This window comes from Periplaneta americana, chromosome 16 (assembly GCF_040183065.1).
Source record: "Periplaneta americana isolate PAMFEO1 chromosome 16, P.americana_PAMFEO1_priV1, whole genome shotgun sequence".
Lineage (NCBI taxonomy): Eukaryota > Metazoa > Arthropoda > Insecta > Blattodea > Blattidae > Periplaneta > Periplaneta americana.
In genome coordinates, this window is record NC_091132.1 from 110,172,625 (window position 1) to 110,316,803 (window position 144,179).

General features: G+C 34.7%; 1 protein-coding gene across 1 annotated transcript; it reads right to left on the reverse strand.

Moving 5' to 3' along the window:
- Nucleotides 1-61,504: 61,504 nt before the first annotated feature.
- Nucleotides 61,505-98,900, reverse strand: Mid1. The gene is made up of 3 exons (XM_069813312.1): nt 98,820-98,900; nt 75,141-75,327; nt 61,505-61,993 (listed from the first exon to the last, which is right to left on the reverse strand). The coding sequence occupies exons 1-3, from the start codon at nt 98,898-98,900 to the stop codon at nt 61,626-61,628; spliced, it is 636 nt and encodes a 211-aa protein (XP_069669413.1). The 3' UTR covers nt 61,505-61,625.
- Between the last annotated feature and the right edge of the window lie 45,279 nt (nt 98,901-144,179).

A 144,179-nucleotide genomic window follows, 5' to 3' on the forward strand; every position in this document is an offset into this window, starting at 1 on the left:
TTTGGGAAACGCTGCACTAGATCATCGACGAGACTTCATCATAGCAATAGCGCAAGTTGAAACATGACAAATTTGTTGCAACTGCACTTGTAAATCAGTTTTATTGTATTTCTTGCACTAATTGACAGAGATTTTAAAAATTAAATTGTTAACTCTTAAGATATTTTGTAATAAACTATAAAAAACGAAATATACTTTCAACTTGAAAAATTATGAAGAGAGACTTTAGTAAATGCCTTAAATCTGGCATTCATCAATGTAGCTCACATATGAGATACTTCAACTATGAAGAAAATATTATTGAATTCTCATAAATATAAACTTCAGTGTGACGTGCAGCCTATAAATTGATGCACTTTAGTAGGGATACGACTGGCTGTAAGTTATAACGCAGGCAGGTTGTTGTCTCGCTGCAGGTAGATAGAGATGTGTTGAGGTAACAACGTTGCTATTAGGGTAGAGTACGGTGGTATGGGGAAACACATACATAGCCTATGTACATTCTGAAAGTAAATATACATTACTCAATATCAATGTCAAAAGAATGTGAAAAGCATTTATTTTCCTGTCTTTTATAAGCATTTGTGTTTAATAAATTATACACAGTGTTAATGGTGGAAATAATCATGTAGCAATTTTAATTTCTTCATTTATCCTATTGGTCGTCTTTAGGAAGTGCAGTTAAGTACCGAACTGCAATGTACTACAAGATACATTCTCAGTGTCTCAAACGTAAATCTTTTTCGGTTATCTGCCAAAGTTTGTATTGTAGAAAGCTGCGCTCTACGTCGCATGACGTGATAGGAGCAAAAAAAAAAAAAAAAAAAAAAAAAAAACCTAACATCATTGCAGTCTCTAAGAGACAGTCTTTTATTCTCGAGTAACTGTATGTCCACTAATTTGCTGTTTATGTTACACAATGTTCCACATCCGTTATTTTTACATAAAATTGATTTCCACTTCTGTTTTACACGTTCAGTAACCGGTGTACTTGATGTCTCATTAATTCTCTGCATCACTTTCTAAATTAATTTGAGAGCTTCCGGCATCTCTTGCTCTGACTTTTCTAACCGTCTAATAGTTTCAGACACAGTTTGTATGAAAACCAAATTAATAGTCAGAACCTTCAAATCCAGAGCGTTTTCCTTTGCGTATTTGTTGGCATTCATTCTACAGTACCCCCACCCATTGTACGCTTTACCACTATACTCAGTACGCCGTTATGCGGATTTCCCACTGAACTGCTCTATCGAGTCCGAAGTCACGAAGCCTGGTTATAAGGGAAAGGGTTCAATTCTAGAAGAAGCTTGAGGTCATTTATCTTCGCCAAAACGTAATGAAATGAAATTGATGGTCACTACCTTCGTCGAAAATGATCACCTGAATTTCTTTTCATTAATTTTCTTATTCAAATTATGGGTATGCAAATAGAAGGTTGATTCTGTAACATTTGTAGCAAGGAAAGCTGTTTTAGCTGTTGCATACGAGGTTCGCTTCACCATTCCTCCATTATCGCCATATCCAATTGACTTTCAATTACATTTCTATTGTTGGGAAGGAATAATAAATAAAAGACTACTTATCGAACATAAATTAAGTGAGTCAAGCTTAAATAAAATCATTATTTTGAAAATGCATTTCTAGCATTTCGCTGTGCGAATTGTCAAACGTAAACTGTAAGATACATAAATTGCTGTTATTGGGTCAATATGGTAGCGGACTGGAATGGGTAGGGTAAACCGCAGCAGCAACCAGCACGGACGGAAGGTGTAGGAATTTGTGTTGGGTTTCGGAGCATTGATTCGAATCTACAATTGTTTTGTATCGTTGCTAATGGTGATTCATGAAAGTGATGTCGGCGTTATAAATTGCCATATTTAATTCTTGTTCTACTGATTCTTTTGATTTTTTATTTTTAGAGTGATAGCCTAACCTCAATTCAGACGAGCATACATTTCCAGAGTAGACGTCTGTATTTTTATTAACTGCAGAAGTTGAAATACGTGCTTATAAAAATGTCAGGAAAAAATTTTTTTTTTCTTTAACAGAAAAGGCTAGAATAACTTCTGCTGCTGTTGTAGCTTCACAGAGATGGCATTACTTCCTTCGTATACCAAGTTTTGTATGAATGTGAGTGTGATTGTGAGTGTGCCTGGTTAATATTAATTAACCAATCATCACAAATATAAAAATACATCAGGACTGTCGCTGGGCAATAACCTGAACACACGTTTCAGCGTCACATTGTTGACAAGTAACTCCATCTGTTAGCACAACCATGAAGTATCTAATAGATGCTATAGAGTTACCAACAACGAAAAAAGAAGTATACCAAGTGCAGAGCAAGTACTCTGATGCTCCAGACACAGATTTAATATTTTCACAAAGATGCACTTCAGCATTTCTGACACCGAAAAGCATATTTTTTGTTTGTTTGTCTGTTTGTCTGTGTACGGCCTAAATGATTCGACGTATTTTATTCACATTCAGGCTATCTTGGAGTAAATTCATCTCAGAATGATGAGCATGGAATATAACTATTGTTGCAAAGAAAATAACTTATTATTGAAAAATAACACAAAATAGCCTAGAGATTTATTCCAAAACGTTTTTCTATTTTTATTTTTTACATGAGATGGAACGCGAAATGAAACCGCCTGGATCTATTTCCTTTTTTCCAGAATACTATTTCGTTTCTAAGGAATTGTTTGCAACAGAAGATTTTATAACAAAGAAATTAGGCTTTTAAAACATCTGTGTCACTTTGGGAAAGTAATGTGTCACTAGAAGATTAAGAATGGCGTGGCATAAGGACCATACTAGTCGCTTAGCAAGCAGAATAAGAAATTCATACATATGACATCGTAAATATTAATCAAACACGAAATTCACATTACAACGACGAACATTTTCGTCCTTCAGTAACTGTTAAAGAAGTCAATCCCTCCGATGTACGGAAGGAGGAAGTAGTGCCAGTTATGACGAACATGTTTATACCTGGAATTGTGTGGCTAAGAAGGGGAATATTATAATGCGTCTCAGTGGATTCATTATAACGAATGGAAGGGAATCTGAATTTACTTTTGAAAGGTGGCTATCTTAATGTGCTTTTGTATAATGGTAAAATACTTGTAATTTGTAATAATATCGTCCAGAATGAAAATTACAATGATAGCAGAAGACCGAATTAATAAGCAGAACATTTCATTAATAAATTTGTAGAATTGTAGTAAGTAATAATTGTATCTGAAGGTTTCTAGAAAAATAGAGGTTCGATTTAATATTGAGAGAATTGCAGTAAACATGGCGACAGAATATTCTCACGATACTTGGATTTCCCTTGATAATCTGAAGTGATAGTATCTTTATTTTTATAATCATATCAAGATATCCGCTTCAGCTATAGAGAATTGCAAACAATTTTTGACAATCCTCTGCGTCGTTAAAGTCTTCAAAATCATCCACTTGATCCATTTATGAAAAAAATTAAAAAGATATATTCAAATCTAAGGTTATGAAATAAATCTAGTCTATCCAAATGCAAGAGAAAATACTAATATTTTGACAAGACATTTAATAACTCCCCTAATACATGTTTTATATCAATTTTTTAAATTTCTTGTTCTAGAAAAAAATGTATAATTTGAGGTGTTCGAGAGTAAAACATGGTAAGTGACGTTTTAGTGTTTTGAAGTTATTAGGTAGATAAACATTTAAACATGCAACAATTTGTATAGTTACCAGGGAAGTACATTGTCATTGTCATCTGTTGAGATGATGGAAAATTAACTACTGCATTAGACGCAGAATGTGAGATACCATATTATATGCTACATATCTAATTTTTGATCAACCTGTCAGTTACCATATTTTACGCTCGAACTTCATTTATAAAATGAAGTTTCATTAATGATAACAAAATTCACTACTGCTGAATTATCTCGGACTTACAGTGCATCATTAAGTGAAGTGCAGCTGAGTTTACGTTAAACCCACATTTGAGTATCTTTTCGATCTGAAATTAGGCGGACACATGGGTGAGTCCCTCTCTGGCTACAACGTTGCAATCTTTACGCATCGTTCAGTGGCTTGAAATTACTGGTTTTTAAATTAAATTTACTCGAAAACCGTCCAAGCTATGGAAATACGCCAGAGGGATAAATTATTCTTTAGTACAGTAGATTTTCTACCGATGTGGACAAAAATCACGATCCTTTTTGCAATAATTATCTAATGATATTGTGTTAAACATTTAGGAAAACTAACTTTCCATCAATATGATATTGCACTTATTTGTTACATACAACATGAGCTATTAGCTCTGAAAACCTGCAGGTTATTTCACTTTCACTGTCTGTAATGACCTGTGTGCTCTCCTTAAAGATTTACTGGCATATAAAAGAACTCCTGCGGGACAAAATTCTGGCACTTGGGCGACGCTGATATAATCTCTGCAGTTGCAAGTGTCGTTAAATAAAACATAATTTAATTAATTAATTCTCCTTACACTTAAAATATAATTTAATACATAATTAATAATACGATGTGCAAACCTTAATTGAGGAAAAAACCAGGACTTATCTGCGGAGAAATTAGAGGAATGAACACTGATTGTGAAGCAGATGCGCGGCTCAATATGGAACATCGCTACTCGCTAGTGCAGTGACACATCCGTTGAACTGCTGCCAACATCCAGACATTGACCTAATTGTCTGGAGCAACATGTTCACTTCCCAGCGTGACCTGTTGACTGTCTAATTGGATTACAGTCATCATTCAACGCTAGATTATATTACTGTCACTAAGGAAAACTCTCTATCATGCTTTCTTTCGAAATTATTAGCTGTGAGCATCAAGGGATGCCAACCTTTGTACTGACAATAATACATACAGACTAAGCGGTCTCTAAATGCTAGAGCTTTGGCTTTCTAACCTTGAGACGCATGTTCGATTACAGAAATGAACGAGTGGAAATTACAGGAGAAGCGAAGTATCACAATTGCACAATGGACGTCACGTTCGATCTTTCCAAAGAGCCTACCTACATTCTAGGTATCACGATTGAAGCATAATTTTGCCGTTCCTACTACTATAATAGATATACTTAAATTTTCACTTTCAGTTTTGAATCTGGTCTTTATTGTGTTTATCAACACTTTCGTTATTTTGTGATTCATAATTTATGGCTATAATGACATGCACACAAACTGAGATGACATTTGTTAACAGAATTATTATCATATTATATTACATATACATACTAACACAAAAAGAGGATAGCAGTGGCAAAGGAAGCTTTTAATAGAAAAAGGAGCATCTTTTGCGGACGTCTGGAAAAATAACTAAAGAAGAGACTAGTGAAGTGCTTTGTATAAAGTGTTGCATTATATGGTGCAGAAACATGGACACTACGACAAACGATTAGAAGCATTTGAAATGTGGATATGGAGAAGAATGGAGCGTGTGAAATGGACAGAGAGAATAAGACGTGAAGCTGTGTTAGAAAGAGTGGCGGAGGAAAGAATAATGCTGAAACTGATGAGGAAGTGAAAAAGGAATTGGTTGTGTCACTGACTGAGAAGAAACTGCCTACTGAAGGATGCATTGGAAGGAATGTTCAACGAGAGAAGAGTTCGGGGCAGAAGAATATATCGGATGATAGAAGACATTAAGATACATGGATCATAGCTATGCGGAGACTTAGAGGAAGGTGGAAAATAGAAAAGATTGAAGAATGCTGGGTTTGCAGTGAAGAACATGCACTTGGGCAGAACACTATGAATGAAAGAAGTACTAATACCTCTTCTGTGGCTATAACTTCCTGAAAAATTTACATACTTTTTTTTTCACAAAACGATTTGTTATTAACAGGTTTGTAATGTTGGGGGTCGATAGGGTGCATTACGGTGATTTCAAGTTGATTATCCGTTCACCAGTCAGTACTCTAGCTAGCATGCATAAACAGTGTACCTTCCGAATAATAATGCCAAAGGTTAAAGGTTCTCAGGTTCATATTTTTGCAGCGGAATTTGGTGAGTGTTTTGAGGTGAATGACAGAAGAAAAAAGTTTATTTAACGACGCTCGCAACTACCGAGGTCATATCAGCGTCGCCGGTGTGGCGGAATTTTGCCCGCAGGAGTTCTTTTACATGCCAGTAAATCTACTGACATGAGCCTGTCGCATTTAAGCACACTTAAATGCCATCGACTTGGGGGCGGGATATGACGGGAACATTACATATAAATTATATAACACAAACTTATGAGATGACAAGCGATATTATATATACAGAGACATTGTAGCACAAGAAAAGAAAGGAGGAAAGTCAAACCCATGAGTAATTCTATGATAATTCTTCTGCACATAACGAAAGGTATGTAAAAATATGTCTTTGTAATGTTATGTAGCGTATATTTACTTTTAGACCTGTCCAGATTTGTTCATGTGCACCTCGTTATTCGCGTAATCGATCGCAGAACTAAGTCAATGTTCTCGTACTAGCTCACGTCCTCGGTTTATGTACCGTTGTGTAATCGGTCCCCAACATTACAAGCCTAGTTATAAGTATTGCCAGATGGTGGAAATAAAATTTCCCTACATCCTTTTCAGAATTGTCCCCAAAATTATATTCCCCAAACTGAATTTACAAAATAATTAATCATTTTACAATTTTGATATGTTATATCGCAACATTACAAAGGTCTATACACTTGTTTGCATGCTACTAACATAATCTGCATACTGTTATATTTACTTTCTAATTTTTGTTTATGTTCTTGTAAAAGTTTAACTAAGATTTTAATTACTGATTTTTTTGGTTAGCTCACATTTTAAATATAATCAAAGCACCTCTGCAGTATATTAGTACATTATAAACATGATCAATTTATTATTTAGCGCCGTATATTAAATAATACTTATGTAGATCCGGTTTTGGGCTATTAGACGCCTGCGTGCTAAATATAATTTGCCGCCCTGAACACTGCACATCGCGAGTACATTCATAGCTTAACCCAACCACTGGAAGCCTATTAGTATGTTTTTGTGACAACCATGGAATTGACAAAAAAATCCATAACATTTTTACATACAATATTTACGGTATTTGAAGTTCACAAACATAGAACATGTAATATATCAAACAGAAGCCACTGTTAATCAGTAAATCAGAACGACGCTCTGCTTGCTTTCTTATTTCCCAGTTCATCAATAACATCTGATAAGTCTAATTTTTGACAAAACTCATTTTCTATAGCTAACAGTCCTAAATAATTAAACCTTTGTTGAGTTATTGTTGTTCTTAAATATGTTTTAATAAGTTTGAATTTCGAAAAACTCCTTTCACCTGATTCTACACTCACAGGTAATGTGAGAAAAATTCTCAAAACTGCAAACTGATTAGAAAATGATGACATCAGTTATTTTGTCCAATGTCGATCAAGTTTTTTAATGGATCAGTTTCTGAAACGTCATCATTCCCATTGCTCAAAGTTCTGAATGCTATCAGCTCATTGGAGAGCTCAGGACCATCAACATCTTTTAGAATTGCACTTCCTTTATTAATTTGAAGGGAAACATCTAAATCAGAACACAATTTTTAATTTCATCCTCTGTCATTTCTCTGAATTCACAAAAAATTTAAATGTACTATTACAGTCACTCAGATTTTAAAACCTTTCCTTAATGGAATTTAATACAATGTCAACAGTTATTAGATAAAATTGTATTCTAAACAATTCTTTTGGATCTTTTATTTCTTCGTCGAAACTTTCATAATCAAAGCTTTAGTTCTGCTCCTTGCATCTGGAAATTTGAATAGTACATTAACTTATTTGGTTAAAACTTCTGCATCACGACATCAATTTTTGACAGATTATCATTCCATGTGACAATTGAGCAGGAGAACTTGAAAGATGCAACCTGACCTAACAAACACTGAGCTGTGTGTTTTGTTTTCACGTCTCTGGATTTATCAAATATTGAGTCATTTAAATTTTTCAAGACTTCATTTAATTACATTCTGAGAGGTCGCACTGCTTTTTCTCTACTTTCCCATCTTGTATCACTTACAGACTTTAATGTTAACTTGGTCATATTGCTTTTCAGTATATTCCATATATAAGGCGATGCAGAGAAAAATGTGTACAGTTCTTGGATATAATGTTAAAAAAGAACTGTTTCTAATATTACTTTGGAAACATCATTTACAACTAGATTCAAAGCACGGTATGAGATGCACAGGGCACAAAAATGCTCTAGGATTGATATTCTTAATTTTGTTCTGCAGGCCATTGTGCTTACCACGCATATTTGCCCCATTATTGTACCCTTGTCCACGCATATTTTGAATATGTAACTCATAATCTGGCAAGAGTTCACTTAAGAGATAATTGCATAAACGTTCCCCTGAAGTGTCTGAAACAGGATAAATTCCAAGAAATAATTCTCGAACTTCAACATCAGAAGTGCCAGCATTTACAATTCTTACTACAAATGATATTTGTTCAATGTGACTAGCATCTGGCGTGCAGTCGAGAATTACTGAAAAATATTTAGCTTTTCTTAAAAATTCCTTAACTTTTTATTTAATACCATTTGCTAGAACATATGTAATTTGATTTTGAAAAGCATGGCCTAAGTAATGAGGCGTACGACTTTTATCAGTTTGAGAATGAGTTATGTTATTGACAAGCTATAAAATAATGTGATCAAATTTCGCCAATATTTCTATAGATAGTCTTTAAGCATTTTCATTATTTGTCTCATATAATTTATCGTTTGTACCTCTGAAAGCTAAACGTTGCCCTGCTAAGAATCGTACAATTGCTATGTTTCTTTCAGTGATGGCTCGCCATCTTTTCTCATATTCAAAATGCCGTCGTTGTTCTTTGTTAATCTAAAACTAATAATAAATCTGTAACCGAAATTTTTCTGGTAATTTTCGCCTTTCTAAAATAACTAGTGGCTTGTGCAGCAAATGCTGCAAACTAAGTTCATTAGACGTTCAAATAAAAATTTTTCAGATTAATTTTCAATGAGAATACCAGATATTTTGAAAATTATTTGCTTCCATAATAATGAAACATACTCCCTCTGAATGGTTTTTTTATGCGAAATACTTTTTCTTGAATCTATCCATCCACCTTCAGTTTTTGAGTTTCCACGCGAAAACTCAAGTAACAATGTCAGGACGATCAGTAGGTTCTTCATGTGGGAGTAAAGCAATAGCTATTTCAGGTCATTGTGGATTGTAGGTGAAAGATAAAAAAATGTCAGGTTTGCTATGCTTTCGAACAATAGACATAGCATCTTGTTATAACTGCTGCATGTAGACCTTGAAATGTAGGCCTAGAGGGTAAAATCATTTTATCCTGCTAAGAGATCTTGCTGAAATGATCGGGAGACTATAAAATTTTGTAGGCCTCTTATTTTATCAGTAAGTAATACCTTTTGGCCTTTCCTTAGGAAGTGTAATTTTTACGCTCCTTGAGCCAATGCTGAAGAGAATGACGCATATAAATATCTACACCACACCACCATTAAGTATATGAAAAAAACCCATCCCCACTTGATTAACAACTATAAAAATATTTGATTTTTAATAATATTATTATCTTACGTAAGTTTCATAGTTATACTACACAGCAGTCACTCAGTAAATTATGGAAATGGAGATCTAATTTCATATATTCTCTTCATCTACTTATATAATCCCAAAACATTTCACTTTCATATCATCAATATAGCATTAATATGTGTAATTAATGAAAAATAGTCACATCATGGCATTAACTATAATAATATTTATTTTCTAATGGTAATAATGTAATTAAACCACCTCAAGTTTTGTTAGATTTTAATATCCAATACACAGCTGTACTCTGAAAATTACACACCGCAGAATCAAACCTGTAAATTTTTTTTAGTAACCTTTGAAGTTATTAATAACCAATTGAATGTGAGCTCTAAATATGTTGGCAATCCTGCAGGTCGTAGCCTTCGTGTGCTATTATTTATTGTAGTGTGTTTGTGTTTTGTTTTATTCTGAAAAGCCATTATTTCTCAAAAGTGACGACAGATGGATTTTGGAAAATAGGAAAATAATGTAGGAAAATAGGCTTTTCACTGAAAAATACTATTTTTCTGAAAAACTTAGGGTTTCAAGCTTCAAAATGAGGGGTGATTTATTAAAATCCGTTGAGCCGTTTTCCCGTAATTTCCATTACCAGTTCAGATATATATATAGATGTCAACATGTATAATTAATCATCCTGAAACCGAAAAATCGCTTTTTTGAAATTTTTGTTTGTACGTCTGTCTGTCTGTCTGTCTGGATGCTTGTTACCTTTTCACGCGATAATGACTGAACGGATTTCGATGAAATTGGAATATAAATTAAGTTCCTTGTAACTTGGATTTTAGGCTATATGACATTCAAAATACTTTATTTAAACGAGGGTTATAAGGGGGCCTGAATTAAGTAAATCGAAATATCTCGCTTATTATTGATTTTTGTGAAACATGTTACATAACAAACGTTTCTTTAAAAATGATTTCCGACAAGTTTTATTCCAAGAAAAATTTTGATGGGACTGATATTTAAGGATATACAAGAGTTTTAAAATAACAATACAATACATTTTCACTGCCGCCTCAGATTATAGCGTTGTTGTTCCGTAACTCCTATGTGCAAAATATAAAAATTTTCAGTAGGAAGAAAAAACAGATTTATTCATTCTATGGCAGTTGTACATAGGAAATAGTGAATTCTTGCATTTTCGAAAGAAAGAAATATAATTACATATAGGAGATTGTATTTAATAGCTTAAAAATCTGAAAATCGATATGTCACATAGGAGTTATTGCAGGAACGACATCGATGGCTATAATGAAATAAAAACAAATGACTCCGTCTATTTAAGGCGGCCTTGACATTTATCAATATTAATATACAGAGAATATTTGTGTGTTTGTATGAAGTAATCTCAGAAGTTAATTTTATTTGGATAATTCCTTTACTATTTGAAATTTGTAGTTTCTCTATATCAGGCCTGCACAAGGTTTGCGCTCTCCGAGCCGGCTCACAGCTCATGAACGGAATGTAGATATTAGCTGCGCTCTGTATAAGGGTGGACTGGAAGAAGGGGTGATCTCGTACAAAATGTACACAAAAGGAAGTACTATTACGAGTGTTTATGAAATGAATTCCCGTTCAGTGTTTGCAAAACTGTTTTGGACTATTATTAATTAATAAAAAAAATATTTATTTTACAGAAGTAATAGAAATTCTATAGCTACTTAAATGCACAATATCATTTTGTTATATTTTTATTTATCAGTACATGAAAATGAGGTTTTATACTGTTGGCAGCTGAAAGGAACAGTAGCCTACTGATCGTAATGAAACATCAGTTACAGATGTTCGATGTCTGCCTTTATTAAAGTTGATTATAGAAAACAGTTGCTCACAAATATAAATGTTGAGCCAAACATAGCAATCATTTTCACAGCCAGCCTGTGTAGTCGTGGATATTATTGCTAATGTTTAGTCTTGTAAAATTAAACTAGGCTAGTAGTATTATTCAAACGATCTTTAGCTCGAAGGTCACATTGAAGATCAATAAGTTCGAGCTGTAAATCGTTAAATGTTAAATGTTATGTTCCGTCTTTTAGATACCTCCATACTGTACTGTAGCTGTAGTAAGCAACGTGAAACAGTTACTGGGAATAGGCCTACACACTGCACACAACTAGATAACTGAGTGGTCGTTTCCCTCTCCTCTACCTATAGCAAGTCTAGTCATTCTGACGTATCTTCCTCTCAGTTTCGGCGAGCGGTGCGCGCGCTCGTTGAGCGCTGTTTGTGCAGGCCTGCTCTAGATGAATGTAAAGGCGGCTTTACACTGAAGCAACCATAGGCAATCACGTAGCATGCGGCACGATCGCATGCTGCAGGTTGCTCACTTGTCTAGGGTGACAGCACAGTCGCATACGGTTGCGGCACCAATCCGCCGGTTGCTTCAGTTCGCAAGCTTATCCACCGCTGATGGGTTCAGTAGTCCAGTCGCATGCGGCACGATATGTTAGGATACAATTTTTTTTTCCGTTTCTCTTTTTTCTGTTTTTCCGCTTTTCTTAAACTAGTATGTACACAACACCCATTCCCGAGGCGGGACTCGAACCCACAACCTTTCTGACCAAGCGATAGAGACAAAAATAAAACAAAGCTTCCAATTGCAGAATACCATGAAAATCACATTTTGTGGAACTTACGACATCCCAATTACAAAGATAATAGAAAGAAGTTGAAGTTATGGGAAAAAAATAGCTTTAAAGTTCGATTGTGGCAGTAAAGGAAGCTAAAGACAAAGTAAAAATCTTGAGAACAACATTCCACAGCTACAGGAAGAAAAAAAGCTGGTCAGCTCAGGATGATCAGTGGGTGCATTTCGCTTCACTGTGTTTTCTTCTTGATGTTGACGCGCCAAGAAAGTGACTTTCAACTGATGAGAATATTGATTCCGAGGCAAGTGTTTGTATTTAGTGTACATAAAATCATTATATTAGTGATCAAACGTATTTTTACGTAAAATTAAAATAATAGGATACCTGTATGAAATAAATGCATTGTCAGGAAAATAATAAAGAGCTGGTTTAATTATTTAAATGTCTTTATTGTATACAATAATAGCAATGAACATTTTCCATAAATACTTTCACTTTTAGCACAAATCTTCAGTTTTATGCCAAATTTTAACAGGGTAAACACGTCTAAATATAAGTGCCTTGCCATGGGACACTTCCTTCACTCGACACGAAGTAGGCTTTAAACTCATCCCTGATAGCCTTTGCTGCTTCTTTCGGTCTTCTAGGAAGTCTCTGAAAGTCTAGAATGCCTGTGTCTCCTCGAGTTATATTTCGCCATGCCCCGGGATAATAAAATTGTTTCATCCTGTCTTTCATACTCGAAACTTCCTGACTCCTGACCCGTTTTGTGTTCTCTACATTCAAAAGTAATGTTTTCGGAATACACAAAATACCGAACACATTAAAAATGTGCAATGTAGTTTTTTCAGCTGGTATACTACCTCGATAAATAATTTGTATCGAATTTTGAAATGAGAAGGTAATCGAAGTCCTCTTTACTAATTCAGGTAAAAGTTCTGAACAGGTAAGCGTCATCAGCAAGGAGTTTATTTAAAAAGTCATTGCAATGTATATCACTATTTATGAAGATCTGCCTGCACCACATCTTTCTCTGAATAAGTTTCCTCCTCCTGTTGAAAAGTAGGTAGGCAACAGCAGCAGCATCTGTCTGCACCGACATCTCTGCATAAACTCGCTCAAAAATTAAAGCAACCAATCGCAATGGGCGTAAATGAGTCGGCAGCATGCTGCAATGATTGCTCCCGACAGCATGCTGCGTGGCAACACGAGTTGCAACCAACAATCGCATGCTGTAGGAACTAGTTGCCTCGGTGTAAAGGCCCCTTAATACTACATATGAGGACTGAGGTAAGATGAAAATAGATCTTTACGCACAGGAAACTTTATATTCTTTCGAAATATTGTATAACTTGATTATTGCAACTTCATTTGGTCCACATAAAATACTCTAATTTTATACACTTAAAATTATTTTTGTTCACAGAACATAATAGTTAAGAGTTTTGTCGTAAAGATGAGTGTTTTTACTGGTCTATACAGCCCATAATAAGTAAGCATTTTACCATAGAGCTCACTAGAGCCGAGTTATTTTAAAAGGTGTCATGAAATGGCATTCCTGCGCTCATAATTTACCCATATTCGTTTCGTATGTTTCTTAAAATAATATTTATGTAGGGTACCTCACTTTTTTATTTGCATAAACAATGATATACAACCGAGCGAGTTGGCTCAAACGGTAGCGTTTGAGACACGCATTCGGGAGGTCCCGGGTACAAACACCGTGACCAACCAATCTGACTGGGTTTTTCATGATTTCCCTTAGTCATAAAGACAAATGCCGGATTGGAAAGATACATGCCATGATTCATCACCGCCTCAATTATCAATACCAAAAACATTAATCAAAGTCTATAATCAGTTACATGAACAGAAGCCATCTACAACACACTGTAGAAACAGGAACTCAACAAGAGTAAAAACGGGCTACTCATATACCCACACATTCTAAACACGCAACATGACCACAGATGTTGAGGCGTGAATAAAATAAACTTAACAAAAACAAAAGATACACAGTAAGATTAACATAAAAATTATCTTCGTACACAAACAACTCTATTAATTTGGAGTGATTTATTAAAGGATGCATTCAAGATTAATTTAGAAAAATGTTAAACGAATTATCCTTGCACCAAAAACGGATGTTCTCTGAACCAAATGATCACATTTTAATTATTTGCATGTAATAACAATTAAGAAATATATTAAAGGAATTATCATTGCACCAAATGAGTGGTCTCTGGACCAAAATGATGGAATTTTAATTATTGAATACTATTTAAATTAAGTAGCATATTAAACGATTTATCCATCTATCAAACACGAATGTTCCCTGGACCAGATGTCCTATTTTAATTATGTAATTACTTTACATTTTATTTTTAACAAGTGTAGCGGAGCGCACGGGTACGGCTAGTGGTAAAATAAAAGTATTGTCATGGCGTGTTTTTAATTCATACCACTTTTTTCAGTTTTGCATTCTGCACCCGTTTCATGCCGTGACAAATGAATGGCTAAATGTCTCTAATCTGAAAACCGCTGACTATCCGTAATTAGTTTTTCTTCAAAGCGAACAACTTGCAACAAAAGTAAAACATATTGAATTTTTCGGAATAGATAAACCAAGTTCTTTGAACTTCTTCGCCATTAGGTAAGAGTCTCATGAATTGAGACGTGGAAAATGATCTTCCTTTGTCATCTTTAGGAAAGTTTATATTTTGAGGTGTTACAGGGCCCTTCTGAATTATGAGTTCTAATAAACAATAGGTGGCCAGGTACTAGGATCCCCTAAATCACATTCTGCCTTCAATTCAGCATAATTACTATTACCCGGTAAATTATCCCCACAGCTTGATTTCGGCACAGTTTCAAACAAACTTCAACTCCCCATCTGATTTTTCACCTTCCATTTCGATTTCATTCTTACTGTCTGGAAAAAGTTTTGAACCGATTGATGTTGATGCAGTTAGATCACTTTCATCTAACTTTACTAATTTCAGCATGAAACCTCATAATCTTTCCTTTTCCTTGCCACTTTGATTCTTCCTTCTGCGATAATAAGCACGAAACAGACGTTTAGTTTTTCTGCCCGACAACTTCAAATCTATAATAATAATAATAATAATAATAATAATAATAATAATAATAATAATAATAATAATAATAATAATAATTTGTCAATGTAGAGTATCCACCGGCCACTGAACGAATATTGCACACTTATGTCACTGCCAGTGTGGCGTTATAAACCAATTTTCAACACTTTCATCACAACCACAACACATTTCAATTCTTATTGTACTATATACAGATAATTATTACTACATTAACACATTTAGTATATCACGAAACATGTAAAATGTAATTATTATGAAAGTCGCCGTTGCTTCTTCTTCAAATTAGTACGATCCACTTCCACTAGATGGAAGCCGACACGATTGGCAGAGCTGGCAATACATGAAAACGAAATGATACTAAGTGTGAGGAATGATATTATGTGACAGGTTAGGTTAGGTTTGATTAAGTGTGTATTATGTGACAGGTTAGGTTAGGTTTGATTAGGTGTGTATTATGTGACAGGTTAGGTTGGATTTGGTTAGGTGTGTAGTATTATGTGATAGGTTAGGTTAGGTTTGATTAGGTGTGTAGTATTGTGTGACATGTTAGGTTAGGTTTGATTAGGTGTGTATTATGAGAAAGATTGGGTAAGGTTTGATTAGGTGTGTATATTATTACTATGTTGTAACACTGAAACCCACTGTTACATTAAAGAAATATAGCGGTATCCTTCGTTCACGCACGACGATTTTCGTATATAAGTAAAGTACGTATTTAGGGAGGGCTGGGAGAGCTGTAAGCTCACCCAGTGATCACATCAACCACCTACTACTCAATACTTTAAATCCAAGGCATTTTGATGGTATTTTATCAAGTTCCTGTAGTGGCCGGGACATAAGGAACATTAACGTAATAATTTTCTTACACTGCACAAAATATTTTTCTCCTTTCGAATTAATTAAAACGTTATAATGACGCATACTTATCTTAAGGTTTTCTGTTCGGGTTCCTCCGTACTTTAACTGTTATCTACGCTGAACATAAATGAAATGAAAATAAATAAATACGTTTATAAATCAATGAAAACACTAAATACGTACCTGTTATATTTTATTCTTAATCAGCAAGTTTCGCTCCATACTGCTCACTGACAAACTGTGGAATAGTTCCGGCAGTTCTCATTATTGGGGCGATTGAAAAAGTGTCGGGGAAACTGACAATGTAGATTGAGCATAAATATTATTCTCATAATTTGACAATATCAGTGTTGTTTTACAATCAGCAGAAGAGGATGAAATATTGAATTCTATAATGTCGGTATATTTATGTACTATTGGCAACACTGATTATTATCTTTTCCAACTATTCATAGAAGTAATAACTGAAGAAACCACACTGGAACACTATTGATTAGTAGAGGTCAGGTATCTTTGAACGCCAGTGTACACGAATAGATATAAACACAGTACCGCAGCGTCAACTGTTGACTCGCAACTTGCTCTCCGGACCAAGCTAGTATGATCGACATATTCAACGTAGCCGAATGCAGGACTCTACTCATAACCGAGTGCTCAGTGCGGGACACAAGGCCAGCTGCAATATGCACTGCCGCTTTCACACTACTTCCGCGAGCGTGGAAAAATAAAATGTATGCACTGAATTAGTTTCGTATGTATTTTCATCCAGTGAGCATACTGTATGTACTTTGTTATAAAATGTTTTACATTTTTGTACTAAGACTTACTGTACATGCTGCGACACTTACCTTACTACTCCTTTTGTATTTGACACGATTTCATTTACCTCCGATATCAACCATGTCACGTTATATAATGTGTATTTAAAATGTTTGTATATGTTGAGCTTTTATATTTTTATTTTTGTTTCTAACTACCATAAACTTTTTTCTAGGAATGGGCTAGAAAGAAAATTCATAATTTTAATACAAAACACAAATCAGATCACCATCTGTCCTTTGTCAGTCTCAGCTGTTAGAAAAAATGAATTCTCTCTTCATGTTTAGCAGTCTTCAGTGAACTGCCTGATTCTTCAACGTTTGAAGGACCAAGAGAATAAGTGTAGAACAAAATACATGTTCTTCACATTCATAACTTCTACTCATCGAATGAACTGTTTAATTGTACATTAAAGTAATCGACTGATACTCACTTTGTATTAATAATTATATATGATTTATTTTTGTATAATTTTGACTTTTTCCACATCTCAAAGCTACAATACTGATGTAAGATCTGCGGAATACAATAAATGAAATGAAAAAGGGAAACCTGTTCCATCATCATCCATTTTCAAAGTCTCTTCAAGTGTCTTTTTTCTATTGGATAGGATTTTCAGACTTGCAGAGTGAAACAATTTGGTGTTATTCTTTGCATTATGTTCACTCCAACTTTGTTGGTATTTATTTTATACCTTTTCCTGTTATAGAAAAATATTTGGACTTAGTCTTTCTTGTTTACTCTTAAGTATATGTACACATTTACATACAAATAATTTTGTTTTTAATTTTGCTCTGTAAAATTTTTATACAATTGAGAATGGTATCAGAAAGAGAAGGAAGTGAACAGATCCCTTGAAATTATGCCTAAATTGTTTATAAAAGTTATTTTGTTTATAATTTTGACATGCAACTTGAAACATGATAGCTCATGCAGTTTTTAAGATAGAGCCACAGTTTTTTCACTGTTTTATAGCTAGAACTATTCTTTAGTGCCAGATATATAGTTATTTTTTATTTTTATTTACATTAATTAAATATTATCATATTATGTACCGTAACTTATACTAATATTTTATGTTGCATGAATCATGTAAAAAATCCATAGATAATTATTAACTATATTAATGTTATTTTACTCATTGTCAGGCACTGGGGGACATTTCAAGCTTCAAAATGACACCAATTTCTTCTTGGTATCACCATATTTGACTGAGATATCATGTTTAAAAAATTAAATATTCTAAAATTACTATTTACAGGAAATGAGCCACAAACTTTCAGAGCCTAGAAGACTCCATCATCATATGTCAACCGTTAAGCAGCTTCATGTCGGTCCAGTTTCAACTTCTTTCTTCCTCTCAAATACCTCCTCGTTGTTTTAACTTCAGGTGTTGAATGATTTTTTTGGTATTTTGTCCCTATTTCCATTGATGCAACAAATCCCAGGGTTTGTCCCAGGGTTTATGCCCATCCTCCTCAGAATTTTAATTTCTCCTTTTGGACTCTTATTAAAATGACGTACATCATTGACACACAAATTTACAGTTTTATGACTAACAGTAAAAGATTATAAATTATTTCATTATGTAAAAAAAGTTTTTTCAATCTAATGATCATGCCCAGATATCTATGCATCTATTTCGGGACTAGAAAGAAGTTTATTTTACAAGCAATGCTGGACGAGGAGATTGACTGCTACGAAGGTCACTCCAAAAGTAAATGACCGTGGCTGATGATGCAGCATTTTGGAAAATGGGACTTACCTAAAAAACCATAAGGCATAAATCGAAAATGTTTTGTATCAAATTAAAGGGGAGAAAATTCTCTATTGAAATAGTTATATTTTGAAAATTCTAATTTTTCATAATTTTTTGCGTTTTGTGGGTGTACATATACCTTAAACAGCCTTTCATAGCAAAATAGGAACTTAATCTGAGAGAAACGTAATAATGAAATTTCTCTTTCTTGTCAGGTTCCAGTATCATTACCATTTGTCTTGTTTACTGGTTTTTTCTTTTAATCCTTAGATCTGAATTTGTAAGCCTTGGTAGTGCATTGTTATCTTGGTGAAAGCTACTTCACATCCAGTATAACTAAATCTCCTTACCTGTTCTACACTACATCAGTATGTAATTTTCATTTAAATGCGACCCTAATTTTTGTCGTTATTACATAGTGTAATCCATGTCCTTGATATAGAAAGTGTAATTATTTTGTTCATTGTCCTTTGTAATTTATTTTCACTATTTTATTACATGATTTGCTACTAGTGTGAAGAGTGTTAAATTAAGTATTATATCAAACTAGTGGCTTGTGCAGCAAATGCTGCAAACTAAGTTCATTAGACGTTCAAATAAACATTTTTCAGATTTATTTTCAATGAAGAATACCAGACATTCTGAAAGTTATTTGCTTCCATAATAATGAAAGATACTCTTTCTCGAGTCAATACTGAAGAGAACCACGCATATAAATATCTACACCACACCGCCATTAAATATATGAAAAAGACCCAACCCCACTTGATTAATAATTATAAAAATATTTGATTTTGAATAATATTATTATCTTACGTAAGTTTCATAGCTTTCAGTAACATATACTATATATACTATATAGCCGCCACTCAGTAAAATATAGAAATCAAAATCTAATTTAAGTTATTCTCTACATCTACTTATATAACACCAAAACGTTTCACTTTAATATCATCAATATAGCATTAATATGTATAATTAATGAAAAATAGTCACATCATGGCATTAACTACAATAATATTTCATTTCTGATGGTAATAATGTCATCAAACCACCTCAAGTTTTGTAGTTTTTAATATCCAATACACAGCTGTGCCCAGAAAATTACACACCACAGAATCGAACCTGTAAATTATTTTTAGTAAGTTAAGTTTTTAATAACCAATTTAATTTGAGCTCTAAATATGTCAGCATTCTTGCAGATCATGGCCTTCGTGTAATATTGTTTACTGTAGTGTTTGTTTTGTTTTATTCTGAAATGCAATTAGCTAGTTCTCAAAACTGACGACAGATGGATTTTGGAAAATAGGAAAATTATGTTGAAAAATTGACATTTCACTGAAAACGACTATTTTTCTGAAAATCTTTGAGTTCCAAGCTTCAAAATGAGGGGTCATTTATTAAAATCCGTTCAGCCGTTTTCCCGTAATTTCCATTACCAGTTCAAATTATATATATATATATATATATATATATATATATATATATATATATATATATATAGATTATGGATTATACTCCTTTCCACGCTCTTAGGAACTAGTAAATGTAAATTTTACTGCTGAGACACGAAACAATCTTGTGTAATCACTACTCACTTATTTGTAACACTCATTTATAAGCATTATAAGAGTTTTCTGAAAATTTGTGTGTGTGCAATGTCCAATAAATTAAGTGAACACCTTCACCCAAACAATTTTTATTGAAAGTATTTATCAATATTTATTTTTTGGCCACAATTATTACGAAACTTGTAATAAATCATTACCTGCGGGAAAATTATTACTTAATGACATTTGGTTTCATTACATTTTGATAAGCAGTTGTTTTGGCAAGATTACTTGTTGACTTTTTAAATAATTATTTAAATCGTTTTTCTACAGAGCCATTATTACCAATGGTCCCTGAAAACAGCGGCCTGCGTGATTTTCGGCGCTTCTCCAATATATAACAGTACTAACAATAAATGTTCAATAATTTGGACTTACCATGCTCACAGTCGGTGCTGAAAATGGCCCCATTTGCTACCTCACACAACTGACATCTTCCGTTGAATGAATGAACAACACTCTGAAGTTCCACATCATTGATAGCTTGGATTTCTCCTCGTATATAGCCCTAGTCTTTTAGTTCATGTATAGAATGAGGATTTTTTTCCTACAATCCCTACCTTTTAGTGTTCCCCATAAATAAAAATCACACAGTGTTAGACCTGGCCTTTATGGAGCCCAGTTTCAATAATTTTGTTGCATTTCTTGCAGAGGACTGAGATATTACAGTTTTCTGTGCTAAACGCTTTAGAGACTTTTGAGGGGTATGTTCTAATCTTTCACCAATCTCGTCTAATTTTTCTTTTTGTTAGAACACTACGTTTTATGCTTGATTTTCGGTTCTTCACTGAGCCTGTTTCTTTAAATCTTTTAGCGAGTCGTCTAATTGTTTTGGCAGAAGGGACAGGTCTGTTTGGAAACTTTATTCGAAATTTTCGTCTTGTTCTCGCACAAGACCTTCTGCTTTTTATGTACATAATGTACATATACACACGTTCACGCAATGAGAATTTTGTTGTTATGCATTACCTAAATACACAATAATCACTAAACTTTTTAAACTAACGTTGTACACTTGAACAATTGAAAGATTCATAATACGACTTCAAAGTGTACTGAATGCCATATGACTACTGGAGGTCGATTGCGCGGGAGAAACGGTTACGCGCACGCCGGAAACCACGCAGAGCGCTGCCGGCTTGTCGGCCGCTGTTTTCTGGGACCATTGATAATAATGGCTCTGTAGAAGATTTGAAAAAATATATAGGTTAGGTTAGGTTAGGTCCTATATATGATACAGCGGCCGGTATTAAAAGTTACTTTCTTTGGAAACATTCTATTTCTTTTACTTTAATAGCTAGCTCGTGTAATTTGACTATAAAGTGACGTGAAAAGTGACAATCTACTTTTACGAACTGTGAAGCATATTACAAATTAAAAGTTGTATAAAATTATAGACCTACTAGTCCACACCTGTGGAGTAACGGTCAGCGCGTCTGGCTGCGAAACCAGGTGGCCCGGGTTCGAATCCCGGTCGGGGCAAGTTACCTGGTTGAGGTTTTTTCCGGGGTTTTCCCTCAACCCAATACGAGCAAATGCTGGGTAACTTTCGGTGCTGGACCCCGGACTCATTTCACCGGCATTATCACCTTCATATCATTCAGACGCTAAATAACCTAGATGTTGATACAGCGTCGTAAAATAACCCAATAAAATAAAATAGACCTACTATTAATATATTTTAATCACCATCCCTACATGCAATTGGACATAGAAAAAAAATAACTTAATTGAGGAAAAGAAAGAAAATTTAGTATACTATGCATTGCACGGGTTAGGAACACATGAGCTGTTTCTGGTAATAAAGTGACAGTTTTGCACTTCGCCGCAGTGCAGTTGTTACGCTGTTGTAAGCATAGGCTCAACAGAGAAAGTGATTACTGATCACACATTACTTCCACTCGCTATGCTGTTTTATTTATTGCTATTATTATTAATTTGACTTCACAGTTGGTACAGTTGCTTCTTGCGCAGAAGAGGAGTGAGGAACGTTGTTACAGCCGTTCATAAATTATCACGGTTTTTCCTTTCAGGTTCCCATCTCTCTCATTCTATAACTCTGAAACATAAACTTCAAGCATTAAAAGGTCAGATCACATATTTCGTGACAAAGGCAATGTAGAACAAAGTACAAATATGTATTTAAGCTGTGATTCAACCATTACATATAATATTGTAACGGTAATACTTAAGGTTACACTGTGATCTTTGTTAAATTTAAGTACGCTTAGATTTACTGAGTAAATTATTTCAAATTGGAAAGTGAAGTCACTCGCATAATGTTTTTAAAATAAAGCTGTATGCATTTTATATTTTCATATAGTATCATCTGTTTAACATTGTAACACCAGAACTTTAATCACTAATTCTAATGTATTTAATATTAAAGGTGCGTATCTTCGCTCCAATTTTAAATATCCTGTTTTCATTCTAAAATGTCTTTAGATCCTAATGTTGTTTTCGGTAAATAAACTTCCTCACAGCAGTACAACCTGAAAGGAAGAGAGGAAAGGGAGGGTGAGATTATTTGATTCTTAATAGCAGAGCAGTACACAATACAACTGAAAATGAATCGTTTCATAAATAGTATTGTGTAATCAATACATAATGCAGTCATCTATCCCTTTGCATTACGCTACATTACCTTTACCAGATTTTTAGTACAGTAATTAATCAAAATATAAAACATTTTGGTCATATTTATTTAATGAATAATAACCGAAAAATTCTTCTTATTTATATTACTAGTAAATTAAATTGTGATGGACGAAATAATATCAACAGTTGATGCATTTAGCATATCTCAAAATAGTTCAATCACATTCTGTAGCTTAAAGTGAGGGTTAGGAATGGCGAACCATCTACAGTTCATGTTCAGGGAATAAGCACATACAAGTAGTTCCTAAAGATACATATTCTTTGAATTAAAAGCATAGTAATATTTAATAGTAGAAACTTTGTTTTAATTTCTACCTAAGATTGTGTGCTGGAACTATTGTAAGCACTTATAAATACACAATATTAAATTTATTTCATGAGATGTTAGTCTGTGAATGGTTCGCACATTTAGGGTGTATGCCAAAAGTAGTATAGACTATACATAGGGATGTTCGGTTGTAGGTTTTCCATCGAATTTCGATATTTATTTAACATCGATATTTATCGTTATGACGATAAATATAGAGATTTAATACGTTGTTAATATCGATAATTCGATAATATCGAAATATCGATAACTTCATTCTTTTCTACTGTATCGGTAGAATATAAGATCAAGCTTACAGATAAGTTAGAGCATAATTATGTAAAATGATAACATTCCATAACTCATTATTGCATTATTGAGAACATTTTCGACAACACTAAATAAAATAACTAACATTATCGAGGAAAAAAGTTTGTCGTGTATCGATAATGTGATATTCACAATGAAAAATTATCGATATATCGCAGTGTGAACATCCCTACTAGCATTCTTTTCTTAAACACAGTACTCAGCAGCGGTTGGTTTTTTCCTGAAATGCATCTTTATTGTCAACTGTACTATCAACAACATTGATGAGGGCTAAGAGGTTGTATGGAACCGTGCTTCTTCACAGCGGCTATGTAGAATTATCAGTTTTCATTTTTTTTGTTAGTTACCTGTATTTTTTCGTGACCATTTTAATAATATTTTAAGTTTTTTTGTAGTAATGGTTCTTTTGTGTTAAAATGCAATTACATAATAATGTGCTTGTGGATTTTTCGCTACTAGAAACAGTTAACTTCTGTCTTCTGACTCATACACCCACTTCTTTTTCTTTTTCTTCTTAACCACTCTCATGCACACTACACAGACATATCGAAACTTTCTTTCTTCCCCTCTCTACCCTGTACCCTTCCTCATTTTTGGCAACACTCGAAATGTCTTGGCAATAGAACGAGAATAGAATTCAATTCATATTTCCTTGCCATCTTCTCTACACACACTTAAGCGTGGTAATAGTAATAGAGATGTATGTCGCTTTCCCCAAAACTTGGCGAATTTCAACGTAGCAGTATATCAATTCTGCTTGTTACATTTCTCTTATAATATTATCATATAGGTACTCTATATCTGGTAAAAATTACCGCGCCCTCAGTTGCGAGCTAATTTTAAAATTACAAAATTCAATATGTAATCTCTCTCAACAAACGAACAATAATTAGACCTAATAGTAATTGATGTCGCCTCAAGCATTAATGGCGGAGTGTCAAAGTCGAGGACACATAGTGGGCGATATGTGTAATGAGTGAGAGAACATAATTTTCTCAGCTTCTCTAAAACAATGCAGCATAGAACACCACGAACTTGGGCGTGTATTGCTATACAATTTGAGGCAAACATGTTATAAGGTGAATAATTTTGAGGGAAAAATGGTTCCGGAGCCGGGCATCGAACCCGGGACCTTTGGTTAAACGTACCAACGCTCTACCAACTGAGCTACCCGGGAACTCTACCCGCCACCGATCCAACTTTTCCCTCTATATCCACAGACCTCAAAGTGGGCTGACAACCGTCAAGCAACCAACATTGAGTGCACACTAACTCTGTGTGACTTAAATTGTGGTTTTCTGTTAACGAACAGTGACGTGTATTATGCAAATCAAGCTTTCACGAATGGCGAATAGAATATAGACGGAAAAGTTGGATCGGTGTCGGGTAGAGTTCCAGGGTAGCTCAGTTGGTAGAGCGTTGGTACGTTTAACCAAAGGTCTCGGGTTCGATGCCCGGCCCCAGAACAATTTTTCCCTCAAAATTATTCAAATCAACTTTACAGGGAGTTATACCTGAAAGCTTGTTTTGCATGTTATAAGGTGCTTAATAAAATTTTATTCTAAATTTCATAGCGTGAAACCAAAAGTGTTCCGAGTACATGCCCGAAAGGACCGAGGGGAAGCAGGGAGGTAGAGCTCCTGTGTTTTCATAATGTCAACAAGGAATTCCAACTATAGATAATATAACGTAGCAGTATTGCTGGGTTAATGTGGCGGTGGGTAAGACTGACAGAGGAAGTAGGACAAAACCTGCTGGAGTTCGAATCACGGTCTCTATAATACGGCTGCGGCTGACTGTCACTGGAAGGAGATGGATGGTTAGCATCACGCTTTGGTTTTGTTCCTGAAAAAGAATCCCAATGCACATTTGACAAAAGCCTTAATGAACTCTTTCGGGAGTTATTGTGAAGAGAAAAATTAATTTCTTTCTCTCGATGCCAGTCGCGCTACCGACTGAGCTAACTTGTGTCCCAGACAACGTCTGAAGTATATATATATATATATGGTTTGCCTGTTATGTGTGTGGCTGAGGAAAATTGTATTATTACTCTATATTATTTAGTTCTGATGATTCTGAAATTGACTATACGTCGGACGTTTGCAAAACCGGTTAAAATTTGGTGAATTAATGAGATGAGATTCCGGCTTTGGATTCAATTGGAGATTTCAGATATTCATAGTCGACTAACATTATATCACAGTCTACTATATACAGTCACGAAGCTTGGGTTGATTTTTTGCATTTCTCGCGATAGTTGCTAGCCGCTTGGAGCGCTGTGAGTACTAGGAACAATAGACTGTGCCACAGCCATCGTGATCTAATACAGGCCGTAAGACAGACCATGTGACTCGCTTAACCCGATCACGAAGGGCGGCGTCTCAACCATATAAATTAGTTGGAATGCATAAAGAGTAACATATGTTTCTCTAAAATGTAGTGTAATTGCATTAAAAAAATTTAAAACAATGATTATGAGACACTTCAGACATAATTCACTTGCGAGTTAAGGTGTAATATTATTTTTGGTGTGAAAATTACGTTGTTCGTATATGTAATACCTGCCTTCATTTCGATTAAATATTGCGAAATTCTTGTACATTCATTTATGCACGATTCAATAATTTTTAGTTGCACCGCACGGATATTTAGATATGTTGAAATTATAGGTTATGTTTACTGTACCAGTTGCCCCTTTCTGTCTAATTTTAGTGGTCTCCAATGCCCTGCCACTACATATGTATGTTATGTCATATGGAAAGTATAGGCTATATTTACTATATTTAACTTATATTCCTATATTCGCAATTATACATTATAATTAAACATAATGTCATGTATGACACCCCTCACATTCTATTTGTCTGTATTTTAATACTACAATTGAGTACTGAATTATTGTATTTATCTACTACCTACGAGACGAAGTAACACAATCATACGTACACTAATTTCATAGGAGTGGTATGGTAAATTTTCTGTCCACAATTAAGGAAGGTAAATTAAAATCACAATATAAATTCGTTTTTATTGAACCTCAAAATAGCTTCAATTCCAAACTTAAAATGTTGATGGGAACAGATTACGTTAACGCGTAAAATTCTCTTCTCATTAAAATAACACAGTTTTGTAATTATTTCTGCAACATATTATGCAACAAGAAGTAAACGGAACTTATGGACACATTACACTAAATAGCCTAAAGCTTAGCAATGATACGCAATAAAGTTATAGTATAATATTTCACTGAGCTCCATACACTGAAATAGAAAACCCGAACAAACATTACGGCCTGGTCTAGATCGAAAAGGCATTGACTGTGCCGTATTTCGCTTTGTTGTGAAAAGTTGTGTAAACTGTGAAATGTTCGTTATCGGTTGTAATAACTTTAAATGGCTAAAATACAATAATTTCAATAATAATGTGGGACAAGGAGACGTTTGTGCTACTATAAATATTGTAAGAAAAAGAGGTCAGAGTTATCTTTCTTCCGAAAGATCCAGGAAGGTGAGTTTATGAAATAACTTATAATATATATTTTATGAACATAATATATAAACCTTACGTATTTCATATTTCGATAGTGGAAGGAAGGTATTAATTTTTTCAATAGATTACGATATCGAAAGTACAATACATTTTATCGTCTGCCAGGGAAAGGGTCTGTGTTGAGGCGATAGTAGCGATTCTGGTGGTCAGCAACTATCTATGGATGCATATTTCAACTGTCTATGTTTGCATATTTAGTAAGTATTGAGCTTCGTGACTGTATATACTAGACTGTGATTATATTGTAAATATGTTGATAAGAATGATTCTTCATTAATTCGAATAGTCTCCCCATCTGAAGAGTTTAGAAGATAGCAAAATTAACATTTAATGAATCTTAAGATCAAACATATGTACATATAAATATTTACGAAAATATAAAATTGATCTGTATAACAAGCCAAATAAGGTATATTTTGAGGGTGTTTCTTCCTTCTCTTTAGCAGAGAGAAAGATTAGTTCCAGGCATCTGCTTTTACACTGACGAACTGAATTAAAATCCCGGACATCAACGGTGTTAGTGAAGTTTTCTTTTTCGAGTTAATTCTGTTTTCCTTTCCTGTAATTCCAACATGTGTCCATTATCAACGTAGTGTAAGACTGTGGCATTCAAAATAGGAATAGCTTGTCTCTTGGGCATAATAGATATATTCTTGATCAACTTATTTAGAAATGAAAAGTGGACAATTACTTATTACAAATATTCATTTTTTATTTAACTGTAGAACAAATCTAAACCAAAAATGTACATTTTAAAGAAATTATTCCGTTTTGGAAGCCACACAGACAAATGGTGCGAATTCGGACTGGTTCCCGAAGTCTGTTATTTTTACCCATGCGCTTGAGCATAAAGAAATAACTAGTATTGTATATACACGCTGCAAAATTCTGAAAAAAGTTATATTTGGTTATGTTTATGTTCTCTACACTTACAACTCGTTTAAATCACATAATTTATATAGAAAATAGTAATTAAAATTAAGCCATCCAAATGTCATCATGCGTTCCTTTTTGAGGATCCCTGATTTAAAGTATGGCTGTATAGAATTTAATTAATACTGGTTTACATAAACAGAATTGTGTACGGTAGTTGAGATTTACATACATATACACTCACTCACTCACTCACTCACTCACTCACTCACTCACTCACTCACTCACTCACTCACTCACTCACTCACTCACTCACTCACTCACTCACTCACTCACTCACTCACTCACTCACTCACTCACTCACTCACTCACTCACTCACTCACTCACTCACTCACTCACTCACTCACTCACTCACTCACTCACTCACCCACCCACCCACCTACCCACTCACTCACTCACTCACTCACTCACTCACTCACCGTCCACCCACTCCATTCATTCATAACGGGCTGTACCAGTATTGAAGCTTTTTCACGACGTATTACGAAGTTGTTAACATTGATTAAGAAAACAGCAGTTTAGTTCACTGGACAAGTTAGTAATTTTATTAGAATGTGTTTGAAATCCGAGATACTAACCTCAGCCTCCGTACCATTTAGTTGTGGTGCCACTCATGATTCAATTTCCTGGTGTGTTGTTTGTATTCAGTGAATGCTATAAGTCGAAATTATTACGTAAAAACGGTATATTTTTCAGCACTATAAATGTATCACACAGATCCGACTTGTCATTTACATTTTGAAATTGCGATTGTGGAGAATTGGGTCGATAACTTATTTCGTGACTGTTATAAATTCTTCGTTATTTATTTTGTAAAAAATACGTACTTTTAAAAACTTATGTACGTATTTGTAACGTATGTCATTTATGCCACATAACAAAGAGTTTCAGGAATTGTTTTTGTTTTTTTTTCACAAAATTGTATCAAAAATCCGAATTCTGTTGAAATAGATTATAGTTTCTTATGATATATAATTTTATTTAATAAATAGATTTGGTGAAGTATCTTAATAAAACATATGACTGGCGTATTTTCAAAGTAATCTTTGTATAAGTCTAAAGCAAGCGACGCTTCCGAAGAAGCCCTGGAAAAGCAGTTTTGAAAGTCGTAAATACTTTGATTTAATTCTTGAGAGTGGTGGTTCAGATGATGATGATGATGATGATGATGATGATAATTATTAATTATTTATTTCAGTGAACTCTCGTCAAATGCATCTTACGTCATATGCAGTACATTGATTGTCATTCTATCTCGATTGATTTACTGTGGAACTAGAAAGTTAATTGTAATGTCATCGAAAATTAAAGCTTATTGAAATTAATTTTTATAATGAAAAATTGTGTCAAAAGTGAAATCAAACATTTCACTTTTAGAATATAAGCTTATATCAGAGAATTGTTTTGGCCAGTATTCATTTAGAAAAAATTTAAAATGATGGAATACAGAAAAAGAAGTAACATTTCTTAGCTAGTGCGTCACGGAAATTACTGCATTCTAACATGTCCATACATATCAATTGAGTTATATTATCTTTGAGATTGTTAAACATTTTTTCAATAATGTATGGATCTTCAATGCTAACTAGTAATGCAATTTGTGGTCCAGGTGGTTATATGATTTGCCTCTATTTTCTATGGTATGATGGTTGATGGTTCTACATATTCGTATGTTTTCGATTTTGTTTTTTTACTATCGTTAAAAATACTGTAACATACGTAAAATTTTTATTGATTGTTTTAAAATCGATTTTTATTCATTGATTAAAAATTGTGTTTTGAGCTAATTAAAGTTGAGTTATCCTTCCGATTAAAAATATTTCACAGGAAAGATCAGTACTGTTAACAGTTCTGTGAAAGCATTTGAGATAAATTTTGTGTGGAAACCAAGTTGGACGCTATTGCCTTTTGTTTGCAAACTTTATAACAGTTACTGTTTGGGTTTTGTGGTTTGTATTTGATAGCAGAATAGACTGTAAAACTAGAATCTCTTCAGTGGATTTCTAGCTTCGAATTTTGGTTACCGATCTACTAATGCAGTAATCTGAAACCCATAGATACAAAGAGGCACGCTGTTCATTAACTTGCTAATTTTAAGTGAAATGAATAACAATCATTTGCTTGGTTTCTGCGTGAGGAGAGAATTATATGGAAAGATAATTTGACAGTAAACATTTCATAGCTTCATAGATGGAGAAGGATAGGTAAAGCTATGTCCCTCACGCCTTGAAAGCGCACTGAGGCCTGGACGTAGAGCTCGGGACTAGAATGACATGGTGTAGCCAGCAGTTCGGTACCACGCTTCATCCACCTTTATACCCTCGGAAAAGTCTCAATTTTACAGGAGTTTCAGTGAATCCTTGGGCTATTTTGAAAGTTTTGACAATGAGAAAAATCTCGCCACCATTCAAGATTGGATCCGGGACCTTCTAGTTGCTGTACGAACTGAGTTACTCGGCTGTATTGTAAAAGTGTGAACCCTTAATTAAATTAGTTTAAATAGCCGATTAGATACTTCAGAGTTTTAAAACACAAATTACAGGATTTTTACAAAAAGAAAGGGAAAAATACTTATTATTATTATTATTATTATTATTATTATTATTATTATTATTATTATTATTATTATTATTATTTCGGCGCAAGAACATTTAAATTAAATACCGAAAATTATTCCTTAACACGGAACTGCAGTAACTGTAAGAAACCAGTGGAAAAGCCTCTTCATTTTATTTTTGGTACTTCAAAACTGGTTTCTTGCTTATTCTTGTTTTTCGAAGGTAGTTTAATTTATACATTATTTTGAATTAACTGTGTTTTATGTATATTTATTTTACAGACTACTGTAAATTGTGGAATATATCGGTGTAATTCTGTGTTATATACCTGCATTTATTTGAGAGGAGTTTGGTTTCTTTAACCTTGTGTTGAATCACGGTCGACTTGATGCTCCCTTCGCTTCTTTGTATACGGCCTTGACAATAGTAATCTTATGTTGAAATTGGTTAATTTCTCAATTCCACCACGAGGCGCTGTCTCCCAAGGTTTGGTGTCAACAGAAGAAATACTCAATATGAATTAAAATAAATGATTAAAGAGTAATAATAACAATTATAAATAATAAATAAGAAAATAATAAGTATTATTATGTTTAGTTCTGTTAATTATGGTAAAAGCGAGAGTTTAAAAGCAGGGGAGGTAACACATAGTAACCTGTTCAGTTTGAGTAACATGATGACAGAGGCGAAGCGAGCATCAAGTCGGCAGTAGCTGAATTAATTTTCCTTCATATTTATTTTGCAGAACTGGTTTAATTAATGTATTATTTTGCTATTTTTGTTTTCAAAGATAGTTGGTTGTGTGTGTTGTATTGCAAAGTGATATTAAACAATAGGCTACTTTATTCGTATAATTTTATTTCTAACAATTTATATAATTTTATTTTCTTCGTGTGTGTTTCTAGGGCGATTTAATTGCTATACTGTTTTGTTTAATTTTTATTTATTTTTCGGATGAAACTTTATTCACCTGTTATTATATTTAATTTTTTATGTTATTGTTTAATTTTTGGTTAGTTAATTCCTATATTGTTGTGTTTGCTCATAATTTTATATGTATTTTAAAATAGTTTTAATTTATAATCCTATCGGCTTGGAACAAGAAAAACAAATAGGTTAAAATAATAAACGGCGATGTGAACAGCCCGGGATGTCGGACTCGAACCTTGCGAAGATACAAGTAAGTCTTGGCGGCTCACAGTTATTCGCGTGTTGGTCCAGGGTTGTGCTGTCACTATTGATCCTAGGGAGCCAGACTCTTGCCCCGCCCTGCCTGCCTGCCTCCAGCCGGCTCCAGCTCTAACTAAACCACTCCCCCCTCCTCTCAACAAGTATTTATGATTGCCAAAATTCCAATTTTAGCTTGTGATGAACTTCATGCCAACTATTTACAAGCCGAACTATCATAGTCCCTTGTTTGTAACCGGGGGTTGCAACTTGCGAAGGAACAGTTCTGCGTTGAAGTGTTAATATAGTGTCTTGAGAACCTTTAACAAGCAAATACATGTTGAAGGTCGTTTGCTGTAAGTTCTAGAACAAATTATATCTAAGACAGCTGTTCAACGAGATTTGGGAAGATAGTGAACACTATAGATAAAATCGAGATAGAAGAAACTAAAAAAAAAAAAGGTTAAACGCTGATTGTTTTATAAATGACTATTACACTTTTACTACGTCACACTACTTTTGACCAATAAAACGGTACGAATGAACGTCTTTCAACCAATCATGGCTGCTTATCGCACAATTTTATCGCGTCCCTAGCATTTGTTTAATTTTATCGCGTCCCTAGCATTTGTTTATTTTTATCACTACCCTAGCATTTGTTTCTTTGTTTGCCAACATTTCAAACTGCACTGGTCTGGACGTCAAAAAACAGAAAATTACAAACCACTCCAGTCGATGCACAGCACTTTCAAATATGACTCGCATTGGGATTCAAGAACAAGAATTAATAAAGATCACTGGTCATATATGAAGAGCACCATTCGGAAATCCTGAATAAGTTGAGGAATACACCATGTACATCAACGAGTTCACTTCTTTTACGCACACGTCCAATATAACATCAACTGAACCACCAACCACTAAAACATTCAAATTTGAAAATTGTACTTTCAATATTTGTTTCTTTTAAAATTATTCATGTTTATTTTTTATTTCATCATCGTTAATTAAAACGTTTCTTGTTTATTTCATCATCCCTAATTAAAACTTTTGTAACACTTGTTTATATTATTTAGGTTATGTTTGTTATAGCTTCTGGTATATGATATTATGGATAGTCACGTGTCAGAGATTGTTTAATACTAAGATTTATTGAAAATCATCTGTCAAGTGACTTTGATTACTGGGATCCGGATGATTGAAGTGGAATGCAAATGTTTTAATAAAAATGAAACTGAATCAACAAAGCCTTCTTGACTAGTAACCGTCCACAGAGTTCAATGAAGATTCCATAGTTGGCACAACTGATAACAAGAAAACAGCTAATCATAACACACTACTGCCATCTAGGGTAATGTTGAGATGGTACAATAATACATTTGAAGACAATTGTATTTTCGTAAGTCAATTAATATTTTATTGTATTGGAGTACTTCGTTACTTCTAATCTTTATATAGTTTCTCCTAATCGTGTAATAGTCAATTAAATCCCACTCGAGTTTTGATTTTCTCTAGATAAATGAAAACCTCTAGTGAGATTACTGTTGATAAATTTCAGATATCGAATAATTTTATTTATAATGTAATAACTGCATATTTAAACAATTATACATTTGTGATTATTAGAATATACGATAGGTCTATTTCATTACTATAGGGAAGGAAGTACTCATTGACGCGCTTGTCCATCCATACTTTGTTGAATTATGGAAACTGATTTATGAAGTGCTATGTGACAAGAATGGTATTGTTGAAAGACAGAGAGTTAAAGTACCAAATATAATAAAATGCATATTTTAAATTATTTGACATAAATTATGTTGTAGAGAGATATTTATTAAACAGATGTTAACAATAATCAAATTAAAAATCCAAAACATAGTATGAAATGAATGAAATATGGTTGCTAATGGCAACAGTGCCGGCAGTTGCAAGTGACTCACGTGTTCTTTTTGGGTTCACGTTTAGTTTACTGTACAGAAAAGAACAGAGACATAGCATACTACATGAAAGATTAAAAGTATGATAGTATATTATAGGCCTAGTAAATGACATCGAGGACTAGAAACGAGACTGGTTATAATATGCTACTAAAACTAAGTTATAAGCGGAAGACACAAACTCGGGCGATCAAAGAGGAGATGGAAACGATGGAGGCACAAGACCAGAAGTTCCAGACCTACGTAGTTTATGATGACAATAATAAATGAAAAAAATAAGAATCAAAATTTTTATAGGCCTAATTGCGTCTAAAGCAGGGGACGCGGTGGTTAGATAAGTTGAACGAAACCAATTTGGAAATTAGTAATATGTGAAAAGAAGGTGATATTGTTATTTAAGTCAAGAATAAAATAATTCGATGATTGGTTTCATTATAAAAAATGTGTAGGAGAATTAAATAGGTTATTAAGAAAATTACATGAGTAAGAAGGCCAATGAAACTATCTTTCGTCAGTGCTCAGTAACATAGACATAATACATATTTTTGATAATGTTAAAGAATTCAGCTTTTCTTGAAGAAGAGGAATTCCCTGGGTGTCTAGAGTCTGGAAATTTGTATGACTGTGAGTGATTGTGAGTGTGCCGGGTTAATATTAATTAACCAATCATCACAAATATAAAAATATATCAGGACTGTCGCTGGGCAGTAACCTGAACACACGTTTCAGCGTCACATTGTTGACAAGTAACTCCATCTGTTAGCACAACCATAAAACATCTAATAGATGATATAGAGTTAGCAACAACGAAAAAAAAAAAAAAAAAAAGAATTCAGCAAAATTTCTACATGAGATGGAAATGAGTGTAATTTTTCAGTCAACCTGAAACACTAATATCAGTTTCTTTATACCATTTTAAATCTTTAATAATAGATAGTTTGTATATAAACGCGATTTGTGAAAGAAAGCAAGCATTGTTCTAACTTAGAGATGAACAACCGAAACTTGGAATGATTAGCTGAAACGATTGTCACGTAGACTGGTGGTGAAGAGAGACAGTACAAGGAAAATGTTATTTAAATAATAAGCTACTATGACGAATTGTTGTTGACACCGGCTTTTTCTTTCCCCAAGTTACTGAGCGAAACCGATAATAACTCAATCGTTAGAGCAACTGTACGTGAGTCATTCCACGTCAAATCGCACAAAATTATACAAATTTTGACCTTCATATTTCTGATTGCGTTTATATTTTTTTTTTACCAACTCTATGGGTCTCATAAACCAACAAGTGTATTTTTATTTCCTCCTAAGTCCACATGATTTTAAAATATTACATGTTAAAATTCGTTAAAAATGTCGCACAATGCAACATTTAAAGCGTCATATTTCTGACGATATTGATGTTAACAATAAAAAAAAATGCATTTAAAAGCTTAAAGTACTGTCTTTTATTAAATATTTACTAACTAATTTTAATATAATTATTACAAATATTTTTTTTATAATTCAATTTTTAAAACATATATATCAATGTGAAATAGCCCTATTAAAATCTAAAAAAAATGCCTACTAGGTGCACTGAAGTATTCTTAATAATTCCAGAAAAAATCAGAATGGGATCTCCAATAGTTTAATGGAAATTTAATAATTACTTACGACACAATGTGTAGCGGTCGGCGCAGCAGCAGTGGACGGGAAGCGTTAAAGAGCGCTGGGACGTTTATCGGCGCTGGATGATTGACTGAACGTTACAACATTACACCCAGTACGGATCAAGTCACTCGAGGAAACACTGCTAATTTACTTATTATGATATCTTCAAATAATTGTACATTATGCTTTTTAAATGTTTCTTTTCATTCACACTTTAAATTTTCATTCGCCTACCTTCTTTCTTGAAAGAAAATTGTTTTACTAAATCTTCAGTTTTTGACAACAGAATGAAAGAATGTAATTTTAATGTACCAGTTATTGGTTTTAGATTATGGTATCTGGCCTGCAAATTTTCAGTGTGGTTTTTGTGCTTATTCAATGGACAAAATATAAATGACACGTTAGAAATGTTTTTTGTGACCAATCAAACAGTTTTTTTTTTTTTTTTTGGTGGTGTTATAGGATCTTGTATAGGCTAACTCTCGTGGCGAGTCTTTTAACAGTATCGCCAATGCCATCACATGGACCTTTACCACGCGACGTTGCAAAGAAGTGTCATTTAGCACTAATTCCATAATCTTCTTCATGTAAGCAATTATTTTTAATTTTTTTTTTGTATTGTGAACTTGATCCATTGGAAAAGTAGATGATTTTTTTTCATATCGTTGAATTCTTGCTTTAAGAAATTGATTGCTTCGGGTTGAAAAAAGTGAAAGGAATCGGTGTCATGTTTCATGGTTTCTGAGATGACAATACTTTTGTAACGAATTTCTGTATCTCCTTTGAAATATATTACGAAAGGGTTTATTTATTTATTTAAATATACAGAATAAAGAATATAATTACAAACAAGAGAAATAGAAATAAAATAATACAATCAATATAAAAAAAGGAGATACAGTAGTATTAACAAAATTTGAGACCGAATGAGCAGCGCTCGTGTTCGGTCGCAGTTCAGATATAATATTAATAGGCCTATAAGAGAATATAAAATAAAATAAAATAGGAAGTAAAATTAAAATTGTATTGTATTGTGGCTTGGCATATGTTTCAATGCACACCTTGTATTGAATCTTGTATTACAAATGAATAATTTTCAGAAAAGTCTGCAATAACTATGTAATTTTCAGGTTGTACATTCCTTTGCATTCCGTCAAAAATAGAATATGGCTGACTTTTGAAGGGATGACGATGCATCTCCTACATGAAAAACTTTACATGCTAGGGAGCGTTTCACTTTTTGAAACTTTTCACGGGGGTATCGTTTTTGTTGTAGCTTTCTTTTCTTGATAGGGGATTCTATTGACATCAAACTCTTGTTTAATTCCTCAATATTAGTGATTTCTAGCACTGTATCCATAGAACTGCTAGAAGAAGAACTGGGATAATCACTTTCTCTGTCCGCACTTTCATTTGATTCATATTTATTAATACCACAAGAACTACCGGCTTCACATATAATTTCTGCTGACCTATCCGGAAATTGATTGATTTTTACGGAACAAACCACATATTTGCACATTCGAAGACTCCTTTAAATTGAGCTTTATCAATAAGTCGCGACTTACGCGTCTTAGTGTACTTTTTTTTTTTAAAAGCGTGATTAGGAAGGTAAATGGATTTAAACACTTGTTATATATTACGCGATCTTTACCATCACTCATGTTGTATAGAAGTCACGTCACTGCGTGAAATTCGAACCCAAACTGATTATTTTTCTCTTCTATATTTTGTCTCCTGCCATCTGTTTACTGCCATAAAGTTTACTGCCTTACCCAGCCTTGCTATCATCAAACACTTGGCTATATTACAGTATAAACATATAGCCCTGTGAAGGGCTTCCCCTCTTAGCTGAGCTGACAATAATAAAATAATTTTAGATAAGATATTTACTGTTCCTTAAGGTATTAATCATTTGATGATTAGTATGGTGACATCAGATGCAACGGGGGATTTCGTAAAACTTTCCAAGAGCAGCCTTCTAGCCTATGGCTGCAAGCAGTTCATTAGCTGCGCATCGCGAGCGCGTGCATGCCTCCGGAAAATAAATTGTTACAAATGTATGGGTGCCGATCCCATATTTATAAATGCAGTAGTTTACAGATAATACATCAGCGAACAAGTCTATATTTTTTTTTCAGATTTTTAACTTGGCTATTTAATATAGTAATTTTGCTTTGAAAAAGAAATGATTAAAAAAATAGGCCAAATTTTAAATTTATTTGTGATAGGCCTAAAGTAATAAAAAGTGTTGTATTTAGTCTTTCAAATGCGCCAAACCGAAAATCTCAATTATATGTAGACACAGAGTTCCAAGTGAGTTTATGTAACAGTGCGCGCATAATTTGCGTAATCATAACTACACAAATAATTAATAAATGTGAAAATAAAACAATACGGGTCTCCTTATTTGATGTCTGGAATTCAGGAAAAAAAAATTCGACCATTTCCGAGAAGGTTGTGTTTTATTGCTGTGCGATTTGACGTGGAATGACTCAAGTGCAGGACGGAAGGAAAGAGATTTTTGTCTTCGCCATAGCTTTAAGAATATCTCTGGGACTCACTGGGTTTTCTATAAAAATTTGTAGAAAGCTATATTTGAACCAGTAATGTATTATAAAACATATGAGGAATAAAATGACAGCTTGGATAATTGAGTACATTCAATAGCAAGCAACCAGACGAAATTGCTAATGTTTTGGAAGAGAATTACATGTAAATAAATTATGCTTGATTCTGTATCGAGTTATAGAGAACACGATTTCGATGATGAAAAGAAAGGATAACCGTGTGGCTCAAGTCGAGACTGGCTGCTTGTTAAATTCCATATTGTTTCAAATACTGGGTTTCCACCGTTGTGGCCAATTGCATGACAGCGAAATAGGCAAAAATTATATAATAATTTATGAAAAAAGAGGAAGTTAGGTATAGACGATGGCGATGATGGTGATGATGCTGCTGCTGCTGATGATGATGATTTATTTATTTTATTTTAGTAGGTTATTTTACGACGCTTTATCAACATCTTAGGTCATTTAGCGTTTGAATGAGATGAAGGTAATAATGCCGGCGAAATGAGTCCGGGGTCCAGCACCGAAAGTTACCCAGCATTTGCTCATATTAGGTTGAGGGAAAACCTCGGAAGAAACCTCAACCAGGTAACTTGCCCCGACCGGGAATCGAACCTTGACCAGACGCGCTAACCGTTACTCCACATATGTGCTCGATGATAATTATGGTGATGATGATAAATGATATGGGTATATGGAATGCACCTTAAGTTGAATAAGTTCGAATCTCGGTCGTGGCAAGTTGCCTAGTTGAGGTTTTTTCTGGGGTTTTCCTTCAACCCAATATGAGCAAATACTGGGTAACTTTCGGTGCTGGACCCCGGATTCATTTCACCGGCATTATCACCTTCATTTCATTCACACGCTAAATAACCTAGATGTTGATACAGCGTCGTAAAATAACCCAATATAAAAAATAATAATTTGGATAATTTGTATTGTTCATTATTATTATTATTATTATTATTATTATTATTATTATTATTATTATTATTATTATTACAATAGGAAATGGTAACGCATTTGATATTTTAGATATGAATAAATAGTGCAATAACACATGAATAATGTTGGTTGTATGTGATATTAATTACCGTACCCGAAAGGTAATGTGAATTAACATTTATTAAATTAACGAAAACTCTTAAGTTTAGCACGAGAGCCGCTAGGGAAGTTTTAGTTTGTAATAATAATAATAATAATAATAATAATAATAATAATAATAATAATAATAATAATAAATTATATAACTATTATTATCATTATTATTATTATTATTATTCTTAGCAAGTAGTAATGCATTTAATATTTTAGATAATGAATAGTGCCACAATACACGAGTGATGTTGGCTGCGAATGATGTTAATTAACGGAAAGGTACCTGTAAATTGATATTTATTGATTTAAGGAAACCCCGTAAGTTTAGCACTAGAACCGCTGAAGAAGTTTTGAATTTGCAATTAATACCACTCTTTGATACTTTTTATTTTCAGATGAGAATCGGGATTCTTAAACTAATATCATCGTGGGGAGAGCATGGCCGTCTCTTCGTATGAGCTAAATACAGTAACGAATAAATGTCTAACTTCCTAAAGTGTTGGGGATTGTAGACGTTGATAAATCTTGAAGTAGACTATTTAGTATAATGTTCTGCGAATCATGAGGTCAACCAACTTCAGTGGAAACTCTGCAATGAAAGCTTCAGTGTAGTGTACATTGATGAATTCTTCCATCTCTTTCAACCACGTCGTATAAAAAATAGTCACACTTTGTCGTTTTTCTACAGGAGTATCAATTATGAGTTTTAATTAACTGGCGTGTGGCAGAGGATGTCCCCACAACAATAACAACAATAACAACACATTTAAACAGGAGTATGTACAGTTAGTTATACCTACGTCACAGCTTGCTCCTTTCTGGACATAATTTATTATTTATATACCTTGATATAATCTGTAACAATAACACATATTCGCAGCAACAGTAACAATGCAGTTTATGATTAACAATTAACGATTACATACGTACGTAAACAGAATCTACACGAGAAAATTGAACATTAAGAAGATATCTGTAGGAAAAATAATGATTGGTGTTTTAAGACTAGACGCTGCGTGTACAGAAGCAGGGAGGGCATCTTGTATGCTGTCGTGCATTTAAGATAAGTTGTTGATTGCTATTAACAGGGTCGGCCAAACACATTGCTAATCTGACAATGCGGAGACTTCCATTTCTGCAGTGAGGTCACCTGTACGGAGAAATTCATTACCGCTGTTGATAGAGTAATTGGCGATATTGATGATTAGCAAGGATGGATTTTGGGAGGGGAGAGAAATGATGGTGATTTTTTCTGCTTTTTTTTTTAACGTGCTGTAAGTCTGCGATACGGATCTCCAGACTTTTCTTCTCTTCTGAAGAAAGTGTAATTACCTTTGTCATACTAAAAACCTATACCTTCAGCTGGAATTGAACCCCAATGGCCAAGACGGTAACTATTAAACGTGACAAGAAAATCTAAAAGTTTAATTATTTTTACCCTCTTTTTTTATTATCCAATTTAATGAACCCTATTTCACCCTGAGGTATATTATTAGGGTCATAGTTGGCATCAAAATACATATTTTATAACCAATAAACAATAGTAAAGTTATAATATAAAATAGTGGTCACAGTTACAATTCACCTGAATTATGTACAAGAATGCACCTTAATGAAAGAATGGATCCTTTTAAAGATTAATGAGATGTTTGAGGAACAATCAATGCATAAGATATACAAGAATGTCTAACCGTTTCAGAGTAAATACACGATCTAAATAGATAATCAATAGTAGATTAATATAACAAAGTTTGAGTTTCACTTTCAAATTAATACTTAATTCATGAACAATGGAACAGTTAAGAGTATTTTATATTATATTTGTTTGTATGAAGTAGGCAGTGTACACATCGAATCTAGAAGGATTTATAAATCAGGAAAAATAAAAATATTACAGTTATTGTGTGTTTGTTTACGTTTTTTTTTACTGCTTTGCGTCTCGGTTTGAAAAATTTTGACACCAAAAGTAAAACCGGTTGCTGTCGACGAAATTTTCATTGGAATTGTCTTCCTTAATCCCTTACTCTATATTATTAATTAACAGATTTAAGGAATGTTCAGAAAGTCTTCTTTAATCTTCGGGAGAAAAATCTTACACAGATAATAGCCTGAATTAAAGTGTAATCGACACGTTTCCACAAATGTAATATTAAGATTTGAATAGGTCTATATTAATTTTTCACATATCGGTGATCGAGTGGTTGCCATGTTTGCCACAACAAATGCAAATATATCTGGCGAGAATCAAATAGCGGACCTTTCGATAGGAATAACTAAGCTGACTAGCTAAGGTTTGTGACGGAGGAGACTGTGGAGCGTGTTTTCTCAGACTACTTCGCCTACCATTGCCCTATTATGTCATTGACTTCAATCGTTGTACATGAAAACAATCAAGAGATGAACTATTTTAACGCACCTTCAGTTTTGAAATGATTGAAACGAAAAAGAAAAATATTGACGTAGGAAAACCCAATAATTTACACTAATATAATTCAATTTACAAATGTTTGAGTGCAAGCATAATACGTTTTATGTACCAACTCGGGAATTGTTCATAGTCGTTGATCTGATGTTATGGCAAGAAGGGAACAATTTCTGAATTAAAATTGGGCGTAAAAATCTGTAAATTTGTGGAAAGCATGTTCCAAAGCCGCTTTTTCTGCCACATGTCTTCTGGAAAACGAATCCTCACTTAACAAAAACTAACCATTGAGACGAAATCTCTGATCAATTAATCACTCTTCCTAACTAAGATTTTTTTTATCAAATATAGATTTTTAATTATAACAATGAATATATCGTGTTCTAAGTTCTATAAATGTCAGCTGTCCTTTCTGAAATTTCATTTTGCGATATTTTCAGCAAATTAATTATATGCTCTTAATTGAATTGGATTTTATAATGACTAAAAATTATAATTTTAGGGTTATTCTATTCTGAGAAAACTAAAGAAAAACAAAAAAATGAGCAAAATTAAAATTATAAGTTTAATTAAGTGTAGTTTAACATAAACATATTACTAATAAAGCACAAAGTGAAGTATCAGATCTCATGTCTTTTATTTCATTCTTATTTGATTTATTACGAGAGTACTATACAATTCATGTTCTTAATTAGAAAGTATCTCTGTAACGTAAATTCTGCTGTCTTTTTTGTTTTTAATTGTGTCTCTCCTGCAGTATTTTCTATACAAAATAGATATTATAATAATTTAATTATGCTATTCTGAATAATTTTTCTTCAATTTGTTTTTATTTCTGTAAATACGTTTACAAAACTTAATATTTCAAAGGTTGAATCTACCTTTAGTATTTAGTATTTATTGCGACATTAAAATGCAAAATAAATACATATTATTTATGTAACGCACACCCGTTTGAGCAAGCTCGTGTTCGGGGACGGTTACTATAAATAACTATTTTGTACTAAAGGACGTAACAGAGATTAAATAAAATTACAAAACAGTACAATTATTACAAAATGGGGATAATTACAAAGATAAAAGTAGAGAATCAAGTCAAGAGCAGAATATAAGTTGGCATGAATAAATACTATATTGAAGTTAAGAAAAAGAAAAAGGGAAGAGGACTAAGTAACTTGTTTATTTTTTCTTAAATTTATTAAACTAAAAATAACCTAGGTCAGGATTTATTACCAAAATAGAGTTGTATAACTTTGGCCCATAACTCTGGCTATGATTTATTCTAGTGGTTATATAACATTTAGGTTCAGCTAAAGGACACGTCGAATTCCTTCTGTTAGGATAAATATGTTGTTCTTTATATTTCAGACCATTTTTATAATAATATTCTAATAATGTATTGTATATCTATATATTTGTTCAATTTAGTAAAAATTAAAATCGGAATAAATCTAATTTGTTGGATAGTCAATTGACTTGTTTATGTTTAAGCAATACACTTTGGGGACAATTAGCCTACGACCTAGTAAACAAGAATAGCCAGTCTTGTTATCCACAGTGATTAGATTAGATAGGGAAAGTACATTTATTTAACTTTTGAAACTGTTTTCAAGTTATGGTTTCAACAGTAGAAATTTACCAAGAATTTATTTCGGATGATGATCTATCATGATTTTTCTCTCTAAAGTAATACGTAGGTACCTTAGGTACTAAATTGTACGTAAATGTACTATGCTCAATAAACGTGATATATTATTCAGTTATGAATAGCAATAAACTAACTCAGTCCTGCCATAACATTAGAATCTCTTATTGTTAAGGCTCATTCACAATGAAAATTAAACATAACGTAAGCGTTAACTTAAGATTATAAATGTTATGGTAAAATCAAAAAGTCATACCATCATTCACGATGGGAACATAAACATAACAGCAAACATACTTGGTAACCATGGAAACATAACAAAGATGCCATTTCCTCATATTCTGTCGTATACTTCAGCGCTCCACGATTGTGTTCTGTTTGCAAATCACGTAAGCATAAGCATGAAAGTTTGGAGTTTGCAAACTTTCATGTTAACGTCTTACGGCAATGTTTATGTCAATGCTTATGTGAATCGTTGATAGCCTGGGCGCAAACTTCTGTGTTTATGTTACGGTTATGTTTAATTTTCATTGTGAATGGGCCTTTACTCCTGAACAGACAGCAAATATTTAGTAGTCATGAAATTATGTTCATTTATTTACTATTTAACTTTCTTGTCATGATAGGTAAATGCACACATACAGCCCTCTCCCCGTGAATACCTGCACAGTTGCCATAAGCACTAATGCTTTTGAGTTATACAAGTTATTGATTATACTGCGGAAAATAAAGAAATTGGCGATTGAATATCCTCATCATGTTCAGTACTTCAGTAAAAGTCTTAAGTTACTAAAGACAATTTTTATAATGTGATATTTTAGTTTTTCCAGAATAAGATTTGGTCAATGTAGAGTATCCACCGCTCACTGAACGAATATTTCACACTTTATCACTGCCAATGCTGCGCTATAAACCAATTTTCGGCAGTCTAATGTAAAAGACTGCCTACAGATATTTGGAAAGTTTCAGAGAAAATACACAAATTCACTCAATCTTCTAACACGATGTTTTTGTTTTTATGAATTAAGTAATTTGCTGGGAGACGTCGTTAGATATAGACCACTCTTACACTAAACCTGGAGTAATTTAAGCTTATTAATCAGGTATGATTCTACTTACTGTTTTTTTATATGCTCACCTGTATGTAATTTCTATTTTATACATATTTCATAGTTATTTTCCATCCAAAGATCATTAAGAACGATTAATATTACTTAATATCTCCTATCTTTCTTCAAATAGTGTTTATATGTCATGTTAATTTTCATTTGTTTTCATAAGTTAACAATGATGCACATTGGGAGCAACATATAAGAAATTATTTTCCTACACAATCCACGCTATATTCACGTTGTTTTGAAATGATTACTCGAAGATGGTTTGCTTATTGTTTATTACACGCACATTCATTGTATGTAATTCTATTCCGTACGTTTTTTTCTATCCCAAGATCATTAAGAATGGTGAATATTATTGATGCTTGTTTCATGTATTTCTTAAAATATGTGGCATGTTAGTTTTTATTTGTCGTTATTTACGTAAAAATGATGCGCCAAAAAATAATAATAATTTCGTACTCACTCCACATCCCTATATTCACATTTGTTTTTCAGTGATTTATTAAAGAATGTACCGGTATTTAAAAGACTAATAATTTAGAAACATGTTACATAAATCATACTTGTGCCAAAAGAGAGTACTCCCTGGACCAAATTATAGTATTTTGCAGTGGTCGTCAGTACTCGCTGAAATGGGTAATAATATAATATAATATAATATAATTATGTTGTACGTAGCGAGATCGATTATTCAATTGATAGGATATTTTATGAGGTTGTCATGACTGAGATATCTATTGTTAATTACTTTTATTTGTCACAAGCAACAAGTTATACTAAATATGTTTAGGATTAGTGTAAAACTGGTCTATGCCTCCTATAGTGGGCGGGACATAAGTAACATTCACCTAAGATTTTTTTTTATTACGCATTGCTACCATAATGTAAAGTTTGATTCAATTTCACATAGCCTACTCTTATACGCTCTCTCTTCCATCGAGCGTTAGAGCTATTGAATTGGTTCTTTCTGTTAGATGCACATACGCGTACTGTGTAGATTCAGAGGCTGTCTTGAGCTCTGTCTGCATTTAATGACAGCGCTGAAAATCTAAACTTGGCCACGAGAACCTACAGTTCTCACTGAAGGGAAGTAAAAGACATTCTGACTGCTAAAAATGTTGAGCGACATAGAAGCTCATCCATGTTGGTATTTAAAATTTGAGTTTTTCACGCTAGCGTGGCTTGTTTTTATTGAAACAGTGTTATGTAATGAAATGTTTGGTTCTAAAAGGAATGATAGGTAACCTAAGTATATCATCACATGCAATGTTATTCTAAATAGTTACCCCAAAAACAAACTTGAATAACTCTGAGAATGTAATTATCTAACATGAGTTTCAAGTTTCAACCGTTATTAAAGTTCCCCCACCCCCTCCAATTCTCTGCATTTCCGCATACCGAAATTACGCATTTATATTTTCGTTATAGAATTATTATGGCTAGTTTGTCCAAGTAATGTTTAATTTTGCTTAACGAATGTTAAATTAACAGTCTGTTTTTTTAACGCTTTGTTAATGTATTTTCCATTTGTTCAACATAATTTTGTTTAAGATAACCAACACTTAACTATAACGTCCGTTAGCACTATTTTAACTACTCAACAGCAGTTGGAAATGATTCCACCCATGTAAGACAATTTTTGATAGGCTAAAATTAATCTTTAAATTCTATATTATAGAGTGAGTCATGAAACTTGCATAAAATGACAACCTGTTATAGTAGGCCACGCTCCATAAACAAACAGTTGACAAATGGAAGTTGTAGGTGACGTGCTGAATAATAATTACAAAGTAAGGTTATATTTCCTCATTGCTATTATGGATACGAAATACGAAAGAAATAAAATAACACTGATGTATTTAAACAGTCCAAAGTATTTTTTAAATGTTATATTACCAGTCATATGCTAAACATTCCCTACAGAGAGACACAAAATATTAATTTCGCAACTTCTGTTCGAACAGCTGTGGAGACATCGGCCATAGCCTATTTAACTAACCTGTTAAACGAGTTCACTGCCCGAAATCCTACATTTAAAATTAACAAACTGTTAAACCAAACTGATGTTGAAAACATACAATTTTATTAATTAACAAACTGTTTAGAGTTTAACAGTCGTTAAATTTTCTAACAATACTTGGAAAAACCGGCCATTAGAGCTGTATTTGGGTAACTGGAAAATCTCTGTATGCTCACTTGTCATTAACTCCTTTTGGATACTACACACAAAATGTTGTTAGGTGTATGTCGTAGGATTGGGATACGTGGCTAATTGAAATGTATATGATAATTATATAGTTGTATATGTATAGGTAAACTTCCGTAAAATTAGAGCCAATTACGCTCGTACATTCAGAAGGAAATTTAAGTGTGCATAATTTAAACAGTCTCATATTTCTCGTTTGATTTCATATTCTTCTAGAAGTTCTTTATAACGCGTATTTGTGTCGCCATAGGATCACGACTGCAGCGTTTATTATATTCCAATATTTTGTTGATGAGTAATTCTTCTATGTGCAAAGAATACCTAGGATTGAAGTCTATAAAAAATGTTAAGGCTTCCAAGTTTTTAGTCCCCGAATATACAGTGAAATATATAGCTAAAAATCCACATTACTTTAAGGAAAATACGTGAATACTTTTTCGTTCTATTGCCAAGAAACTGAGTTGCCGATCTTCTTCATTTCTTCTTATTCTTCGCGTTCCCCCTCTTTCTTTTCACAGAAAATCGTTCTGTCTACTGGACACAGAGACACCTCTCGGCACTAGAGCACATTACGAAGCTTGATTCTCACATCTTCCATCACTAGAAACCAACACCGCCGCTCTCGCTACACAACTCCAACAAATTATAACAATAGTAACACCCATATCCCTGCTTCTGATGCACATTGAATGTACGTATGGCATTTACTACTCAAATTCCTAGTTTTCCTTTAAATATATAAAACTGAAACTTTAAACAATAATTTTCTTTTCAAACAAATAAATAAAAATTACTCAACAAGATGTGTTCATGCTTTCCTTTCCTTAAATATAAATTCCGTTTCATGGCAACTGAACAGAAGACAACGGATAATTAATATTTTATTTCTACATCCACGCATTGTATACAAGATGAATGATTTTGGTTGGAGCCTATTTTAACAGCAGCCTAGTTTAAGTATTTGGAAGCATGTTTAATAAAAATTCGGAGGAGGGTTTTTCTTCCTAAGTGTCCTCTCTCTTGTTTTTCTGCCGTGCGTTTTTTGTTTGCAATTGAAATCCTAATGGGAAGGCAGAACGTGAGGAGTAGGTTGGCTTGCGAATCCCTCTCGTTCTGGTCGGAATAAACTGCCTGGAATGCAACTTTAACCAGTCTCTTACTGTGTGGTACGCTATAGATTCTCTTGCACTGTTTCCATATTATAAACATTGTAACGCAGTAATGACAAGTTCATAAAAAGAGCAAAATCAATTATTGCTGTCTTCGCAACCATAGCATATTTTACGATTATAATTCGCTATGTTTCGTGGACTTTACCGAAAGTGCTGCTTGCAATGGAAGTCACAAATATTAGATTTCATTTCAAACTTGACCTGTGGCAGAAGTATTAAAGATGTGTGTTTATTGAAACATTTGTTGATATGAAATTAAATATTCAGAAGGAATAATTATATTATGCGTATTTAAATGAGTTATACATAACGATATCTGTAAATTAGAGGAGAAATGCCATATTCTTGTCGAAATTCGAATACATTTTCCTGGAATATAAATTCTTATTTATTCTGATCAGCGCGCAGAGTTATATTCACGTTATTTTGTAGTCTACTAGAGTTGGTACTTGGAAATTTAAAGAAGATAGGGCTATTAGTAATATATAGCCTATATATTATTTTTCTCGCTGTTATTTATACTCGCTTTAACATCTCTGGTCATATCGCGAGTTAATCTTTGGTTGAAATCCGAAGGTCTGTGTTCTAATGTTGAGACTGGTTCTATTGTTGTGAACTAGATGGCGACTGTATATATATATATATATATATATATATATATATATATATTACTGATTTGTTATGAATATGATTTCGGTGATGAATAGGATATTCTGGGATGTTGTGGCCCGAATTTCCTGGCATTTGCCTTACGGTTGAGGAAAACCCTGAAAAACCTCAACCAGGAAATTCAACCCGACCAGGAATCTAACCCGGGCCCTCTGCGTAAGAGACCAGCATGCTGACCCCTACACCACAAAGGTGGTCACTAGTAATATTATACTTACTTATGGCATTAAATAGTGATATCATTGAATGTACCACGCAACTGTTTTCATACAAATGGAACAAATGATTTCGTGAATTTCAGTAATTTAAAATGCCTAACATTTAATAAAGATGTCTCTTTTTCACATAATTGTTTTATGTATTGTACACCCAATGCGATATATTTATTACCACATTTAAATTTAAATAACTATAATTTCTACATTTCGAAAAATTAAGTATCTAATACAAAACATCCATTAAAAACACCACATCTGGTGAAGAATGGCAGATTGGCAGTTTTAATTAGTCTGAGCGCATGGCTGTTATGTATAAGTGAAGAAATTTTGCTATTGTTCTTAAAAATTTTAATCTATCAATTTTCAATTTTTACAGTACACACACGATATCTGCAGTTATATTTTGACTTTCAGATTAACTTTCTACCTCACATATTTGATTGTATAAAAAAAATTAAACCTGAAAAATATTAATTTAATTTAAGTTAAAAACATGCGTATTTTAGGAACTTTTTTTTTTAGAAACTACTGGGTTTAGGAGGCTGAAATTTTTCATACTCCTATTTAATATGGTAGTGATGAAACATGGCCACTTTCACATGGTTATCAGAATTATTATGGAAAGAAAAGTATGAAAACATGAAAATTTTTAAATATATTTTTTTTCAGGATGGAAAATAATTTTTTTCTATTGAACGAATATTCATAATGTGATTAAAATGGCGGCAAATATAGTCAACTGAATTGGAAATATGTTTGAATTTTTAGAAACCTGTAGTGCAAAGGGTTTCTGGGAAAAATGTTCCTAAAATACCTATGTTTTTAACTTAAATTTGATTAATATTTTTTCAGGTTTAAACATTTTTATAAAATAAGGATAACCTAAAAGCAAAATATGCGTGCAAATATTGTGTGTATCTGTAAATTGATAGATTCAAAAGTTTAAGAGTAATAGCAAAATTTTTTCACTCCTACACAACACAAGCTGAGTCTGCCCATTCCCTTCGTTATGAAGACGTACATTTTCGCTATGACTTACAGGAGACTTAAAACGAGCTCAGTGTTTAAATTGTGAATTTAATTTCGATAACTGTTACTGATAACTGGATTTGATCAGTTATTGGTAATGGTCACATAGTGTCTAATGCCTACCCACTTCACTTGCGTGATTCGGGTTCCGCATATTGTGGATAGATGGCAGCACTGTGACCAATTTTCAATTATATCACATAGTTATAGCGTATATACATAATATCTTCTAGTAAAGAGTGCATTCAATAATATCTCTAATGTGAAGATTTATTTAATAACAGCAATCTCTGTATTTAATACAATTTGGAAAGTGGCTATAATTTTTAATGCAATAACAGTAACAGTATTTTAACACTTTCAAAATTGAAAATTGTACTAGAGCATTTTTTCTCATTTGCTTATTATTACATATATTTAATTCTAATTGCGTTTTTTATACAAAGTTTGAGAAATATTGTTACGCTATCAAAAGATACCTTTTGTCTTACATTAAAGCTTACCAATGTAATAACCAGCAGTGAATTTGTTCACACAAATACAGATAAATTCATGACAGTTCAGTGCCAACTTTGCATCAACACTATTTTGTATACTTCTGTCATCGTGTATCAACTATAATAGCTTGGTATCGATCGAGTTCTTTTTCTTATTCCTACTTGGAGTTTATCCTTAGTCCACCGGAGAGTTCTTCGTCTCATCACTAATTGAATAGACGATGTACTGTAACTCCGGTTATGTGCCATATCTCTGCATATATCCAAGTCATATATCCAATTAGCAGAACTCCCGCCAGATGGGATCGGCATGATTCATCAAACTAACGCTGGGGTCACAGTACAATAGTCTGAAGATACGAGATCGGCACCTCTTGAACATATTCGAGACATTCATGCACTATTGTCGGACCATCGGATCTGTGCCCCCGTAAGATATACGAACTGAACCCTAATTCCTTCTCAGCCTCAGTAATTCATTTCTCTCCCTGCATTCCTATCTCTCTCTTTTCTATCTCTCTCCTCCGCTATTCACAATTTTGAGCCTTCTTGCGGGACAGTTTATTTGCACTTGCAGTCCAGTGTTGTCAACTCAACATGAACACTGCAGCACGGAGTGGCGAAATAAATATTATTAAGCAAGTACGTAATAGCATTTTGCGATGAAGAGAAACAAACAGGTCAGTATCTGTTTCCTATAAATAAGGCAACGAAAAGAGCAGCTGCGATCACAGGTGGAGCTTATTTTATTTCAATTGATTACGTATTAAAATTACTTAACTAATACTGATATAATACAACATTTTTATGTAATTATATAGGCAGGCCAGAGCGCCTAATAAAGAAAATCAGGAGAGAGAGAGTCTGTGCTGGAGATGAAAAGGTAGAATCACCAGGGAAGAACAGACCAAGGGAAATTTTAATTCTTGTAGATGATATAAACCGATGTATTTTAAGAAGAAAGGTAGGCCTACAAGAATTTTATACCGTGCAGAAAGAAGTTCCAACATTGAAGAAATTACTGAAGGTTGCGAGAGAAGCAATAATTTCCAAGGTTGGAGAGAAACGCTACGGAAAGTGATTCGAGACATGGGATTTAGCTTTAAAAATTGTAGAAATACAAGATGTATTTTGATGGAAAAAAAATAATATTGTAGCATGGAAGACCAGTTATTTATGACACCGTTTGATGGAAGTTTGGCAACATCCCTATTCGGCAAGGTTCGTGGCCTGCTGTTTAACGTGGTTGGAGGAAAGCGGGTGGAATGGAGTGAGAACAGGCGTTAACTTTTTCAAGAACGACGACAGCGCTGAAGGGGCACAGATCCGATGGTCCGACAATACATGAGGTTGACTCATTGTCGTGGCGTCATAACCGATGTACTCGCCATGATTTACCTAAGCTCAGCTGACTAAGTTGTCACATATTTTACGTATATAGCCTACGTCTTAGGAATTGATTGAGAGGCAGGAAGAAATTTAGGCCGTGGAAGAATGTGAACCGAACTTTTATGATGATCATTTATTTGTTCCTGGTGTTATCACGTTGTGACCTGGGTCGAGCTCTCTTTCTAAATTAGCCTCTGAATCATGCGCATGTCCCCTCCCGCACTGCGGTGTTTGTTACTTCTCTGCATGTGTGTGTATTATATTAACGCATTTGCTTCTGAATGGTCATAGATGTGACAATAAATATTAAGTTGGTTCCGGTGCTCTGATCTATTTGCAACTGCAGTACGCTCTCCGCTCTTCTCTCTCGAAATTATATGTTAAGTTTTTCTGAACCCTTCTAGATCTTGCAGTCAATTTCATTATTATAGAATTGACAGTTTGTCGATTTTTTCCTTTCGTCATAAGGAAACAATAAATGCTTTAATTATTTTCTGTAATTTACTTCAAAATGTTATAATAACTATACGAATTTCAGAATGAAAGTTAAGTTACATTTCACAAAAATGAAATTTATACGTTGGTATACAACTTACATTTTTGCTTGGGAACATAATTATAAAAACGGTAATGAGTCAATTTTCTACCCCAGAGGACTGGATTCGAATACCAGCTACATCTTTGGGAATCTGTGATTAACATAGATCTGTGGAAAGAAGCTTCTTAGTGTTGTTTCATAATCATTTCTATTGCCCAATTATGAAACGGCGAGAAACACTACTCGTATCATATTCTCAGTATAGGCTATGAACTCCGTGAGGGGTCTGTGGTGAGATAAAGTAACCAGCAATGGACACCAATGTCGGAATGGTCAGTGTGTCAATTATAATTTTTATTTAATCAATGAAAAAAAAATGAAATGAACTGTTTGGGGATGAAATAATATATTTTTACTTAAGCACAATGAATGTAGTTTCTTAAATGTTATTTTGTTTACTGTATTCTTTAATAATATGTAATATGTATACTGGAGATGAATATTATCTAGAAATTATTTGAATTACATATGCTCAAAAAGAATGGGCGCCACTTCAACGGCACATAGTTTTTACTAAATGTTTTTCACAGTCACTAAGAAAACTTATATTTTACTTAACCTTGCTTTAAATGAGTTATCTAATCAAAGAGCACTTTCTTTATATTAGAAAATTTACAGGTCTCTCCCATCATTTTTAAACAGTTACTCTATTCCAGTTCAAATAAATAGAAAAAAGTCCATGTTCGCAATAACAACCTGACAGGTTAAAGTCCGTTGTGTTTTAAATGACTGCATTCTTCGAGTCTACTTAATTTAGAATAACTGATCATCCGGAAAATTGTGGATTGTTATAGTTTCGCTAATAGAAACCTTTTCTAGCATCTCATAGACGATTTGACCGCGAGTGTGCCACTTTTCGATGTAGTGACGAATGAAACAAAAGTTATTGAACTCAAAAATATAAGCAGAAACACAAACGTATTATAGTAAATGTACAATAATTGTGGTCCACAATTTTCAACATGTCTGCCTCCCTGACGGATACACAAGTGCAAACAACGGATCATCTCGTTCACTCTCGAAAGCATGTCGGAAATGACCATTTATATCGTGGGCACGATCCGTTCCATCATTTGTGGATAGTTCGTGGTTGAGTTGCATAGACACGATCCTTAACAAATCCCCACACAAAAGTCCAAGAGAATTAGGTCTGGAGATTGTTGAGGCCAAGGGATTTTTCCTCTTTGTAACAGAGTTAAACGCCTGCGCGGTATTTTGTCTGTCTATTCCATGCCAACAATGTGTAGATGCACAGGATGCCAACTCACCAGATACACAAACAGAAAATGGACACTACGGATGGGAAAGTGGCGCTTTCTAGCGGGCGTATTTGTGACTAGATTGGCTGTACGGCGCCAGCATGGATAAATATATAATAGGATGCGAAACTGCGGTCAGCACCATCTGGCGGCGGGGGGCTGAAATAAGATGATCAGCGCCCATCGTCGTAGGTGGTGAACATTAGAACTATGTGTTGGGTACATTACCCAGAGTTCTCTATTTATCCGTTCGAGATATTGCTCGAGAGTGGAGGAGACGAGATGGCAGACAGAAACTTGCTAATAAGTGAACATAAAGTGATACGTGTGTGTATAAGCAGTGTATGTTAAACAGTGATGTTTATGGACGTTGTAAAAATAGTGTTGTTGAATGTATCGTAAAGTAATAATAATATAATAAATTGAACTATCTAAGTAGTTCTTGCAGATTTTTCCATTGCGCTGTACAATAAATACCCAAAGAATACAATCACAATTATCAAACTTTTTGCTTTATTTTTTGTCTCTGTCTGTTTATATTATAATTGGGTAGTGTAAAATAGATCGTCTCTTTTATCTTCCTGTTGGCTCCGGTAAGAATTTTCAGTAGAAGATGCTGTGAGAAATAAAACTAAATGTTTTATTTTAAATTGGGTTAGTTTTGAATATCGATGAGGGTGGGAGGGAATACTTTCTGCACAGTTTAACATGTTCGACACGAGGTGCGCTGCTAAATGCATGGAGTAATTAGTTACTCTTTTCGCTACTTGGTGCGTTGCTAGATGTAATAACGCCCCTCCACCCAACAGGTGGCAGCAAGATCAATTTCTACAACAGCGCCTCTAGAATGTGTTATGGGAAACTCAGTAAGTTTCGCATCCTATTATATAGTCATCCATGGCGCCAGTATATATTGTTATTGGAAAGGATATATGTGTGTATGTCTAATGCCTACCCACTTCACTTGCGTGATTCGGGTTCCGCATTCTGCGCATAGATGGCAGGACTGTGATGCATTTTCAAGTTGCAAACCACTTCTGCGGGCCACGTTATGCATAATGTGTATCTGTGAAGAATTATGTCGTGTAGTAGGGTGAATGTGTATGTAAGTGTAGTGTAGGGAATCGGTGAGGATGATGATGAAGGTGGGGAAGAGAGAAGGGGAAACCCGGTGTCGGCACGTGGCCTCTCCTGTCGAATAGCACCAAGGGGACGCCAGGCTTAACGCTCCCAATGTTAACGGACGAATCACTATCAACAGTGACATATGCCTTTCTTCATACTCACTGGGGATAGATTTGGGATTTAACCCAGGCATATTGGTGCACAATCTAGTGATTAGAAGTTGTGCACCGCCATCTCCCCTAGTCCCGAGGTAGAAATTTACATGAAATTTTCTGACTCCGCCTGGAATCAAACCCGGGTCTGTTAGTCTGGAAGCAGAAGATGTTCGAAAATCATCCCTGTTGGCAAAGTTTTCGAGTGATCAATGTAAGACCGTGTATTATTACATTCATATAAAATATGCAATTATATGATCGCGAAAAAAATTTCTTGTAATAGAAGATTAATATAATTCGTTTGATGCAGGCCTATATGTTTTATTATCTACATGAAAACGTTGGCAATAGCATAAAGGCTGAAACAAACCTGGAATTGGTCTGTACAAAGCCTAATCATAGATATAAAGTACCATATCAGACCGTTTTGGTAAATTAGAAACAAATATAGGTGAATAATTGTCATTCTTGGCTTCTTTTCGATGAATATTATGTACGTCTTTTATTGAGTAGTGATTATACGATAGCAAAAAGTCACGGTTATTTTGCTTTGAAGAAAATATGACTTTTGTTTTCTTCGAATAAAGAGGAAATCATGATAATTACTGCTAATGTGCAACATGGGATATTTTATACATACAAAATTATTAGGGGTGTAATGATATACGCGAATTTTGTTAAAACTTAATTTTATGCTTGGAAAATGCAAATTCCTGTACCCTCGAAACTTACCCAGGGTCTTTTCTGATCTCACACCATATTTTGTTGTTAATATCTACATCCATATACTGCGAAACGTTCCAGCGACCTAGATATGCTATCCTTGTTTATTTTAGTTTATTTTGCAATTAAAACCATTATTTCATAATTATATATTGATTTTTTCATGTTTATTGCTTGGGTTGGTGAATGACCCCAGCTATACAACACGTTTTTATTTTCTAGTTAGAATTACTCGTATTTTACAGTTACAGTGTTTTGTTGTAAACAAAGAGAACAAATGAAACAAATACAGCATAAACTGCCATTTGGGCTATGGGTAAAATGTTGTAGGTTCAAAAGAAATTAATTGTAACTTGTAAATTTAGCTTCTTGTTTTTTCTACTGCAGCTGATGATCAGACTAAATTAATTATTTAATTATTGTCTAAACATAATAATTAACACTTGATGCAATAACAATTTCCTTTTTGTGTTATATTTTAAGGAAAGTGAATGTGTTCTCTGATAATTGGAAAAATAGAAAGACAAGTACAGAATAAATATTCTGCCATTAAACTAACTAAATTAATTAATAATTCATTGTTTAAACATAGTGCGTAAATCTAGGTGCAATAAATTCTTTCGACTTGCTTATAATGTGTGTCTGAGAATACATTAAGCTGTAAAATATCATAATCATTAAGAACAAATATTCTTGGGGTCAAAAAAGACCCTAGATAAGAAGCATGCAATTCTAGAGCAGCTAAGTTACGAGGGTTAATAAAAGTCCAGAATTAAGTGAAATAACCTATATCTGCGAAATTTCGCGGAATTGATAGAAATCTACAAAATTACTTCATAATCACGATATTTTCAACAAAAATAGATTTTATGGAATTCGCACGAAAAATAACTCTTTCTTTCAAACAGAACGTGAAAATTGTCTTCGTTATAAAATATGGAACATGGACATTTCTATATATTTGATCGTTCAGTATTACATGCGTGTGACATCTGGCAACGATGTACGCACAGATTCAGGAACTACTTCCAGGGAGCAGCGCGGTGATTTCTCTTTCTCGCAACAACTGCCTTCATGAGTTCAAGAAGGCAGTGCTGTGACCATGGTGACAGTAGAATGAATTTAATCAATGATGCAAACAATTTTCTGTCAGTAGTTTTTAAGAAATATTATTTTTAAGTTTCTTTTGAACACGAAATTTGTTTTTATTTTTTACAAAATATTAACCGAAATTAAACCATTTTAATCGCCGAAATCAGGGTAAAATAATCACTTCTAATAATTATTAATACAAGAGCGTGGAATTCGTAATCTGTTTCAATATCAGAATTGCATATTTTTCGTCAGAGCAATTAAAATGTGACATTTCTCCTGGTGGTCATTAACAACTCCAGTCTAGGAGAGGAAGTAAGAAATGGGTACAAAGAGATTGTTATAGTTTTCTGCACAATGTGTCATCTTTTGTGTTTGATCTTTCATGTGGGAGTTGATAGACTTGTCGACAGAAAAGAGTAGAAATAATTCTGCAGACAGTTATTAATTTCTTTAAAAAATCTCTTAGTATGAAATGTACCATTTTATTTGACAGTTTATTCTGCGCAATGCAAAAAAAAAAAAAAAAAAGAAAAAGGAAATATCGTTATTTTGATTAAACCACCACTGAGTGTTGATGATTTCAATATAAAGATTTATTTTTTTGTAATGTACACTGATTACGTATGTGACAAGTATGATATTCCGTACGAAACATTTATTTGATATTGCCATTTACATTGTCTTTTTCTACAATGAAGTATAGTCTTACATTTGTATATATTTTATAACAAAATATTGTATGATGTAACAAACTTACATTCCTATGTATGCTACATGCGTTATACTAATTTATTACGCGTACGTAACGTTAAAAATGATAAATGAGTAATTAATAATTATTAAAAGAATTCCATTATGTTAAAATCGTCAATTTCATTGTATGTTTGGATTCTGTAATCAGGATGAACTTTTATTTATACATAATCGATGCGCCCACTATAAATAAATTAAGATTACACCTACCCTGTTCAACATCTACTTGGAGAATTTAGTGAAGAATTGTTTTCAGAACATGGGAGGAGTGATAGTAGGAGGACGAAGAATAAAGTATGTAAGATTTACTGATGATATGGCGTTGTTAGCAGAAGAGGAGATGATGCTAAGGGATATGCTACTGGAGCTAAGTGACAGCTGTGAGCAGTACGGAATGAAAATAAATTCAAATAAGATGAAGACCACGATTATAGAAAGAAAAGTAAAGAAGGTAAACTTGCGAATTCTAAATGAGGCAGTAGAGCAAGTGGACAGCTTCAAATACTTGGGGTGCACTATAAGCAGTAACACGAGCTGTTGTCAAGAAAGCACAAGGAGAAGAGCAATGGCAAAGGAAGCTTTTAATAGAAAAAGGAGCATCTTCTGTGAACCTCTGGAGAAAGAAGTAAGGAAGAGACTAGTGAAGTGCTTTGTGTGGAGTGTAACATTGTATCGGAACAGAAGCATGGACTTTACGACGAAGTGAAGAGAAACGAATAAAAGCACTTGAAATGTGGATATGGAGGAGGATGGAGCGTGTGAAGTGGACAGACAGAATAAGAAACGAAGCTGTGTTGGAAAGAGTGGGTGAAGAAAGAATGATGCTGAAACTGATTAGAAAGAGGAAAAGGGATTGGCTGGATCACTGGTTGAGAAGAAACTGCCTACTTAAGGACGCACTGGAAGGAATGGTGAACGGGAGAAGAGTTCGGTGCAGAAGAAGATATCAGATGATAGACGACATTAAGATATATGGATCATATGAGGAGACAAAGAGGAAGGCAGAGAATAGGACAGACTGGAGAATGTTGGGTTTGCAGTGAAAGACTTGCTCTTGGGCAGAACACTATGAATGAATGAATCGGTACAGAATTAAAATATGCGAAGAAAATCTCAGAAGTAATTTTTCTATTGTAAATCAAATGGTAAAGTTTCAGTTTTAAATACAGTAGGTCATGTAAAGAACTGGAGTTTATCTTCTTTACATAAGAAATAGGAATATTTATGTGCTCCTTTTCTTCCTTGGCTATTTTTGAATGTCTAGTGTTGATTAAGAATTTGGACAAGCATATTCGACAGAAAATGTCATCACCAGCTGATGTAGTAATAGTAGTAGTAATAATAATAATAATAATAATAATAACGTGAATTCTATTCTGTAGTCTTCTGTCTGAATATTAATAAATTACGTTCTTAATTTATTTTGAGTGTGTTCAGAAACAACAGGACACGTCGAACAAATATTTATTTTGCTCTTTTCTTGATAATAATCAGAAATAAAGTCTGTAAAAATTCGTAATGGAAACAGTGCATGAAAATGTATTGCCGGATATAGGTCCACCAACTTCTTATTACCGATGGAAATGAGGCCGCTGCTATCGCTACAAACAGGAAACATGCAACGAGCTCAGTAGTTCGAACTCCTGCCGTCGGTAATTGTAACTTGGCTGGCCTATACTGGCTATACAATTATTATCTCTTCCTTCTGGGATGTGGCCTTCTCCTCACGATTCTCTTCCCCCTTCCTCTCTCTCCCATCACCTCTTTGTAGTGATCTAGTAGAAATTCTACCCTCTATCGTGGCCCTTGTCAAGGCAGTGGAGTGCTACACACAATGCCTTCAATCGTGACTAAACACCTGGACGTTTAAAAGACTACTGGACCGTGTCGACCGATCATCGTCATGTTCCGGACATTTCCCTACCCTTAGTGGATAGTTATAACAAATATTATATTACTGCCTATTCATTTAAATGCTATGGAAATTAAAACTTAAGTCAATTTTTTTTATTTTTTACGTATTTCGCTATTACACCGTTACAATTGTTTAGGTTCGCTATATGATTTGATATCAATATTTTTAATTCGTCTCCTCTGCTTACGATTTTTTTGTGTTATGCAGTTTTCGAATTTCTAGAACGCTTGTATTGGAAAACAGAAACATTTATTTGGGAACGATTTCTTTCAAATGACAGTTAAATAAAAATGAAAATTATAGATAGCGTTTTGTGGAACGTTATAATACGTCTTAAGAGGTTAATTTTTTTATAAAGTAATATAGGTTTTTTTTGCACAAAGGGTCGTGTTCTTCTTTAGATGTTTGAAGAAGGGAGTTTGGAGTGATTTGTTGAAATTGTGAGTTACTGTAATATTATAATAATGGTATCATCATGCTTGTTTTGAGTGAAGATGGATTCGTACAGGTTTGCAAGAGAAAAAAGAAGCCAGCTGTTTATATATATTTTTGATATGACGATTTGAGATTTGTGTTCTAGAACTAGGTATCATTTGGGTGGTGGGTGATGGGGCATCTTTTCTACGTTACTGCTCCTTTACAAAATTGAGAACAACGCATTCGCACATGATTTCAAGAAGTACTTCGCGCTGCACATCAAACGTTTTCTATGGTTGTTTGTCATTTCTCCTAACAACTTTTTTTTTTGTAAAACACCATTGTGGTTAATTTTATTTAGTTATTTTAAAAACGATTGAGAATGAGCTATAATTTTTTCTTCGTTAAAACCCTTGTACTCAAAAAAATAAACATAAATGGTGTATTTTGGATCGTGTTTGCACACACGTAATGATGTAAGATTCTGTACCACGTGACCTTGCCCCTGACGTGGCAGGTTGTCATAGCAACCAAACATGGCGGATACTTGGCTTTGCTCACGCGTCTGGACGCGTGGCGTCGTAACCGGTTGTTTGGGCCCTCCTCCCCACTACTTTGGTTGTTATAACATGGTCTCATGGTCGACAGGAGTACTTCGGCAGCAAGCTTCGTTCTAGAACGATCGACACCATGGCGGAAAGGCTGACACAACGATCTGCAACGTCTGTCCTTCTCCAACAGAATTATTATTGGCACAAGCTCGAGGTTGCTTCAAATATTCTATATCAGTACATCCTCTCTGTGTTGTATGATAGTAATATATTATATTTGCAAATTACTGACCGCATAAGCAATTTAAACTGATACTATGATAATAATCACCGCTCTTACCTAATTAAAGTCATAGAAAAATTAGACAATCTTTCCGTTTTCTTTAATATTGAGAAACAAAATTATTACGAAGTCTGCATAATGGAAGTCGTGTGCATTTCGACTTGGTACCCTGTGATCTCAAATCTCAAAAATAAAATTCGCTGTTGCTAGAACTATTTAAATAATGTCATGACGAGCATGCACAGAAGTCTTTTGTTTTAAATGAGTGTTCAGTCTTTCCACCATGTTGGCATTTCTTCAAAGACTGTGGCTAATTTAACGCAGCACTTCATCTTGATCATTGGTCCACAATTTCTGGTCAATTACCAATATTTTTAAGGAGAATTATTCTCTAAAATCAACAATTGTCAAGGCCATCAACCATAAACTGCAAGGATAGGACACAAAAAATTTCGTTGATGTTTTATAAAAAGTGACCCTGTATACAGTGATGGTCACATGTTTACGGTTTCCAAGACAAAATGCATATTGCTAAATTTCTACCACATATTGAAAGACATATCTATATTATTTCAGAAGCTTTAATGTACTTCCAACGCCACATGTCTAAATGTCAGCAGAGCCTAATGGATACTGCTCTAGGGTATCTCATCTGTTACTTGTATTGGCCTCTAGGTCTGTTTACAGAGACAGTTTTCTAAGGACTTGGAGTCATTGTCGAGTGCAAGAAACACAAGTACATGGCCACGTGTATTATTCTGAAGGTAAATTATCCTTTACGTCCCGAGGAATTCATTCGTCTTTGAAATGTCTTCAATAAATTGTATCAGTCAAAACTTTCTGTATGTTTCTTGGAAACTTCTTTTCAGTGGCTTGTAATAAGGTTGACAACGAATCCAAGTTTCTTTGCTCTCGTTGTGAACAGACCTGGCGAAGAACGAGGCCACAACTACCGTGTTCCTCTCGACCACGACTGTGATGACCCACCTCAAATGCGACATAACTTTTACATCAAACAAAAAGAAACTTCCATCAGCACCAAACGACGTGGCTCTCTAGTGTATATATAAGCTCAGGAGATACAAATTCTTAACCTCCTTAGACTTCTTATATATATATTTTTTTTTTAGAAATCTGACGAGTTTTTCAACGGTTTTCTTATTTTTTATAATACGTGTATTCATTTTAAAAAAACAACGAACAAATTTTTATGTGTGTGTGTTTCTCACTATGTGAACCCCAAACCAAACATCATTCCGATCACTAAAAGGAATATTATATGTAACAACAAATTGATGAATAATGTTTTGCAGGGGGTGACCGCCCCCGATGTCGCTCCACCGAGGGGCGGGTGCACCATAATGTTTGTAGCACTGGAGCTACTACACGCAGAAAACACTGGAGTCCGTGATGTGCCCCCGCCGCCCCCTTCTGCTTCACAGTGGTGCACTGGTACCACAGTGGTGCTGCTGCTGGTGTTGGTAAAGCATTGCTCGGTGTGACAGAGCTCCGCCGCCCCGCAGTGGTGGAAACAACAGCCTCCGTCCCCGTACGACGATTTGGCCAGCTGTCCCCCCGTCTCGGGGATATTCGGGTCTGTGGACACACGAAAGAAATTGCAAATTAGCCACAGAAACAAAAATGCAAACTAGTTGCTAAAAACGAACATTTTGCTGTAATTTTAGTAAGGAAATAAGGTTTGTATGGGCTATTCCATATGAAATCGATCAGTAAAAAACCTCGCATTTTTTTAATACTCTAATTTTTTTCCTATTTATACAAGGTGCTGAGGAGAGTGCATTTTCAAAAATATACTATCGAAATTCAAACGGTTTTCGTATTATTGAGCGACAAATTTAGCGTATTTTATAAAAACAAGCCTCTTTCAGCGCTCAGAACTCTGGAACCATTTACTGCAGAACATTGAACGAGATCTTATTTTGAAGCTGACATTTGGTAGGTTATGTTAAGAAGTAATCCTTATTTTTATTATGTACAGAGAGACAGATAATCTGATTTTACTTACTTTTAGGCTTTTTGCCAATTTGTAAAAATTAAAAAAAATATTGAGAAAAAACCTTGCATTATTACGAGGGGTTCGGCATTGTTTGCTTAGGGTATGGCAATAAGTTTCGAGGGTATTAAATAGATTATTTTCACACGCCTAGACTTGAACGGCGCAGTACCGCACGCACTGGCCGAGAGCTGAAGATAAGCGAGCGTTGGGCGTCATTTTACTCCTGTGTTTATGAAAACCTGTGATAAAGCTAGCTCAGCCTTGGGCTGCTAGACGACACATCACGTGTTTGTGACTCCTGGCCTTGCTTGTCTCCCGCCTCACAGTCAGCTGGTTAGTTCACGCGCGTACTATTTATTTTCTTTCTTTGATATTTTCAATACTTTCTTATCAACGTGCCATCAGTAAACAATGTATGTTTATTTGTACTTTCAATGCGGAATCTAACTATATATTTTAAAAATATTTTTTTCCTTGGCAAAGGTGTCTTAATGAGGAAAAATCTAAATTTCTCTATTTCCATAAAAAGTAAGAAAATCTGTTTATATGTCAATATAAACTATAATTTCTCAGCATCAAAATAAACCATGATATTGATCATTGGGTGAAAGGGTTTCGGAGCCACAACAGTTTAAAGTTGCTAATTTTATGAAAAAAAATACGATAAATTTAAATATTTTTAATTTAAACACTATGAAGTTCTGATGCCTCAAACTTTGCACAAAGCATTGTATCACAGTTCTCTACGTACAAAAAAAGTTCATTGTATTTAGAAATTGTAAGGTCAATTTTCTCTATATTTCTGTCGATTTGAGATGGAATAGCTCATATGGAATGTATGAATACCAAAAGAGTGCCGATAGTATAAAGATAATCACAGAATAGTATTTTTTTTATTTTAGATATTAGACAAAATTATAGTATCGTCATATAGCATGAACAGGTCAAGAGAAGGGAACCAGATAGATATGAAGAAATATTTGAAGGTCTGACGTTGAGAACAATATAGACATTTTTATTTGAGAGGAAATGGCGGTACAGCTGAGAATGCACGCGACCTAGCTCTATTGTACAATACATATCTTGAGTCATTGGCTGAGATAAAGACAATGATGCCTTGTCGGCGACACTGAAGAGAGCTCAGGAAATGATAACAGAGAAATATTCAGTCACACAAAATGTGGGATTATGTATCCTATGCTTACTAATGGAGTTATCAACAAGTCTACAAAGGTGAAGTGTGTCTTTAAAAGACACCATCAATTTTTCTGTTCAGATAGACACAGTTAAGCACTTCTATCAAGACGGAATAGTTGAAAAGTTTATTTATACAACAGTGTCCGACAGTTTGAAACTGTCTTGGGCATTTGGAATTTACGAGCAGAAAAGTCAATGTGCGCATAGTCATGATAGTTGCAAATTATTATTATTATTATTATTATTATTATTATTATTATTATTATTGAGTCCACACCTGTGGAGTAACGGTTAACGCATCTGGCCGCGAAACTAGGTGGCCCAGGTTCGAATCTCGGTCGGGGGAAGTTATCTGGTTGAAATATATTCCGGGGTTTTCCCTCAACCCAATATGAGCAAATGCTGGGTAACTATAGCTATCGGTGCTGGATCCCGGACTCATTTCACCGGCATTACCATCTTCATCTCATTCAGAAGCTAATGTTAATCAGCTAAAAATGGAAGTGGTGCAAGATATTCCTACAGCCTGGTTAAATTATTCCTTAAATGGTTTCTATGATCGAGTGACACATTGTAAAGCAGCTGAGGGCTACCAATTTGAACACATAATTTAGAAGGTGAGCTAGCTTTGTTTTATATATTATTATAATGTACCGAAGTACATATGATGTTTCCATGCAGATATTCTGCGTCATCATACTATGAAAGAGTTTAGTTTTTGTTAAGGAAGGAGTAATAAATATGGGAAATGCCTGTTATTATTCGGTTGAGAAACTTTTATCATCCAGTCTGCTGTCGAAAAATCTGAAAGTTAGAATTTATAAAAAAAATTATATTACCGGCTGTTCTGTATGGTTGTGAAACTTGGACTCCCACTTTGAGAGAGGAACATAGGATAAGGGTGTTTGAGAATAAGGTGCTTAGGAAAATATTTGGGGCTAAGAGGGATGAAGTTACAGGAGAATGGAGAAAGTTACACAACACAGAACTGCACGCATTGTATTCTTCACCTGACATAATTAGGAACATTAAATCCAGACGTTTGAGATGGGCAGGGAAAGTAGCACGTATGGGCGAATCCAGAAATGCATATAGAGTGTTAGTTGGGAGGCCGGAGGGAAAAAGACCTTTAGGGAGGCCGAGACGTAGATGGGAAGATAATATTAAAATGGATTTAAGGGAGGTGGGTTATGATGATAGAGAATGGATTAATTTTGCTCAGGATAGGGACCAATGGCGGGCTTATGTGAGGGCGGCAATGAACCTCCGGGTTCCTTAAAAGTCAGTAAGTAAGTAAGTAAGTAAGTAAGTAAGTAAGTAAGTAAGGAGTATTTTATTATTTTAATATTCGATACACTTTTCTGTTTTCTTGACTTAGCAACACTGAATTTGTACAGAAGTATCGAGTGTGGGTACTTTTTGAAAAGCTCTTAATGAGCACTATTCAAAAATAGAAATATATATTGGGTGTTCCATTTAAAATAAGAGAGTTAGAGTTACTTCTGGTTAAACCGGAAGTAGAAAAAACTCGGTAATACCGTTATTGAGTTCTTAGTATATGGTTATCCCCACGTACCACGTTTCATGTGACTGAACCGCATTCTTCAAAAGTTATTTAGGTGGTGCGAGACTTGTAACTAACCCTGTATATATATATATATATACACACACTCATATATATATATATATATATACACACACACATATATATATATATATATGTTTAACATAGGTACTCATGAGATAGCTGCTTGTTAAACTTCTCGAATATCACCACTGATTCTAGTACGTAATACAATATAGATAATTTAAATTGTAAATATTAGTGTAATTGTTGAAGTAGTCCATGTTTTGTTCTACTCAACTTCACCAAAGAAGAGTCGCATGAGCAGATAATAAAGCACTTCGCTTGCAAGATACACGCAAGTCGTCCAATTAAAAACTCCAGTAATACTTAATCTTGTAGCCTCCTGCGACAAAGTGCGGTCCCTACTTCTCTATTTTGCTGCTATTTACAGTTAAACGTATAAAAACAGGCTTTGACTATGAAGAAATGAACATAATTTCATGCATTTGTAATTAGACAAACTTTTAACAGGTAACAGTGATCATTCCGGAGATTATGGCGATTTGTGCTAAGTGATATATGTGTGCCTTGGGATGTCCTCATTATCCAACTTTCTCAGTATTAACGTACAAATGGCGAGGGTTGACGACCCCTTTCCAAACTCTTGCTGTCAACGATTTCAAGTTCGTTACCCAATGATTAGCCCTGTGCTGGAGCGAGCTAGAGTATGTAGGCCTATATCAATATAGATTATCACGTAGACATTAACTCAATGTGCCAATTAAATTAATGTTTCCATTATAAAAATAACTTAATCTTGTCAGCTGTAATATTTGATATTTTCTTTATGCCAAAAATTGAAGCTGTTTTGAAAGTCATGCCCGTTAAAGTTACTGTTTTTACTTATTTACTTACTGGCTTTTAAGGAACCCGAAGGTTCATTGCCGCCCTCACATAAGCCCGCCATTGGTCCCTATCCTGAGCAAGATCAATCCAGTCTCTATCATCATATCCCACCCCCTTCAAATACATTTTAATATTATCTTCCCATCTACGTGTCGGCCTCCCCAAAGGTCTTTTTCCCCCCGGCCTCCCAACTAACACACTATATGCATTCTGGATTCGCCCATACGTGCTACATGCCCAGCCCATCTCAAACGTCTGGATTTAATGTTCCTAATTATGTCAGGTGAAGAATACAATGCGTGCAGTTCTGTGTTGTGTAACTTTCTCCGTTCTCCTGTAACTTGTGATAATTTGTAATTCAGTAAATATAAAATATTCTTTGTTTTTCTATGATAAATTATCTAGCTTTCATTAGTCAGGCACTTTGACTTTTATTGTAATTGTAATTGTAAATTTAATATTGTAATTTTATTTGTAATTGTAATTGTAAATTTAATACTGACTGTAATTATATTCTTCATATTATTATAGTTGAAATCTCCTGGTAGAGGGGCAGAGAAGGCCTGACGGCCTTATCTCTACTAGGTTAAATAAATAAATAAATAAATTGAGTGAGTGAGTGAGTGAGTGAGTGAGTGAATGAATGAATGAATGAATGAATGAATGAATGAATGAATGAATGAATGAATGAATGAATAAATAAATTGGGAGTTGACTGTACTCCACGAACACGAAGCCGTGACCTGTTTGTTTATATCATCCTTGCATTATTTGTATTCGGCGTACTATATACCCAGTGTGCTATTAACGTCAGTCTTAGGTAGCTGCTAAGCCTGGTCTTAATCCAAACTTTATATTTGCTGATTTTCGTTTGGAAAGAAGAAAACTTTCCTTCCAGTTTTTGTATGTAAAATTACACCCAATGACAGAATAATTACTGTAACTATTATTAGAACCACAACCACCAACTTAAGTCATCTTTGCTGAATACACGACTCCCACTAAAAGCTGCACTGTATTGCCGCCAGAGCGCAATATTTACTGTACAGTTCGCACACAGCCTTACTGATTATGTTCAGTATTACGTTTGAACATGAGGATAGAAAAGAATCAGTGCAGAAGTATAGCGAAATTTCATTCATTCTGTAACTTGAAGTCATGAGTAGTTATCTACGAAAAGAAATTTATGCGGTTGCTATCAGTATGAATATATTTTCAGAAACAATGAACTTTATAGGAAAGTGATGATAAGCATGTGTTTTTATACATGTCTTTCAAATTTGTTATCATATTCTACAATATTAATTACGAGACATTATTGCAATTATATTCATTCATTCATTCATAGTGGTCTACCTAAGGGCAGGTCTTTCACTGCAAACTCAGCATTCTCCAGTTTTTCCTATTTTCTGCCTTCCTCTTTGTCTCCGCATATGAGTCATTCCACGTCAAATCGCACAAAATTATACAAATTTTGATCTTCATATTTCTGATTGCGTTTATATATTTTTTGTACCAACTCTATGGGTCTAATAAACCAGCAAGTGTATTTTTATTTCTTCCTAAGTTCACATGTTTTTAAAATATTGCACGTTAAAATTCGTTAAAAATGTCGCACAATGCAACATTTAAAGCGTCATATTTCTGAGGATATTGATGTTAAATTAAAAAAAAATGCATTTAAAAGCTTAAAGTACTGTCTTTTGTTAAATATTTACTAAGTAATTTTAATGTAATTATTACAAATACCTTTTTATGATTCAATTTTTAAAAGTTACACCTCTTACCGATTTTCAATGGATTCGGTTGTTTTAGATTACATGCATAACTTCTACGTATTGCTGGATGCCTATGGAGTAGGGCGGAGTTCGTAGTATCTTGATATTCCCTCTCATGTTCGAACATTGCACGGCACTAGCAGAAATACATGTACTGGATGTAATTGATACTCAAGAAATTGATTTTGAATGATTATTTATGAGTTTATCCATTGAGGTTATAGCATTCCTTAATGATTTGTATATATACACTGCAATTTGTTGCTTTATAAATAGTCTACTTACGCAGGAAACAAATGCGAATCATCAGCGACACGACAAAAGCGTTAATATAAAATCGACAGTAGGTTTTTTTTTCTGCAGTGAGTTTGTGATGGTTTGACAACTGTTTCAGTCTTGACTACTGCGCATGATCGACACTAATTTCAAACCATCCCTGTAAGAACACTCATGTAGTGTAAACTAACTTACTAATTTAGTATATTGAATATGTAATTAAGTTTCACAGTATGTTGTCATAACTGATAATATAGACAAACATTGAACCGTAAAAGATTTATGCAATAGAGTACGTGTGTGCCATTCCAGAGGGTATAGAACAGGGACGGGAAAGAGCTTCTCCCGTTACAGTTGCTATTACCACAGTCTAATATATACATTTACGAAGCTCAATAATTACTAAATATGCAAACATAGATAGTTGCTAACCACCAGAATCGCTACTATCGCCTTATCACAGACCCTTTCCTTAGCAGACGATAAAATGTATTGTACTTTCGATATCATGTTCTTTTGGAAAAATTAACACCTTCCTTCCACTATTGAAATATGGAATACATAAGGTTTATATATTATTTTCATAAAGTATGTATATTATCTATATATATAATTTGAACTCGTAATGGAAATTGCGGGAAAATGGCTGAACGGATTTTAATGAATGACTCCTCATTTTGAAGCTTGGAACCCAAAGTTTTCCGGAAAAATAGCAGTTTTCAGTGAAATGTCAATTTTCCTACATAATTTTTCTATTTTCCAAAATATATTTGTCGTCAGTTTTGAGAACTAATAAATAAAACAAAACACACACTACAATAAGCAATATTACACGAAGGCCATGACCTGCAGAATTGCTGACATATTTAGAGCAAATCAGAGCAAATTTTGTGACATCATAATGACAGCAATATGTCGATCTTCATTTGTGTAATTTTTTATAATGTCTCTATAATTGATTATTAAAAACTTTCAAGACTTACTAAATAATTTACAGATCTGATTCTGTGGTGTGTAATTTTCTGAGTACAGCTATATATTGGGTATTAAAAACTACGCAACTTGAGGTGGTTTGATGACATTATCATCATTAAAAGTGAAATATTATTATAGTTAATGCCATGATATGAGTATTTTGTCACTGATATACATTTTAATGATAAAGCATATTGATGATATGAAATTTAAACCTTTTGGGGTTATATAAGTAGACGGAGAAAATATCTTAAATTAGATCTTCATTTCCATAATTTACTGAGTGACGGCTGTATAATATATATACGGTATATGTTACTGAAAACTACAAAACTTAGGTAAGTTAAAATTATTGTTATTAAAAATGAGATTTTTATAGTTATTAATCAAGTGGTGTGGGTCTTTTTCATATATTTAATGGCGGTGTGGTGTGGATATTTATATGCGTGATTTATATACATGGATGTTTATGTTGTCTGGAGAGAGCGCAAAAATTACAGTTCCTAAGGAAAGACGAAGAGGCTTACAAGATTTTGTAGCCTCCCGATCCTGACATTTTCTTAACTCTCACCTACATTCCACAATGACCTGAAATAGCTACTGTTGCTTTACTCCAACATGAAAAATCCACTGATCTTCCTGACATTGTTACTTACGTTTTCGCTTTTAAACTCAAAAACTGAAGATGGATAGTTGAAGAAAAATTATTTGGCATAAAAAACCATTCAGAGAGAATATGTTTCATTATTATGGAAACAACTTTTAAAATGGCTGGTAGGCCTATTCTTCATCGAAAATAAATCTGAAACATTTTTATTTTAACTGCTAATGAACTTAGTTTGCAGTATTTGCTACTCAAGCCACTAGTATTTTATAAACTCACCTTCTCGGATCTTTCGGATGAAGGATAACTGTGACCTATTTTTCTTACAATTTATAGTGCTACAAACATCTCCTTGTCCCATATTATTATTCAAATTATTGTATTTTTAGCCATTTACATTTATTACAATCGATAACTAATATTTCATAGTTTACACAACTTTTTACAAAAAATGCGAAATACGGCACAATCAATGCCTTTTCGAACTAGAATGTTTGTTCGGGTTTCCTATTTCAGTGTATGGAGCTTAGTGAAATATCATATTATAACTTTATTGCGTATCATCGCTAAGCTTTATTTAGTGTAATGTGTCCATAAGTTCCGTTTACTTCTTATTGCATAATATGTTGCATAAATAATTACAAAACTATGTTATTTTAATGTGAAGAGAATTTTACGCGTTAACATGATCTGTTCGCGTCAACATTTCAAGTTTAGAATGGAAGCTATTTTGAGGTTCAATAAAAACGAATTTATATTGTGATTTTAATTTAGCACATCTACCTTTCTTAATTGTAGATAGAAAATTTACCATACCACTCCTATTAAATTGTTTTACTTCGTCTCTTAAAGTAGTAGATAAATACAATAATTCAATACTCAATTGTAGTATTAAAATACAGACAAATTGAATGTCCGGGGTATCATACATGACATTATGCTTAATTATAACGTACAATTGCGAATTTAGGAATATAAGTTAAATATAGTAAACATAACCTATAATTTTTATATGAATGGCAAGGCATTGGAGATCACTAAATTTAGACAGAAAGGGGCAACTCGTAAAGTAAACATAACCTATAATTTCAACATATCTAAATATCCGTGCGGTGCAACTGAAAATTATTGAATCGTGCATAAATGAATGTACAAGAATTTCGCAATATTTAATCGAAATAAAGGCAGGTATTACACATACGAACAACGTAATTTTCACAACAAAAATAATATTACACCTTAACTCGCAAGTGAATTATGTCTGAAGTGTCTCATAATCATTGTTTTAAATTTTATTAATGGAATTACACTACATTTTAGAGAAATATATGTTACTGTTTATGCATTCCAACTAATTTATATGGTTGAAACGCCGCCCTTCGTGATCGGGTTAAGCGAATTACATGGTCTGCCTTACGGCCTGTATTAGATCACGATAGCTGCGGCACAGTCTATTGTTCCTAGTCCTCACAGCGCTCGAAGCGGCTAGCAACTATCGCGAAAAATGCAAAAAATCATCCCAAGCTTCGTGACTGTGATAGTAAGTTACATTCCTTCTACATTGCATAACCACTTATTATACTGTGTATAAATCATATTAAAACAGGCTTGCTACTTGTTGCTGCATTCCTCACCACTGAATTAATATAAAGGTGTACTCGTAGACTTGCCTAAAATAACTTATTACAAGATAGAATAATTAATTCTTGTTTCAATTGTCATTTGGATATTTGGATTTGATTGAAACTAAGTGGCTATTAAGTGTTTATGATTTCTAATAAAGACCTTGTCATTTTTTATGATTTCTAATATTACAATTATTCATGTGCATTGTTCCTGGGGCAATGAGTTACAGAGACTCAATAGTAGCAAAATCCATTAAGAAGCTACGACGTAAGTGCGAGTACACACTGGACCAGGCCTGCAAAACTGTAGCGCCTGAGAGCACTGCTATACTCCCCTTTCTTACCCCACCCACCTTTTCTACCAGCGCGGTCATGACGTTCTAGTTACGCTCGGCTGCATAAACATTCATTCGCGGCGGCAGGTATACAATACGCTATCAAGAATTACAAATGAACAGATAATAAAATCCTTAGGAACATACCTTTAGAAAGTAAGAGAAAAATGAATGAGGGAAATAAATAAATTAAAAGACATGTAAAATAAATTTTAAAAAATATGTGTGCTAATAATGTAAGGTCTACCTATGTGTATCGTCCTATTACTAGTAAAGCCGATTAAATCCACTTTTTGTGTAAAATAAGTTAAGTACAGTCCCCGACTTGTCTTTCCGTGCTCTGTATTCTACTAAAATGAAATAAGTCCGAAATGTTGCTTGTAGGCAGCAAACCAATTACTTTATTTGAAGAATTTATTATGATTTTTCGTGCATTAATAAAGTTTTAATTACTGTTTTTACAAAACTTGCATTACTGGTCTTAACTGGTTTTACTAATAATAGGACGATAAATAAATTGTACGTTGACAAGTGAGTGATAGCTATATGACCGGATGTCAATGCTGTCATTCAACATTGTAACGCACTCCAGCCAAATAAATATATAAATGAACAAACATATATATATATATATATATATATATATATATAAATACATAAGTAAATAAGTAAGAAAGTAAGTAATTAAGTAAGTAAATAAGTAAATAAATAAATAAGTAAATAAATATATAATTAAGTAAATAAGTAGGCCTAAATAAGAAAATAAGTAAATGAGTAAGTAAATAAGTAAACAAACAAACAAATATTACGCGTACTGCAGTTTAAAGAGAACTGGAACATGGCAAAATCTAAACCCGTGAAGGAATACTACTTCCAAAAGAAATGAGAATATGATTATTTTGTTGTTGAAGACGAAATAATTGCTTGTTTACTGTGTACCATCCAATTTATTTCCGCTCGTCATTTCAATATTAAACCACATTTCAACAAAGTCCATATTAAGAATTATGGAATGCACAAACTTTGGGGTAAGTTCATTATTACGAACTGTATATTGATTATTTATTTATATAGTGTACAATTAAGGACGTCACTCGTTGCGTTCATTTTGAATTGAAATTAATAGTGACTTTCAAGGTTCATTACTTAAATGCTATAAATTTATGTTTCCGTAGGTGATGTTAGGAGGAAAGTTTTCGAAAATCTAAAACAGGTTAGGTGCAAAGAAAACTCAAAGAAACTACCAACAGGAAATCTAGCATAATTGTAAAACTTGAAACGAGATAGCACATTATGAAAACAATGAATTTATTACAATCCTTTTTGAAAATTACATACCGCCATTGATGGACCTTTGACGACAAGAGAAGGTAAATAACTCTACACGGAAGTCGATCATCCCCAATAGAAGTGGAGTGAAACTGGCGTCATATTTCTCCTACTTACGAGTTGTGCAGGCCTGCACTGGACGGATAGACAGACGGAATGCCCAAAACTACATTTCCGGTATCATGAATGCTGAGACCGTGTATTTCCGTGAGAATTTCGAAATTGATTCCTTGCAGGATTACAATGCACCATGTTCAGTTCAAACCTTCCACATTTTATCAGGTCATGGAGTATTACTTATGAACGATAGGAAAATGAAAATATAAGAAATGCAAGAAAAACACAACATTTTTTGACACGCTAACAGGCAATAATAAACTTCTACATGTGCATCACTGGTAGCTCGAACAACAAATTGTCTATATTCAATTTCTTCCTACGTTCTTATCATGTGCAATCGTATAATGCATGTGGGTTCGTAAATCTTGGAAGTAATTTACAGGAGTCACTAGGAAACGGTCCTTCATGTAACCCCAGAGAAACAAGTCTAGCGGAGTGAGGTACGGTGAATGCGGTGACCACCAATTTCATTTTCCGCGTCCAATCCAGCCGTCTTTAAAGATTTCCCTGAGGAACCCGCAACCTTGGGCATAGAAGGCCAGCGCTGTACCAACTCGCCAACCAGGTCGACAATGAATTAAAGATCATGTCTACATATTATTCCAGATACATGATTGTTCTCAGCGATCAAGATATCGTCACTACGGGTATTATTAGCATATCAAATTGGCCATCACTGCGAAATTGATGATAATGATGATGGTGATGATGATAATAGTAGTGGTAATAATAATAATAATAATAATAATAATAATAATAATAATAATAATAATAATAATAATACTTACTTACCGGCTTTTTAAGGAACCCGGAGGTTCATTGCCGCCCTCACATAAGCCCGCCATCGGTCCCTATCCTGAGCAAGATCAATCCAGTCTCTGTCATCATATCCCACCTCCTTCAAATATATTTTAATATTATCTTCCCATCTACATCTCGGCCTCCCTAAAGGTCTTTTTCCCTCCGTCCGCCCAACTAACACACTATATGCATTTCTGGATTCGCCCATACGTGCTACATGCCCTGCCCATCTCAAACGTCTGGATTTAATGTTCCTAATTATGTCAGGTGAAGAAAACAATGCGTGCAGTTCTGTGTTGTGTAACTTTCTCCGTTCTCCTGTAACTTCATCCCTTTTAGCCCCAAATATTTTCCTAAGCACCTTATTCTCGAACACCCTTAACCTGTGTTCCTCTCTCAAATTGAGAGTCCAAGTTTCACAACCATAAAGAACAACCGGTAATATAACTGTTTTATAAATTCTAACTTTCAGATTTTTTGACAGCAGACTGGATCATAAAAGCTTCTCAACCGAATAATAACAGGCATTTCCCATACTTATTCTGTGTTTAATTTCCTCCCGAGTATCATTTATATTTGTTACTGTTGCCCCGAGGCATTTGAATTTTTCCATCTCTTCAAAGGATAAATTTCCAATTTTTATATTTCCATTTCGTACAATATTCTCGTCACGAGATATAATCATATACTTTGTCTTTTCGGGATTTACTTCCAAACCTATCGCTTTACTTGCTTCCAGTAAAATTCCCGTGTTTTCCCTAATCGTTTGTAGATTTTCTCCTAACATATTCACGTCATCCACATAGACAAGCAGCTAATGTAACCCGTTCAATTCCAAACCCTCTCTGTTGTCCTGGACTTTCCTAATGGCATATTCTAGAGCAAAGTTAAAAAGTAAAGGTGTTAGTGCATCTCCTTGCTTTAGCCCACAGTGAATTGGAAACGCATCTGACAGAAACTGACCTATACGAACTCTGCTGTACATTTCACTAAGACACACTTTAATTAATCGAACTAGTTTCTTGGGAATACCAAATTCAATAAGAATATTATATAAAACTTCTCTCTTAACCGAGTCATATGACTTTTTGAAATCTATGAATAACTGATGCACTGTACCCTTATACTCCCATTTTTTTCTGCAATAATAATAATAATAATAATAATAATAATAATAATAATAATAATAATAATAATAATTGGAGATCCGTACCGAGGCACAGGAAGGTGGGCTCTCCGGCGTATTGTGTGGGGTAGGAAGGATAGCGGTCCCCCGGCAAGAAGAAGGGACACCGCTGCTCCACTTGCTGACACGTGCTGCGGCATGGCCTGGCGCGCTCTCCGCTCTTCTCCAGATAGTGTGGGAACAGTGAAGCGCATACCCAGCGCCGGTAAGCCTCCTGCAATCACAACAATAAACAATCTTACAAAATTTGATCGATTAATAGTTAACAAAAATGTTAATAAATATAATCTCTCGGCCTATAGCAGGGATGTCAATTGATGTCCATAGGAGCAAGCGTGCGCTTTAGAGCTCAAGAGAGCCTGAGCGCTTTACAGCGGAAAGGAAAGAGACAGACGAAAGACGTGGTATACGCCGCTTGGTCGAGCTATATTCAGGGATGGCCAGCACTGATTCAATGGATAAAGGGAAGAGAACTTATTACAACTGTATCCATGTTAATTTTTAGATTTGTCTGTGAAGTATAAGTGCTTTATAAGAATGTAAGTTTTAATTTTAATGTTCATTTTTCACAAGTTTGATTTTTTATTCAAAAGGAATATTTTCTCAACTTTTTTTTTATAGAAAAGTGAAATTTTCAGATATAGGCCTATTTATTTAGTAGCTAGCCTTACATGTACTGAATCAATGTTGTCGTAAATCTAATATACCGTATATACGTATTATTGAAGAAAGTGTATTACAAAATTCGCATGGAAAATTAATGCTTGTAAGAAAATGAATTAACAAAGCAACTACTGTTACATCATAAGCAAAAGATACGTGCCCATGTGTTATAAAAATGTCAGCTCTATAGCTTCAGCAGGTTTCGAGAAAATAATTTAATATTCTAATGATAGGAAGTTGCTCACAAATATCACCTTAAAAGCATAATGCGATAAGAGTTTTGTTATGTAATATTAGTTACACTTAAAACAGATACAGTACCTAGGTAACTTTGCTTTGTACTGCAATATTGTTTTGATTAGTTTATTGATTACTTTTGTAAGGCTGAAGATACCATCAATATCAATTCCAACTTATCATGTCATACTCAATCTTTTTCTTTGGAATATCACTTTCTTTATGAATGATGTGTTTCATCCACTTAATACAGTATAATATTATACTACTATGGAATTTAAGAGAATATTCCTTCTTAACTCTCTATTATGTTATTAAGATTTAAAACACAAGTGCAATATTAAGAAATCAGTGTTAGTACTTTTGTTTTACAGACAATATAGATAATATTAAACAGAAAGAAGCCATATAAAAATAACGACATAAAATTTCACGTTCCGTTTGAAGTTTGTGCACCATTGTTTTCTTAATCCAACAGGTTGCTTATTCATATGCACAACCCTTCCTCTTTCCATACCTAGCGCTTGCTGCCCGCGCACGACGTCAAGGTCAGAAAAATGCGCTTGCTTTGACATTACTGGATTACAGTATTGTGTTACAAATTACTACCGAAGTTCACATCTTGTTCTTGTTCCTTAATTGCCAAGACCTTTAGAATAGGTCTATTTACTATTATGACTTAAGAGCACAGATTTCAATAACTTTTCGTAGCGTACTTTGAATTACTCTGAAATTCTTATGAGTGCAGATTTCAATAACTTTTCGTAGCGTACTTTGAATTACTCTGAAATTCTTATGAGTACAGATTTCACTAACTTTTCGTAGCGTACTTTGAATTACTCTGAAATTCTTATGAGTGCAGATTTCAGTAACATTTCGTAGCGTACTTTGAATTACTCTGAAATTCTTATGAGTACAGATTTCACTAACTTTTCGTATCGTACTTTGAATTACTCTGAAATTCTTATGAGTACAGATTTCAATAACTTTTCGTATCGTACTTTGAATTACTCTGAAATTCTTATGAGTACAGATTTCAATAACTTTTCGTATCGTACTTTGAATTACTCTGAAATTCTTATGAGTACAGATTTCACTAACTTTTCGTAGCGTACTTTGAATTACTCTGAAATTCTTATGAGTGCAGATTTCAATAACTTTTCGTATCGTACTTTGAATTACTCTGAAATTCTTATGAGTACAGATTTCACTAACTTTTCGTATCGTACTTTGAATTACTCTGAAATTCTTATGAGTACAGATTTCAATAACTTTTCGTATCGTACTTTGAATTACTCTGAAATTCTTATGAGTACAGATTTCAATAACTTTTCGTAGCGTACTTTGAATTACTCTGTTATCTTGCTCTGTTTGTGTTAGATTGTTATACAGGATAGATAAATATTGTCTATACTGGCGAATAATGTTCTACGTATTGGTGGTGGTTGGTGATAATTATTGTGGTAATGATGATGGTGATGATTATTGTTATAATTGAACATCAGATGATGAAGATTCGGCTGTTCCCCTATGGTACACTTTTTAAGTGTAGGTATAATCCCCTTTAACGATGCTGGGTTGGTAGCCATAAACTGGTTCGGATACGTTTCAGACATGCTATCTTCATTTTCAAGTATTGCCTACAACCTACCTTCTCATTATGACTGTCCACGAGCAAACTAATTTTATAAATTAAATACGACCAAACATTTCATAAGATACTTATGTACATCATCTCACGGAGACAGAGGCACCTGGACTGTCTGTACGCACAGAAACTAAAACAGAAAGCACGTTATAATCTTGATTAGTCGCAGAGAAGTAGGTCGCATTAAAATTTTATTATATTACTTTCCTTCTTTATGAAGGAAGATTGTCTTCTGAGATCGTGTCTGTCTATGTTTGTGTGTGCGTCCCCTCGAATAACTCCCGAACAAATGACCCGATTTTAATGAGAATCATGAGAGCACTGGAGGCAGTGTCATATTTTATAACCAAATAATTTTAAGTAATCAAATATGGCGGAGATAGAATTTCTGATATAAGTAACGATTGTTAGATTGAAGGTTACAAATAGAAATGAGATCGAAAAAAATTCAGGAAAATTATTACTTCTAAATAATTCTTGTCGACGAAGCTTAAGTTAAAACGAAAACACATTAATTTGCAGTAAAACACTTCTGTCGGCTAAGGTTATTTAATAGGCTAATAATAATAGTAATAATAATAATAATAATAATAATAATAATAATGATAATAATAATAATAATATGTTCCACGAATATATCACTATTAACAGAAATTTAAAATCAGATGTAATAACGTTTGCAGATGATGATGATGATGATGATCATCATCATCATCATTATTCCCGACGTCTTAAGACAAGGCTATCTCAGCTAAGTTATGGTAATCTTAAAAGGAAGGGAACTCCTTTGTCCCCCAGATTGGTAGTTGGGCCATAGGAATGACATTCCTAACCTGTAGAAAGCTAATTTGTTGCGGTACGATCTACACTAGGAAACCCTCTCAAAATGAAGGGCCTGATACTTGCAACATGGAATATCTTAACATTATAACTCTGAAGATATCGAATGAAGTTTCCAAAGTGCAAGTAGTGAGAGCACGAGCTGTGACAGAGAACACATACAAGGGTCTAGCTTTATTATCGACAGTAATCTCACTAGAGGTTTTGATTTGTCTAGAGAAAATCAAAACTCGAGTGGGATTTAACTGACTATTACACGACTAAAAGAAAGTATATAAAGATTAGAAGTAACGAAGTACTCCAGTACAATAAAATATTAATCGGCTTACGGAAATACAGCTGAGGGGCTTAGAACAAAAAGCAGGTAAGTGACGGAAACCTAGTTTTGAGGAAATTACAGTTAAAGTTCTACATGCAATGAAATATTATACACTAGTTTGGTGAAATGATGCCCATATAGCAGCACTGCACAGTGTGATCACTTACCTGATTTTATCCCAAATAAACATCCTATTGGGCTATCACAACACGCACTTACCTCATTTTTTAAAATAATGTCACTTACCTGCTTTTTGTTCTAAGCCCCTCAACTGTCTTCAAATGTATTATTGTACCATCTCAACATTACAAATATTAACTTACGCTAGATGGCAGTAGTTTGTTATGATTAGCTGTTTTCTTGTTATCAGTTGTGCCAACTATGAAATCTTCATTGAACTCTATGGACGGTTACCGGTCAAGAAGGCTTTGTTGATTCAGTTTCATTTTTATTAAAACAGTTGCATTCCGCTTCAATTATCCGGATCCCAGCAATCAACGTCACTTGACAGATGATTTTCAATAAATCTTAGTATTAAACAATCTCTGATATGTGACTATCCATAATATCATATAGCAGAAGCTATAATAAACATAACCTAAATAATATAAACAAGTGTTAGAAAAGTTTTAATTAGGGATGATGAAATAAGCAAGAAAAGTTTTAATTAACGATGATAAAATAAAAAATAAACATGAATAATTTTAAAAGGAATAATTATTGAATGTACAATATTCAAATTTGAATGTTTTAGTGATTGGTTGTTCAGTTGATGTTATATTGGACGTGTGCGTAAAAGAAGTGGAACTCGTTGATGTACATAGTGTATTCCTCAAGTTATTCAGGATTTCCGAATGGTGCCCTTCATTTATTTGTAAATAGGGTTTCAGGGAAGCTGCATAGCTATGACCAGTGATCTTTATTAATTCTTGTTCTTGAATGCCAATTCGAGTCATATTTGAAACTGCTATGTATCGACTGGAGTAGTTTCTAATTTTCTGTGTGTGTGTTTTTTTGACGTCCAGACCAGTGCAGTTTGAAATGTTGGCAAACAAAGAAACAAATGCTCGGGAAGCGATAAAATTAAACAAATGCTAGGGACGCGATAAAATTAAACAAATGCTAGGGACGCGATAAAATTAAACAAATGCCAGGAACGCGATAAAATTGTGCGATAAGCAGCCGTGATTGGTTGAAATACGTCCTTTCGTACCGTTTTATTGGTCAAAAGTAGTATGACGTAGTAAAAGTGTAATAGTCAGTAAAATAATTACAAATTCCTGATTCTATGTTTTAAAGCTAAATCTCCTCAACCACGCTGTTGAAAATTAGAAGCACGATTTTTCAACTACAGCATCATAAATACATATTCAAATAGAGGGACTTTCTGAGATAATGTTACGACAATAGATATATCCTGAACTAGCACCAACAGATGGCGCGCGTGTACTTTGAGGGATGCGCTTTGCGTGTGCATTTGTTTTTTAGTACATAAACATGGAGAATTTACGTAGTGTATTAGTATATTAAATAACCTTAAAACAACTAAAAATGCGAAATTTTTGTTGTGTTCCTATATATTATATATAAACCAGGGAAAGCTTTTTGCCCTCAATCAGGTCCCGAAAAATTCTAAATATATGCTTTCAATCTTAAAAAATATAACTAATCAAATTGCGCCTCAGAAGTGTTAGCTATTAAACAAATATAACTAATTCAAGTAAGGAATTGCTGGCTACAGTTTCAGTTTAGAAGGGGGCAAAGAAAAATTGTAATGAAAACATATGCAACCTCTAAAGCAAGCTATGTTAGCTGAGATTGTATTTAGTGCTTAGCCTATAGGAGTTTCCGAAGTTTACGCTTGCATTTTAGAATAATACGATATTAGGCCTAAAGTAAACTCTCCATTATTATCCAGGACGAACCGTAGTGAAAATATATAGACTTATAAATAATAGTCTATGTATAAAATAAGAAAGTAGGGGAACCTTGACTCCAAAAATCTATTTCGTGAATAATTCCTTTAATGTAGACTAATTATTAAAACCATATTTTTTACTTCAAATTTTAAAAATCATCCTAAATAGTATTCAAAACTGCATGTCTTTAACCTACAAAACGCACGAATAATCGTGATGCTACTGCGATCATATTATATCGTCCTATTAAACATTGCATTTGATCTTCCTGCAACTAGAGAAAAATACGAGGAATTCAAGTCCCTTCTTTATAAAAACACATTTGTTGCTGCATATCATGTTTTTCGCGTATAGTACTTACATTACCGTTGATTAGTGATTATAATCACTAAGCAACATACAATACTAATAATTAAAGAGGCAATATTCACCTTCGACAAAGTTTCTATTTTTTTTATTCGTGCACCTCGTTCTCAAAGTTCTCGTTTAGGTTCACGAAAATTCAATTTACTCGTATTGCTTACTGCAGATTTCCCCATCCATATCTTAAGGAGAATCGCTCAGCATTATACAAGTTTACGCTATTAGTTATTGTAAATTAAATTAAATTATTAGGTAAGAAAATACTGAATTATATTAAATTATATTAGGTTATTCAAGATAATTATAAATATAATTTTGACATGCACAGAAAACAAACAAGTGGAAGAACGTAATCAACTGTAACATGACATAATATAGCCCTACAACATGTTGTGCCGCATGGAACGCTCCTGCCATCTAACGGTAAAACTTCGCATAATATAGGCCTATCCCTATTGCCCACATATGCTGTTAAAATTATGTTGGACGATTTTAATACTGGGGTAGCCTACAACAGGCAGAAATGGATTACAAATAGTAAGCAATGATAATGGATCCTGAAATAGGGTCATACATTATGAATCACTCTATTTTTGACAATAATATTCATAAACAAACTTGAAGGTCGCCTAATGGATATAATTCACATTGATAATTTACTTATCGACCCTAGATATTTATCGGAGTTAATGGACGTATGAGGCAAATATGTCTACAGTGAAACTTCCCAATAGCGGACACCGCCGGGGAAAAATGAAATGTCCGTTATTGAGAAGTGTCCGCTATTTAGAAAATCGTTAGTATGTATACAGTACATCAAAATTTCTCATACATATTCAACACTATATTTTACAGTACAGTACTGTAGACAGTGAGATTGTTTACAGTATTCATCCAGAGAGAAATCGTACCAGTAAATGTTTTGTAAATGAAATAAACATCAGTCACTGTACCACTTTATCTTACACAAAGAAATCTAGAATTGCATTCTCAGTGTATGATTTTAAAATAAAATCCTTGTTTTTCAAAATTTCACCAATCTGAGTTTTTCCCACATTAAACTTTGTGGCCAGCTCACGAACACTTAATTTCTCCTGCTCACTATGCCTTACAATATCCACTTCTCTTTTAGCCACAAACGTTTACGTTTTTGTGACATTTTTAATGTGACTGTACTTCCGAACACTCAACTTGACAAACTAAGAAAGTACGGACTGCTCACGTACAGTATCACAACTGACAACTGTGCTGCTTACCTTCAATAAAGTACAAGAACGTTCAAATGCACGATAATGATTGTTGCAAAGAGTTCCGCTGGAATTCCGTTTAATTTACAACCGTCTTTTTCTTCTTCTTTTTTCTTTCACGCTGTCCGTTATTTGGAAGTTTTAATTGTTATTAGGAGATACATTTCAGTGTCCGCGTCCGTTATTCAGAATGTCCGCTATTTGAAAGAAGTTTATCATAAGGACCAATGTTATTTTGCAGGGGAATTTTAAAATGTCCGCTATTGAGAGGAGTCCGCTATTGGGAAGTGTCCGTTAAGGGAAGTTTGACTGTACTGATTATTTCGTCGCATGAGAGTCAAAATCTTTGACATTAAGAAAATAACAACTCAAAAAGAGCATGAAGTATTCTTTTTACTGGCCTCCTAACAGAAACAACACTTAATGAAATACGAACAGAAGCTTAAAAAGCATCTACAATCTGGATAATGTAGGCTGATAAGAAAATTGTGAGTAATAGACTGGCTGAAATATTTTACGCTATACATAAAAAGCTTAAGGAATCCTAGGAAGTTGTGCCAACAATACAGAAAGACTGGTTTTATGTAGAATGCAACAAGTGACGCAGCTAAAAGTAAGGCATAGTCGATAATGCATCATAGAAGTATTAAACGAGAGCATCAATGGAAAACTGAAACTATGTGAAAGTGCGTAAAAAGAACACATAACATGAAAAGGAGGGGACAGAACAAAAAATTAAGATATTAAATAACTTGAGTTAGATCCGTAAGAAAAATCAAAGCAGAATTTTTATAATAGAATTAATGGATCAAGGAAAGGTTTTAAACTAAACTTACTCTATGTGAAAGTTAAGCTAAATAAATATTTTAACATACAGAAATAGACTTTCTTTTATGGAAAATAACTTTTTTTAGATACAAGGTCAGTAGACATGGAATGGCTCATTCAGCTAAAAATTGTTCTTTCCAAGTTCGTGGTATCGCCGCCAGATAATACGCCTATCAGCTTGTGACGCGTAGGCATAAATTGTTAATATATGTTTTTATTGTATTTGTGTAGAATTTTCGTATAATATAGTTCTACGTAAGTTTTGAAGACATTCAGAACTACACTATGCCATTGTGTGCCATTTGTAAATCAAACTATACTACTCGTGAAAAGGAAGAAAGTGTTAGTTTGTGTTTCCTACAGATTCAGTTTTAAAACAAGCTCGAAAAATTACTATTTGCAGTCAAGATGAAAAGTTAGTCTGTCTATGGTTTGGTACTTAATATATAGGTCTGGGCCGCGTGTGGCCTTTGCTTTAATTTTGGCGGCCCGCAGATAAATACTAATTTTAACTAAAAAAAATTCTTAGAGTAGACAGTTATTATGGTATACCGGTACTGCGAATATGAAAACATGATGTTGCGTACATTAGTACAAGAATAGTGACCAAAATGAACACGAAAGGTTGAAGATCACTGGTCTAGTCTAAAGACTGTAATTTACATTTTAAAGAATCTTACTTAATATCAAGTACAGCAAAACAGTAACCTATCTCTTTCCAAAATGCCTCGTTAAGTTCTTGCAATGCAGAGTACCACTCTTAATAATTTTCAGAAATATTTTAAATTTCACTTGTCATTCGTTAAACGACATGTCAGTGTAGAATTGTTCAGCCAAGTACCTAACGCCAACGCCTGGATTTTTAATAAGTCTGGACTATCTACATCTGAATGGGTAACCTGCCTCAAACTGAACGCCAATTTAGCAGCAGTTAGACGAGTACCTGGTCGCTCTTTGGACGGATCCCGGTGCAGACATGGCTGCCCGGAGACTGAAACCCTTGCCCACGTCCAAGGTCAGTGTAACAGAGGTTTACTCCTCCGAAATGCCAAACATCATCATGTTCGATCCTTAATTGCAACTGCTTTAAGAAAAAAGTCTTGGAAGTTTTTTGCCCTGCTACTAATGGCTCCTCTAGACGTATTGATATCATAGCGTATTCCCAGACTACCAAGAAAGGATATATAATTGATCCTACCATAAGGATTGAAACGGGGAGTAGCCAGCCGGAGGATGTCAATCAAGAAAAGATCAACATTTATCTGCCAACAGTTGATTACTTCAAAGCAAAATACCAGCTTGAAGACATTGAGGTGATTGGTCTTCTTATTGGAGCTCGTGGTGTGATTCCCAAGTTCTTTGAAAGCTTCAGGAAGACTTTTGAACTACCACAGACACTTGCTACTGACATCATAACTTTAGTTTTGAAACGCTCTTGCCAAATTCTGAGTCATCATATTCACTCTGTTTAATTTTTTTTCTTCACTTTATAATTCATATATGTTTATTTTAATTTTCTTTCTACAAAATTTATGTAAACATTTAATATTGTAAAATTCATGTAGGAGAGTATACGGAGTCCTTCTGGGCTACCTCCAATGGGAGGCGGTTATTATAAAAAAAAATAAAATACTCAAAGTTTTGTTCTGCTGAAGTTTATTGAAACATATTTTAAGTATGGTGACAAAGGTGAGGATATCCTATACTAGTTGATGTTATGACAAAAATTTTGAATCCAGTGCTCCATAACTAAAAATATAAACCTGTAGAGGCCAATGACTTGACAAATATTTTTATATAAAAATCTCTGAACCGTGTGTGTTAAATTTATGAAGAGTTTTAACATAACTTACTTCAGTTTACATATTATTCATGATTTAATACGGTAGCTTTTATCTAATTCAGTTTTAATAATTTTATTCAGAGTTATTAAATTATTCATTTATTTTATCTGCTCTTTTTTGTTTTATTAGTAGCTATTAAATTGTAACAAAACTAACATAATTCTATTTAAATCCTGTCCAAATTCAACCTCGCAAATTTCTAGCGCAATAATTAACATAGATCCCTGTTAGAAACAACAACAACAACAACAACCAAATTTCTTGGCTTAAAAATCGATAATGTGTTAAATTGGAAAATCATATTAAAGAAATTACCCCCAAACTAAATTCAGCTTGTTTTGCTATTAGATCTATGCAAAAGATAGTAAATATCATTACCTTAAAAACAATATACTTTGCATACTTTCACTCGGTAATGAGTTTTGGAATATTATTCTGGGCAAATTCCACAGATAGTAACAGTATATTCGTATTATAAAAAAGAGTAATTAGAATAATAGTAGGTGCTAAATTTAGGGAATCCTCTAGGAATATTTTAAAAAACTACAAATAATGCCCATGGCTTATCAGTATATCTTTTCATTAATAATCTTCCTCTTATGTAATCGTGAAAACTTCGTAACTAATTCAATAGTTCATAGCATAAACACGCGTCAAAAAATGGCTTTCATACTTCATCGGCAAGTTTATCACAGTAACAAAAAGGAGTGCGTTGTATGGCAGAAAAAATTTTTAATAGCCTTCCTATCGACATAAAAAATGAAACTCAAAACATAAGATTATTTAGGGCCAAATTAAAGAAGTACCTAATTTCTCACGCCTTCAATTCTGTAGGTGAATTCATGACATTCAATAACGCTTCATGAAATTGATACTAAAACTTTGTGTTGTACTAGTAGACTATATTGTAAATCTCTTCTGTGTATATTTCATCTAGACTGTGACTATAAACTAAGGGCCTTATTCATAGACATTTTTAGCGCGGGCTTTCGGTGGATTATAATCAGCGTTTTTCGTATTCATAAACCAGTGTTAGCGATAGGATATGATTTCAATTCTGTACTAGTAACCAGTGGATAGCCGGGGCTAGCTTAGTACGCTCGTATCGCGTGCTGCGAAATGTCTATGAATAGCACCCTAAGACTTTATAATGGTATTAAGTTTTTTGACTTGTTCCATATTCTAGCTGTGAAGCAATGTATGAATACCATGGAATGTTAATAAATACAATACAATACAATACAATAACGAATATTATTTTCATTAACTTGCTTTAATAATATCATATCGAGACTGATTTCAGACTTCTGCAAAACTATACCCGCAACTATAGTTTGCTTTTCCTGGCTTGTATAGGCTATTTCGCAGGTAATACGTGAGTGTGCTAATGAAAGTATTTTCTGCATAATATTTTATTCTCATTTTAATTTCGGTGCAGAAAATTGTTGTATATTATTTTATTGCAAATTTATGAAGCGGTATGAGGCAATATTTTTAGCATTGTTTTATTAGTTTATGTATTTTTATATTAAGGACATTATTTTCATGGTAAAATTCAAATCAAAAGATCTTGGGTTTCTTCTTATTGCAAACCTCTTCTCAGGTGATGGCGAATGGACTCCAGAGCAGGAGCAAGTTCAGATAAGTTGAACTGAAGTACCAGTAGGAGGGCAGATCGAAGTTGAGAGGATTTGGTTTCATAACGTTTCACATTTAAGTTATGTTTAGATTATAGGCGGACTGTTACATAAACATCCGCGGTAGGAAATGCTATTTTACATAATTACTAATTGGCACGTCTAAATGTTACGAAACGTTGAACTTACGACCTTTCTGTATCCCTATTCACTCTCCGGGGCGTACAAAAGCGGCAGGAAGCTCGACTGAATATGTATTGTCATGGAAGTAGACAATATTTAATGGGTTTTAATTCATTGTGGATAGTTAGCGTTAGATAGATTTCTTTGTGTCTTTCTGACGTTGGATTACAATATCGATTGAAATGTCAACAATGACTGACTTCACAATGAAACATTATATTCTTTCATCCATTTTCTATAGATCAGGACTTCAGACACTTGTACCATGACGTCCATAACGAAGAACAGAATATGTGGACCAAAAAGAAATTCTACTATTAATATAGTAAATTCCTGTTCTCAAGCGACGAAAAGTTGAAACGTTGGGAATAAATTAATGAGATCTCAATGTAACAGGAGAAGTTTATGAATTATTTTTACGAAATGAAGTACCAGGTTTGCTGGAAGATGTTCCGTTGGCTGTGAGACATGACATATACTTCCAACATGATGGTCATCCTGCTCACTTCTCTCTCCGTGTGCGAAACTTTTTGAATGAACATTTTTTCAATCGCTGAATAGGTCGTGGTGGTCCTCAGGCATGGCCTCCAAGGTCACCTGATTTAACGTCTTTGGATTATTACCTGTGGTGTGATATGAAAAGAATGGTGTATGCAACAGAAGCTGACACACGTGAACAGTTACGAAACAGAATCATTGCTGCTTCTGAATTAATAAATAACAGCCCTCGTACCATTCAATCAGCCACAAATGGACTTCTGCATAGAGCCGAGAACTGTATTACCGCTCAAGGAGGACATTTCGAGCAGAGACAGGATTAATCACATTTTCCGCAAGAAGTACAGTGTTTGGAATCTTAAGGACATTTTTTTTCAACTTTGCACTGCTACTTTCATACTCACAAGTAGTTGATATTAAAGTGTAATATGGTAATAATAAAAATAATGACATAGAAATGTCACTTTCGGAAATTGGTGTTACTTCTTTCAGTATTCAGCGATAAAATTAAACTCAAAATATTTAACTTTGGGGTACAAATACTCCAAACCTATAGAACTTTGGATATAGGTATCCTAGGTTTAATCGACGTAGAACGTGTCAGGGAACATGTTCCAGAAATTCTAAACATTAAAGTTGTTACACTCTGTATAGTATATTTTATACAGTAAACTCACCTTCCCGGATCTTTCGGAAGAAGGATAACTCTTAACCTATTTTTCTTACAATTTATAGTGCTACAAACGTCTCCTTGGCCCATATCATTATTCATATTATTGTATTTTAACCATTTACAGTTATTACAACCGATAACTAACATTTCATAGTTTATATAGCTTTTCACAACAATGCGAAATACGGCACAGTCAGTGCCTTTTCGATCTAGACCAGGCCGTAATGTTTGTTCGGGTTTTCTATTTCAGTGTATGGTGCTCAGTGAAATATTATATTACAACTTTATTGCGTATCATTGCTAAGCTTTATTTAGTGTAATGTGTCCATAAGTTCCGTTTACTTCTTGTTGCATAATATGTTGCAGAAATAATTACACAACTGTGTTATTTTAATGCGAAGAGAATTTTACATGTTAACATAATCTGTTCGCGTCAACATTTTAAGTTTAGAATAGAAGCTATTTTGAGGTTTAATAAAAAAGAATTTATATTGTGATTTCAATTTAGCACATCTACATTCCTTAATTTTAGACAAAACATTTACCATACCACTCCTATGAAATTAGTGTAGGACGTACAGTTGTGTTACTTCGTCTCTTAACTAGTAGATAAATACAATAATTCAGTACTCAATTGTAGTATTAAAATACAGACAAATTGAATGTCCGGGGTATCATGCATGACATTATACTTAATTAAAATGTACATTTGCGAATTTAGGAATATAAGTTAAATGTATTAAACATAACCTATAATTTTCATATGAATGGCAAGGCATTTGAGACCACAGATCACTAAATTTAGACAGAAAGGGCAACTGGTACAGTAAACATAACCTATAATTTCAACTTATCTAAATATCCGTGCGGTGCAATTGAAAATTATTTAATCGTGCATAAATGAATGTACAAGAATTTCGCAATATTTAATCGAAATAAAGGCAGGTATTACACATACGAACAACGCAATTTTCACACCATAAATAATATTACACCTTAACGAGCAAGTGAATTATGTCTGAAGTGTCTCATAATCATTGTTTTAAATTTTATTAATGGAATTACATTACATTTTAGAGAAACATATGTTACTGTTTATGCATTCCAACTAATTTATATGGTTGAAACGCCGCCCTTCGTGATCGGGTTAAGCGAATTACATGGTCTGCCTTACGGCCTGTATTAGATCACGATATCTGTGGCACAGTCTATTGTTCCTAGTCCTCACAGCGCTCCAAGCGGCTAGCAACTATCGCGAAAAATTGCAAAAAATCATCCCAAGCTTCGTGACTGTATATAGTAGGCTGTGATATTACATTGTTCTTGCTTTGTCATTTTATCCGTGTGGCAGATTGGAAAGAAGAGATTTACGATAATTAGGCGGGAACCTGAAGATCATGTGACCGCTTACTACTTTCGCTTGACGAAAATTTTAGGATGTACTGCAAAACCAAGATTTAATTTATTTCTTATCCCGAAGTGGCATCAGCTTTAAAGCTTGTACCACATAGTGACGACTTGTCTGTGCCGGATCCATATAAAAGTAGTGAAAGTCAAAGTCCTGAAACATCCTTCCACTTCAGGTGCTGTTCTGCAGAATAATTATACTAGTGGCTTGTGCAGCAAATACTGCAAACTAAGTCCATAAGAAGTTGAAATAAAAATTGTTCAGATTTATTTTCAATGAAGAATACCAGACATTTTGAAAGTTATTTGCTTCCATAATAGTGAAACATACTCCCTCTGAATGTTTTTTTTTAATGCCAAATACTTTTCCTTGAACCTATCCGTCTTCAGTTCTTGAGTTTCAATGCGAAATCGCAAGTAACAATGTCAGGACGATCAGCGAGTTTTTCATGTCGGAGTAATGCAGTAGCTGTTTCAGGTCATTGCAGATTGTAGGTGAAAGTTAAGAAAATGTAAGGTTTGTCATGCTTTGAACAAAAGACTTAGCATCTTGGTATAGCTGCTGCATGTTTCGTGAAATGTAGAGGGCAGAATCACTTTTTCCCACTAAGAGATCTTGCTGAGGTGATCAAGAGACTACAAAATCTTGTAGGCCTCTTATTTTATCAGTAAGTAATACCTTTTGATCTTTTCTTAGGAATTGTAATTTTTGCTCTTCCTCCAGACAATACTGATGTACCAAATACTGCTGGATTAATTTGTGTAACAATGAATGTTATCCCTGTATTTTCTGTAATATAGGCTGTTGTGAGGAATCTATTGCTAAGATGCGGAAAATGAGGCGAATGATATGTCAGAGTTGTAGAATCTTATATGTGTCCTAAATAAAATTGTCCATCGTAAATCGTTAGCAGTTTCAGTGTTTCATTCGTTGCTGGTTGCGGGAAATAAACTTATCATCACGGTAGCAAGAAGTGAAATGGCATGCTATTTTCCCTACATCAAAATATGCTTGGCAGCGATCACAAATCTAATCGATTAAACCAAAGAAATATGAAATTAATTTTGATGTAGTTTAAAGACGTAGCTAAAATAGGAAGCATGACTCAATTACTACCAAGCAAAATGAATCAGACATATAAATATCTATATCACACTGCCATTAAATATATGAAAAAGACCCACGCTACTTGATTAATAACTATAAAAGTATTTCAGTTTTAATAACAATATTGTTACCTTACATAAGTTTTATAGTTTTCAGTAATATATATCCGTTACTCAGTAAATTATAGAAAGGAAGATCTAATATAAAATATTCTTTCTCTGCGTCTACGTACATAAAACCCCAAAAGTTTCACTTTCATATCATCATTATAGCATTGTGTGTTGCATTAACTATAATAATATTTCATTTTTAATGGTAATAATGTCATCAAACATTCTTAAGTTTTGTAGTTCTTAATATCCAATACACAGCTGCACTCGGAAAACTACATACCAGACAATCAGACCTGTAAATTATTTTTTACTAGCCGTACCCGTGCGCTCCGCTGCACCCGTTATAAATAAATATAAAGTAATTACATAATTATAATAGGACATTTAATCCAGGGAACATTCGTGTTTGATAGAAGGATAAATCGTTTAATATGTCACTTAATTTAAATTGCATCCAAATAATTAAAATGCGATCATTTTGGTCCAGAGACACTCATTTGGCTCAATGACAATTCCTTTAACATGTTTCTTAAGTTTTATTACATGCAACCATAGTTTAATGAAGATTGACATCATTTAGATTTAATGTGTATACTTTACTTTACTTGTTATAGGTTTCCATTGAATTATGGTAATAACTTAATTTTAACCCTTGTTTTCTACGTATTCATTAAATGGCGCTTGACCCTCTATGGTTCTGAACCCTTCAAATAACTTAAATTATATTATATAATATTACATATTATATTATATTATATTATATTATATTATATTATATTATATTATATTGTATTATATCAGAAGTTACTGTAATAACATTATAGCATTATGTCCATCTAGAGAAACTACACTTTCCAATGGTGAAATAATAATTAATTATACAAATCGGTTAATTTAGCTTCCGACATTACTTCATACAAACACAGAAACATTCTCTGTAGGCTATCTTTCATAGCTTTCGATTGTTGCTGTCCAAGGCCCCTTATAGACGAAGTCATTTGTTTTTTAATTCATTACATGGCCTTTAATGGCAGTTATTTTAATTTTAAAACTCATTTATCTCATTAAATATCAGTCCTATCAAAATTTTTCAAGGAATAAAACTTATCGGAAATTATTTCTAAAGAAACTTTTGTTATGTAACATGTTTCACAAAAATTCAATAATAAGCGAGATATTTCGATTTATTTAATTCAGGCCCTTTATGACCCCCCTTTTAAATAACGTATTTTGAATGCCATATAGCCTAAAATCTAAGTTACAACGAACTTAATTTATATTCCAATTTTCATCGAAATCCGTTCAGCCATTATCGCGTGAAAAGGTAACAAACATACAGACAGACAGACAGACAGACAGACAGACAGACATACAAACAAAAATTTCAAAAAAGTGATTTTCGGTTTCAGGGTGCTTAATTATATATGTTAGGACCAATTAATTTTGGAAAATCGAAAATTACCAGAAAAATTTCGGCTACAGATTTATTATTAGTATAGATACGTTATCAAAAAATTACACAAATGAAGATCGACATATTGACATTGTGATGTGAAAGAATCTGAGCCGTCTGAACTCTATGTCAGCAATCCTGTAGGTCATGACCTTCGTGTAATAGTCTATTGTTTATTGTAGTGTGTGTTTTGTTTTATTCTGAAATGCAATTAATTAGTTCTCAAAACTGACGAAAGATGGATTTTGGAAAATAGGAAAATGATGTAGGAAAATTGACATTTCACTGAAAACTACTATTTTTCTGAAAAACTTTGGGTTCCAAGTTTCAAAATGAAGAGTCATTTATTAAAATCCGTTCAGTCGTTTTCCCGTAATTTCCATTACCAGTTATACAATATGCAAAGGAAACAAAAGACAGATTCAACACATAAACAAAACACACCACTAATGAGCCAGCAATACTACAAAGAAGACATAAGTACCATCAAATACATAGCACAAGAAAACGGATACGACATAATAAAAAAGACAAAACATAATTACAAGAAACGTAGGAACACAAACTAAACACAAGAACGCAAAAAATAGATCACACTAACATACGAAAACAAAAATACACACAAGATCGCATCTTCATTCAAGAAACTAAACCACAACATCGCATACAGAACACAAAACACTCTACAAAAGCATCTCAACACACAAACGACACAAATAAACGAATACAACCTCACAGGTGTATACAAACTCATATGCATTAGGTGCAACAACTTCTACATCGGACAGACAAGCAGATCATTTCAAACACGTTACAAAGAACACATCACAGCCATAAGCAAATCACACAACACTTTAACATACGCAGAACACACTAGAAACGCCAACCACAGCTACAGCAACATAGACATAGTCATGGAAATTCTAAATCTGTCAAAACCCGAAGTTTCTAGGAAATTCTAGTTCTGACAAAGCTCTTTAAGAAATTCTAGTTTTCACTTACGCAATTCAGTTACATCTAGAAATAACTGTGGCTCTTAAGAAATTCTAGTTTTCACTTATGCAATTCAGTTACATCTAGAAATAACTGTGGCTCTTTAAGAAATTCTAGTTTTCACTTATGCAATTCAGTTACATCTACAAGTAACTATGGCTCTTTAGGAAATTCTAGTTTCCACTTATGCAATTCAGTTACATCTAGAAATAGCTGTGGCTCTTTAGGAAATTCTAGTTTTCACTTATGCAATTCAGTTACATCTAGAAATAACTGTGGTTCTTTAGGAAATTCTAGTTTTCACTTATGTAATTCAGTTACATCTAGAAATAACTGTGGCTCTTTAGGAAATTCTAGTTTTCACTTATGCAAATCAGTTACATCTAGAAATAACTATAGCTCTTTAGGAAATTCTAGTTTTCACTTACGCAATTCAGTTACATCTAGAAATAACTATGGCTCTTTAGGAAATTCTAGTTTTGACTAATATCATTAAGTTAGATCTCACTTAATTAATTATATTAGTCAAAACTAGGATTTCCAAGAAACTTCGGATTTTGACGGATTTCGCGTTCTGACTGTAACATATACATATTTTATTCCTAAATAATTTTATTCTAGCGAGAGATCTCCGCAGTTTATTCAGTGCGCGATCTCAATCATTCGGAAGAAGATGCTGAATTACTTGCTTCAAGATTGCATAATGGGACTTATTAGCTCGTGGCACAAGTGTTACTTTCTTTAGAGAATGCACTAGACAAATTTCTTCTTTGTATAAGATGCAAAATGGATTGTGTGTTTATAAAAACATTAACAGCTTAATGGTTTCATTGGGTTATCGTCGTAAACCTCAGGAATGACACCTTTTCATCGATGGATCAATATGCAATTTGAAAATAGTGCTTCTCCTTCATGGTAACGATATTTATGCTCCACACACACTCTAGAAATGAAAGAAACTTAACGAAAATACAGAGACATCATTTTATTTTTACTTCAATTTTTATTGTACCTGAGTTTTTGAATGTACTTCACTCCCACCTCTTCTACAATGAAGTTTAACCGTCCTCCACACAGATCAAAGACCGCATATACAGTCATAGTAGCCTTACGGTCATAGTAAACAGTACGTTCAAAAAATATGTTCGCATTTTCCAGTGACGGAAGACCTTTCAATATTGCATCATTTGTCATTTGTCTACGTCGCATCCCGGTTTCCCCCACCTGCTTCTATTCGACTCTCTGTAAATGCTACTGGCTGGGCTGTCTTAGCTCTTTTCTGGGAACATTAATTTCTGTTAGGAATTGGACGTCTACGTAATATTATACAGTTGTTTAAAATAACTTAAATAAAAGAGCCTCGTTAAGTAATTAACTGTCACATGATTTCCTCCCTTTCTACAATCCTACGACATAACCACTTGGACGGACAGTAGGTAGCATGTCTGAGTAATTTTATCTTTTCGGATCGGGCAGAAGTGAAGATTGAATTTACAGTACGTAAGGTCTCTTTTATAGAGTAGGTACAGAATTATTTCAACATGAGTTACTAGTGCGAAGGACGAACCCGGTAATTGGAATTATGTACAATAGTCTATAGTGCGATAATATGCACACTAGAACTGAAGCCTGTATCGAAATGAACGGCCACCATTTTGAAAAATGTGTTTAAATATCCATATTATGACTATTTTTCAATTTAACTTCATTCTCTATAGTGTACGCTAATGTGCTGTAGACAGTATAATATACACTGCATAATGAATACGTCCACATGGACAGCTCAGTTCTTGAGTAAAAACACTCATTGTTAATACTGTACTGTATTTTGATTAAACAAAGACCTAATGAAAATTATCAAACTCAAAATCGCGATATTTCCTAGTTTACGTAAATGGATGAACTACTTTTTTTTTGCCTCCTATACCTAGTAAAGTGATTTGTTTGTATATTACGCCAGTATCATCGAACTCCAGTCGTGGAAGGGGGTAGCAAACGGTGTTTCCGGTTCTTAATCGTTGATCCAAAGGTATAGCCAGGTTAAAATTAGAAATGTTAGTAAAAATAAAATGATGTCCCTGTATAACCACCATTTGCACGCTATAAAATATGAGAGCTGAGGAATGTTTGTTCGATTTGAAAGTAGCCTAGTTGTCTTATTTCTTGGTTAGCAAGGTGGATTTACTAAATATTCCTGTTTATTGTGTTTATGGGATAATCGAGACAAAAAAATCCATTATGAAGGAAAAGGCACGCTCACAATTGGTGGAAGAAATGTGAAAAATGTTCCATTGACTGATTCAGCTAAGACAATCTTACCACCGTAGCACATAAAATTAGATCTCACTAAGGCTTTAGACAAAAATCGGACTGTATTTTTTGCATATAATCAACCATCAGTGGCGCTAAGTTGGAGGACGTTTTTGCTGGTCCGCAAATCAGCAAGATATTAAGGATCAGATATTTGATTCAGAACTGAATGGAGTAGAAGTGCCTGTCTGGAATTCTTTCAAAGTCTAATTGCTGCATTTCTTTGCAACACAAAATCCCAAATTATGTAGACTTGGTGAACGATCTTCTAGAGAGCTGTAAAAACTTGGGCTGCCTTATGTCTTTGAAACTTCATTGTTTATATTCTCACCTCGAATATTTTTCCTGCAAATTTGGATTCTGTCAGCGACGAGCAAGATAAGAGTTTCCTCCAGAACATTGCCAAAATGGAAAAACGTTCCCAAGGACGTTGGCTCCCAGCTATGACGGTTTCTCTACAGGGAAACGCCCGGTTCGACCTACAAACGAAAGTAAACAAAACACACTTCTGACTCAAGGTACAAGCTCTTATAGCTTATTGGAAAATCTTTGCATGCCTTATAAGCCAAAATAATATTTAGTTTGTAGTTTTTTTTATTAATATGTGCGATAAGAGACAATTTTTAGGAAGATTAACCGCATATCGGCATGTGTTACTATATATACGCTAATTAATGAATTAATACATATTAGAGCAGTCATGTCAATTGATGCCCATAGGAGCAAGCGCGCGCTTTAGAGCTTAGGAGAGCCTGAGCGCTTTACAGCGGAAAGGAAAGAGACAGACGAAAGAGGTAGTATATGCCGCTTGGTCGAGCTATATTCAGGGATGGCCAGCACTGATTCAATGGATAAAGGGAAGAGAACTTATTAAAACTGTATCCATGTTAATTTTTAGATTTGCCTGAGAAGTATAAGTGCATTATAAGAATGTAAGTTTTAATTTTAATGCTCATTTTTCACAAGTTTGATTTTTTATTAAAAATAAATATTTTCTCAACTTTTTTTATAGAAAAGTGAAATTTTCAGATATAGGCCTATTTATTTAGTAGACTTACAGAATGGTTTCGTAAATCTAATATACCGTAAGTCGTATTACTGAAGATAGTGTATTGAAAATTTTGAAAATATTCGCATGGAAATTGTTTGTAAGGAAATGAATTAACAAAGCAACTACTGTTACATCATAAGCAAAAGATACTTGCCCATGTGTTGTAAAAATGTCAGCTCTATAGCTTCAGCACATTTCGAGAAAATAATTTAATATTCTGATGGTAGAAATTGCTCACCAATATCACCTTAAAAGCATAATGCGATAAGAGTTTTGTTATGAAATATTAGTTACAATTATAGTACATTATGCAACGAGCCTATAATGATAGTAATTAAGACGAAAGTATGGATATTTATGAAACGAGCGCAAGCGAGTTTCATAATATTCATACGAGCGTCTTAATTACCATTATAGGCAAGTTTCATACGACTTTTTATGCTCGACCATATTTCTAACTTGAAATTATTCAGCTATATACATTTTATTTGTATCTGACAAGATCGGAAGTAACCTTGTTCTAGGTTGTGAATTGTGAGATGTGCGCAGACGCGAAAGTATTGATTTTTTCCCAGGAATAATAATGTCATTGACCTTGATGTAATCCCGTTAAACTTGATATAACCTTATTATTGAATTCGACATTGAAAAACGAGATGACAAATTGAATTTATTTCAATATTATTTACAATTAACGCTAATTATTATAATAACAGAACATAACCTTCTGCGACAGTATTGGATTTCCAGCCTCCGTGACTTTTCGCTAATTCTCTTTCGATTGCATATCCGAGAATAATCGACACTTGCGGTTTTATAACGGTACAAAGCTGACTTGTCATTGGCTGAACACCTGTAAGCTGAGTTGTTATTGGCTGAACACCTGTACTTTAATGAGTAGGTGTACTTTAATGTCAGGCATTAAAGGACTGCTACCAGGTGTATAATTACTACATTTAGGCATGGTCGAGCATAAAAAAAATATACAGCACCTAGGTAACTTTGCTTTGTACTGCAATATTGTTTTGATTGATTTATTGATTACTTTTATAAGGCTAAAGGTACCATCAATATCAATTCCAACTTATCATGTCATACTCAATCTCTCCCTTTTTTTTTTTTTTTTGAGATATCACTTTCTTTAGAATGATGTGTTTCATCCATTTAGTACAATATAGTTGTTCTACTATGGAATTTATGTGAATATTCCTTCTTAAGTCTTTATTATGTTATTATCATTTAAAACACAAGTGCAATATTAAGAAATCAGTGTTAGTGCTTTTGTTTTATAGGCAATATAGATAATATCAAACAGAAAGAAGCCATATAAAAATAACGACATAAAATTTCACGTTCCGTCTGAAGTTTGTGCACCACTGTTTTCTTAATCCAACAGGCTGCTTATTCATATACACAACCCTTCCTCTTTCCATACTTAGCGCTTGCTGCCTGCGCACGTCGTCAAGGTCAGAAAAATGCGCTTGCTTTGACATCACTGTATTAGAGGAATATAATGATAACTCAGAAATTCAACCCAATAAACAGTTTGGATGCTCTTTTCTAATTCAGGAACTCAAATTTCCTCTTAATCACGTATTTCGCTCGAGGTTATCGAAAAAAAATTGTTGACTAGTGTTATTAAAGTCGGTAGCCAATAATAATACAAAAAGAGAAAACAGTATTCCCAATTATTGAAGTGGCTGTGCCTTTAAATCGTGATTTCTAGTCGAAGTAAATAATCACCATATATACGAAGCTCAATGAGTAAATTAAGAAGTGAAATACAGTGTAATACATATACACCGCATAACAATTTAAACCACAGAAATCAACGCAAACTTCACCATTGCTGCAATAAAATTACTGAATTCCAATTGCTTAAAAATACGAACTGCTTGATATTTGTCACATTTTGAAAAAAATATCCGCATAGTCCAAATTTATGTTGCCTTGACTTGACTTTTCGAGGGCTGAACGTGGGATAGTTGTATACACTTATAGCGTATTCCGAATCTCACCGGACCGATGGACATCAATGACGTCACGCTGCAGCAGAATAGGAAGAAAACTGCTGGAAGGTTCAATGGCTATCATGGCGGCTGTATACAAGTTGTTATTGTGCTACGCTAGCAAGATTTTGTGAAATTTCCGTACTGTCATCTCGCTCAAAGAAAAGAGAACATAAACAATTTATTTCTTGAACCAGTAGTAATAACTGGTCCGTTGACATGTTCGCTCATAAGCCATTAACATATTGTTTTTACGTTGTACTCATTACAAACAATACAGCAGAACACACCGCCATGACACAACAGTGCACGATGTCATTCGTCTGCTAATTCCTGCCATATGCAAGAACCAATCAGATTCACTGATGGCGGCTGATGGAGACTGCCACCACCTCTCAAGCTGATGACACCGGTGCGACACCGGTGAAGCATCAGTGACGTCATCGTTGAAATTCGGAACACCGTGATGCCATAAGATTGCTCAGCCCTGAGATTCGGAATACGCCCCTAGCTAGTTATTGTGCGTCCTATTCCTATAGCAGGGCTATTTTCCCTCTAAGCTGACAGAGCCAGGTTCCATCCCCAGATGTGTACGTGATAAAGTTCCGAGTCTCGGAGCCCGAAGCCTATAATAACATCGACGATCTGTAATACCCCCAAGACTTTACTTCAGCCTACTTTAACTATATCAGATGATAGATGAATAATGGGGGTTTGGAGAATCCTGGTGAAATAATGGAGGAGCATGGGAGTACGCCGAGAAAAATGCTCTGCTACGTCTGATTTTTGTACCAAAAATTCCGCCACGATTGAATCCTGTATGGAAGAAAACCGGGTTAGTTTTGAGCTACACACGGGGCCAAAATTGATGTTACGTACGTTTGCAAATAATACGGTGAATACTATTCTATTACAATGAAAGAAAATAATGTAATATAATAATAATAATAATAATAATAATAATAATAATAATAATAATAATAATAATACTTACCGGCTTTTTAAGGAACCCGGAGGTTCATTGCCGCCCTCACATAAGCCCGCCATTGGTCCCTATTCTGAGCAAGATTAATCCATTCTCTACCATCATATCCCATCTCCCCCAAATCCATTTTAATATTATCTTCCCATCTACATCTCGGCCTCCCTAAAGGTCTTTTTCCCTCCGTCCGCCCAACTAACACACTATATGCATTTCTGGATTCGCCCATACGTGCTACACGCCCTGCCCGTCTCAAACGTCTGGATTTAATATTCCTAATTATGTCAGGTGAAGAATACAATGCGTGCAGTTCTGTGTTGTGTAACTTTCTCCATTCTCCTGTAACTTCATCCCTCTTAGCCTCAAATATTTTCCTAAGCACCTTATTCTCAAACACCCTATTCCTCTCTCAAAGTGAGAGTCCAAGTTTCACAACCATAAAGAACAACCGGTAATATAACTGTTTTATAAATTCTAACTTTCAGATTTTTTGACAACAGACTGCATGATAAAAGCTTCTCAACCGAATAATAACAGGCATTTCCCATATTTATTCTGTGTTCAATTTACTCTCGAGTATCATTTAGGCCTATATTTGTTACTGTTGCTCTCAGGTATTTGAATTTTTCCACCTCTTCAAAAGATAAATTCCAATTTTTATATTTCTATTTCGTACAATATTCTGGTCACGAGACATAATCATATACTTCGTCTTTTCGGGATTTACTTCCAAACTTATCTCTTTAATTGCTTCAAGTAAAATTCCCGTATTTTCCCTAATCGTTTGTGGATTTTCTCCTAACATATTCACGTCATCCGCATAGACAAGCAGCTGATGTAACCCGTTCAATTCCAAACCCTCTCTGTTATCCTGGACTTTCCTAATGGCATATTCTAGAGCGAAGTTAAAAAGTAAAGGTGATAGTGCATCTCCTTGCTTTAGCCCACAGTGAATTGGAAACGCATCTGACAGAAACTGACCTATACGGACTCTGCTGTACGTTTCACTGAGATACATTTTAATTAATCGAAATAGTTTCTTGAGAATACCAAATTCAATAAGAATATCATATAAAACTTCTCTCTTAACCGATTCATATGCCGTTTTGAAATCTATGAATAACTGATGCACTGTACCCTTATACTCCCATTTTTTCTCCATTATCTGTCGAATACAAAATATCTGAACAATAGTTGATCTGTTACGCCTAAAACCACACTGATGATCCCCAATAATTTCATCTACATATGGAATTAATAATAATTATAATAATAATAATAATAATAATAATAATAATAATAATAATAATAATAATAATAATATAAAGTGACAGTAGAATATGTGTGATTTTTTATTACTTGAGTTTTAATATATCGCACTCTCTTATAGGAGATATACATAAGCAATCTAGTCATTTATTTGTAACGCATGAAACAATACGAAGAAAATTGAATGAAGACATCTTGGAAAGCATGTTATATTTGACAACATGGAAGGTCGAATAAGTTGCAAACAGAACAACAAGCTTAAAGTGGTTGTTGTTGTAGTTAATGATAATGGTGATGATAATCCATTAAGAAGACATAGGGCACGTAAATTGGTCTAAATTGATTCCGAAATGTTGGCAGCTTCCCATCTAGCCACACGGCTGAAACATCCAAAAGCTACTCGCATCGTAATGTTGTTACTGTCAATTTGGAGGAGTCGACATAGAACGATTGTTTGGCGTTATGAAGAAGTGATCGTGGAAGAACAAAGTGGCCGTGAAGCTAGTGGCATCGAGTCACACATTAGGGTGATCCCGAAGCCGCACTTCATCATGGAGCATCTGTCAAATTACCAGCACGCTCAGCGCACTCATTACCAGCATGATGCTGTTGGTACAGTCGCTTCCTGTTGTAAATCATACATCTTAAAGTTCTTCACTCACTAAATTCATATATGGATATTTTTCTACTGTACATGTCGTGGGATACAACGTTAGCACTCCTCCTATCACATTGACTACGTGCAACTTATGGTACGTAATGTCATTAATTTAAAGGGGATATTCTTTGAGACATTTCGGAAAAAATTCATACAATTTTGCTCGTTTTTGCTTTGTCTTAGGGGGGAAAAATAATTGATTAAATGGCGATCTTACTCGTGTTAATTATGTAAGCATGTGTGGCTTACAGCTGTTTCGGTGTTACTTGACATCATCCTCAGAGCCTACTAGATCTCGGCGCTATCTCAATTTCGCTGCCTGTTGTGTGGGTGCGTTCGTGTGATGTAGAGTTGTGTCAAATAGTGTGTGTGTTCTGAAATTGACCTGTGTGTTGAGAATTTGATTAGGGCGTGTTTTAGTGTGTCTGTATATTTCATATTGTTCTAGTGTGTTGAGTTTTTGGTTTATGGGTTGTATGTGTAGGATTTCCATGTCTGTATTTATGTTATTGTATGTGTGGTTAGCATTAGTTATGTGTTCGGCATATGTAGATGAATTGTGTCCTCTGGTTATTGCTTTAATATGTTCTTTGTATCGAGTTTGGAATGATCTGCCTGTCTGTCCAATGTAGAAACTGTCGCAAGTATTGCATGTGAGTTTGTATACGCCTGTGCGGTTGTATTTATTTGTTTGTGTTGTTTGTGTGTTGAGATGTCTTTGTAGTGTGTTTTCTGTTCTGTATGCTATGTTGTATTTCTCTTTTCTGAATGAGGATGCGATCTTGTGTGTGTTTTTGTTTTCGTATGTTAATGTGATGTATTTCTTGTGTTTGTGTTGTGTTTTGTGTGTTTTTGTGTTCGTTAAGTTTTTGTTTTGTCTTCCTTATGATGTTGTCTATTATGTTTGGGTTGTAACCATTTTCTTGTGCTATGTATTTGATTGTGTTCACTTCTTCATTGTAGTGTTGTTGGCTCATGGGTATGTTGAGTAATCTGTGTACCATTGTCCTGAATGCAGCATGTTTGTGTTGTGTGGGGTGGTTAGATGTGTTGTGTATGTGTGTGGTGGTGGTGGTTGGTTTTCTGTATATTTTGAAGGTGTGTTTGTTGTCAACTTTTGTTATGGTGATGTCTAGGAAATTTATGGAGTTATTGTTTTCAAGTTACAATGTGTATTGGAGTTTTGGGTGTATTTTGTTTATGTATTGGTGTAGTTTGTGTATTTGTCGTTTATTTCCTTTGTATAGTATGAGTATGTTGTCTACGTAACTGTGCTAGTATATTATGTTGTCTGCATACTTGTTGTGTTCATTGTTGAGTATGTATGTTTGTTCTATGTTGTGTAAAAATACTCCAAGTGTTAAAAGTAGTGTACGAAAGGTTCAACATAGAAAAAAATGTCTTATGTGAAATATTTCATAACGTGTTTTGAGAAAGTCATTGATTTAATTCCCAATATGCTCAGTTTATTTAAGATACTAGCAATGTTTTATGATAATAAATGATTGAAATAATTCTAGTTTTGGTCTTTAAATGTGCAGAAATTTTATCCGAACAAATTATAACATTTTAAAATTCCTTTGCAGAACGAAAAGTTACATTTGTTTGGATCAAATTTCTGCATTTAAAGGGCAAAACTAAAATTATTTCATTAATTTATTTCCATAATGCACTGCTCTCTTAAATTGACTGATCATATTGGGAATTAAATGAATGGATTTCCCAAAACACGCTTTGAAATGTTTTTATCTCGAAGAGCAAACAAAAACGAGTAAAATTGTATTAAACATTTTGTTTGAAATATCTCAAAGAATAACCTCTTGAAATTAATGACATTACTTACGGTCCACTCTGTGTACTTGAAGTCTATGCACTGCGTGTGAGATATGAACCACTACCCTTTCTTTCACACATTAATTTAGCACGTTTCGTATAGGATGACTGGATGTTTCAGGATTTTAATTACTTTAAATATATTAATCTTGAAATGGCAATAACGCAAATTTAAATTTACTGTCATAAAAGTGACTTTTACGCGTTTCGTAATAATTGAGTTCTTTATAGCAATGCCATTGATATTACTGTAGTTAAAGTTATTTTCTTGAACTGTTATTCAAAGGACACACATAAATGAAGTCACTTATTATGCACCACATAAGAAGGTGAACTTTGGTTTTTTTAATTACACACGAAATTATTCGTAATAATCCATAAAAAATGTATTCGGTTTAATTTGTGTATTGTATGGCTTAAGTAGATGTGTAATTATTATTATTATTATTATTATTATTATTATTATTATTATTATTATTATTATTATTATTATTCTTTTACAAATTTACTTCAAATACATGTACGTGTAGTGTTATCATTAGACTTCGTGGAATTGCCACGAGAATCGTAAGGTTTACTGCGCACGCGGTATAGACTGTATGAGAAGGGATCGTGCAACGGATGGAGTATGCCTCTGATGTAAACACTGAGCAGTATACTACGGTTACAATAAAACCTGTATCCTGCATTCAAGAAATATAATGAATGATCATTGAAGTAGGAAATGTCTAAACATGTAAATACACAATTATTTTATAATGAGATATATTAACTCTTAAAATTTATTGTAAGATACTCACATAATCCTTGAATATGTGCATTGCAGTGAAGAGTTGCGTACATTTTGAGCGACTGCAAAGTAACCTCCTCCGATGGTCACTTAAACAGTTGTTATATTAAATAAATGTACGTTCAACAACGCACGATGTAATACGTACATATTTGAAGAACGGAAAGTCACTACTTTTTAGTACATCAACTTCAGATGTACATAATTTATAATACGAAATCGTGAATAGGCAGTATTTTTAGCAATAATGTTTCTCAACTTACATATCACTTCTTCTGAAATTAGTGAATTGTTATTTTGGATAAAGGTTTGTGATACTTTATCCACTATAATAAGGGCTTCTGAGAGTTGTAGTTTAGACAATTCTAACAGGATGATGATTTTGGACACGATTTTAAAATCAGAATCAAGGAACAGAATATCTTCCAATAGCTGTTCAGAAGGCAATGATTTTACAGCTGCAACATCGGAACTGTCTGTGCTATCCAATGCATCAATTACCTCCATTATTTTGTCGTAATGTTCTGCATAATAATTAACAGCATCCAACCACGTTCCCCAACGGGTCAAGACTGGCTGCGGGGGTAAGGGTATTCCAGGGGAAATTGTTTGTAACATCAACACTCTCATTGTAGTATGTTTGATTGTATTTTTGTCTGCACTGAACAAATGTTAATTTGACTATTCCAACCACAGTAATGCAAAAACAAGTGCTTACATAGGTATACATTAGCTGTAGCTTCTCTATCTATTTGGACCGGTCACAACTCTTAACATGAACTGCTTATACTACAGACCGAGCGGTAGCTCACCTCCTCTATACTACCGTACATCGGCAACCTGATTGCATGCTGCGTCTGGCAATTCAACGAAGTCTAGTTATCATCTATATACTATTAATAAATCTGTAACCGAAATTTTTCTGGTAATTTTCGATTTTCCAAAAATAATTGGTGTTGACATGTATAATTAATCATCCTGAAACTGAAAATCGCTTTTTTGAAATTTTTGTTTGTATATCTGTCTGTCTGTCTGGACGTTTGTTACCCTTTCACGCGATAATGTTTGAAGGGATTTCGATGAAAATTGGAATATAAATTAAGTTCGTTGTAACTTAGATTTTAGGCTATATGACATTCAAAATACTTTATTTAAAAAGGGGGTTATAAGGGGACCTGAATTAAATAAATCGAAATATCTCGCTTATTATTGATTTTTGTGAAAAATATTACACAAAAAAAGTTTCTTTAAAATGATTTCCGGTAACTTTTATTGCAAGCAAAATTTTGATAAGACTTATATTTAAGGATATACAAGAGTTTTAAAATAACAATACAATACTTTTCACCGCCGCCTCAGATTATAGCGTCGTTGTTCCGTAACTCCTATTGCAAAATATAAAATTTTTCAGTAGGAAAAAATACCAGATTTATTCATTCTATGGCAGTGGTACATAGGAGATCGTGAATTCTTACATTTTCGAAACAAATAAATATAATTATATATAGGAGATTGTATTATTTGCTGTATAACTATTTAAGTTATTTAATAGAGGAAAAATCTGAAAATCGATATGCCACATAGGAGTTATTGCAGGAATGACGTCGATGGCTATAATAAAATAAAAACAAATGACTCCGTATATTTAAGGCGGCCTTGACGTTTATCAATATTAATATACAGAGAATATTTGTGTGTTTGTATGAAGTAATCTCAGAAGCTAATTTGGATAATTCCTTCACTATTTGAAATTTGTAGTTTCTCTAGATGGATGTAATACCGGTACTACATATAAGGACTGAGGTAAGATGAAAATATATCTTTACGCACAGAAAACGTGATATTCTGTCGAAATATTGTATAACTTGATTATTGCAAATTAATTTATTTATTTGGTCCACATAAAATATTCTAATTTTATACATTTAAAATTATTTTTGTTCACAGAACATAATAGTTAAGAGTTTTGTCATAAAGATGAGTATTTTTACTGGACCATATAGCCCATAATAGATAAGCATTTTACCATGGAGCTGAGTTATTTTAAAAGTTGTCACGAAATGGCGTTCCTGCGCTCGTAATTTACCCATATCCGTTTCATGTGTTTCTTAAAATAATATTTATGTAGGGTACCTCATTTTTTTATTTGCACAAACAATGATATACAACCGAGCGAGATGGCTCAGACGGTAGCGTTTGAGACACGCATTCGGGAGGTCCCGGGTACAAACCCCGTGGCCGACCAATCTGACTAGGGTTTTTCATGATTTCCCTTAGTCATGAAGGCAAATGCCGGATTGGAAAGATACATGCCTTGATTCATCACCGCCTCAATTACCAATACCAAAAAACATTAATCAAAGTCTATAATCAGTTACATGAACACAAGCCATCTACAACACACAATAGAAACAGGAACTCAACAAGAGTAAAAACGGCCTACTCATATACCCACATATTCTAAACACGCGCCATGACCACAGATGTTGAGGCGTGGATAACATAAACTTAACAAAAAAAAATATATATATGCACAGTAAGGTTAACATAAAAATTATCTTCGTACACAATCAACTCTATTAATTTGGAGTGATTTATTAAAGGATGCATTCAAGACTAATTTAGAAAAATGTTAAACGAATTATCCTTGCACCAAAAACGGATGTTCTCCGAACCAAATGATCATATTTTAATTATTTGCATGTAATAACAATTAAGAAACATGTTAGAGGAATTGTCATTGCACCAAATGAGTGGTCTCTGGACCAAAATGATCGCATTTTAATTAATTATAATTAAATTGTATTTAAATAATTATTTAAATACAATTTAAATTAAGTAACATAATAAACGATTTATCCTTCTATCAAACACGAATGTTCCCTGGATCAAACGTCCTATTTTAATTATGTAATTACTTTATATTTATTTCTAACAGGTGCAGCGGAGCGCACGGGTACGGCTAGTTATAAATATTTTTAAATAACTCATTGGCGTCGTAGTTTGGACTGTCAATAATAAAATTGCATTATCTCGAGACTAGTCCTCATGAAATGACGAAGCGATTATGGAAATAAACTAACAAAAAGGCTACGCCTTGTTTCTTTTAATTGGTTATTTATACGATACTTTTTCAACTGCTATGGTTATATAGCATCTGAATGAAATGCAGGTGATAATGCCTGTGAAATGAATCCAGGATCCAACGCTGAAAGTTATCCAGCATTTGCTCTCATTGGGTTGAGGGAAAATACCTCAACCAGGTAACTTGTCCCAATTAGGATTTGAACCCGGGTCCGCTCGTTTCAGGGTCAGGCATGCTGATCGTTGCTCCACAGCGGTGGACTTCCGCCTTGTTGAATTTAAATGCGGGGAGTATGGAGACAGAAATAAGAAATTTTTATTTCAAATCCTAAATATGATTATAATTCCATCCATGCTTACAATAACAAATCACGAACAGCGTAAGTACGAGGCACATCCAGAAAGTAAGTTTCCCGATTTTTTCCCCTTGAAAGTAAACGTAGTTAGCCGTGTCAATTGCGCATGCGTAACAGATCTATTACGTATCAATCATATGCCAGCCGGACAGGTCCCGCCTGGTGCCAGTAGCGTGGCAGCAGTGGTCCGAAATGGAAGCTCTTATTCCTTCTCCCGCCGCCTGCGAGGTTCGGTCGGTGATAAAGTTCTTTAATGCACAAAACATTGCGCCAATTGAAATTCATCGGCAGCTCTGTCAGGTCTATGGGCCGAACATCATGAGTAAGCAGATGGTGCGTCGCTGGTGTAGGCAGTTTTCCGAAGGTCGTCAAAGTGTCCAGGATGAAGAGCGCAGTGGGCGACCGTCCCTCATCAATGATGATCGTGTTGAGCTGGTGCGGCAGTGCATCATGGAGAACCGTCGCTTCACGATTACGGAGCTGACCAGCCATTTTCCGCAGATATCGCGATCCTTGTTGCATGAGATTGTCACTAAGCACCTGCCATTCAAAAAAGTGTGTGCCAGGTGGGTGTCGAAAAACCTGACACCCGAACACAAAATCAACGTTTAGGAGCAGCACTGACATTTCTGCAACGGTATCACGATGACGGCGACGAGTTCCTCGACAGAATCGTCACGGGCGATGAGACTTGCATTTCGCACTTCACCCCGGAAACCAAGCAGCAGTGAATGCATTGGCGGCATAGCGGATCTCCGGTCAGGACGAAATTCAAACAGACGCTGTCGGTAAGGAAAGTGATGTGCACGGTGTTCTGGGACAGGAAGGGCATTCTGCTCATTGACTTCCTTCCAAGAGGTGAAACAGTGAACACTGACCGTTACTGTGAAACACTGCGAAAATTGCGACGTGCCATTGAAAACAATAGGCGTGGAATGCTTACTGCAGGTGTTGTGCTCTTCCATGACAATGCTCGTCCACATACTGCACGGCGCACAGCAGCTGTTTTGACGGAATTTGGCTGGGAGTTGTTTGATCATCCACCCTACAGTCCTGATCTTGCTCCCAGCGATTTTACGTTTTCTTGCACCTCAAGAAATTCCTGTGCTCCGGTGAGCGTTTTGGCAACGACGAAGAGCTGAAGACGTCTGTCACAGGCTGGTTCCATTCACAGGCGGCAGAGTTCTACGACAGAGGGATACAAAAGTTGATCCCACAATACGCCAAGTGTCTCAGTTCTGATGGTGGCTATGTCGAAAAATAGCTGAAACATTGCTGTACCTGTTGCCAATAAATGTTTTCCTGAAAGTGTGTGTTCTTTTAAAAAAAAAGGGAAACTTACTTTCTGGATGCGCCTTGTATTTCACGCAATTGTAGAGATTCGATCAGTGCCATGTAATTCTTGTATATTTACAGTTTATTTTTTTAAGTTATTCATTGTAGTCATTAGTCGAAGTGTTGTCCGGTATATCTTTGAAATACCAACTTTCGAGGAAGTGGAAACGTAATCGCTACAAAGAGATTCTGTGCTTCCCAGTCTTTGAATAATTACCAACGAGCCGGACTACGCGTACAATTATTAGTTAATGCATTCACCGCAGCGAGGTGTGAGTGGTGGAGTATGCGTTTAATGCTGTTATTTCATTGTTGTTAGGGAGACCTTATTTTCGTAATTAGAATTACATTCAATTATGTAATCACTCAGTCTAGACCTCGCATTTTTATGATATAAAGAACAGTGATTTCAGCAATCTAAAATAGGTAAAAAAAACCATTAAATAGGCTGTAAAATATTACTTTTGGTATAAGATACCTGTATCATTTTAGTCATCAAAAACATAATCATACATAAACATTTTTAAATATAAACTAATATTACAATGTTAACATGAAGACCATAATTATTCTGGAAACAATTAATATCAACTGGTTTATTGCCTCTAAAATGAACTTTCCATTAATTTTTTTACTACATGTTTACATTTTTTCTCTTAAAGCAATAATTGTTTGAATTTTCCAACTCTTTTCTTCCATTTAAAGGTTGGCATTGCAGTATATAATAATTATTTTTTCTAAATCTTCAGTACAAGCTTACAAACTTCGTTAGATTAAGTTTTATATGATATTCTTATTGAATTTGGTATTCCCAAAAAACTAGTTCGATTAATTAAAATGTATCTTAGTGAAACTTACAGCAAAGTTCATATAGGTCACTTTCTGTCAGATGCGTTTCCAATTCACTGCGGGCTAAAGCAGGGAGATGCACTATCACTTTTACTTTTTAACTTTGCTCTAGAGTATGCCATTAGGAAAGTCCAGGATAACACAGAGGGTTTGGAATTGAACGGGTTACATCAGCTGCTTGTCTATGCGGATGACGTGAATATGTTAGGAGAAAATCCACAAACGATTAGGGAAAACACGGGAATTTTACTGGAAGCAAGTAAAGCGATAGGTTTGGAAGTAAATCCCGTAAAGACAAAGTATATGATTATGTCTCGTGACGAGAATATTGTACGAAATGGAAATATAAAAATTGGAAATTTATCATTTGAAGAGGTGGAGAAGTTCAAATATCTTGGAGCAACAGTAACAAATATAAATGATACTCGGGAGGAAATTAAACACAGAATAAATATGGGAAATGCCTGTTATTATTCGGTTGAGAAGCTTTTATCATCCAGTCTGCTGTCAAAAAATCTGAAAGTTAGAATTTATAAAACAGTTATATTACCGGTTGTTCTGTATGGTTGTGAAACTTGGACTCTCACTTTGAGAGAGGAACATAGGTTAAGGGTGTTTGAGAATAAAGTGCTTAGGAAAATATTTGGTGCTAAGTGGGATGAAGTTATAGGAGAATGGAGAAAGTTACACAACGGAGAGCGGCACGCATTATATTCTTCACCAGATATAATTAGGAACATAAAATCCAAACGTTTGAGATGGGTAGGGCATGTAGCACATATGGGCGAATCCAGAAATGCATATAGATTGTTAGTTGGGAGGCCGGAGGGAAAAAAACCTTTAGGGAGCCCGAGACGTAGATGGGAAGATATTAAAATGAATTTGAGGGAGGTGGGATATGTTGATAGAGACTGGATTAATCTTGCTCAGGATATGGACCAATGGCGGACTTATGTGAGGGCGGCAATGAACCTCCGGGTTCCTTAAAAGCGAGTAAGTAAGTAAGTAAGTAAGTAAGTAAGTAAGTAAGTAAGTAAGTAAATCTTCAGTGTTTGAACTTCATCGTTTTTCTGAAATAATTATCTTGTATGCTGAAAAATAGTATCTCAACACATAAATTAGTGCGGACATAAATTTAGATAGGTACATTTGACATGCTTACTTTTTCTTGTAGATCTGCAGTTTGTCCATTCATAACATATTCTGACACTTTACATAAAATTGCAAAATCAGGATTTGTTTTTCCAGCACACTACTTCATCTATCCCTAACTTATTCACTAAACATTCCTGTTGTGCTTTTAAGTTTCGTGTCATCTTCCTTAATTAGATAGATTTGTTCCGGAAGGGATTTACCATTTGCTTCAAGTTTGTTTACGATCTGTGACAGAAAGGAAAAATTAGAATGGGTGTAAACAAAGCCCTCTAGACTGCTATCTTTCACTGCTGTGATACTTGCTGCACTATCTGTTCGCGAATGACCATTGATTGTGGAGGAAGACTGACTGTTGAAACATTTCTGTCCTAGATGGAGATTTACAAAGTACTTTCTTCATCTACCCACATGTACAAATCTGTACAACTGAATAACAAGGATAGCGACCTCTATCTGTGATCGAAAGCAACGACCTGTTCTCTTTGCCAAACGCCATTGTGAATGTCAATATTAGTGTATTAGTAATTGTTCAAGCTTTTCCACATGTTTATTCAATTTAAGTTCCGTAAATTTCATTTTACTTGCAACGATTTTAATAAAATAGTGATTTTAGGTTCAAAAAAATTAAAATAGATACTAATGGATAAAACAGATATTTCTAGGCACCATGAAAGTGTTACAACAATATTGATTTTACATGAAACGTGAAAATTCGTTATCTGCTTTTATTTAGTCCTTCAGGAAAAATAGGCATTTATCATAAAATCCTAGGTCTAGACTAATTACTTAGGAAATCTAAGGCAGAAACACTTCTTGGAAATTCTGTTAATAAATATTCGAACCAATAACTTATTATCAACAGTAATCTCACTAGAGGTTTTGATTTATCTAGAGAAAATCAAAACTCGAGTGGGATTTAATTGACTTTTACACGATTAGAAGAAAGTATATAAAGATTAGAAGTAACAAAGTACTCCAATACAATAAAATAGGAAAAATAATCCAGATGGTATTACTTATAAACAGTCAAGCAATCCTAAAAATAGAAGTAAGAAGAATTCTGAGAGAAGGAAGAACAAATACGCTTATGATTTAGCACAATTTAATTATTACTTGCAACGTCGGAAAATTGTGCAGCATGCATTATCCTCTGAAGGTCCTATGCAATGTAAGTTACCCGTTTCTTCGGTATACGAATATTATAACAATTTATATGGTGTCGCCAACAATTGCACACTTGATAACTATCAGTCACCTTCGATATCCAATTATTCAGATCCTGACAATATTATCATCACCCCTGAAGATATTGCATTTGCATGTAAGGGTATCAAGGTTTACACTGCACCAGGTGAAAATGGAGTCAGAATGAAGGTCTTTAAAGAGCTTCGTTTATATAAATCTCTTTCATTGATTGCCACATATATGCTCCGTTGGGGACATGTTCTGCCCTGCCTTCGACGTGCACGCACAATTTTGATTTATAAGGATGGCGATCCAGATATTCTTAAGAACTGGCGTCCAATTACGATCTATTCTGTTCTGCGCAGAATTATTGAGCGTGTATTAGATATCAAGTTACGATCTTATCTTGATTTAAATCTTAACCAACGAGGTTTTATGTCTGGTCCAGGTGTTTTCCTGAATTCCTCTATTGTTAATGGATGCCTTAAGGATTCAAAAGTTAATAAAAAGGATTGTTGTGTAGTTTCTCTGGACATCTCTAAGGCGTTTGATCATGTCTCTCATCAACACATTGAACAAACCCTCAATGCTATGCCTATACGTCCAAAACTCAAGACGCTTATAACATCGCTTTTAATAGGAAATGCTACTACTATCACTATTAATAAAACTACAAAGACAGCCCCTATAATGATCAAGCAAGGAGTTGCACAGGGGGTTCCACTCTCACCAATTCTATTCAATGTTGCCATTGACTTCGTGATGAAGGAATTAAGCGAAAGTAATATATCTGGAGAATATGGATACAATATATCATCTCAGTTAAATAATATTTCCATTCTTGCATTTGCGGATGATCTAGTATTATTGTGTAAAAATAAATCTGCCGCTCAACATTCAACATCGCTGACTATGAATTCCTTAGCTAGAATTGGTCTTGAAGTAAACCCGCATAAAAGTAATGTTATACACCTACGTAAAGGATGTCTCTGCTCTGATTCCCTCACCTTGATCGATGGACAAGACATATCTTGCATCAAATCGGATGAAGTTATAAGATATATTGGCATTACTTTTAATGATGAAATAAAATTTAATGCGGCGCAACTAATTGAAAAACCGACAAAAAATCTTAATCCGCTGGTCACTTCACCCTTATTCATGCCTGACCAAAAGATAAATATATTAAATCAATATATCTGGCCTCAGTTGGTTTACCTCTTCCAATGTGCTCCTTTAAAAGATCTTAAAGTGAAATTTATATCTGATATTGAGAAATTAATTCGCAGCGTTGTTAAGGAAATAATTAACATTCCTACTGACACCCCGGATGCTATGTTGTATGCACCAAGAAGATTGCGAGGTTTAGGAGTATTTAAAGCCCAGTGGGAAGCTTACCTTCAGCACTTAAATATTTGTCAAAGACTTTTACACGTTGACAACCCTCATGTGGCAGCCACTCTAAATCTTCCAAACGAAATTGAACATTGCATCAAACAATTACCAATTACCTTCGATTGCTCTGAACGTATTTCTTCTCAAAAACTAAGAAAAGCATTGCGTGAAGATTATTTTCATCAATGGCGCAAATTGAAAAGTAAAGGTTTGGGAGTTGTTTTCTATTCTCACTGTAAGAAAGGTAATTCGTGGATCTCAACCAAAAAGGGACTTTCGAGCAGTCAGTGGACGCAAGCCATTAAGATGAACTGTAATACAATATCTGTACGTACTCTCCCTGGTAGAAATCTTGACTCAACCCGTTGCAGAAGATGCGACGAGCAAGAAACGCTTCCTCACGTCTTGGGTTTCTGCCACCATGGAGAATTGCTCCGAATCAACAGACATAACACGGTTCGTTCTCTCATCGCAGCTTCAATCCGTCAGAATGCTTCCTATGAGGTTTATGAGGAGGTTGGTTGCATCTTTTCTGATGGCTCTACTAGATGTGCTGATATCATCATAATATCGGCAGAAGGATAAGGGTGTCATTCTTGATCCCACAATCCGTTTCGAGATGCATGAGCAACAGCCACAAGAGGTGTGTCGTGAAAAACAAGTCATCTATGAGCCTTGTTGTCAGCATCTTGGAGCACAATACCACATCACACATTGGACAGTTTTTGGGCTCATGTTCGGTGCCCGTGGCACGATCCCACGTGAAACTTTAAATCAACTTAAACAATATAAAATTTCTGATGCAACGATTGATGCCATAGGATCTCACGTGTTAAAATCATCCTTAGCTATAATTAGTAATCATTTGTATCCAACAAAATTTTTATTGTAAATGATTTCCTATGTTTTCTTATCTTAATGTTTTTTTTTTCTTTTCGAGTGTCGCAAAATTGTTTTGTTTACTTATTATTCTTTATGAATTGATTAGTAGGCCGATCTATCGAACCCTTATTTAGGGCGGCTTTTGTTTATACAAATTATCTCTTGACTTATGAAAATTCAACTGTCTTCAAATATATTATTGTACCATCTCAACATTACGCTAGATGGCAATAGTGTTTTATGATTATGTTTTCCTGTTATCAGTTGTGCCAACTATGGAATCTTCATTGAACTCTGTGGAAGGTTACTGGTCAAGAAGGCTTTGTTGATTCAGTTTCATTTTTATTAAAACATTTGCATTCCACTTCAATTATTCGGATCCCAGTAATCAACGTCACTTGACAGATGATTTCCAATAAATCTTAGTATTAAACAATCTCTAATACGTGACTATCCATAATATCATATAGCAGAAGCTATAACATAACCTAAATAATATAAACAAGTGTTAGAAAAGTTTTAATTAGGGATTATGAAATAAACAAGAAACGTTTTAATTAACGATGATGAAATAAAAAATAAACATGAATAATTTTAAAAGAAACAATTATTGAATGTACAATTTTCAAATTTGAATGTGTTAATGGTTGGTGGTTCAGTTGATGTTATATTGGACGTATGCGTAAAAGAAGTGAACTCGTTGATGTACATGGTGCATCCCTCAACTTATTCTGGATTTTCGAATGGTGCTCTTCATATATGACCAGTGATCTTTATTAATTCTTGTTCTTGAATGGCAATGAGAGTCATATTTGAAACTGCTGTGCATCGACTGGAGTGGTTTGTAATTTTCTGTTTTTTTTTTTTTTTTTTTTTTTTTTTTTTTGGACGTCCAGACCAGTGCAGTTTGAAATGTTGACAAACAAAGAAACAAATGCTAGGGTAGTGATAGAAATAAACAAATGCTAGGGATGCGATAAAATTAAACAAATGCTAAGGACGCGATAAAATTGTGCGATAAGCAGCAATGATTGGTTGAAAGACGTCCTTTCGTACCGTTTTATTGGCCAAAAGTAGTGTGACGTAGTAAAAGTTCAATAGTGATGCAAAACATTATTTTAGGATATTGTTTTACTGACTCATTATACAAACTACGTATAATGATAAAATATTGTGATGTAAAAAAAACATACTTTCCCGAAAATATACTTTTTTTAGCATTTCTGATAGTGAAAAACTAGTTTTGGTATACCATCTGTTTGTCTGTGTATAGCTGTTTATCCTAAATTGTTGGATATCTTTTCGTTTATGTTCAGTATCTATCTATGACTTAATTCATCTGAAAATGTGCAATGACCATGCTTCGAGACTTTGGACTCGATACAATAAGTTTACTGTGCATGCACTATAGGTTGCTGACTCGCTGCAGGTAGATAGAGATGTGTTGAGGTAACAACGTTGCTATTTAGAGTAGAGTACGGTAGTATGGGGAAACACATATGTACATTGTGAAAGTAAATACACATTACACAATGACAATGTCAAAAGAATGTGAAAAGCATTTATTCTCCTGTCTTTTATAAGCATTTGTGTTTAATTATACACAGTGTTAATGGTGGAAATAAACATGTAGCAATTTTAAATTTTTCATTAATTTTATCCTATTGGTGGTCTTTAGGAAGTGCAGTTACAGTACCGAATTCCAATGTACTACAAGATACATTTTCAGTATCTCAAACGTAAATCTTTTTCGGTTATCTGCCAAACACAGTTTGTACTGTGAAAAGCTGCGCTCTACGTCGCGTGACGTGATAGAAGCAAAACGAAAAAACCTAACATCATTGCAGTCTCTAAGAGACAGTATTTTATTCTCGGGTTAATCTTGTCCACTAATTTGCTGTTTACATTACACAATGTTCCATATCCGTTATTTTTACATAAAATTGATTTCCACTTCTGTTTTACACGTTCAGTAATCGGTGTACTTGGTGTCTCATTAATTCTCTGCATCATTTTCTAAATTAATTTGAGGGCTTCCGGCATCTCTTGTTCTGACTTTTCTAACCGTGTAATAGTTTCAGACACAGTTTGAAAATAGGTTTGTATGAAAACCAAATTATTCATCAGAACCTTCAAATCCAGAGCGTTTTCCTTTGCGTATTTGTTGGCATCCATTCTACAGTAACCCCACCCACTGTACGCTTTACCACTATACTCAGTACGCCGTTATGTGGATTTCCCACTGAACTGCTCTATCGGGTCCGAAGTCTCGAAGCCTAGTCATAAACGTGGACATTACGACGAAGTGAAGAAAAGCGACTGGAAGAATTTGAAATGTGGATATGAAGAAAAATGGAGCGCTGAAATGGACAGACAGAATAGGAACTGTAGCTGTGGTAGAAAGAGTGGGTGAAGAAAGAATGATGCTGAAACTGATCAGGAACAGAAAAAGAAATGGTTGGATCATTGGCTGAGAAGAAACTGTCTACTGAAGGATGCACTGGAAAGAATGCTGAATGGGACAAAAGTTCGGGGGAGAAGAAGATATAGACGACATTGAGATATATGGATCGTATGCGGAGACTAACAAGAAAGGTAGAAAATATGAAAGATTGAAGAATTCTGGGTTTGTAGTGAAAGATCTGCAGTTGGACAGAAAACTATGAATGAATGAATTAAGAGCTATTCCATCTTAAATCGACCGAAATATAGAGAAAATTGATCTTACAATACTAAATACAGTAAAATTTTTTTGTACGTAGAGAACTGTGATACAATGCTTTGTGCAACGTTTGAGGCATCAGAACTTCATGTTTAAATTAAAAATATTTAAATTTATCGTATCCGAAACCCTTTCACCCAATGATCAAAATCATGGTTTATTTTGATGCTGAGAAATTAAAGTTTATATTGACATATAAACAGATTTTTTTACTTTTTATGGAAATGGAGAAATTTAGATGTTTCCTCATTAAGACGCCTTTGCCAAGGAAAATATATTTAAAAAATATATAGTTAGATTCCGCATTGAAAGTACAAATAAAAACGTATTTTTAAACTGAGGGCACGTTTATAATAAAGTATTGAAAATATCAAATAAAGAAAATAAATAGCACGCGCGTGAACTAACCAGCTGACTGTGAGGCGGGAGCTAGCCGAGGTAAGCAAGGCCAGGAGACATAAACACGTGATGTGTCGTCTAGCAGCGCATGGCTGTGCTAGCTTTATCACAGGTTTTCATAAACACAGGAGTAAAATGACGCCCAACGCTCGCTTATCTTCAGCTCTCGGCCAGTGCGTGCGGTACTGCGCCGTTCAAGTCTAGGCGTGTGAAAATAATCTATTTAATACCCTCGAAACTTATTGCCGTACCACTAACCAAACAATACCGAATCCCTCTTAATAATGCAAAGTTTTTCCTCAATATTTTTTTACATTTTTACAAATTGGCAAAAAGCCTAAAAGTAAGTAAAATCAGATTATCTGTCTCTCTGTATACAATAAAATAAGGATTACTTCTTAACATAACCTACCAAATGTCAGCTTCAAAATAAGCTCTCGTTCAATGTTCTGCAGTAAATGGTTCCAGTGTTCTGAGCGTTGAAAGAGGCTTGTTTTTATAAAATACGCTAAATTTGTCACTCAATAATACGAAAACCGTTTGACTTTCGATAGTATGTTTTTGAAAATGTACTCCCCTCAGCACCTTGTATAAATAGGGAAAAAATTAGAGTATAAAAAATGCGAGGTTTTTTACTGATCGATTTCATATGGAATAGCCCCTAAGTTACATATTAATTGAATGTACTTGCTTCGGTCGATATTTCAGGCCTGAGTCTTCCTTTGATAAGACGATTTTAAAACAGTGATGCTCGCTGAGCGAATATGTATAGGCCTAATATACTGTTGTTATACAACTTCTCTTCCCATAGTGGTTATAATGTTGGCTATGTGCATACATTTGATTTAAAATTTTAACACAGACTTCAGATATTGTCCACAAAATTACTTGTAAGTACTTTTTATTTTGCACATACTGTACTTATAGCTAAATCATTGAAGGAAAACAGGAAGCAAACTAATTTGCAAACTCTCTCGTTCGCTCTTTAAAGAAACTTTCCACAGGGGAAGGCCACTCTGACTATTAAGTTGGAAATGTAAGGGCATCGTTAAACACATGAAATGAAATGGTTAGCTTAAGTGGCAAGCAATAAAAGCAAAGCCCATACACACTCACGCACAGGTCGCGTCCAGGTTAATATAGCCGTTGGATTAACAGCTACTGGAACAGCCGCCAGATTACCACCTGATGAATTATTTTACTACCTGGCAATTAGACGGCAACACCTCAAACAAGACGCTTCAGTCTGAGTCGGCTTTAGTTCTTGAAACACGTGCCAGGCACTGCTGATGTGTTCGTGTTATTATACGTATCGTATATGATTTCTCAACTCAAGTAAAACATTATTTTTATTTTTTATCCTCTCCTCTCCTCTCCTCTCCTCTCCTCTCCTCTCCTCTCCTCTCCTCTCCTCTCCTCTCCTCTCCTCTCCTCTCCTCTCCTCTCCTCTCCTCTCCTCTCCTCTCCTCTCCTCTCCTACATTAATGTGTCGAGAAATGTGCATTAGCATGTCAACGTAATTTTCTCCTCTAAAGGCTCATTCACAATGAAAATTAAACATAACGTAAGCGTTAACTTAAGAATGTAAACGTTACGGTAAAATCAAGAAGTCATACCATCATTCACGATGGGGACATAAACATAACAGCAAACATACTTGGTAACCATGGAAACATAACATCGATCCATTTCCTCATATTCTGTCGTATACTTCAGCGCTCCACGATTGTGTTCTGTTTGCAAATCACGTAAGCATAAGCATGAAAGTTTGGAGTTTGCAAACTTTCATGTTAACGTCTAACGGCAATGTTTATGTCAGTGTTTATGTGAATCATTGTGAATGATCCCATTTGGTAGCCTGGGCGCAAACTTCTGTGTTTATGTTACAGTTATGTTAATTTTCATTGTGATTGGGCCTTTACACTCAGTGATGGAGTACGTGATGGAGTAATGTATATAAATTCGGGCCGAATAAAAGTATATATTATCGGGAACTACTTTGAGATGTCCACCCCTGTGGAGTAACGGTTAGCGAGTCTGGCCGCGAAACCAGGTGGCCCTGGTTCGAATCCTTGTTGGGGCAAGTTATCAGGTTGAGGTTTTTTTGGGGTTTTCCCTCAACCCAATACGAGCAAATAGTGGCTAACTTTCGGTGCTGGACCCCGGACTCATTTCACCGGCATTATCACCTTCATCTCATTCAGACGCTAAATAACCTGAGAGTTGATACAGCGTCGTAAAATATAATAATAATAATAATAATAATAATAATAATAATAATAATAATAATAATTTGAGCTCAGACCTTCTTGATTGCAGTATTGCGCTTCAAAGTCCGTTGACATCTCTGCTTTAATCGTGACGCGTGAAACAGATTGGTGGTCCTGTTTTCTTTATGAATAGGCTATGTCTGCCAAGACCTTACATACTGAAGCCTCCATAGGCATGTACATAATATGCATGTGAAATTCCAGACAGTGCTACAAGTATGGCGATATTGGGATATTCAGAAAACCACTAAAATGTGACTATGGATTATATCGTTTTTGAGGTATGTGCTTATCCTGAAGCAAAGCCTGGCTTTTATACAGGTACGGCATGAGTATACGATCATGGGACTCAGATCCTTCTACTGAATTTGAAAGGAACTTGGAGATATTGTCACATGTGAAATTCAGAACTAATATCGATATGTGGGATTTTCATACCATTGTGTCTCGAGACTAGAGTGTACGCAGACTATTGCACGTAGGATTGTTGGGAATTGTCCAGCTCCAGTTTGTTATTAAATGTCTCTCCAGGGCTGCCAAGTGTCAGCTTTTAAAACTGGTATCAGCGTTTTCTAAGATTTGCCAGCTTGTCAGCGAGCGGTAGAAGCAAATTTCAGTAGATAATGCGTTTCCACCCTCTTGTATTAATACCTGTTGAAATTTGATCGATTCCTGGAGACTTGTACTTTTTCAGCTTTTCAGTCGCAATTTCGACTTCAGAAAGTATATGTTTGTTTCTACCCCATTCAGTTTTTCCTTCAAGTATTGTATGTAACAAATCCTAAGTGTATGACTTGCTGCCCGTCTTTCATTGAAATAATTACGATACCTCTATTCACCTGGACTGGATCCTGTAAGTATTTCAATTTTGCTGTTTCCTTCTTTCTACTACCATGAAGCAATCTTCTTCAAACCACGAGTTCCTTTTCTTAGTCATACTTAATTTTCAATTATTATTTACATATTACATCTTTGAAACTACAGCGAGTATTCAAGTAAGTACAGATTTCTATTTCGTTTATTACCAGTTTACCAGTGAGTTAAAGATCCTTTGCATTTCATCCAGTCAGAGCCATGAATTACTGTACTACAACATTATCGACTTAATACCCTACTTTTGTCTTGTCGCTGATGATTGGCAGTGTTTTCATATAAATGAGGAACAGTATAATTTAATTACGTACCAATAAACTCAGAAATAACCTATCAACATCAATTTTCTAAGCGTCAAGTACATCCAGTGAATTTACTTTTACAAAATGTAATATTGTAGGCCTGCTTTAATATCTTCATATGAACCGATGTAAGTAGGTTACTGTAAATGAAATGTTTGATTAAATTATAGTATGCTTCAATATCTTTATTCTATTAGCTATTTATTAATATTATTCTATTTCGGAACTAGTCATATTAAGTTTAATATCACGCGAGGTTTCCATTTCCTTTGGATAAATTCACGAGAGCTCATGAATTCAACGATAAAATGAAAACCTCTAGTGATATCAGATACGCATGATAATTTACATCTTTCAAACTATGGAGATTATTCAGGGTCGCCAAGAATATAATATTGTAGACTAAATGCACCACATAGAACAGATATACAAACTAAACAAAGACAACAACAAACACGCAGACAACATCATATATTGGCACAGATACGTAGATGACATACTAATACTATACAAAGGGAAACAAAAGACAGATCCAAAACCTGCATCAACACATAAACAAAATACACCCAAAGCTACACTATACATTAGAAATTGAAAACAACAAAACCATAAATTTTCTAGACATCACAATAACAAAAGTAGACAACAAACACACATTCAAAGTATACAGAAATCCCACAAGAACAACACACACACACAACACATCCAACCACCCAACACAACACAAACAAGCTGCATTCCGAACAATGGTACACAGCCTACTCAACATACCAATGAACCAACAGGATTACAACGAAGAGCTAAACACAATCAAATACATAGCACAAGAAAACGGATACAACCCTAACATAATAGACAATATAATATGTAAGACAAAACATAATCGCAGAAAACATAAGAATACAACACAAACACAAGAACACAAAAAATACATCACGCTAACATACGGAAACAAAAACACACACAAAATTGCAACCTCATTCAAGAAATTAAATTACAACATCGCATACAGAACAAATAACACTCTACAAAAACATCTCAACACACAAACAACACAAACAAACAAATACAACCACACAGGCGTATATAAACTCAAATGTAACACCTGCAACAACTTCTACATAGGACAGACAGGCAGATCATTTCAAACACGTTACAAAGAACACATCACAGCCATAACAAAATTACAAAACACCTCCACATATGCAGAACACATCACAAATGCTAACCACACCCACAGAGATATCAACACAGACATGGAAATACTACACATCGAACCAAAAACCCAGAAGCTAAACACACTAGAACAATATGAAATATACAGACATATGAAAACACACCCCAACGAAATTCTCAACATACTATTCAATTTCAGAACACACACACTCTTTGACTCTACACTATACTACACGAACACACCCTCACAGGAAACAAAACAAGAGGCGCCAAGACCAACAATGACCAGTTCTTAGGATGATCCATAAATAGGTCGAAACACGTAAATAAGGTACGTTAGTATTTAACACAAGAAAGTCTCATCATACATATTCCGAAGTGATACAGTGTTAAAAGTTGTGTAATCAAGATGTATAAATGCAATTCTTCATATGAAGACATCTCGAGCTACAAACGGTAAAGTTGCAATCAGAACATATTACGTAGGTAATATGCCCTTTAACTACAGAAGCTGTTCAGACAAGATGATGAAGCAGTAGTGAAATGAAAATGGCAAGATGAATCAAAGGACTCGCAGAAAAATCTGTTCCACAGTTTGCAGCCTACACACGAATTAAAAATGCACCTAGGTTCAAATATGGTCGCTTTGTGTTGAAAAACCGTCGACAGTTTTAAGGGGATCCTAATGGGAAATCAAAACCTGGGTTTTGGTATTGCACCACAAAGTATTGTTGAAGGGAACTGTCTTGTCAGGAAGTGAAGTTCTGTCTCTTCAGTGTATTTCCAACAAAGAAGAGGAGGCAGCGCAGTTAAACAATGCAATCACGAGTCGCTCAAGTGCTCGTGTTTAGTGAATGTTTGTACAAAGGAAGAAGAGAAAAAGTGCCCGAGGCCACAACCGTCATGGCGGGAACAGAACACGCCGCCCGCCCGCCCGCCTGACTTCCTACAGCAATTGCCATGGGAACGACTGAACCGCTCAGTGGATAAAAGCATTCTCAGTCGCGATAAAAAATGCCAGTTCAAGATCTGCTATTAATCTGACATTCAGCAAACAAGCGTCTATGCAATGAAATGTTGTTTAAATATAAATGAATTATGCAGCAATATTGGTTTAATAACTTGGACAGTGAAAATATTAGCCTATCTGTAGTACATGCGTCTGTTATTGATGGACGAGTGTTAATAAAGTTTGTCAGTACGTCCTAGGTCCGCGAGTTGAAACTCCTACCATTTCTTCCATAGTAGAACTGGGAGGTACATGTAGCCAAATTTATCAACAGTAATCTCACTAGAGGTTTTGATTTATCTAGAGAAAAGATTAGAAGTAACGAAGTACTCCAATACAATAAAATATTAATTGACTTACGAAAATACAACTGTCTTCAAATGTATTATTGTACCATCTCAACATTACAAATGTTACGCTAGATGCATGCTAGATGGCAGTGGTGTGTTATGATTATGTGATGTTATCAGGTGTGCCAACTATGGAATCTTCATTGAACTCTGTAGACGGTTACTAGTCAAGAAGGCTTTGTTGATTCAATTTCATTTTTATTAAAACAGTTGCATTCCACTTCAATTATCCGGATCCCAGTAATCAACGTGACTTGACAGATGATTTTCAATAAATCTTAGTATTAAACAATCTCTGATACGTGACTATCCATAATATCATATAGCAGAAGCCATAACATAAACTTAAATAATATAAACGAGTGTTAGAAAAGTTTTAATTAGGGATGATGAAATAAACAAGATAAGCTTTAATTAACGATGATGACATAAAAATAAACATGAATAATTTTAAAAGAAACAATTATTGAAAGTACAATTTTCAAATTTGAATGTTTTAGTGGTTGGTGATTCAGTTGATGTTATATTGGTCTTGTGCTTAAAAGAAGTGAACTCGTTGATGTACATGGTGTATTCCTCAACTTATTCAGGATTTCCGAATGGTGCTCTTCATTTATTTGTAAATAGGATTTCAGGGAAGATGCATAGCTATGACCAGTGATCCTTATTAATTCTTGTTCTTGAATGCCAATGCGAGTCATATTTGAAACTGCTGTGCATCGACTGGAGTGGTTTGTAATTTTCTGTTTGTTTTTTGTTTGTTTGTTTGTTTTTTTTTTGACGTCCAGACCAGCACAGTTTGAAATGTTGGCAAACAAAGAAACAAATGCTAGGGACGAGATAAAATTAAAGAAATGCTAGGGACGCGATAAAATTGTGCGATAAGCAACCATGATTGGTTGAAATGCGTCCTTTCGTACCGTTTTATTGGTCAAAAGTAGTATGACGTAGTAAAAGTGTAATAGTCACGTGAAAAATCCTTGCCCTTGAATGTGAAAACTTGAAAGAATATGTTTTTACCGAAAATTTGTCGTCATCGTCAAATTTCTCTTCGTCAATCATTCATTTCTATCCTTGACGATGAAGAATTTCATCTTACACGAGTCTCCTCACTATGCAAATTTTCACATAAAGCTATGGAAGATCTTTGTTGATTGTATGTGGCAGTGTTAACAACCAATCGTATACTTATTTAACAGTATTCTCCTCTGTCTTCGTTCTCTATGTCCAACTCCTTTAATTATGATATCAAGACTCAGTCATGGCATGCCACAGTTCCGGGTTCTCTTTGTCCTTATCTTTTCACACAATATATATCTCCCTACACCGAGTATCAGCACCCTTTCCGCTATCCGTGGTGAAATAAAAATAACGGGGTTTCGAATTCTTACTGCAACAATACTGTTAGGCATAGCCGAACGCTAATGTTGTTAGTTAGGGCATGAACCATTGTAACGTGCAATGATGCCACCTTCCCTCGATGCAGTGTGAGGGCATAGCAGTTGCGTAGAAAATTAACCGTGCCGTGCGATCTCTCTCAGTAATATCTCGGCATCGAGAGCAGCTACCGTTCGTGCGACCACTCGTTTGATTTGTATTCGCGAGTTCTACAATGTTAAAATCATAATAAACACATGCCAGACACTTTCAGTGAACCATAGTGAAAAATTTGGCAGAAGCTGTGACTAATTTCGGAATGTCGATTCATATGAAGAGAGATGCCATTCATTAATTACTCCTCTAGTCGTAGACCCGTACTCTGCAAAGAAAACCGAAGCAGAAATGAAACATTCAGATCAGCACAATTCCTAAAACTGGGTGATGTATCCCTGACACAGCGGAGAAATTTTTATTTCTCATTAATTACAGCAGGTAAATTCTTTTCTCATTGCTCCATATTTCAGTAATCATATTCCCATGTAGCTGCTATTACAGTGTTATTACTGAAAGCCGTTTCCTTTAATGATACATACATGAATTCACTCTGAAACTAGATATCTAATGTCAGTCCAGAAATACATTCTTGCTTTTTGAATCTTTATTTGAGACGTGTAGTTGCAAAATCGGGTACATCAATTTTTTTTCTTTCGAAAATGAATTAATGTCATGTTTCATATCTTCATATGATTCTACAACTGCTATAGAACTGCTATGCTCCAAAGCCAGATACATCATATGGATTTGTATGATGAAAGAATAGTATTGGTTGTAAATCCAGATAAGTCATGTGAGTTTATTTCCAAAACCAGATACATCAAGGGTTAGCGCTTACTTTCACTGCGCATCAGTATAGTTCCCACGCAGAGACAGCTGAGAGAAAAACGGCAAGATGTCATCATTAGCCCAAACGAGTATAAAGATATTGTCTCTAGTTTTGGGACCGCCATAACTTTGTCAGATAAAACATATGACTGGAAAAAAAACTGTTTCCAATATAGTGCGGCCACCAGCTCAGTGGCACTTTCCATGTAAAAGGTTTTTCTTTCAGTCGAACAAGAAGAAGGAAATCTGGTCAATAGAAGAGTATTTGTAAGAAGAAAAAAAATCAATATTGCATCACCAAGCATAATGCTGCCAGGAGTGTAACAATTAAAAATAAATGATGTAACTGCTTTGCTGACGAAACATTTTGGAAATGACTGGAAATGATTTGAAACGTTATCCTACAATGCACATATTGTTAACAGACTGGAAAGCTGGATGAAAATCAAATTTCTTCTACGAATGAAGAAGAAAATGTGTGAAGTAAGTGATCTGGTTGTTTAATAATTCAGTTTCTTTTGTGATGAAAATGTAGGCCAGGGATGTCAGTTGATGCCCACAGGAGCAAGCGCGCGCTTTAGAGCCCAGGAGAGCCTGAGCGCTTTACAACGGAAAGGAAAGAGACAGACGAAAGACGTGGTATATGCCGCTTGGTCGAGCTATGTATGTTCAGGGATGGCCAGCACTGATTCAATAGATAAAGGGAAGAGAACTTATTAAAACTGTATCCATGTTAATTTTTAGATTTCCCTGAGAAGCATAAGTGCATTATAAGAATGTAAGTTTTAATTTTAATGCTCATTTTTCACAAGTTTGATTTTTTTATTCAAAAGAAATATTTTCTCAACTTTTCGTATAGAAAAGTGAAATTTTCAGGTATAGGCCTATTTATTTAGTAGCCTTACAGAATGTTTTCGTAAATCTAATATACCGTATATGCATATTACATAAGATAGTGTATTGAAAATTTTGAAAATATTCGCATGGAAATTGTTTGTAAGGAAATGAATTAACAAAGCAACTACTGTTACATCATAAGCAAAAAATAAGTGCCCATGTGTTGTAAAAATGTCAGCTCTATAGCTTTAGCACATTTCGAGAAAATAATTTAATATTCTGATGGTGGGAAGTTGCTCACCAATATCACCTTAAAAGCATAATGCGATAAGGGTTTTGTTATGTATATTAGTTACACTTAAAACAGATCCAGTACCTGGGTAACTTTGCTTTGTACTGTAATATTGTTTGGATTAGTTTATTGATTACTTTTGTAAGGCTAAAGATACCATCAATATAAATTCCAACTTATCATGTCATAGTCAATCTCTTTCTTTGGAATATCACTTTCTTTATGATTGATGTGTTTCATCCACTTAATACAGTATAATATTATACCACTATGGAATTTAAGTGAATATTCCTTCTTAACTCTCTATTATGTTATTAAGATTTAAAACACAAGTGCAATATTAAGAAATCATTGTTAGTACTTTTGTTTTACAGACAATATAGATAATATTAAACAGAAAGAAGCCATATAAAAATAACGACATAAAATTTCACGTTCCGTCTGAAGTTTGTACACCACTGTTTTCTTAATCCAACAGGCTGCTTATTCATACACACAACCCTTCCCCTTTCCATACTTAGCGCTTGATGCCCGCGCACGACGTCAAGGTCAGAAAAATGCGCTTGCTTTGACATCACTGCCATAGACCATGGGTTTCCTATTTCTTGTCTTGGATACCTCTATACTCAGCATATTTCTGCCTTGTTCATTAACAAAGCTCGGAACTTGGGGACTTGTGTCTTTGCACGTGACTAAGCGACCGGACTTCAATGTCAACAAACTCCCGCTTCCAGCACGGAAGTACTGTCAGGTCTGGTATAAAAGTGGTTTCTGGCTGGAACAACATATTGATAGTATTATGGTAGGTTGAACCACGTAATTTGATAGCATATGCATAATTAAAATAAAAGTAAGAAATATATAAAATTTACTGTTCTACTCTGTACATTTTATTACAGTGTATGACTACGTACATTCGAACATGTTCGAACCCATAACTTCTTCGTCTGTTAGTTAAACATGATTTGAAACGGGGAAAAAACTTATTTCCACTTTCGAACCCATAACTTCTTCGTCTGTTAGTTAAACATGATTTGGAACGAGAAAAACTTATTTCCATTGAAGTGACCGGAGAAAACTTAATATACTGAATGTTTTCACTGTCACTGCTTTCTTTTAGATATTCAGCAGTTGCTAGCATATCTCGTATCTCAGAAAGATAAGTATATCCTAAATGTTTCTCGAAAATAGTTTTCAATTTGTGTGTCACTACTAGGGCAGATCCCTTTACGTCTTGTTCCATGGCTGTGGACAAATCTTCCACCGATTTAAGGGACTGTATTGTCTTTCACCGTTTCCAGTCTCTAGTTTGTGTGTGGTAAAACTTACAAAATATAAACTCTCGATTCGAAGAAAGTAATGTATCTCCTCCGAATTCCTCCACGAAATTCTTTACCTAAAATTTAGAAAATTGACTGTATTTTCGAACTTCTATAATACCCATTCGAATTCTTCAAAACAGACCGTTTACCTGTAATTCTCTGAATAACATTGGCTTTGACATGACAGGGTTTCCTCATCCGTCTTCTTGTCATTTGATGTGACCACTTTCTTAGTACACACGACTGTCCCTGAGCACTTGTAGCACGAGCTTTGTGTTCGTTGCACCTGTAACCTTACTCACGCAAATGACACACAAGTCCCCAAGTTCCGAGCTTTATTCATTAACACTCCGCATAAATAGCTTTTTCTGATTGTTGAGTTGAAGACAGTCTTCATATACAACAGTATTCCAGATTATTATTCAAATATGAATTTGAGTAAATAAAAACTAGCCACAAATAATTTCAACGAGTTTCAAATGTACAATATTTTTCAGCGTTCATGAATGTGTGTAAAATATATATAAGCACATGTTTTATTTCCTTCATGATATTTATATAATCTGTTTTTATATTCGAATATACATAGGGATCCTGAAATTTCGTGAATGGATTTTGGCGCAAATTATTTAAAGCAGAAAAGTGGTTCCTTTCATGTATAGCAAGATATTTATAATGTATAATGCATAACTTTCTTTCTGTGAAATTTTGCACTTTTTAGCCTTTCATATGAAATTTTACGTGAAATAAAATATTTTCCGAGGTTTTGTATAGTAGCCTATTTCGCACGAAATGTAATTTTCTAAGATTTTGTTAGGACTCATGTAGCCATTTTAGTCAATCTCCATATGGGATTAAAGTTTACAATACATTTATATGCACGTGTCTAAATAGTTGTTAATTTTAAAATTAGGTTAGAATCGTCAAGTTAGAACTTGAGTGGTTCTTTAAATGCGTATTCCTAGTGTGACAACAATATGATGCGCAGTAATGTTTTGCAAGTGTATGTTAGATATACTGTTTGCTGTGTCGATATACAGAGTGTTAGGGGTATAAGTGCCGTCCTTTTTACAGTCTTCGGGGACGGTCTACAGCAGCAATGTCAAGGCAAGCGCATTTTTCTGACCTTGACGTCGTGCGTGAGCAGCAAGCGCTAAGTATGGAAAGAGGAAGGGTTGTGTATATGAATAAGCAACCTGTTGGATTAAGAAAAGAGTGGTGCACAAACTTCAAACGGAACGTGAAATTTTATGTCGTTATTTTTATATGGCTTCTTTCTGTTTAATATTATCTATATTGTCTGTAAAACAAAAGTACTAACACTTATTTCTTAATATTGCACTTGTGTTTTAAATCTTAATAACATAATAGAGAGTTAAGAAGGAATATTCACTTAAATTCCATAGTAGTATAATATTATACTGTATTATGTGGATGAAACACATCATTCATAAAGAAAATGATATTCCAAAGAAAGAGACTGAGTATGACATGATAAGTTGGAATTTATATTGATGGTATGTTTAGCCTTATAAAAGTAATCAATAAACTAAACAAAACAATATTACAGTACAAAGCAAAGTTACCTACGTACTGTATATGTTTTAAGTGTAACTAATATTACATAACAAAATCCTTATCTCATTATGCTTTTAAGGTGATATTTGTGAGCAACTTCCTATCATCAGGATATTAAATTATTTTCTCGAAATCTGCTGAAGCTATAGAACTGACATTTTTACAACACATGGGCACGTATCTTTTGCTTATGATGTGAAAGTAGTTGCTTTGTTAATTCATTTCCTTACAAACAATTTCCATGCCAATATTTTCAAAAATTTCAATACACTATCTTAAGTAATACGCATGCACGGTATATTAGATTTACGAAAACATTCTGTAAGGCTACTAAATAAATAGGCCTATACCTGAAAATTTCATTTTTCTATACGAAAAGTTGAGAGAATATTTCTTTTGGATAAAAAAATCAAACTTGTGAAAAATGAGCATTAAAATTAAAACTTACATTCTTATAATGCACTTATACTTCTCAGGGAAATCTAAAAATTAACATGGATACAGTTTTAATAAGTTCTCTTCCCTTTATCTATTGAATCAGTGCTGGCCATCCCTGAACATACATAGCTCGACCAAGCGGCATATACTACCTCTTTCGTCTGTCTCTTTCCTTTCCGCTGTAAAGCGCTCAGGCTCTCCTGGGCTCTAAAGCGCGCGCTTGCTCCTGTGGGCATCAATTGACATGACTGGTCTACAGGGTCACAAATGTTCATACAACATAGGGTCAAAACTTTATAGTTTTCCCAGAAAAAAATTTCTTTCCTTATATTATTTGCGTTATACTGCTTATATCGTTAGTAAAATTATGAAAACAATAGCGTCAGTAGGTATATCTATCTAAGAGTTTAATATTAGTTTAAATACATATTTGTGTCCTCTATTACGTTTTCGTAAAATTAAATAATAATGCATGTTTAAATTTGTTAATATTCTGGCATGAGAGACGTGGCAACATGTTCACCAGGATTCATTCAGGTGACGTACTCTGCATAGACGTACAGCTCAGCTGAGCTCAAGCACCCTGTTCATCTGGTCTCCTGCCGAGTGGATGGCAGTTCAGTACAGATATTCGATAAGCAACTCACAATGCCATTCACAATTCAGGAATATCGTATGTTATTAACAGACAGTGGATGTGGGATGACTTAAGGAAAAGTGAAGTTGTTTCGTATCGGAATATATGGCACGTGTCGCGTCGTTCGTCTTTTGTGTACCTGGCGAGTACAGCAGCGTACAGAACGAAGGAACCCCGGTCCACATTGCAACGCAATGTGTGCAGTTGTGTTATCCTGCTCAAGTATTTAGTACGAGCATTTGAATAGTGTAGTGCTGATCCATTCATAATGTCGAAGACAAAAGGTTCAATTCGCTCAGAGATACGAAATGCAATTAAGAAGTATGAGAGTGACATTTGATGTATTAACGAAGACAATATCGTGTGTAATGTATCTAAATTGAAATAAAAACCAGAATAACTAAGGCTATAGAGAAACACTGCAACAGTACATCGCACAGGAAATGCGTTGAAATGAAATCTGAGGAACCATCTACATCATCATCATCATCATCATCATCATCATCATCATCATCATCATCATCATCATCATCATCATCATCATCATTTACTTGTGCGGGTCTAACGACACGTACAACATGATGCTCAGTGCAAATATTCCTCTAAAGAAATTGAGTGATTCCCATTTTAGAGGTTTTCTTCAGAAATTATCTCGATACAAAAACTGTTTAAGCCAGGCCTGCACAAGGTTTGCGCTCTCCGAGCCGGCTCACAGCTCATGAGCGGAATGCAGATATTAGCTGCGCTCTGTATAAGGGTGGACTGGAAGAAGGGATTGTCTCGTACAAAATATACACAAAAGGAAGTACTATTACGAGTGTTTATGAAATGAATTCCCGTTCAGTGTTTGCAAAACTATCTTGGACTATTATTAATTAATAAAGAAATGTTTATTTTACAGAAATAATATAAATTCTATAGCTACTTAAATGTACAATATTATTCTGTTATATTTTTATTTATCAATACATCAAAACAAGGTTTTATGCTGTTGGCAGCTGAAAGGAACAGTAGCCTACTGATCGTAATGAAACATCAGTTACAGATGTTCGATGTCTGCCTTTATTAAAGTTGATAATAGAAAACAGTTGCTCACAAATATAAATGTTGAGCCAAACATAGCAATCATTTTCACAGCCAGCCTGTGTAGTCGTGGATATTATTGCTAATGTTTAGTCTTGTAAAATTAAACCAGGCTATAGTATTATTCAAACGATCTTTAGCCCTTAGGTCACATTGAAGATCAATAAGTTCGAGCTGTATATCGTTAAATGTTACGTTCCGTCTTTTAGATTCCTCCATACTATACTGTAGCAGTAGGTAAGCAACGTGAAACAGTTACTGAGAATAGGCCTACACACTGCACTCCACTAGATAACTGAGTGGTCGTTTCCCTCCCCTCTACCTATAGCAAGTATATGTCATTCTGACGTATCTTCCTCTCCGTGTCGACGAGCGGTAAGTACAGCTCTCCTGCTCCGAAGGAGCGTGCGCGCTCGTTGATCGCTGTTTGTGCAGGTATGGTTTAAGCGGTAGGCGAAGACGATTCAGCTTTGAGAACTTACGAGAATATATCGTCGTTTACTGCAACGCTGGTAATTGCATCAATGATGACGAGGACTGAACCTTGCAAGGTATGTACTACAGTACGTTATTTTTCTTTACCTTCTGACTGTACGTAGATACAGTAGCATGTTGACGTCGTCTGTTTACGTTTAAAACCTAATGAGTCAATGGTCTGAATGACACAGTTTGCCGGCGACAGCCGAGCAGGTAACATCGTGTGTCGTACGTAGTCCGTGCGTGAGTGTTACATTGTGCGTTTGTGTCGATAACCTTGTAGTGAAACATGAATAGTGCAGTTAAAAGGGAAAATACTTTAAAAGCAATATTTAATAAAGAGGAAACGCGTCCTACAGCATTTGACATACATAGATGGATAGAAGAAGGGTTACGTATCAAAGACGCGGAAATACAAGCGATTCAGTTAGTAGGGAAACAAAATGCAGTGTATATTAAACTTACAAATAAAATTAGTTATGAACATTACCTACAACAACTTACTGGATCTTCATCCATTAAACTTATGAATGGAGATAATGTAACAGTCAACATAACCCCTGCAGACGAAGAAGTCGTGATGGTACGAGTGCTCAACATACCACCGGAAGTGTCCAATGAAAGAATACGACACGTGCTACAGAACTATGGGAAAGTGCAACATATAGAAAATGAAAAGTGGTCATCAAAATTTCGATATAATGTCTATACCGGTATACGCATTACACACATGGTATTAAACAAGGTCATACCTTCGTCGATTGTCATAGCCGGTCACGAAGCCTATGTAACTTACCCTGGGCAGGAACTTACGTGTTTTTCTTGTGGAAGTACAGCTCATATACGGCAAGAGTGTCCTAATAGGAATATAAAAGCCCCTGTGACGGTACAATCTCGAATACGTCTTACACTGAGTGACTTGATCCCTTCTCCTAGTGTTTCCAAAGCAGCGACAACTCCTACTATGACTAGTGTTTCATCTGAAAATGGGACTGATAGTTTATCCGAAAAACAAGCATCTATTGGTACTTCGGATACAAAATTAATGTACGAGAGTACTTCATTGCAAAAGAAATCAATAACGCAAAAGAGTAGTGTAGTGTCTGATAAGACGGTGACTATGACGATAGAACAGGGTGACTCGGAAACAGATTCAGCAGATGACGTATCAGAGATTCTTCACGAGCAACCAGTGAAAAAGTATAAAGCAATGGAATCTTCTCACTGGAGAGTGTTCTGCCAATGGGCAGAAGAATCCTGTCGACATTGTTGTTCAAGTTACTACAGGTGAGTCAAAGGATCCTGAAGAAATTCGGGGAGCAACAGCAGCAGTTCCAGAGGATTGGAATGAAGCAATGCAACAAGAAGAGCAAGATCCTGAATCGACAAACAAGTCCTCGTCACAGGAAATTGGTGTTAAGAAATTGGCTAAAAGCAGTAATTCTCCTAAACATCGTTCACACCCTTACAAAGGAGAAGGCAGTAAACTAGGATTTCCACTATTACGTCCAGTTGACTAGATCTTTGACCGACGATTACTGGTTGTGCATTGTGCAACATGTTGTTGAAGTTTGTTCTGCTATTGGCTAAAGTAATGACCATCACTATAAGTTATGTTATGTTATGTTATGTTTTATTTAACGACGCTAGCAACTGCAGAGGTTATGTCAGCGTCGCCGGATGTGCCGGAATTTTGTCCCGCAGGAGTTCTTTTACATGCCAGTAAATCTACTGACATGAGCCTGTCACATTTAAGCACACTTAAATGCCATCGACCTGGCCCGGGATCGAACCCGCAACCTTGGGCATAGAAGGCCAGCGCTATACCAACTTGCCAACCAGGGCGACTTCATCACTATAAGTATTGCCACTGTGAATTTCAATAATAATTCCTCGCCCACAAAACTTTATGCATTGAAACGTTTTTTAGTGAAGCACGATGTTGATATTCTTTTCCTTCAAGAGGTATCCACTGCAGATTTTTCGTCCTTACATAATTATACATCATATGTGAATCTAGGTACTTCTCGGTTGGGTACAGCTCTCATTACCAGAGCTGGAATTAATCTACAGTCAGTGGTACAACTTCTCTCTGGTAGAGGTATTTGTGGACGTTTCAATGGTTATGGTTTTGTCAATATTTATGCTCCTTCAGGTAGCAATAAACGGCAAGAGAGGAATGAATTTTTTCAAACGGATGTTCCTTATCTCATGTGTTCCCTGAATGATGCTTATGTGTTTGGAGGGGATATTAACTGTGAACTCCGTCCGCAAGATTGTACGGGAGAGTACCGATCTAGCAATACACTACAGCGTTTGGTGACAGGACTACAAATGAGTGATGCCTGGTTAATGAAGCATAATGATGTGGGTTATACGTATGTGGCTAGTAATTCTGCTGCTAGATTAGATCGTTTTTACGTCCATCGGGCAATAGCTCCAAACATTCGACGAATTAAGATCATTCCTGTAGCCTTTTCTGATCACTCAGCGGTCATAATGCATATTGAAATGAATATGTCGTTTTTGATATTTGGACGTCCCTACTGGAAAATGAACACAAGGTGTCTTCAAATCCCACAAGTAATGGAAGAGCTACAGCAGTTGTGGACTGAATGGTCGAAGAAGAAATCCGAATATCATGATGTAGTAAATTGGTGGGAATATTATATTAAATCCCAATTAAAGAAATATTTCCAAAGACAAACTTATCTTCAATATCATGCCGATGAACATAATCTTAATTTATATCATCAATGCCTGCTCGACTTGCATCATAGTTCCATATCACACTCAGAACGACGCACTCAACTCAACAAATATAAAGCTAAAATTTTGGGAATTCTGAGACAGCGAATGGAGAGCTTAAAAATTCGAAGCGGACTAATCCCTACCATAACAGACGAAAGAATCAACCTCTTCCATCTTATACAGACGCATAAAAGAAAACGCTGTACCATGATCAGGAAAATTCAAGACAACACAGGCCAGCACTATACTACACAACATGACATAAGTAACGCTTTTCTGTTGCATTTTAGCAATATTTTTCAAGAAAAATCCCACAATTCACCTTCTCTACGATATTTTGATTCAATCAAGATCGCTACTGTATCAGAAGAAGAAAACCTATTGCTTGAACAGCCGGTCACTAAAGAAGAAGTTTACACAGCGCTTTGTCAAGGTAAGCGCTCAAGAACACCCGGAATTGATGGAATTCCACTAGAATTTTATTTAACCTGCTGGGAAACAATTAAGGAGGACTTAACAACAGTGATAAATGCAATTCTACATCGGAAGAAGCTCTGTGCATCGCAACAGAAAAGTATTATTGTTCTTATTAAGAAAAAAATCGATGCGGTCACCGTGCACGATTACAGGCCAATTACATTGCTCACATATGACTATAAAATTATAGCTAGAATATTAGCCAACCACATAAAACCGCTTCTAAGTAAGCTCCTACATCCAGCACAGTACTGTGGCTCCTCTGAGAGGACTACCTTTGATGTGGTGTGTTCCCTGAGAGATTGTGTTGCTACTTCGCTTGAAGATAAAATCAAGAGATTATTGTGTTCCATCGATTTTGAACGTGCCTTCGACAACGTGAATCATAATTTCATGTTCCAGTGTCTAGCATGGTACGGTTTCAGTGACACCTTTATCTCATATATCAAATGTCTGTATAGTGGAATTAACAGTCAGATTCAAATAAATGGTTTTCGTTCACCAACGATCAATATCACTTCATCGATTAGACAAGGTTGTCCTCTTTCTATGTTATTGTTTACTTTAGTACTTAATCCACTTATATGTAAATTGCATAATTCTGTTACTGGTATTTCCCTCAGGGAGCAGAAGTTAGCGGTAGTTGCGTATGCGGATGACGTCAGTGTTTTTCTTTCAAATGAAAAGGATGTTGAACAACTTAAAACTATTTTGAATGAATTCAGTAACATTTCAGGGCTACGTATCAACGAGCAAAAATCTAAGATTCTTCCGATAGGACAGTGGCAAGTACTTCCGCAGATACCTCCACTGCAAACAGTGAAGACCATCAAAATTCTTGGGATTGTATTTTCGGCTTCTATACGAGAGATGATACATCTCAATTGGAAGGGAATTGTTCAAAAGATTAAAGTAACAGCGCAAGACTTATATTTTCGTGATTTGCGTTTGTATCAACGAAGTTGGGCTGTACAGACGTATATACTGTCCAAGTGTTGGTATTTAGCCCAAGTGTTACCATTAACAAAAGCTTATGCACGACAAATTAATTGTGCAATATCGTGGTATATATGGAGAGGTTGTGTGTTTCGGGAGCCTATGTCGACATTAACCTGCAGTCCATCACAAGGTGGCATTGGCTTAATACATGTCATAGACAAATGTCTTGCGTTATTCCTAAGCAGAGGGAGAAGGATTCAACTTTCTAATGCTTGTTACTCAGCGGCATGGCTCCAACATTGGTCACTTAAATCGGACCTTCGAAATCCACCTGATCTTCATGTAATCCCAAGGTCGTTACTATATCTTCAAGTTTATTTGCTGGAATGGTGTTACATGGACTCACTAGGTGCAGATCCGAATACGAGACTTGTTCAGGTAGTGTACCAGAATCTTAGAAGAAGGTCTCCTCCACTACAAATGCGTATACAACGAATCGCTCCTACCAATGTGAATTATGATCGACTCTGGCGTAACATCAGCTCCCCTGCTTTGTCTTTTGATGTCCGCTCCACCTGGTTTAAGGCAGTACATGACGTGGTGGCCACACGCACTCGTCTTTTCTCTATGAGGTTGAGTCCAACGGAAGTTTGCCCCTCGTGTCAACAACAGGACACTATTCTGCACCGCATCTCAACATGTTCTTCAGTTATTGACATTTTTGAAGCTGCCACGAGTTATGTACGGAACTTAGGTTTAATCAACTGTTCACCCGAGAAGTTCCTTCGTCCCGATTTTCAAATTTCACCTCGTCCTAGACTAAATACCATCTTGTGGCTTTTAGGTAATACAATTTATTATGTGTTGCAAAATCATGGAGCTTTAGACAAGGCTGTATATTTGGATTTTCTCAAACGGACACGGTGGAAGACGCGACAGAACAGTCAACACAAGATTATGTTTGGCAAATTCATTGACATTGTAGACCAGTGATAGTAATATAAAGAACGGTTCAAAGATCACAGGGAAAGTGTTAAACTTTTACATTAATTTACTTTTATTGTTGTATTCATTCATATTTTATGTGTAGTATGAGAACGGTATAATAAAAAAGTGGCTTTAAAAAAAAAGGTTAAATTATAGACTTAACCTCGACGCCAGCTACACAGTAATTCATGACGTGACTACCGAAAAAAATATCAAACTCTGTTACGCTTTAGGAAAATAGAGGCGACCGCCATTATCGTGACGTAAGGCGCGAGTTTCCATAGTAATAAAGACAGGTTGAGCTCTATATACTATTATAGCCGCTTTAAAGTTCATGGACTGTATTTCCAAGTACAAGTTGCGCAAAATTGACGACTTCGAGAAGATTACTTATTCCGTCACCTCACACCTGTTTCTTATTTGAAATGGCTAGAATTAGGTCCCTGAAACAAGGAATTATCACAAGATATGTCGTAGTTTTACCAACTATTTTCATAAAAATTTGAAAATAGTGCTTAAGATATGTTAAGGACACACCTATAAAAGTAAAAAAAAATACTAAAAATAAAAAAAAATAAAAAAAAATGAAAAAATGTAACATATAGTAAATGTGCACCTGCATTCAACGATAAGTCATCCCGCATCTACTGTCTAGTTATTAATTTATGGAGAAAGTCGTCGTAATTCAAGTGCGGCAAGAAGGATGTACCGCCAACGTTTTCCGCAAAGAAGGTTACCTAATCGGCGAACGATTATTGGAAACTGGGAGTCTCTTACTCCGTTTCGAAAATCACACAACCAGAAATTTCTTTTAAAATGATACTGCTTTACGGAAGCGGGAGAGATTAAAATTTTGCATTAGAAATAAGTTCGTGTGATTTTGTGCAGTAAACCATTATTGTTTCTTTTTTAGACGTACAATAAAAATGGAGCAATATTGTTAAATAAAATAGAAATTTGTCATTATGTTCTATTAATGAGATTGAAAGTTTGTATTTGCTGCTCGTTTTATGTAAACAACAGTTGTCCTGGTCCGCCCCTGCATTAGAATAGAGCATCTGTTTTGTACCTGTATGTCTGTATCCGCTTGAACTCTTCTGTAGACTTGTAAACCCCCTCCTCCCCATTCAGCAACGTTGTCAAACGTCTAATATTGTAAACTTTAATAATCAGTTAAATATTGCAATTAGAAAACATTTGCAAGTACATTTTTCTTCCTTATGACATGAATAATCATCAGTTCAAATAATGGCACTTATACCCCTTACACCCTGTATAGTAAATTTAGAGGATATATTTAGATTAAAGATTTTTTTTATTTACCACTATCCAACAATAGTATGGTTTTTAGCTCGCTAAGACCAGCAATCTTACACCACTTTTTCATTAATTTATTCACCACTTTTCATGATCCATAATTATAAAAATGTGAATTATAGCAATGAAATTATACATACACTGTATGAAACATATACAAAGCCTCATATTTAATGCAAACTTGATGCTGTAGGTTTCCTAGTACAGTTAACTTTGTGTTTCAGAATTATTAGGAATACCCTCGCGTACTACTTGGTTTGAACCCCTTACTCTGCATTCCGTAGCCAGTGGTAGCAAGCAGGACTCATGCTTCGAATTTGCTCTCGAGCGTAGGTTCGATTCCCACTTGGGTAAATCTCAGGTAATGTCAATGTCAGTTTTCGAATTAAACTAATCAAAATAGGCTACTATTCCGTTGATGACAGATAAACTACAGCGTCGTTAAAATGCACTCCGCAGCTTCTATTGTTGAAGTTGTCTGGTCCATTTTAGTGACTTTTTACTTTGCTCTTTGATAAGCAATGGTTTCTTTTCTGGCTTCTTTAATGCCGGTCTCGTGCGACGTAACTTTTCCACCATTATACAAAAGAAGAATTTTTGTTCTATTTCTTTGCAATTTCTTCAGATGTAAGAATCATTTCTATAAACGTAAACGCGACAGATTTGAAAAAGATTTCATTTTTGTTCATAATTTCGTATTTAATCGTTTGCACACGCACCTTACTCTTTAATCTTGGCTGTTGTAGAAATGTGCAAGATCACGTACTAATTTCGCAATTTATACGATATTTCCAAGATCAAATAATAATTGTGAAGATAGAAGATAACTTACGAGCACAATAAATATACAGGGACATCATTTTATTTTTACTAACATTTTTAATATTAACCTGGCTATGCCTTTCTATTAACGATTGAAACATGGAAACACCGTTTGCTACCCCATCCACGACTGGAGTTCGATGATACTGGCATAAAATACAAATCTCTTTACTAGGTATAGGAGGGAAGAAAAGTAGTTCATCCATTTATGTAAACTAGGAAATATCGCAATATTTTCATTAGGTTTTTGTTTAATCAAAAAACAGTACTGTATTGACACTTAGTGTTTTTACTCACGAATTGAGCTATCCATTCGGACGTATTAATTATGCAGTGTATATTGTACTGTTACAGCACATTAGCGTGCAATATAGAGAATGAAATTAAATTGAAAAATAATCATAATATGGATATTTAAACACATTTTTGAAAATGGTAGCCGTTCATTTCGATACAGACTTGAGTTCTTTTGTGCATATTATCACACTATAGACTATTGTATCTAATTCCAATTATCAGTTTCGTCCTTCGTACGAGTAACTCATGTTGAAATAATTCTGTATCTACTCTATAAAAGAGTACCTTACGTACTGTAAATTCAATCTTCACTTCTGCCCGATCCGAAAAGATAAAATTACTCAGAAATGCTATTTACTGTCCGTTCAAATGATTTTGTCGCAGGATCATAGAAAGGGGGGGGATCACGTGAAAGTTAATTACTTAACGAGGCCCTTTTATTTAAATTATTTTAAACACTTGTATAATATTACGTAGACGTCCAATTCCTAACAGAAATTAATGTTTTCGGAAAAGAGCTAAGACAGCCCAGCTACTAGACTTTACAGAGGGGCGAACAGAAGCAGGTGGGGGAAACCGGGATGCGACGTAGGCAAACGGACGACAGTACCTGTGCGAAAATATGATTCAATATTGAAAGCTCTTTCGTCACTGAAAAACGCGAACATATTTCTGGAACGTACTCCTATAGTGTTTTTTTTCTGTTTATTTCTATTATTGTATTTGTATTCCTGGTGTTGTGGAAGAGAAGGCCTGATGGCCTTAACTACACCAGAATAAATAAATAAATAAATAAATAAATAAATAAATAAATAAATAAATAAATAAATAAATAAATAAATATTCACTAACTCCGTACTGTTCGTGTTTACTATGACCTTAAGGCGACTTTGACTGTATACGCTTGGTTCTGTGTGGAGAACGGTTGGAAGTTTACTAGTAGAGGGGGTGGGAGTGAAGTACATTAAAAAAAACTTAGGTACAATAAAAATTGAAGTAAAAATAAAATGATGTCCCAATAGATATTAAGTTTAAAATGTTAATAAATCATAATATACTAGAAGTAAATACTAGGCCATTATACAGAGTGATTCAGAATTTCTGCTACAGAAGAGTAATGGTACTAAAACAAACAGTTTTCATTAATAATGTGTCCTATTATACTTCTTTCAGTGATGTGGCTGGTAGGCAGTCATGTGGCTTGATCCACTGATGACTGAGCTTTCAATGACGCTTGACAACCTGTGGATTACAGAAGAGCATCGAACTGACGCCCTCTTTCTTTTAAACAATATGGCATCATCGAAGCATTGACTGCCGCACCCGTTAAAATATTCCAGATGTAGTACGTAAGGTGTTACAGACGTCGACAATCTGTGGAAGATAGTCGACATGGCGTATAGTAGGGTCTTTAGATGTCGCTATAAGAAGTCGGATTAAGATCTGGCGATGTTGCTGGCCATGGGACGGAATAACCGATCCATCTGTTACCAAATGCTGTCGTCAGTCGTTGCTTTGACGGACGACTGAAGTGCGCAGGAGCTGCGAGCTGTAAGCGGTATCTCTTCCAATAAAACGGGCAGGGTGTTTCAAAAGAGTCTCTGTAATTTTCTCCCCACAAGTGATTTGGCATGACATGTGGACCGAGTGGTGTGTCGTTAATGATGTCACACCACACATTGACATTAAATCACACCTGATGAGATCTGACTGCAATGGAATATGAATTCATCTGCTCCCAAATGTACTGGTTGTGAGTGTTAACATACCATTCCGCGTGAAAGTTGCTTCATCAGTGAACAACACACAACTTTCGAACTGGGGTACCACTGCGCAAAAACGAAATGCACGTTGGCTAGTTCTCTCAGGTCATAACGCTCCATTTTTTTTAATGTTGACTCTCTGAAGACTGATCTTTCAATGACATCAGACAATTACGCATCTATGCGCATATCAACAAACAATCACAACACTAAAACAAGTGTAGTGCCGTACCGTGCGAGATAGGACACACATTGATTAATGGAAACTGTTTGATTCAGTACCGTCTGTCTAACATATTCTTCTCTAACATAAGTTCTGAATCACCCTGTATAATCATGTTAAAGACAAAATAGATAACTTTCAAATGACATATGAGACAATTCAAAGACCGTTAATAAATAAATTATAAAGGGTACAAAAATCCAAATTGTTGTGTGTTGATGTTACCTAGATTCCCTCCCAAGGGTTAAAAATGAAGACACAGGAAATAATTAAACACAGAAGCAATTAGTGATAGGAATTTTACAGTAGACTATTAAAGATACTGAATGGACCACCTAATAGGTTTGGAGAGAAAAATGATTCCTAAGATTGCATTCAACTACATGCAGACGGGACGACCAGATGTGGGAAAACCAGGAGACGATAGACTGTTTTGTGAGACTGTAACTCTCAGTAGAAATATCATTAACGTCGTCGTCGTCGTCGTCAGCAGCAGCAGCAGCAACACCATCGCCATCAGCATCATCATCGCCATTATCTTTCATGAACAAATGTTGCTTCTCGCCAGTATCTTTCTTGCAAATTGTTGGCCTATATTGCATAGTAAGATTTCAAAGTCTGTTGCTGAAATTTAACATTCCATTGAATTTAATGTAAATCATTAAACATATTCTATACCGATTGCGATTTTCGTATAGTGGCATGTCACCATCGCCTTTTATTTTCTGACTTTATTTTTGTTAGACTGCCTATAATAACTGCTATAATACGAGTCAATCTTTGTCTGCTATTATTGCGGATAACCAGCGAACGCGAAAGTTTTCTGACCATTTGCTGGTTATTTGTATGTGTGTACACAACATGCTTCAAACAACGAAGGTTTATTTCGTCATTCGTTCGTTGTTCGTTCGCTATGTGTGTACGCACCTTTAGAAGAATGCAATAATGAGGAGTAAGCATTTAAGATTTGCACACACAAGCGAAGTTGAGAAGGAAGACAGTGCATGGAGAGTCTTTGTCCCAGCGCTGTGAGAGCACGTGACGTCGCAACTCGTCTGATGTACGTATTTGTCACTACGGTGACCGGAATTCAGTCTCCAGCAGCAGATCTTATGAGATTTATTGTAGGCAAGCTTGCAATTTTTTTTAAATACACACAGTAATGTCGCAGGTTCGATTTTCCGATTGTCCATGGATTTTATCCATTAATCTAACCCTTCGGCCACACTATAACCCTCGGAGTTACTCAACTCCTAACAGAAATGAGTAGGCCTATCAGGAGTATTTCCTTCAGGGTAAATGGGACAAGAACGTAGGACTCACATCCTTACTGCTACTAATGTCACTTATCTAGGAAAAGTGAGAGCCTTAACTGCCGCTACTTGTGGGTCTCCAAGACATATAACAGAGATACCTTTTTTTGTTTCTCCTTTCATTATCGAATCCGTAAGAATGATACTGTTTCTTAATAAAACTATCACTACTCAATTTGCACAGATTCTACGGGAATTTTGATGGGAATTGGGGGTGTGGAGAACTTTGGTTTTTACTAACATACCCTTTGATCTAGAGATGGTTTTTATTAAAGGAATTTGTGTTGGATATCTGGTAGATATGTGGAGATTTTCTTCAGAACTTTAGTTTCAACTTTTCTTTGTCATTGTCTAGTTGTAGTGCTACTCACTAACGCTGATATAATTACATTTGTGTGTGATGCTGAGCATCGATATATAGGCCTAGAGACTGCTACTTTGAGTCCTTTGATTTTCATTGTCCTTCTCATTTTTAAAATCTGATCGAATTTTTAATGGCTAATTTTCTTTACAATACCAATTTTGTTATCGTGGCTTCCTTCTTTGAGGAAGCAAAGCTGGTCGTAGATAATAGAATTCTCTGCGTTAGTAGAGAGGTAGCAGTCTTTGTAGTTCAGTTGGCGCTGGCTTACAATGGCCGCGGATCTGAGTTCAAATATTGTCGATAGCGTAGTTGCATTTGTGGTGTATGCAGAATACTGCATTCTCAGCAATGGCAGCCAGTTTTACTCCATACACTACGGGGCAGCATATATTATATCAATGTGGACAAAGTCAAGGTTTTGACGATTTTCCTCGGGGTCGCCTTTTTCTTTCGTCTTTCCACTAACACTCTTTCATTATACCTTCGTCTCGAAAAGTAGGATAACTCCTGTGTTTGCGTAACGCAGAATCGGCCGTTGCAATGGTTGATATTCCACGCGGCTTGTGGAATGTTTAGTAAACGACAATGTGTATACAGAATATCACATTCTCAGCAATGGCAGCCATTTTTACCCCATACACTGCGGACAGCATATGTATCAATGTCAGAA

Excerpts from the sequence above, each read along its gene's own strand:
- Mid1 (XM_069813312.1), bottom strand. The coding sequence starts at position 98,900 with ATGACGTCACTGATGCTTCACCGGTGTCGCACCGGTGTCATCAGCTTG. Across the intron at positions 75,328-98,819 it reads GTCTCCATCAGCCGCCATCA|GAGGCTTACCGGCGCTGGGT; the intron begins GTGAATCTGATT and ends TTGTGATTGCAG. Across the intron at positions 61,994-75,140 it reads GCCCACCTTCCTGTGCCTCG|ACCCGAATATCCCCGAGACG; the intron begins GTACGGATCTCC and ends GTGTGTCCACAG.